This window comes from Aquarana catesbeiana, linkage group LG06 (assembly GCF_042186555.1).
Source record: "Aquarana catesbeiana isolate 2022-GZ linkage group LG06, ASM4218655v1, whole genome shotgun sequence".
Lineage (NCBI taxonomy): Eukaryota > Metazoa > Chordata > Amphibia > Anura > Ranidae > Aquarana > Aquarana catesbeiana.
Window position 1 is genome coordinate 29,512,211 of NC_133329.1, and position 144,179 is coordinate 29,656,389.

General features: G+C 42.6%; 3 protein-coding genes across 3 annotated transcripts; 1 reads left to right on the forward strand and 2 right to left on the reverse strand.

The window, feature by feature from the left end:
- Window positions 1–1,149: 1,149 nt before the first annotated feature.
- On the reverse strand, window positions 1,150–10,544 carry LOC141147925 (mast cell tryptase-like). Its single transcript, XM_073635083.1, has 6 exons — window positions 10,524–10,544; window positions 8,706–8,709; window positions 8,256–8,418; window positions 5,819–6,093; window positions 5,522–5,691; window positions 1,150–1,725 (listed from the first exon to the last, which is right to left on the reverse strand). The coding sequence occupies exons 1-6, from the start codon at window positions 10,542–10,544 to the stop codon at window positions 1,324–1,326; spliced, it is 1,035 nt and encodes a 344-aa protein (XP_073491184.1). The 3' UTR covers window positions 1,150–1,323.
- Window positions 10,545–17,984: 7,440 nt separating this feature from the next.
- Window positions 17,985–77,969, forward strand: LOC141147926 (transmembrane protease serine 9-like). The gene is made up of 9 exons (XM_073635084.1): window positions 17,985–18,085; window positions 22,602–22,867; window positions 26,336–26,505; window positions 28,279–28,607; window positions 57,375–57,610; window positions 69,991–70,144; window positions 76,416–76,690; window positions 76,799–76,962; window positions 77,613–77,969. The coding sequence occupies exons 1-9, from the start codon at window positions 17,985–17,987 to the stop codon at window positions 77,967–77,969; spliced, it is 2,052 nt and encodes a 683-aa protein (XP_073491185.1).
- A 5,487-nt stretch (window positions 77,970–83,456) lies between these two features.
- On the reverse strand, window positions 83,457–141,182 carry LOC141147927 (transmembrane protease serine 9-like). Its single transcript, XM_073635085.1, has 10 exons — window positions 140,595–141,182; window positions 131,710–131,920; window positions 130,571–130,842; window positions 124,580–124,749; window positions 119,193–119,415; window positions 93,850–93,882; window positions 93,540–93,741; window positions 91,389–91,660; window positions 90,438–90,607; window positions 83,457–85,610 (listed from the first exon to the last, which is right to left on the reverse strand). Exons 1-10 carry the CDS (start codon window positions 140,626–140,628, stop codon window positions 85,398–85,400), a joined length of 1,800 nt encoding a protein of 599 aa, XP_073491186.1. The 5' UTR covers window positions 140,629–141,182; the 3' UTR covers window positions 83,457–85,397.
- Window positions 141,183–144,179: the final 2,997 nt, after the last annotated feature.

Consider the following 144,179-nt stretch of genomic DNA (forward strand, 5'->3'; position numbering starts at 1 on the left):
CCCCTTCCTGTTCCAACATAACTGCCCACCAGTGCACAAAGCAAGGTCCATAAAGACATAGATGAGCGAGTTTGGGGTGGAGCAACTTGACTGGACTGCACAGAGTCCTGACCACAACCCGATAGAACACCCTTGGGATGAATTATAGCGGAGACTGCAAGCCAGGCCTTCTCTCCAACATCAGTGCCTGACTTCACAAATGCGTTTCTGGAAGAATGGTCAAACATCCCCATAGGCACACTCCTAAACCTTGTGGACAGCCTTATCCCTAGAAGGGATGAAGCTGTTATAGCTGCAAAGGGTGGGTCAACTCAATATTGAACCTTATATTAGGTTCTAAGACTGGGATGCTATTTAAGTTCATGTGCGTGTAAAGGCAGGTGTCCCAATACTTTTGGTAATATAGCGTATCTGTGGCTGAATGAACTTTAAGCTGGTAGCAGATGGCTTGTAGTTCTCAATGAACTGTGAGGGTGCTGGTGAGCACTCTCATTCCGCGTACACACGAGCACATGACTTTTCCACCGGACTGGTCCGACGGACCGATTCCGGCGGACAATCCGACCGTGTGTGGGCTTCATCGGACTTTCAGCAGACTTTTTTGGTCGAAAATCTGACGGACTTCAGATTTGGAACATGCTTCAAATCTTTCCGACGGACCCGAGTCCGGTAGAAAAATCCGCTCGTCTGTATGCTAGTCCGACGGACAAAAACTGACGCTAGGGCATCTATTGGCTACTGGCTACCAACTTCCTTATTTTAGTCCGGTCGTACGTCATCACCTACGAATCCGTCGGACTTTGTTGTGATCGTGTGTAGGCAAGTCAGCTCGTTAGAAAGTCGGTCGAAAGTCCGTCGTAACTCCGTCGAAAGTCCGTCGGAAAGACCGTCGGTCCTTTGTTGTCGAGAAGTCCGACCGTGTGTACGCGGCATCATAGTTTATTGGCTCTTCCTGCATTTTAGTAACTGTCTGCCCTACCAGAGTTTACTGAGTTTACCGAGTGCCTGCAGGAGCCTGGCATTGCACCCCCTATTCACTGGTCCAATGCTTTACAGGTTACAGTGTTAAAAAATAATAAATGCACATTTTTTACCTGCAAAATCATGCACATTTATTTATTTATTTATTTATTTATTTATTTATTTTTACAAAAAGTGAACTTAGCCTTTAACACTGACTACAATAATGCTCATTAAAGTTATACTTTTTTCCTTGTTTTAAATAGCAATAATGGGGGTTAGAACCCTCTTCAGTTTTTTTTTTTGCTGTCTCTATTGAGGTGGAATTCCTGGTTTTCCAGTCCTAGAATTGTTGAAGAGCTTTTATGCAAGGATCATCGAAGTGAAAAGGATCAGGATGACGCCGATCATGGAGAAAGCATGAAAGGAAGTAGCACCTGATGCCAACGCCATTATTTTTATTCCAGTAGCATTGAAAGTCGAGTTTTCCATCTTCACATCATTGAGTCCTTGCAGAGTTAAGTTTGTTGTTGGAGACGGTTGTCTTGGATGTGGATCTGTTGCATTGAGTTGAGCCCGAGGTGATGGTTTCCTTCCGTCGTAGCAGATGTTAGGCACATATTGCAAAAGCCACGACTGGTAATACTGGACCCTGGTGTAGATTCCGGGAAAATCGGCCCTGGCACAACCTAAACCCCTACTGATGATACCGAGCTGCAACCAAGCCCCTTTCACATTACACACGAGGGGACCACCTGAGTCACCCTGGAAGGAGAAAACACAATATGTAAAATCTACCATCAACTGCCAATGATATCACGGCAAAAGACACGTCGGAATCGGCATCTACAGATGTCACATTTAGCAACAGTTAAAGGATAACTAAAACCCAAAAACCAAAAATGGAATATATTACAGCTTACAGTCCTTAGATGTGGTGGCTGCATACGTTTTTTTTTTCTTCAAACCAAGTATCTTTTCAGCAAATACACAAAAAATACCTGAAGATCTTGAAAGAAATGATGTTGCCTTAACATTTTCTTTGAGGTGCACCAAAGAATATCTTATCCTTCCAATCTACAGTATGGTCTGTAAACTACCGAATTCCCAGTCCCCCCTCCAAATGTAATGGAGATGAAGAGAATACAGATATACTCTATAAAAGAACAAGTGCAGCGCCCAGAACAGTGGATCCCCAACGCAGGCTTATAGAGGAATCCACTACTGGGTGGTCAAGCTCTCCCAAACATCAAAGAACGAATACTGTAACGGAAAGTATAACTGGCAACTCCTTACAAAGACTTTATTGTAACATGAAGTGAGTAAAATATATGGTCTTCTTAAGGATTATCTGGAGTTTCCGGATATACTTTCCGTTACAGATATACACTATATTGTGAAAATATTGAGTTGGCCCACCCTTTGCACCTATAACAGCTTAGACTCTTCTGGGAAGGCCGTCCACAAGGTTTAGGAGTGTGTCTATGGGAATGTTTGACCATTCTTCCAGAAGTCCATGAGGATGCCTGGCTCGCAGTCTCCGCTCTAATTCATTCCTAAGGTGTTCTATCGGGTTGAGGTCAGGACTCTGTGTTGAGGCTTGCCTCGGCCAGTGAGCCCGCGCCATCCCCGTATCACTGTCCACCCAGTCTTCACTTGCTGAAGAGATAGGACACATGTACAGTACATTACCAAAAGTGTTGGGACGTCTGCCTTTACATGCACATAAATTTTAATGACATCCCAGTTTTGGTCCATAAGTTCCTTCACCCCAAATTCGCTCATCCATGCCTTTATGGACCTTGCTTTGTGCACTGGTCCAAATCATTCAGTGGAGGGGGGGATTATGGTGGGGGGTTGTTTTTTCAGGGAATGGGTTTGGCCCCTTAGTTTCAGTGAAGGGAACTCCTAAGGCGTCAGCATACCAAGACATTTTGGACAATTTCATGCTCCCAACTTTGTGGGAACAGTTTGGGGATGGCCTCCTTCATGTTCCAACATGACTGAGCACCAGTGCACAAAGCAAGGTCCATAAAGACATGGATGAGCGAGTTTGAGGTGGAGGAACTTGACTGGCATGCACAAAGTCCTGAGACTTATGCCCCGTACACACGGTCGGACTTTCCGATGTAAAATGTGCGATCTCAGCTTGTTGTCGAAAATTCCGACCATGTGTAGGCTCCATCGGACAGTCTCCATCAGATTTTCCGTCGCACAAAATTTGAGATCTGGTTCTCAAATTTTCTGACAACAAAATCCGTTTGCGCAAATTCCGATTGTGTGTACACAATTCAAAGTGCCACGCATGCTCGGAATCAAGCAATAGAGCCGCACTGGCTATTGGACTTTCTCGGCTCGTCCTACGCGTTGTACGTCACCGCGTTCTTGACGTTCGGAAATTCCGACAACTTTGTGCGACCGTGTGTATGCAAGACAAGTTTGAGCCAACATCCGTCGGAAAAAATCCATGGGTTTTGTTGTCGGAACATCCGATCGTGTGTACGCGGCATAAGAGTGGAGACTGTGAGCCAGGCCTTCTCATCCAACATCAGTGCCTGACCTCACAAATGCGCTTCTGGAAGAATGGTCAAATGTTCCCATAGACACCCTCCTAAACCTTGTGGACGGCCTTCCCAGAAGAGTTGAAGCTGTTATAGCTGCAAAGGGTGGGCCAACTCAATATTGAACCCTACGGACTAAAATTGGGAAGCCATTAAAGTCCATGTGCGTGTAAAGGCAGGCGTCCCAATACTTTTGACAATACAGTGTATAAGGAGAGCAGACTATGGTGACAACCATGGATCCCTCCATAGATACAGTGGAGGTGTGACATAGCCACCCAGGGACAAGAAGTGTGTTAATTGCAGGCTCACCGGGTGAAAATAAAGCAAAAGAAGAAGAAGGAGAACAGAAACAAATAAAAAACAAATGCAGTCACCACATCAAGGACTAGTATGCTGAAATATATTACATTGTTGGTTTTGAGCTTAGATACATTTTAACCACTTGACCTCTGGAAGATTTTAGCCCCTTCATATCCAGGGTATTTTTTGCTTTTCTGCACTGCGCTACTTTAACCGGCAATTGCTGGATCATGCAGCGCTGTACCCAATTTAAATTTAAATCCTTTTTCTCCACACAAATAGAGCTTTCTTTTGGTGGTATTTGTTTGCCACTGGAATATTTTTTATTATATAAGTTGAAAAAATACCAACAATTTTGAAGGAAAAAAAACAATATTTTATACTTTCTGTTATAAAACATATTCAATAAAAAAAATAAAAATCAAAAAATCTAATTTCAAATTTAGGCAAAAATGTATTTTGCTACATGTCTTTGGTAAAAAAAAAAAAAGAAATCCCAACAAGTGTATATTAATTGATTTGTGTGAAAGTTGTAGCATCTACAAACGATCGTATATACTGTATACTGGAATTTACACAGCTATAGACGCTATACTGTAATGGCGGCGCTATTCGGCCGCTAGCAGGGCGCTTTAAACCCCCAGCTAGCGGCCGGGGAAAGGGTTAAAAGCGCGTGAAAAGCGCCGCTGCCGCATCGCTTTGCTGGCGCTTCGGCAGCGCTGCCCATTGATTTCAATGGCAGGGGCAGTTTAGGAGCGATGTATACACCGCTCCCGCACCGCCCCAAAGATGCTGCTTGCAGGACTTTTTTTCCCATCCCGCACTTGGGCTTTCACACTGGGGGGGCATGAGAGGCGCTTTTCAGGTGCTTTATTTTTAGCCCTAAAACGCCTGAAATGCACCCCAGTGTGAAAGGGGTCTAATACAGTGATCAGTGATAATACTATACACTATCACTGTACTAATGACAATGGCTGGGAAGGGGTTAACATCAAGGAGAAATCAATGGGGTTAACTGTGTGCCTAACATTGTGTAATGTGTGCTTCTATTAACTACTGACCCGGCTATTTTTTCTCCCTGCTTTTTCAGGGAGAAGAAACAGCCAGATCGCTGTTCCCTGTGCACAGAGCTCTGTGTGCTTGTAAACTATGATGTATAATGTGTGATTGGACACAGCCATTCAGCTGTCTTCAGCTCAAATTATTGGCTGAAATCTGCTGCCAAACTCGCGTTGTGTCCAATTGCAGCACGGGGGGGGGGGGGGGGCGCACGCCCCTAACACAGAAGGAGGCCATCACGTACATTTACGTGATTGTGCCTGTGCCTGCCACCCACTTGCAGTATATTTACTGTGAGCACTTGGCAGGTAGTTAACCTCTTTGCGTCGGCTGCACGCAAGTATGCAGCCTCTCAGGGGGTGGGCCTTTGCGCCAACCGGCCGCATATTTAGTGCAAATACAGCTGTGCAGAGAGCGCGCTCCTTGGCACACATTTACCGGCGGTTAACAGGAAGCCCCCGATCGCTGCTTGCGATCGGAAGCTTTCCGATCATGTGACCGCCGTTACAGCCAATCGCTGCGGTCACATGGTCATAAACCCCTCCCCCCCACCTCCCAGTATCCTACCCCTTAAAGGGCCAGCTCCAAGGGGTTAAGACCTACATCGCCGAGACGATGGGTGAATTTTTTTGACATACCTGGCAGGTGTCTTTGCCTCCCTGTTTGTAGCCGGCACAGATCATATCTTCCTTAATCAATTGGTAATTCTGATCATAGCCTAAACTGGCTCGATACATCGCTTCACAATTGTTGTTGTTAAGCAAGGCCACCTCCACCATCTGAAGGGTTTTTGGGGGTGGGAGTTTTACTGTATGGAAGCAAAGAGAGGGTGTAAAAATAACCGCAAAGGAAAAAAAAAAAACAAGCAATTTGCAAAACAACCTAAAATGTAAGTTTCTAATCAGAATTTATTTTTTGATAAAAGAATTCTTTACCTTCTTCTTTGATGTTACCCCAGCCTGTAGCCCAACAGAGGGTTCCCTCTGGAAGATGGACATTCTGAGACGGAAGGCAGACAGGACGGATAGAGGCGGTGAAAGAGACCGGTTTGTCAAGTTCTATCAGGGCGATGTCCCCACCCCATCCTTCCGCTACAAAGCCGGGGTGGATGATGACCCTTTTTACACCTCTTTCTACTACATTGGGTCTGCTCAGGTTGGAGAGCTGAAGCACCCCGAGGTACACTTTGTGTTGTGACACATTCAGGGATCTAGAAGGAAAGAAAAAAAAAAAGAGTGATGAGTTGTGGAATGCAGAGACCAGTATACAGAAAATAATAATAAAAAAAAATAAACTACAATCTTCACAGAATCAAATCAACCACAGCATTGTACTGGAGATATCTAGGAGGACCCGTTTTATGGAGTCAAACATGAGTGCTAACTATTTTGGGTTAAAGCAATAAACAGTTGGTTGCTGGAAAGGTAAAGTCAAAGGACCCTAATATAGAAATTTCAAGAGAAGCCCGTAGCAAAAGACTCAGGGCTGGCATGACAGGGTAGCAGGGCCAGCTTGCCAATTAAGGGTTAACTGGGTGTTTTGAGTTGGTCAGAGTAGAGGGGGTGGCCAGAATAGTATGCAGCATAGTTGGGGAGGGGCCAGTGTCCGGTGGTCAGTTGGAGGTCACCGGATAAAGAAACAGCTCCTACCCTCCCGACCTGTTGTCTGTGTTATATTTGGAAAGTTTGGCATCTATTGTTGTAAGTCATAGCAGTTGAGATCTTGGAGGTCTTCTAAAATTAAGACCAGTATGGCATAGCGGGGAACCATCTTGGTATGGGATTCTCGGGTGGATGCCAGTTAACCGAGGTTTAACTGGGCATTTGGATATGGGTGTCAGCGTTGGAAGTTGAAGAGTTGCTATTGTCCCCGAGTCGGCGTGTTGTGACCGGGGACCTGGTGTGTCACGCTGATACGATATAAATTTGGGGTCTTTTCAGTGCCTTCAAAGATCTACAACATGGTTACGATTGATCTGAAAAAAAGTATGGTTTGTAAATAATATGTTTATGGTTTATTGTTCAAAAAATGTCCGAGTATAGCCAAGTTTACTCCAAAAGGGTGTCGTCTGGTTATTTAAGATGGTAAACATAAGAGTAGGGTATGTGCAAAAGTATTAGGCCAGCTTGCATCTGTCTTACCATAGTCATGCAAATTGGAAAATGACCAATTCCCCCGAAACTGTAAATATACCCCCAGTGGTATAATGGATACACAAAATCATATAAGATAAAAATTCTACTTTATTACAACATATTAACATATTTAAAACAGGTTAAGGCTCAGTTCACACTGGTGTGACAAGGGATTCAACTTGTAAGACCCCAAGTCGGATAACATGTGAGGTTCAGTGTTTCCCTATAAGAGCCGTCCCTAAGGAGCAGGGCCATCTGATTCCTCCTGTATTAAAGTATATTGTATTTGTACTGTCTACCCTCAAATTGTAAAGCGTTGCGTAAACTGTTGGCACTATATAAATCCTGTATAATAATAATACTTCCCGAATTAACAAATTTGTCAAAAATTCGATAAAAAACTAATTTGGAATGAAATGAATTGCACATGTCTATTGGTTCATTGGGGGAGGAAAGGGGAGAAGTGCTCCTGGTCGAACCATAAGTTTGCTGTACAGTTTTAGAAGTTTGGTCCCAATTGTATTTCTAATTGCCCATAAGTATTAATTTTAGACTCTTTTTTTCTTTTCTTTTTTAATTCGGATGTTTCTCGAATTAACAAACTTGTCAAAATTCAATAAAAAAACTAATCTAGAACAAAATGAATTGCACATTTTTTTTTAACTACTGCATTCCAGATCTGGAGTCATCAGGACAGAAGAGCATAGATGGTCTTCAAGTCCACGGCTTCCACTAAAATATCGTAAACCAGCCCAGATGTATTATATGTAGAATAAAGAAGAAGTAACAAGGTGCGATCTGTTAAACAGAAGTGTGTTGGGGGAGTCAGCAGGACTTCAGAAGAGCATAGATGGTCTTCAAGTCTAGTTTTAGAAGTTTGGTCCCAATTGTCTTTCTAATTGCCCATAAGTATTAATTTTAGATTCTTTTTTTCTTTTTATTCAGATATTTCCCGAATGAATGAATTTGTCAAAATTCAATAAAAAACTAATTTGGAACAAAATGAATTGCACATTTTTTTTAACTACTGCATTCCAGATCTGGAGTCATCAGGACTTCAGAAGAGCATAGATGGTCTTCAAGTCCACGGTTTCCACTAAAACATCGTAAACCAGCCCAGATGTATTATATGTAGAATAAAGAAGAAGTAACAAGATGCGATCTGTTAAACAGAAGTGTGTTGGGGGAGTATATTGATACAGGATCAGTGGTATCGGTGAAATCCAGAAGTACTTACTTATCAAAGCAGTGAGCAACCAGCAGCACCCAGGACTTAGTGAGTAAGGACCCGCCGCAACGGGGAACCCTTTTGCTCTGCAGGCTGACTTGCCATGGCCATTCTGCCACCTTGGCGTCCTCTCCGTTGACAATCCGGTCTTGTTTGATGAGACCCCCTTGGCCTATTAAAGAAGAGCAACACATTTTCACCACTAAATTTATCAACTTTAAAATACATTTAGAGATAGACAAGGACACATATATCCCTGGAAAAACCATACCGAGATAGTGGACTACATGGGCTAGCACACAAAAGCAAAGAAAAAGAAATCCACACTGCAATACATAGTAGGTGAGGATGAAAAAAGACACGAGTCCATCAAGTCCAACCTACGTAAATACAAATTGACCTCTACTACTGCATGACATGTGAGATACAGTTGCAGTATGTTGGTAGTCAGGTACTTACCTCCCTGCAAGAAGAACAAAACAAATATAAAGTATTTCTGCATTGTGGTGTTGTAGATGGTGATGTGATGGTCTTGCTGGAAGGCCTAGCTGACCATACATTTGACTGATAAAAGTCTAGCTTTTATAGGAGCTGAAGCTGTCAAACTGGTTCTCTTCTTCTCATTGACCCCCCCCCCCCCCCCGTCTCAAGTCACTAATACTCTATTTGGAGGGGGGGGGGGGAATTGATATCCCAATTTTTCACAAAATATTTAGCATTTTACTTATGCCATGTACACACGATCGGATTTTCCGACAGGAAATGTTGGATGTGAGCTTGTTGGCGGTAAGTCCGACCGTGTGTACGCTACATCGGAAAAAAATTGTTGTCGGGATTTCCGCCAACAGATGTTGACTAGCGGGTTCTCAAATTTTCCGCCAACAAATGTGTGTTGTCGGACTTTCGGATCATGTGTACACAAGTCTGTCGGACAAAAGTCCAAAGTACAAACACGCATGCTCGGAAGCAGAAGCGGTCGGTGTTGTAAACTAGCATTCGTAATGGAGAATTAACATTCGTGACGCGGCAAATTATGAAATCTGGAAATGCGGCGCACAATTCTCTTCTTTATTGGGATAATAATGAAGCTGCTTTGCTGGTGATACTGATGGAGTTATTGCAAACAAATTTTCAAAGGCTTTTTTTTTTTCTAGTGATATCAAGAATAATATTATTATGTTTGTTTTTTTTTTTTTTATTTGGGCAAGTTACCACAACACCATTATCCTGTAATTAGATGACTGGTTGGTCCTCATAACAATACGGCACCTCATCCCAATAACTTACATAACAGTGGTCAAGGAGAGACCAAGGGATTATCGCGGTGCCAAGACAGTAATTGATGTATGTATTTCAATTACTGTCTTGGCACCGCGATAATCCCTTGATCTCTCCTTGACCACTGTTATACCATTATCCCGTAGTTTTTAAGATCAAAGATACAACTATGTTGGTGTCCCTTGTCAATTTTACATTGTATTTTTTAAAATGTAACTGCCTACTCCCAAACTGTCATTTGAAGTAAAACAAAAAGCCAAGTATTATTCTACACAATTTTTTTATTGTGCATTAAAAAAAGAAAACAAATAAAATTAGACATGCTATCTGCCGATAGAACTTAACCAAAAAATTCATTCTATGCATCCAAAAATATAGAAAATATAACAAATCAAATCTTTATTATTCAAAAAAAAAAAAAGTAAAAGCAATAACTCCAAGGCCAATAATAAATAACACGTTATCTCCTCCGATTCCGCAACATGTCTGATTGACGAATGTCCGTTCAGAAACGAACTGAAAAGGGCTAAATGAAAAACGCGTAAAGAAAAGCGCGAATCAACCGTCACCAAACTTCTACTAACACAAAATTAGCAGAAGGAGCCCAAAGGGTGGCGCTAAAGAGCTTAAAAAACATGTAGTACGTCACTACGTTCGTAATTGTTGGCCAACATTTGTGTGACCGTGTGTATGCAAGACAAGTTTGAGCCAACGCCCTTCAGACAAAATTCCACGGTTTTGTTGTCGAAAAGTCCGATCGTGTGTATGGGGGGCTTTAGGCTATAAAAAGTTTAGTAGCTCTTTCTTTTTTTGTTTTTTTGTTTTTTTTTTTTTTGTAATATATAGCTATGAATTTTAACAATTAGTATACATAAGTACATAAGGTGGCAGCAAAAGAAAAGATCACATATATGGTAATAATATTGAGTTGTAGTTCCAACATAAGTAGTGCTTTCTTATTAGAAAATATTGGATATTTATTACATTGTATTTAAGTACATGCCGACCACCCGCCGCCATTGTACGTCGCCTCTTTAAAAAGGCTGTAGCAGGCGCGCGCCCTCGTCCCCAGAGCCGATGCGCGTGGCCCGGCGGCCGCGATGTTCGCCGGCCACCCCGAGATCGTTCCTCACAGAGACAGAACGGGGATCTGTCAATGTAAACCGACAGAACCCCGCTCTGTCAGGGAAGTAGAGAGAGATCTAGCTTTTCCTAGTGATCTGGAACAGCGATCTCTCTCTACTCCCTGTCAGTCTCGTCCCCCCCACAGTTAGAAACACCTCCCTAGGGAACACACTTAACCCCTTGATCGACCCCTAGTGCTAACCCCTTCCCTGCCAGTGTAATTTATACAGTAATCAGTTGGCTACTTTAACTCTGATCGCTGTCAATGGTCCCAAAAAAAGTGTCAAAAGTGTCCGATCCGTCCGCCGCAATGTCGCATTCCCGCTAAAAATGCAAAGAACCGTCATTACTAGTAAAAAAAATAAATAATAATAATAAAAATGCCATAAATCTATCCCCTATTTTGTAGACGCCCACAATGTCGCATCTTAAAGGGGACGTACCTGTACGCCCATTTGCCCAGCCGTGCCATTGTGCCGACATATATATCGTCATACGCTGTTCGGCAAGGGGTTAATGCAAAATGGATTTTCTGAGAAATTTAACACAGGAACCTGAAATTAAAAAAAAAAAAAAAAAAAAGCTCTTTGCCGTTTTCTATTTTTTTTTTTTCCCTAAAAATGCAAATACAATCTAATAAATCTTGGAAGACCTTAGGATCAAGAGAAAGTCTTGTTCTTCTTCTTCAAAAAAAAAAAAGACAAAACATGTATTACTTTTGCATCCTGTAGCCTAATAAATAGTTATTACAGTAATAATAAATTATTAATAATAATAAAAAAAAAGAAGTAAAAGCTAATGGAAAAGCTAAAAAAGCTGAAATGCCTAGTAAAAAAAATGATACAACAGATGATAGTTTTCTCTATTGGCTAGTAAAAAAAGTCCAAAGCTTAAAAAAACGCAGCATAAAAACAGGCAAGTCGCGCCAAAATTGCGCATAGAAACGTGCGGGAAAAATGCAAGATAAAACGTGTGAATGCAGCCATGGAAATATCAGATATTAATGCAAAATGAGTTTTCGGAGAAATTTAACACAGGAACCTGAAGTTTTAAAAAATTACTCTTTTGCCATTTTCTATTAGTTTTTTTTTTCCCTAAAAATGAAAATATATCTAATAAATCTTGGAAGACCTTAGGATCAAGAGAAAATCTTGTTCTTCTTCTTCTTCAAAAAAAAAGACAAGACATGTAATACTTTTGTATCCTGTAGCCTAATAAATAGGTATTACAGTAATAATAAATTAATAATAATAATAAAAAAAGAAATAAAAGCTAATGGAAAAGCTAAAAAAAAAAGCTGAAATGCCTAGTAAAAAATGATGCAACAAATGATAGTTTTCTCTATATTTGTTCTTCAAAAAAAAAAAAGAATTATATAAAAATGACAAGATGCGTATTACTTTTGCATTGTGTAGCCCAATGAATTGGTATACAGCCAAAATGTGAAATAATGGGAGGTGGGAAGAGGAGGATGAGCGTTTCTCTTTCTTTTAAGTAAAGCTTTAAATTATGTGGGAATTTTGGTTTGTTGCGAAAATAAAAGCTTATGAGCCAAGTCTTTGGACTTGATTAAGAAAAACCTGTTTCTGATGTAAAACAGGGGTGCATTTCTTTTTTTATTTAAAAAAAAAAAATATACAGCTGCTTTTAAAACCCACCCTCCTAGAAAAACCAGTTTGTTGGTCTGTCAGTGGTCCTCCCTCATTCATTCCATAGAAAACTCCTCAAACCTGTAGAACATCACGGCAGGCTGTAGACCAAAGCAATGACCCAGGGCAATCAAGAAGCCCCCATTTGGGCTCAGGCATTCCTGCAGTTGACGAGCAAGTTCTAATCTTGAATTGTAGAAATTCATCAGATGCTTGTCATCATCAAATGCTTTGATATGTCATAAAAAAAAATCATTTTCTGGCTGTTGACAGCAGTTTGGATGGACTGTAATGCCGCGTACACACGGTCGGACTTTTCGTCTACAAAAGTCAGACGGACGCCGACGGACTAAAGCTGGCTGACAATCCGATCGTGTGTGGGCTTCCCCCGACTTTCAGCTGACTTTTCCCGCCGCAAATATGACGGACTTTAGATTTGAAACATGCTTCAAATCTTTACGTCGTAACTACGCCGGACCCAGAAATCCGCTCGTCTGTGTGCTAGTCCGACGGGCAAAAACCCACGCTAGGGCAGCTATTGGCTACTGGCTATCAACTTCCTTATTTTAGTCCGGTGTACGTCATCACGTACGAATCCGTCGGACTTTTGTGTGATCATATGTAGGCAAGTCCGTTCGTAAGAAAGTCTGCCGCAAGTCCGCCAAAAGTCCGACAAAAGTCCGTTGAAAGTCTGTCGGACAGGCTGTCGGACTTTTGTAGCCGAAAAGTCCGACCGTGTGTACGCGGCATAAGGGACAAGATCATCTGCCTGGGTTCCATTTTTGACCAGTTTGGCCAACTCTTAAAAAAAAAAAGGGCCAAAATTTTTGTTTGGGTGCAGCGTCGCACGACCTCGCAATTGTCAGTTAAAGCGACGCAGCGCCGTATCGCAAAAAAAAAAAATGGCCTGGTCATGAAGGGGGCAAATCCTCCATCCCCCATTCCCCCCACACCATTCCTTTTTTTTTTTTTTCTTCTTCTCTCTACTATTTTTTTTTCCTAACTTTTCTTATCTCATTTTCTTTCTCTTTATTCCTCTTTTATATTTTCTAAAATTACAGGAGTCATTTTTGAAGATAGTTGTGCCTTAATTCCACGTTGATAATGGCCATCAGGGCCGATCCCAGGTGGGTGCTCGGGGTGCAGCGCACCCGGGCGCCACAGAGGTGGGGGCGCTGAAGCGCCAGAGTGCTCCCCTCCCTCCTCCTCCTCCTCTCCTTGTTCGTAGGCGGCTCTCTCTGCCGGTCACCGCCGCTGCCGCCGCTGTGTTTTCTGCTGAAGCCCATCCCCCCTTCCCTCCTCCTGTCAGAGGAGGAGAGCGAAACAGCCGGAGACCGGAGCGGCTGTCTGTGTGCAGAGAGACCAGCCACGGCCACGCAGTGACATCACTGGGGGGCTGTCCATGGCCGAGCCCGAGCCTGACGTGTTCCAGTTCTCCTCCTCCTGTGTGTAACTCCTGCCTGCTGCCCAAGCCTGACACACTCTGCTCTCCACCCGGGCGGCGGGGCTTCACACTGGCCCCTCCTCTACAGCTGCTGCCCAGGTGTTTTTAATTAGCCTAATGGAGGTAGGGTGGTGGTTTGTCGGGGTCTATATTATTGTGGGGGGGGTGGTTTGTCCTGGTGGTGTCTATACTAATGAAAGGGGGTGATTTGTCCTGAGGGGGTCTAAATAAATGGAGGGGGGGTGGTTTGTTCTGGGGGGTTTGTACTAATGGTCTCTGACCGTCTCCTATACTATGTCTGCAGTCTCTGACCATCTCCTGTATCATGTCTGCAGTCTCTGACCATTTCCTGCATCATGTCTGCAGTCTCTGACCGTCTCCTGTACAATGTCTGCAGTCTCTGACCATTTCCTGTATCATGTCTGCAGTCTCTGACCGTCTCCTGTACCATGTCTGCAGTCTCTGACCATTTCCTGTATCATGTCTGCAGTCTCTGACCGTCTCCTGTAGTATGTCCGCAGTCTCTGACCATCTCCTGTAATATGTCCGCAGTCTCTGACCATCTCCTGTAATATGTCCGCAGTCTCTGACCATCTCCTGTAATATGTCCGCAGTCTCTGACCATCTCCTGTAATATGTCCGCAGTCTCTGACCATCTCCTGTAATATGTCCGCAGTCTCTGACCATCTCCTGTAATATGTCCGCAGTCTCTGACCATTTCCTGTATCATGTCTGCAGTCTCTGACCGTCTCCTGTACTATGTCTGCAGTCTCTGACCATCTCCTGTAATATGTCCGCAGTCTCTGACCATCTCCTGTAATATGTCTGCAGTCTCTGACCATCTCCTGTAATATGTCCGCAGTCTCTGACCATCTCCTGTAATATGTCCGCAGTCTCTGACCGTCTCCTGTAACATGTCTGCAGTCTCTGATCATCTCCTGTATTTTGTCTGCAGTCTCTGACCGTCTCCTGTAGTATGTCTGCGGTCACTGACCATCTCCTGTAACATGTCCGCAGTCTCTGACCATCTCCTGTAATATGTCCGCAGTCTCTGACCGTCTCCTGTAACATGTCTGCAGTCTCTGACCATCTCCTGTATTTTGTCTGCAGTCTCTGACCGTCTCCTGTAGTATGTCTGCGGTCACTGACCATCTCTTGTAACATGTCTGCAGTCTCTGACCATCTCCTGTACTATGTCTGGGGGCTCTTTCTACCAGACTCTCTAACAGAAGCCCTCTCTGTGTGCATCAGAGAGACTCCCCTCCAGGTCTCATTAGTGTACTCTCTTCCTGTATTTTCTTTATTATTAAAAGATCATGGGAGGATCCCAGGGTAAGGAAGACTTCTTAGGGGAGCATCTCTGTGTTTGAGTCATTGCCATAGAAACATTTGTAAAGGGGAGAAGTTGGTAAGATGACCACGCCCACGTGGGGGCGCCAGAAATATTTCTGCACCCAGGCGTCTGTGACCCTAGGATCGGCCCTGCACCCCCCCACCCTGTCGCTTAGTCTATCAGCGAGCAAACACCCCTCCCCCTTCGCTCGCCCGTCCACCCACAAGCCCCACACTTGCCCCATCGAGGTCACGGGCAGCTTCGCCGGCTTCCCCCCCCCTCTGTTTCCTCCTCGACGGCCTCCCCCCCCTTCGTATCTCCTCCTCGGCAGCTTCCCCCCCTGCTTCTGCTCCCGGCCAATACCATCGCTTCTCCTCTCAGCCAATCGGGTCTTAAGACCTGCGTCCTGATTGGCCGGGAGGAGAAGCAGGAAGACATAAACGACCTGGAGGATGGGATAAACAGTTCCATCTCTGTATTTGCAGACGATACTAAGCTAAGCAGGGCAATAACTTCTCCGCAGGATGTGGAAATCTTGCAAAAAGACCTGAACAAATTAATGGGGTGGGCGACTACATGGCAAATGAGGTTCAATGTAGAAAAATGTAAAATAATGCATTTGGGTGGCAAAAATATGAATGCAATCTATACACTGGGGGGAGAACCTCTGGGGGAATCTAGGATGGAAAAGGACCTGGGGGTCCTAGTGGATGATAGGCTCAGCAATGGCATGCAATGCCAAGCTGCTGCTAACAAAGCAAACAGAATATTGGCATTAAAAGGGGATCAACTCCAGAGATAAAACAATAATTCTTCCGCTCTACAAGACTCTGGTCCGGCCGCACCTGGAGTATGCTGTCCAGTTCTGGGCACCAGTCCTCAGGAAGGATGTACTGGAAATGGAGCGAGTACAAAGAAGGGCAACAAAGCTAATAAAGGGTCTGGAGGATCTTAGTTATGAGGAAAGGTTGCGAGCACTGAACTTATTCTCTCTGGAGAAGAGACACTTGAGAGGGGATATGATTTCAATTTACAAATACCGTACTGGTGACCCCACAATAGGGATAAAACTTTTTCGCAGAAGAGAGTTTAACAAGACTCGTGGCCACTCATTACAATTAGAAGAAAAGAGGTTTAACCTTAAACTACGTAGAGGGTTCTTTACTGTAAGAGCGGCAAGGATGTGGAATTCCCTTCCACAGGCGGTGGTCTCAGCGGGGAGCATTGATAGCTTCAAGAAACTATTAGATAATCACCTGAATGACCGCAATATACAGGGATATGTAATGTAATACTGACACATAATCACACACATAGGTTGGACTTGATGGACTTGTGTCTTTTTTCAACCTCACCTACTATGTAACTATGTAACATAGGCGAATATTAATTCTCTATTGTCACAGGGGGGGGGGGTCTCGGGTTGCAGTACTCTGCGCCCCCCGAGCCCACCCCTTTTTGAAGCCAATTCTAATCATGTGCTTAAAAAAAAAAAAAAAAATGAAATCCAATGCATCTGACACCCTGCATGTAGATTAGGGGGCGGGTACATGGAATAGGGGGGCGGCGCCCCTACGCCCCTAATGGAGCGGCCGTCACTGGTGTACAGTTTGTTCTTTTTACTAATCACTTGTTTCCTAATAAAACATTCATTTGAATTTATTTATTTTTTTTTTACAGCATTTTTAGCAATTAATGTTTGAATCTGATAACTACAACGTTGCCCTTTGGTTAGGATTTTTCCAACGCTCTGTAGAGATCATTATCTACAATGGGACTATACAGTATAACACATTACCAGAAGTGATAAAATCACAAGGGAAGCAATTTAGACAGCTTTAACTATTCTTTTTTTTTTATTTGAATTAAATTATCTTTTTATTCATTTTATATATAGACAAAAAAAAAAAAAAAACAACAAAAAAACGACAAACTACATACAACCCCAGCCCGTATTAAGAGGAGAGATTTAACTATTCTTTACTATATCCAAAAGATATGATCTGGTCCTCAGGGGATAAACAAGCGTGAGAGCTAAATAAATACAACAGCCCTTTAGGGCTGATATTGATGCAAAAAAAAAAAAAAACAATTTTTTTTTTTTTTTTTGCTATTTTCTGCTTGTTTATTTTCCCTTAAAATGCAAATGTGTGAAAATCTTGAAAAAAAAAAAACTATTAAAAAAAAGTCTCAGTTGTAATTTATGTATATAAAAAAAATTAAATAAAATGAAATAAATAAAGGGTTTTTTTTGCTATTTTTTTTTCCTTTTAAAATGCAAATGCAATTAATAAATCTTGGAAGAACTTACGATCTATCAAAAAAAAAAAAATGCTTCAGTTGTATTTTTATGTATTGATGCAAGATGGACTTTATTATTAAAAAATAAATAAAAAATTATGTAATGTAATTTATGTATAAAAAAATAAATAAAATGAAATAAATAAAGCTTGTTTTTTTTTTTTTGCTATTTTTTTTTTTATTTTAAAACGCAAATGCAATTAATAAATCTTGGAAGAACTTATGATCTATAAAAAAAAAATGCTTCAGTTGTATTTTATGTATTGATGCAAGATGGACTTTATTATTAAAAAATAAATAAAAAAAATAAATAAATAAAAAATTATGTAATGTAATAATGTAATTTATGTATACAAAAATAAATAAAATGAAATAAAAAATGCTTCAGTTGTATTTTATGTATTGATGTATTGATGCAAGATGGACATTATTATCAAAAAATAAAAAAAAAATGATGTATTGATGCAAGATAGATTGTAAAAAAAAAAAAAAAAAAACCATGGCGCATGTCAGGCTCCTAGAACAATGGGAAATTTGCCCATGAGCAAACCCTTCAGGATCCAGCCAGGAGTGATAAGTGGACTTTTTGCACATACACAGCGATTTGCATGCGAAAGGAAGTTTGTGAAGGAAATTTCTTTGGCAATGCCCCAGGGAAATCCATGGTTTTCAGGCCAGCGGAGGTCCTCTTACACCCCTCACAGATCTGGTAAGATTGTACTGTAACCTGTAAACAATCTCTATAGGATGCAGTTGATATGGAAATGTGTTGTGGTGTGATGTGTTTAGTGTCTATCCACATACTGTAGGACAACAATGACCATAGACAACATAAAACGTCCTCCAAAGAGAACCTAGAATGCATGTAAGTAGGAGAGAGAGGTCAATAATTAGAAGCTTTGTTAATGATAATGACCCTTAGCTGATAGACAATGTAACTTTTGATGGACATTATGAATGTCGATAACAGTGCCTCCTCATTAGTGCCTCCTCGCCAGCGCACAAACAATGAGGGAGAAAAAATATCTTGTTTCCAAAATTTACCGACAGAAACTAATGCCGCGCACACACGATCGGAAATTTGGCCCGCAAAAAGGCCGATGAGAGCTTTTGGTCGGAAAATGCGACTGTGTGTACGCTCCAATCGGACTTTTGCTGGCCGAATTCCAGCAAGCAAAAGATTTGAGAGCATCTTCTCAATTTTTCGGTCGGAAAAAAGTTCCTATTCGAAAATTCCGACACGCAAAATTCCTACGCATGCTCGGAAACCATTCGACGCATGCTCGGAAGTATCGAACTTCATTTTTGCTCGGCTCGTCGTAGTGTTTTACGTCACCGGCGTTCTTTGACGGTCGAAAGTTCAGAGAACTTTTGTGTGACCCGTGTGTATGGAAGGCAAGCTTGAGCGGAATCCCGTCGGAAAAGCCGCCGTATCTTTTTTTCCGACCAAAATCCCGATCGTGTGTACGCGGCAAAACATTTTTTTTTTTCAAAATTGTCGGTCTTTTTTCTTCTTTTTTTTTTTGTAAAAAATAAAAAAAAAAAAACCAGCAGTGAATAAATATCACCAAAAGAAAGCTCTATTTGTGCGAAGAAAATTATGAAAATGTAATGTGGGTAACAGTGTTGCGTGACTGAGTAATTGTCATTCAAAATGCGAAAGCACGGAAAGCTGAAAACTGGTCTAGGAAAGGGAAGTGCCCGGTATTGAAGTGGGTAAATATGATGGCAGAGTATGGCACCCCCCCCCCCCCAAAAAAAAAAAATCCATAAAATCTGGAATTCATGGTGGGAATTAGGGATGAGCCGAACACCCCCCCGGTAGGGTTCGCACCAGAACCTGTGAACGGACCGAAAATTTGCACGATCATTAGAACCCCATTCCCATAGTGGGAATCATCTACAGCCTCTAACTCAGGGGTACCATCCTTAAATGTGACCTGCATGGGGTACTGTTTTATCTACTTTTTTTGATGGTGGGCCTGGGGGGGGAGGTGTATGGTTGTGAGGATATCTGTTGTGTTTGTTCTTTTTCTTTGTTTTTTTTTTTGAGATTTTGGTGATGTTATATTACTATTTGAAGTATAATATTGGGTACTCTGTACACTCGTTCTATGTTGCATTTCCCCCTTAGGCCCCTTTCACACTGGGGCAGTGGGGGCGTCGGCGGTACAACAGCGCTATTTTTAGCGCTGCTGTATCGTCGTTCTTGCAGCGGTATTCGGCCTCTAGCGGTGCGGTTTTAACCTCCGCTGGTGGCCGAAAAAGGGTTAAAATCCCTCGTACAGCGTAGCTATAGCCGCGGTATTGCCGCGGTATAGCCGCGCTGTCCCATTGATTTCAATGGGCAGGAGTGGTTTAGGAGCGGTGAATACACCGCTCCTTCACCGCTCCAAAGAAGCGGTTTGCAGGATGTTTTTCACCGTCCTGCCAGCGCACCGCTTCAGCGGAGGCTGTTTAGGGGCGGTTTGCAGGCGCTATTTTTAGCGCAATACCGCCTGCAAACCGCCTCAGTGTGAAAGGGGCCTTATGGAGGTGAAGTTTTTAACATTTAGTTCTGGAATGAATAGACTTCCCTTAAAGAATACGACACACACTGCTAAAAATGTGGTTGTATTAGAAAAAATTTCCATCCATCGAATTTTCTCACCACTGAAGTAAAACACTTTCATCAGTTTAAACTCTCTAACAATTAGAATATCGAACAAAAGTTCCTAAAATGAAAAATTTCAAACCAAATGTTACTAATGTTACTTTGTTAAAAAAAAAAAACGTTACTAATGTATAACCAGCTGTAAAGGAGACTTCGAAGAGATCTGAGTTTTAGTCTGGTTATAGATATGATGATAGGACAGGTATGGAAATATAACAAAGGATCTCATATTCTCCTCTGATTTAACAGCCTGTGGGAGACCAATGGTAGCAGGTCGCATTGTCGGTGGGGCAACCGCAGGAAAAGGAGCTTGGCCATGGCAGGTCGACCTACAAATAAATGGGATATCGATATGTGGCGGGTCCCTCATCACAGAGTCCGTGGTTCTGACTGCTGCACATTGCTTGACAAAGTAAGGAAACAGACCGTCTACGGCTGTAACTGGTGCTGTATATACCCATGAAGGAAGGAGGAGGAAAGGGAAAGGCAGCATTAGGGCATCTGCCTGGGGCACAGAGAAGAAAAAATCGAACAGAAATAGAAAATTGACTTGCAATGCAAGATGAGCAAATGTCTGAATTTGTAATAGGTTGTATGCTGGGCATGCTATCATGTGATTTAAAGATTTAGTTAATACACCTTGGACCTGGTCAAGAACATATACTATATGGCCAAGTGTTTGTGGACACTCAACCATCAGACCAATTACCTGACCAAAGGTATGTATGCCCCCTCTCAAAAAGATTAAAGAGGAGCTCCAGGCTCCTTCAGAAAAAAGTCAGCAGCTACAAATACTGTAGCTGATCATTTTAATATTAGGACACTTACCTGTCCTGGAATCCAGAGGTGTCTTCATCCCAGCCAACTTTTCATTCAGCTCTCGGGTGCTGCCGCCACCATTTCTAGTAAAGGAGACCGGCAGTGAACCCTTTGCGGCTTCACAGCCAGCATCCTACTACACATGTGCAAAGCATGCTGCACTTTGTGAATGGCCCGGTGGCGGGGGAAGGAGGAGGGGGGGGGGGGGCAAACACCCAGGTGACCTCGCCCTGGAGAAGTCCCCCGGAAAGTGGGAGCGGGTACCTGTCAAAACAGATACATGCTCCCCCTAAAAGTTGTCAAATGTGGCAGCAGAGGGTGGGGAGCAAGCAAACAAGCGGAGCTTCCCCTTTTTGGGTGGAGCTCTACTTTAAGTTCGGGTGTCTCCAGTGAAGGGTCCTGTTAGCATTACGTCATACAAAGACAATGGTGCTCTTCCCAAACTGTGGTAACAGTTTGGTGAAGACCTTTTTCTGTTCTAAGCATGACTGTGCACCTATTTATAAAAGCCAGATCTAAAGACATGGTTTGGTGCCGAGGAACTTAATCACACATAGGTTGGTAATCACACATAGGTTGGACTGGATAGACTTGTGTCTTTTTTCAACCTCGTCTACTATGTAACTATGTAACTATGTAACTTGACTTGTCCTGACCTCAAACCTATTGGAATGAATTGGGACGCTGATTGTGAGCCAGTTCTTCTCACCCAACATCAGTACCTGGCCTTGCAATTGGGCACACATATCCAGAAATAAACTCCAAAATCTTTTGCGAAAAGCCCTCCCAGAACAATGGAAACTGTTAAAGCCAGAACAGGAAAATGAGTAGAGGCCAACTCCACAACTCCATATTAATGCCCATTTTTTTTAAATGTCCATTAAGCTCATGTGACGACCGGATGTCCACAAACCTTTGCCTTTATAGTGAATTTTAAATTACTGCAATTCTATTTCTGACCACTAGAGGGGGAACTAATGCCCTTCATTCATTTATTCCCTTATTCTATGTCTTAAAATGTTCCCATATCTTAATCATTCCCACAACCACAAAGAAGGATTGCCATATTTTTTTAAAATAATTATCCCCTGAGATTGTCAGCTCCATCTAGTGGCCATTATGCTTTTTTAGAAAAATATGACCACTAGATGGAGCTGATGATCCTAGGAGACAATAACATTACAAACAATGTGGCCATCATTCCTTGTGCCTATGTGGATGCTTAAGACATATTTTATCTATAGACCCCTTTTTGTTGGCTACAATTTATTCAGTCACTGAACGAAAGGTATCATTTACTTTTTTATGTCCTACCTCTTCTGCTCTGCTGTTTTTTGCAGTAGCTGTGAAAAATATATATCTTTTTGTTAACCTGTAACCAATATGTGTGGTGGGGTGACAGGTGGGCTTTAATGCTCACATGCTGCACATGGGCGGCACAGGTCTCTGTACTGAAAGCGTGCTCAGTGCACATTCCCAGCACAGATACCGAGCTGTCGAAGAAGACATGTATGTACGATACCGGGCTCCTGATCATGTGACCACTGTGATAGCCGGTCCCAGCAGTCACATGATTAGGTAGACTTTCCCATTCCCTGGACTTAACACACCAGATAACAGGGCGCCGGGGTGGGCAGGAATGGGTTTAACATTTTTAACAATTTACATTTTGTCGAGGAAAGTTTATTAGAACTTCGGAATGTCATAACCAATCTATTTTGACCCCGGTTATGTACTAAATTCTCTCTCACAGGAAGGATATCTCAATTTTCAAGGTCTACCTTGGGGCGTACCAGCTCACCAAACTGGAGGATAGCAGTGTAGTGGCCAGAGCTGTCCAAGATGTCATCATACACCCAAATTTCACAGGAGATAGTGGGGACATCGCCCTGGTGATACTAGATAAACCCGTGAAATTTACGCCCTACATCCTTCCTGTCTGCCTCCCATCTCCGACACTTCAACTTCCAGAGGGGGCCCTATGCTGGGCAACTGGCTGGGGGAACACTCAACAAAATGGTAAACTTAGTAACAAAGTTTCAAAAGACACACACATATATATATATATATATATATATATATATATATATATATATATATATATATGTTAAATTAACACTACAACTCTACTCCTTTCCACCCCTCCTCCCCCCACCTCTTCCAGGAAATAGAAACAATTATAGAAGCTCCCTATGTTGATTTTCCTTATAGGTAGACCTTTCTATAATGATAACTCAAAACTTGACTTCAAGCATTCCTTTCAGCCTTGCTCAGTTGTACCGACTCCTCTTCTGTACTGAGATTGCTAACTATGTTTTCACTGCACACTGTTTGTTTCTCACACGGTGCATTAGAACCTACAGCAAGTCAGGTAGAGTTTGCCACACAGAGGTGTAGCTTGAAGCTTGTGGGCCCCAATGCAAAAGTTGACTTGGGGCACCCCACTACCACCTACCATTTCCACCTCGCACCAATATACTACCTATTCTTGCCAAAATATTCCTGCTGCCAGCTGCATGTGTACACAAGGTGGGGGCAGGCAGGCCACGCTCTGAGCTGCTATCTGAAAGCGGTGAGCAGGCCCTTTGACTTTCATATTCACTTACAAGCCCGTCGCTTTCACCCAGCAGCTCAGAGAGTGGCTTGTCTGCCTCCACCTTGTGTACAAGTGCATGGTTGAGCAGTGTAACCAGAATATCAGAGGGCCCAAAACGGGCCTCGGTGGGCCCAAGCCCAGCCGGCCCAGACCCTCTGAGTTTACTGAATTACCCATGCAGGGCAAAGTAGCAAGCGCTTTTCCCCATCAACAAACCTTAATGTGACAGGGAGGCCACAAGAGCTCCCTGGAGCATGAGCAGGGTCACCATTGTGACCCCTTAAGCTCCACCCATGCTGCCATATTTCTTGGTTGAAGGACATCCAGAATCATGTACACTTTTCCTCCTCAGGCTGAGTGTTTCTTTTCATTCAGTGGATTTCAATTCTCTCAAGCAATGGAGGCTTAGCATCACATGTGGGTGTTACCTAGGGGGGTCAGATCAGGCTTGCCCCAGCAGGCATTTTGTCATGTTAAAATTCAGGTTGTCCTGTCAATAGATCACGTATGGCAAAAGTGGGTGGGATCAAAGTGAAAAGGTAGAAGGAAAAGTGTTCCCAGTTAGAAAGAAAAAGAATAAAAACTTAAAAAGAAGCAATTATGAAAATGTTACAAAATGTAAAACTTTTTTTAGTTTTCATAAAGTTTCTCAAAAGGTGATCCCTTTTTAACGTATCTTATCTTGTCTTAGCTTATCTTATCTCATCTTGTCTCATCTCGCATCGTCTTGTCGTGTCTTATCTTATGTCGTCTTGTCTCGTTTTACGTTACCTTAACTTGTCTTGTCTTAGCTTATCTTATCTTATTTGATCTTATTGTATCTCATCTCGTCTTGTTTTGTCTTGACCTGTCTCCTCTTATCTTATCTTATCTTGGCTTATCTTATCTCATCTTATCGTGTCTCGTCTCGTCTTGTCATGTCATGTCTTATCTTATCTTGTCTTGGCTTCACTTATCTTATCTCATCTTATCGTGTCTCATCTCGTCTTGTCTTGGCTTATCTTATCTCATCTTATCGTGTCTCGTCTTGTCTTGTCGTGTCTTATCTTATCTTGTCTTTACTTATCTTCTCTTAACCCATCTTATCATATCTCGTCTTATGTTATCATATCTGATCTTATCGTATCTTGGCTTATCTTATCTCATATTATCGTATCTTGTCTCGTTTTGTCGTGTCTTATCTTAACTCGTCTCGTTTTACCTTACCTTGTCTTGTTTTAGCTTATCTTATCTCATCTTATCGTATCTCGTCTCGTCTTGTCGTGTCTCATCTCATCTTATCTTATCTTATCTTATCTTATCTTATCTTGTCTTGTCTTGGCTTATCTTATCCTATCGGATCTAGCCTCTCCGTGTCCTGTCTTATATTATCTTGTCTTGGCTTGGCTTATCTTATCTCATCGTATCGTGTCTCGTCTTGTCGTGTGTTATCTTATCTTGTCTTGTCTTGGCTTGGCTTATCTTATCTCATCCTATCGTGTCTCGTCTCATCTTGTCATGTCTTATCTTATCTTGTTTTGTCTTTGCTTGGCTTGGCTTATCTTATCACATCTTATTGTGTCTCATCTCGTCTTGTTGTGTCTTATCTTATCTTGTCTTGTGTTCACTTATCTTCTCTTAACCCATCTTATCATTTCTTGTCTCATATTATGTTATCGTATCTAATCTTATCGTATATTGGCTTATCTTATCTCATATGATCGTATCTCATCTCCTCTCGTCTTGTTGTGTCTTATCTTAACTCATCTCATTTTACCTTACCTTGTCTTCTTTTAGCTTATCTTATCTCATATTATCGTATCTCATCTCGTCTTGTCTTGTTATGTCTCATCTCATCTCATCTCATCTCATCTTATCTTATCTTATCTTATCTTGGCTTATCTTATCTCATCTCGTCTTGTCTTGTTATGTCTCATCTCATCTCATCTCATCTCATCTTATCTTATCTTGGCTTATCTTATCTCATCCTATCGGATCTAGTCTCATCTCGCCGTGTTGTGTCTTATCTTGATTTCTCTCCTCTTATCTCACCTTATCATGTCTCTTGTTGTCTCATCCTACTAAATCTTAGCTTTTCGTATATTGGCTTATCTTAGCTCATATTATCATATCTTGTCTCGTCGTGTCCTATCTTATCTCGTCTTATCTTATCGTATGGTATCTTATCTTAGCCTATCTTGTTCTATCTTATCTTATCTCATCTTATCTCAATAGCATTAATTTTGTACTTGTATTTTTAGCAGGCAATCTGTGGCATGAGTTTGAGATGTTATTGTAACATATGTCTCCAAAAATATTTTTTATTCAGGCTTATGGCCAGTAGGTGGTGCAGCTCTCCATCATGTGCCATGGAGAGATTAAAAGTGGAACTTCACTCTCCCAATCAACATTGATTATTTTTAATCCTCGTGCTGCCAGCATTATTAAATAGATAGGATAGTATACCATATTTGCTTGTTTTAAACTTCTTTTTTACATTTCCTCAGTTACTTCCTGGTTTCTGGCCTAGATAAATGATGTCATACGTGCCCAGAGTCTTCAGGAGGGTCAACAACTGTGTTTCTTTTTTAAGTAACCCAGGTTTCTTCAGGAGGGGTTGAGAGTAGGAGGAGTTTTCTCAGCAAAGCACACTTTCCTGCATGCATGCTTGAGCTAAGCGCAGACAGACTCCAGGAAGTAAATGGTACATCATTTGCCCTTACTCAAGATGGCCATGGACGGAAATGCTAGGGGGGTGTTTTTCAAAGTGAAAAAAAAAACATGGAGACATGGGTGGATGGGGGAGTTTGCTTTGAATATTAAAAATGATTTAAAAAGTGTTTTTGGTTTGTGGTGCTCAGATGCAGGGAAGATCCGCTTTAATAGTAATATCTGTTCTTTGTTTTTCACAGTTCAGCTTTCATCCCCTGGGACCCTACAGGAGGTGCAGTTGGCTTTGATCAGCAACAAGAACTGCGAGGCTATGTATCAGTCCTTGTTCAGAGTCAAGCCCAGTAATCCTATAATCCAAGCAGACATGATGTGTGCTGGGTACAAGGAAGGCAAAAAAGACACTTGCACGGTATGTAAAAATACTGGAAACAGTATGATGCTGAAATGATAACTTGCTAACAGACAACAGTAAATACCTACAGCACTGTGCCGACCCTCCCATCCCCCACAATCTGTTTGAATTTGCATACAGAAACGCAGGTGCCCGGCAATAAAATGGAAACGTTTATATCAAAAAATATAAAGTGGTTGTAAACCTCAGACATGAACCTCAGAAGTAGAGCGGCACAATTCTGGCCAAAATGAGAATCACATTTTTTTTGCTTAGAATAAAAAGATTGCGATTCGCGGGGCATAACATCTTTCACATTATACAAAAAAAATTAGGCTTTACTGGTTAGTTTTTTTTTTTTTTTTTTTCTTTTATTCATTTAAGTGTAATTTTTAACCAAAAACCACCATTTTATTCTCTAGGGTCTCTACAAAAAAAATATATATATATATATATATATATATATATATATATATATATATATATATATATATATATATATATATATATATATATATATAATGTTTCTGAGTTCTAAGTAATTTTCTAGCAAAAAAAAAAATATTTTAACTTGAAACCAACAAATGTCTGAAAAAGGTTTAGTGTTCAAGTGGTTAAACTTCCCTCATTTACACACCAAAGTGTATTCCTTTGATCTAAAGGACAAATTGTTACAATGTTTATACTTAAGTTCCACTGCTTAAGAATGTTGTGATTCTTGGCAGACTGCCCCATTTTTGTTTTTTTTTCCTTTCTTTTGATGGCTGTCGGCTGTCTCTGCATAGAAAGAATCAGGAAATACTTTGTCAAGATCGCAAGGGGGAAAAAAAAACGCAATAACGATTCTTAATGATTAATCGTGCAGCTCTACTCAGAAATAAAACCAAGTGTTATTATTATTTGCTGTCTCCTTCCTCGGCTGTCAGCATGAGTCACTCCTAACACCAGGAGGAAAAAAAGGTGGCAGGGGAAGGATCTCCAGCACACAGCCTGTGATTGACAGCCTCAGCTCTGTTCCTGTGTGCTGTGTGAAGGGGGGTGTGCTTTCCCTTTCCCTCCAATCAGCTGTCAGAGCTCTCCTCACTGAGCACTGCAGACTGTAATTTCAGCCCTCCGCCCCCTTTTTTTCTGACAGCTCAGACAAATACTATAAATTCAGCACTTTGAACAGACGAAGAGAAGAGAAGACTGCAGATAAACATGTACAACTTATGAATGAGGATTTGTTTCACGTGCTGGGGGGGTGGCCCTGACGGGAGCCCAGGCTGTGACTGCCATTCATTCTAATACTAGTGGGTCTGCATTGATGTGCGGCTACATGGGATCCATCCCTTGCTCAAGGGTTTACAACCACTTTAATTAACATGTTCACGAGAGGTGAGGGGATAACCAGGGAAGGCAAAATCTAAACAGATTTAATTTCAGTTTTATTGGCTCATCTGTACAACATAGATATCTATAGCAGCAGATGTTGTTTAATATGTCCATTTTTTTTTAAATTATTTTTATATTTTTTATATATTATTTTATTACTGGATTAGGAATAGTAACCATTTTGTATTATATCTTTTTATTGAATTTTCAAATATGAATTTACAAATATGCAAAATATCACATATACATAACTAAAAAGAAGGGGGGTGGGGGGTGGGAAGAAGATAATAAACATAATAAATAAATAATAAATAATATAATAAATATTAATAAATAATAATAAACATTAAATCTGCAGTCAAAATGTATTGAAGATATTTAATAAAAATTCTACGACTTTCCTCTTTCTTATTGCAGGGTGACTCTGGCGGCCCTCTGGTTTACAAGGTCGAAGGCACCTGGGTTCAAGTTGGGATTATCGATTGGGGAATTGGTTGCGCCCAGCCGAACCTACCCGGTGTCTACACAAATATCCAGTACTACCTGCCCTGGTTAAGGACGTACGTTCCATCTCTCAATAGAGCACAGATCGCTTCACATTCGAGCAACGCGTCCATGCCGGGAAATGAAACTTTTTATAAAGGTTATGCCCACATGGCACAACTGTCATCCGGTGCTCCATCTCACACGTATGTCCTGTTCATGGTTAAGATCTTGATCCCCCTCTGGTTGATGTTCCTTTCATGGTAAGTCCCAGCACATGTTTAGTTCCATGTCTTCCTATACATAAAACCTTTGAAAAGGTGGAAGGGGCTTTACTTCAAAGCAATACATGTGAAACTATGGGGGTTATTTACTAAAATCGAAGCGTGCAAAATCTGGTGGAACTCTGCATAGACACCAATCAGCTTCCAGGTTTTATTGCCAAAGCTTAATTGAGCAAGCTGAAGTTAAAAAAGCTGATTGGCTACCATGCAGAACTGTACCAGATACTGAGTGTTTCCAGTTTTTGTAAATCTCCACCCTATGTATCAACTTGTTTATTTTGCTTCAATCTATATTTCGACCTCTGTGATCGGCAAGTAGACCAAGTGAGAAAAATGAGCTGCCCACCAACATCCGTCCAACAAGTTTATTGAATGACTGCCACCAGGACCAAAACAACGGACCAAGGGGTAACAACATTTCACACATACATTGTGCTTCTTCAAAACCCGTTTTTGAAGGAGCACAAACGTTGTCACCACTCGGTGACCAAGGGGTGACAACCTTGGTGACCAAGGGGTGACAACGTTTCACACACACATTGTGCTTCTTCAAAACCCGTTTTTTAAAGAAGCACAAACGTTGTCACCCCTTGGTCCGTTGTCATAGTCCTGGTGGCAGTCATTCAATAAACCTGTTGGACATCCGGATGTTGGTGTGCAGCTCATTTTTCTCACTTGGTCTACATGCTGATTACAGAGGCGGAGATATAGATTGAAGCTAAATAAAAAGTTGATACATAGTGTGCAGATTCTGAGTGTTCCAGTTTTAGTAAATCTCCACCCTATGTATCAACTTTTTTATTTTGCTCCAATCTATATTTCCACCTCTGTGATCGGCATGTAGACCACGTGAGAAAAAAGAGCTGCACACCAACATCCGTCCAACAGATTTATTGAATGACTGCCACCAGGACTGTGACCAAGGAGTGACAATGTTTGTGCTTCTTCAAAAATGGGTTTTGAAGAAGCACAATGTATGTGTGAAACGTTGTCACCCCTTGGTCACCAAGGGGTGACAACTTTCGTGCTTCTTCAAAAACGGGTTTTGAACAACCACAATGTATGTGTGAAATGTTGTAACCCCTTGGTCCGTTGTTTTAGTCCTGGTGGGCAGTCTTTCAGTAAACCTCTTAGACGGATGTTGGAGTGCAGCTCATTTTTCTCACTTGGTCTACATTTTCATGGTTGGGAGCCGGAGCTAGCACCCAGCCCTTCCTTTTTGGTGGATTATTACACTCACCTGGGGCAGCGATCTGTCTCATTTCTCCTGTCTGTGATCGGCACACCCTGTGTCGTAGACATGTGCGGTTCGTTTCGTTCCGAATTAATTACCCAAATTACAATATAAAGGGATTTTGCCGAATTCAATGAATAACGAAACAAAATTTGTCCAAATTTGTGGAAATTCGGACTGAAATTTGAATCAAATTTTACATTGAACTCCAGTCGAAATCTAACTGTACACATATTTCTGAAATGAAAGACTGTGTGTGTTATTCGAGTACCATTTTGAAATAATGCTGTTTTAGTTAAGTGAAAGGTGATTTAAAGAGTCACTATAATCATTTGATGAAGATTTTTCTTTTGTTTTTTTCACTTTGCCACATTCGAATCGGGAAAAAATGAAATAAAATATAACATTTTCGATTCGACCAATTCAAAATTTATCAATCCGAACGGCCAAATACGAATCCCGAATAAGAATCCTGAATATGAATTGAACAAATCAACCGAATTTAACAAAACTAAATAACTAGATTAACGAATCGGGACAAAACACATTTTTTTTTGTCATGCACATCTCTACTGTGTTGGGTACAAAGATGGACATTAACCACTTAATGGCCGCCCTATATCAGATTTACTGCTACATGGTGGGTGTTCTGTACAGAATCTCGTATATATACACATACATATATACTGTATATATATATGGCTCAGGGGATTTAGTACACGCCCCACACTATATAAGGCTGCCTGCACGGCGGCCCTGTGTAGTGTGTTCCGACGTTCATAGATAGAGGGAGATAGAGACAGACAGTGTCATTTGATTTAAGTTAGATAGAGTAGGCAGGTCGAGTCAGTTAGCTGCAGTTACAGTGTATTGTGTATATATATATATGCATCCCAGGTGTTGTGTGTGTATATATATATATATAAACTGTATTCAGTTTAGCTAGATTCTGTTCTTCTCTTCCTAATATACTGACAGGCAGGCAGGTGTTTTTACAGTATTTCTAATTACTGTACTGTGTACCCTGCACAGTCTAACCTACAGTATAGCAACCTGCAGCCAGTTGCTTGTGTAGGCTCATTTAAGTATTTCCAGCTACTGTACTGTGTACCCTGCACAGTCTGACCTACAGTAGAGCAACCTGCAGCCAGTTGCTTGTGTAGGCTCATTGAATTATTTCCAGCTATTTTATTGTGTACCCTGCACAGTCTGACCTACAGTAGAGCAACCTGCAGCCAGTTGCTTGTGTAGGCTCATTGAAGTATTTCCAGCTACTGTACTGTGTACCCTGCACAGTCTGACCTAAATTATAGCAACCTGCAGCCAGTTGCTTGTGTAGGCTCATTGAAGTATTTCCAGCTACTTTACTGTATACCCTGCACAGTCTGACCTACAGTATAGCAACCTGCAGCCAGTTGCTTGTGTAGGCTCATTGAAGTATTTCCAGCTACTGTACTGTGTACCCTGCACAGTCTGATCTACAGTATAGCAACCTACAGCCAGTTGCTTGTGTAGGCTCATTGAAGTATTTCCAGCTACTTTACTGTGTACCCTGCACAGTCTGACCTACAGTATAGCAACCTGTAGCCAGGTGCTTGTGTAGGCTCGTTGAAGTATTTCCAGCTACTTTACTGTGTACCCTGCACAGTCTGACCTACAGTATAGCAACCTGCAGCCAGTTGCTTGTGTAGGCTCATTGAAGTATTTCCAGCTACTGTACTGTGTACCCTGCACAGTTGCACCAACATTATAGCTACCTGAAGACAAGTGCGGGGGTTATCATACTAATAATACTACAGGCAGGCAGTTCATTAAGCTAGCTGCAGTATAATCGGTATATATATATATATATATATATATATATATATATATATATATATATATATCAGTTTTGTGTAGCTCACTGCAGGCTAATAGTATGTCTGGAAGGCCAACAAGGAGAGGCAGACAGTCACAAGCCAATAAAAGAGGGCAAGCAGGCTCTGTGTTTAGAGGCAACAGTGCTGGTCGTGGACACGGTGCATCCTCATCAGCTTGTGGCCGTGGGACATGCTTGGCCTTTTTTTTGGCAGCTGGCCGTGTTGAGCCGCAACACGCGGAAGACTTGGTCGAGTGGATGACCAAGCCGTCCTCATCCTCCTCATCCTCTCTCACCCAGGCTCACGGTACTTTGTCTGGCAAAGCAGCTGCCAACGCGGCCTCTTCCCTCGGCTCAATGGCATCAGTGACTCCTTCCTTAGCCCCACCATGTTTTCCTGAGGAGTCCCTCGAACTGTTTGACCACAGTGTTGGGTACATGCTCCAGGAAGATGCCCAGCGTTTTGAAGGCTCTGATGATGATACTGAGCTAGATGAAGGCAGTAACGTGAGCACGGACAGAGGGGTGCCCAAGAAGGACAGCAATCTGGCAGTCATGTTCCCCCTGCTGCAGCATACTGCCAGGTTTTCTCCAGTGATGAGGAGGTAGGGGATGATGAGGTCACTGACTCAACGTTGGGTGCCTGATAGGAGAGAGGAGGAGGAGGCACATCACCAACGAGGCAGGCAGGATGCCCTCCAGGGACCAGCCTAAGGGCAGCACACTGACTGCATCACACCTCAGAGCTCCGCATGTGCAGGGCGCTGCTGTCTCTGCGCGTTATTCTACAAGTTCTTTGGTGTGGGCCTTTTTTGAGACGAGTGCATCAGATCGCACCGCTGCTATTTGTAACATATAACAACAAAACCTGGGGAATGCCCAGGAAAAAACTCCAAGCCTACCATTTGCAACATATGTCTCATCTCGCGTGGCCAAAACATCTCCTGCTTGACCAGACATATGTTGACCTGCCATGCAGTTCGTTGGCAAGCGTACCAAAAAGACCCACACCAAAGAACAAAGAGGACCACTCCTTGCTCCTCATGAGCTGGGATCTCCAATCCCACTATACCTTCAGTCCTCTCTGAGACCTGCACTGAAAGGAATGAAGGTGTAGAATTAGGTGTGTCACAGCCAAGTACTTGCGAGCAATCTGCTATCGGTACACCGACATCAGATTGTACCAGGCAAATTTCCCTGCCCCAGCTGCTGCACCGCAGAAAGAAGTTCGCTCCCAGCCATCCACATGCCCAGCGGTTGAATGCTAGCTTGGCAAAATTGCTAGCACTTCAACTGCTACCTTTTCAGTTGGTAGACTCTGCCCCCTTCCGTGAGTTTGTGGAATGTGCGGTTCCTCAGTGGCAGGTTCCCAAACGCCACTTTTTCTCATGGAAGGCGAGTCCGGCTCTCTACCGCCATGTGGAAGGCAATGTCTTGGCCTTGCTGGACAGGGTGGTCAGCAGTAAGGTGCATATTACCGCTGACTCATGGTCCAGCAGGCATGGATAGGGACGTTACCTAAGTTTCACAGCGCATTGGGTGACTCTGCTGACAGCTGGGAAGGATGCAGGGCAAGATGCAGTAGTGTTGGAGGTTGTTCCGCCACCATGCCTCCAAAATGCCACTACTGGTGATTCTAACACACCTCTCTCCTCCACCCCCTCCTCTTCTTCTTCCTCCGTGGCCTCTTCCTGTGCTTTGTCCTCAGAACCAGCGGTGCTCCGTAGGCGTTCAAGGGGCTACGTAAGTACGCAGGCCAAAAGATGCCATGCGGTGCTTGAGCTGGTGTGCTTGGGGGACAGGAGCCACACTGGGGCAGAGGTTCTGTCAGCTCTGCAGGGGCAGGTTCAGAGGTGGTTGATGCCACGCCAACTTAAGGCAGGAATGGTGGTTTGCGACAATGGCACCAACCTCCTCTCCGCCCTCCGACAAGGACAAATGACCCATGTGCCCTGTTTGGCTCACGTCCTTAACTTGGTGGTGCAGCGGTTCTTGGGCAGGTACCCAGGCTTACAGGATGTCCTGAGGCAGGCCAGGAAAGTCTGTGTGCATTTACGCCGGTCATATAATGCCAGTGCTCGGCTGGCAGCCCTCCAAAAGGAATTTAACCTGCCCAAGAACCGCCTAATCTGTGACATGCCTACCAGGTGGAACGCAACGTTGGCCATGCTGCAGAAGAGGGCTATTAATGAGTACCTGTGTGACTATGGCACCAGGACAGGGTCAGGAGAGCTTGGTTTTTTTTCCCCACGCCAGTGGGCCATGATCAGGGATGCATGCACTGTCCTGTCACCATTTGAGGAGGCCACGAGGATGGTGAGCAGTGACAGTGCATGCATCAGTGACACTGTCCCCCTTGTCCACGCTGCGTGGAATAATGGCAGGGCACTTGAGGCAGAACAGAGCAGTCTTTAAGGGATCATTTACAGTCCCAAGAAACCCATGGACTTGTACGTGGCTGGGAGGAGGTGGCTGTGGATCATGTCGTCCTTAGTGACCCAGAGGACTCTGGACTGAATGCCTCGGCAAACCTACGCTGCATGGCCTCCCTGATCCTGCAAAGCCTGCGGAAGGATCCTCGTATTTGTGGTATCAAGGAGAGGGATCGATACTGGCTGGCAACCCTCCTTGATCCACGTTACAAGGGTAAGGTTGCTTATCTTGCCATCGCAGAGGGAGCAGAGGATGAAACATCTTCGGGAGGCCTTGCAGAAAGGTCTGTGCAACGCGTTCCTAGAGACTGGGAGGTTACAAACTCCTGTTCCTGGACAACGTGTTGCTGAGCCTTTGGTCATTTAAAGAAGGAGCGGTGGAGAAGGTGGCCGTCTGACCAATGCGTTCAGACAATTTTTTAGTCCGCAGCCCCAAGGTATGATCGGTTCCAGCAACCATCGCCAGCGTCTGTTTTACATGGTGCAGGAATACCTAGGGGCAAGATCTGACTTGGACACCTTTCCCACCGAAAATCCTCTGGGTTACTGGGTCTTGAGGATGGATCACTGGCCAGAGCTTGCACAGTATGCAATTGAGCTACTGGCCTGTCCTGCATCCAGCGTTCTTTCGGAACGCACATTCAGTGCTGCTGGAGGCTTTGTAACCGATCACAGGGTGCGTCTGTCCACCGACTCGGTCGATCGACTGACCTTCATAAAAATAAATCAGTCTTGGATCACCACCAGCTACCAAGCACCTAATGCTGATGAAGCTGAATATTTTTTTTTTAAATGTCAGATCCCTTCAAAGACTGCCTATGCTGATGCTGAGTGACTAACCTGTTATGCTGAGTAATTATCCTCTTCCTCCTCAATGATCATGCTGATAGCTTGTAAGAACATTTTTGGTTCTGGGTGCCGCCACCAGTGCCTGAGGCCCAATTTTTCAGCCCCTGTTTAACAGGGGAATGTAATTACAATTTTTGATGCAATTCTTTGCAGCAGGGCTAGTTCCTGCGCTCCAACTAGAGTATCTGTGAGGGGTTGCAGTGTTGTGGCACCAGCACCAGTGCCTAAGGTCCAATTTTTCAGCCACTGTTTAACAGGGGCGTGTAATTACAAATTTTGATGCAATTCTTTGCAGCAGGGATAGTTCCTGCGCTCCAACTAGAGTATCTGTGAGGGGTTGCAGTGTTGTGGCAACAGCAGCAGTGCCTAAGGCCCAATTTGTCTGCCCCTGTTCAACAGGGACATGTAATTACAATTCTTGATCTAATATTTCACAGCAGGGCCCATTCCAGCGCTCACCAAGAGTAACTGTGAGGACTTACAGTTTTATGGCACCAGCACCACCACCACCATCACCAAAGGCCCAATTTTTCTGCCCCTGTTCAACAGGGGCATGTAATTACAATTCTTGATCTAATATTTTAAAGCAGGGCCCTGTGAGGGCTTACAGTGTTGTGGCAACACCAACCCCTAAGGCCCCAATTTCTGCAGAATATATAGAGCAGGCCCCTACTTTCAAACATCCAACTTACAAACGACTCCTACTTGCAAACGGAAGGAGACAACAGGAAGTGAGATGAAATCTACCCCTAGGAAGGGAAATTCTCTCCTGTAAGAGTTAATATGGGAAAAACGTTTCTCCTTTCCACCAATCCTTGTTTCACTAAAAACCCCAAAACCCCAAATAAAAATAACACCATTTTTTTTTAGTATTTTTTCACTTCTTTGGAGTGACATTACATGTATGAGTGCGCGACAATTATTTTATTTTTATATTATTCAGAACCAAGCAAAAAAAGTACGGGGGAAAGAAGTTGAGGATTTTGTTGGCACCATCAAAGACTACACAAATGTTACAATGATTAAAAAAGCTCTTTTATTTAATACAAAATATTAAACGTTGTACACATCAAAATATATATATATATATATATATATAGTATAGACTCCCAACAGCTGCTATGAAATTACAACTGGACTTACTGGTCTCTGTATTACTGATAGTAACTTTGGTTTTAATGGGAGATGTTGGGAGTCTATACTGTATATGTTTGATGTTTGTACAACTTTTAAAATTTTGTAATAAAACAGCTTATGTTTTTAATCGTTGTAACATTTGTGTAGTCATTGATGGTACCAACAAAACCCTCAACTTCTTTCCCCCGTACTTTTTTGCTTGGTTCTGAATTCATATCGGATGTAGGTACTATTATCCTTGGGTGCACTCCTATTTGTATATATTCTATTATTATTTTATTATTATTATTTTTTTTATGAATGTTCAAAACACTGTAAAATATAAAAATGTTTCCTAAACTCTCAAATGTTTTTCAGCAACATTGTTTGTTATCATGTTGTTATTTTTTATCAATATTCAAAAAACTTGAAATAAAAAAATGAACATATTTTCTAGACTCTTGGTTGTATTTATTTCAGCAACAATTTGATAGGTTTAAAGGTTAATATAGCCTCTTTTTGTAGGCATTCCAATTCAGAAATAGAGACTTGAAACCCACAAGTGGGAGATGTGGTAGAGCTTTGTTACCCTATGGGGTAATGTAGGAAGTTGTAAGTGCCACTTCATATGCTAAGATCACCAGAAAATTATTTTGAGGCGACCTGCAGATTGAAAAAATACTTTTGAAAGGACATGATGATTTTAAAGACTATTTGTTGAAACGTGTTTCCCTTTGATTTAACACTTTGGGCTTGAAGCAAATTAGATCAATAATGGAATAATGGAAGTATTTCTTGTAAAGATATTTTTTTTTAAGCGATTTTCTATAATTCGTCATGGAAGTAGGTGGGTTGCACATAAGCCCTATATACTACTGCCCCCTTCTGGCCACTGGGGATATTTTAATTCCTATTGAAGTAGGTGGGCTGCACATAACCCCTTCATGTCAGTGCCCCCTTCTGGGCATTGGAGGTGTATATCTATAGATATAGATCTATCTATCTATCTATCTATCTATCTATCTATCTATCTATCTATCTATCTATCTATCTATCTATCTATCTATCTATATATATATATATATATATATATATATCTATATCTATCTATCGATCAACCTATCGATCTATATCTATCTGTGCCTTTTTCTTCTTCTTGTCATTGTCACCTATCCATACTATTACTTTCCATAGATAGATAGATAGATAGATAGATAGATAGATAGATAGATAGATAGAATGCTCTCAACCCCTCTGGCACAGCTGCTTAGTAATATTAGTGTAGGACCCAGCAATAGAGAGAAACACAGTAATGACAAACCATAAAATATATTTACCATAGCCCTGGATCCCGTCCCTTTACCAGCTGTAATAGTAATAGAGACTCACACAAAATATCAATTAACCACTCAGAAAGTTTACTGAAGTGAATATTAAGCATAAGGAAGGAACAGTGTGATCAAATATAGACAGTAAGTGTCAGTTGATAACAATCAGTACGGATTGGAAAGAGAACTGTAAATTTAATAATCAATGTAGAGGATATATACAATGGGCACAGAAAGTATTCAGACCCCCTGAATACTTAGGACCATGTGATAATTCAGTTTTTCTTTTTTAATACATTCGCAAAAATTCTGTGTTTTTCTGGCAATATGGGGTGCTGTGTGTGCATTAATGAGGGAAAAAATGAACTTAAATGATTTTAGCAAATGGCTGCAATATAACAAAAAGTGAAACATTTAAGGGGGTCTGAATACTTTCCGTCCCCACTGTATATATATATATATATATATATATATATATATATATATATATATATATATATATATATAGATAGGGGTACAGTGGGACAAATGTTCAATATTCTCAAAGATCCATATTGAACCTCTTCCCACTGGAGCCTCAACACATATACACCAAATTGCAAGGTAATGTTTTTCACATATAATAACACAAGGTAATATTTAACCTGTACTCAAGGGCTCCCCTAGGTTGTAATTCAATGTCCCAACTTCAAAGTAGAACCGTGACGCTTTATAAAAGATGATAAAAGTTCCTTGTCTCCAGATATCTTCAGCTAGCCTGTAGTTTAAACTGCAGTATTTGTAATCCAACAGGGAAACAGAGAGAAAACAAACTGTAGAATAAGTGAAGTGCTGGTGATTGTTTAACTGAAGATATAGGGCACTTCCTCCTTATGTGTGAGTGTAATACAGTACTGACTTTACAGCACATGGAATAACAAACCCCAGAGTTCAGCTGTATGCAGCCTGTGAATAAGTAGAATCACCTCTGTGGAACTACAAGTCTCACCAGCAGTCTGTGAATAACTCACTCAGCAAACAGTGCACTTTACTGAAATGGGCAGGTGCCCTTTCACCACAATAGACTCAGAGGCTGTAAGGCTCCGTCCAGACTCTCCTCCTGATGACTCAGTCTGATGAAAGGTGGCACTGTTGCGCTATACCGCTCCTCCAGATGGCTGAGATGCAGGAAACTTTCAGATGTCCTGGCACTGCACACCGATCCGCTTGCTAAGCTGGCAGGGCTGTACTCTGAAGTCCCTCAGAGGCTGGCAATCCCGCTCCGCGCCGTGTAGGCCGCAGTCTTTTCGTCACACACACAGACCTCCCTGCTGGTTGTTGAATGGCGTCTCGAGAGGCCAAAAGATGGCCGCGCTGTCCCTTTTATCCCCTTACCCAGCAGGCTGTTCTGTCTCTTGGCATTGTGGGTATGTGTTTTGGCATTGTGGGTCCAGTAGTTCCCAAACTGAGTTAACCACATGAGTCACTTCCTCCTTAAACTACGCATCCCACAATGCATAACTGTTTGCCCTTCTAAATAAAGGAAAGGTCTTGATAAAGTTTTAGGGGTCACTAGAGAGAGCCAAACCCTTACTTTAGAAACAATAATTACTTAGCATGATAACTTTGGTAGCAAACCCCTGCGCTACATATATATCTATATATATGTAGTGGATATAAAAACACACCCCTGTTAACCACTTGAGCCCCGGACCATTATGCTGCCTAAGGACCAGAGGTCTTTTTCCAATTTGGCACTGCGTCGCTTTAACTGCTAATTGCGCGGTCATGCAATGCTGTACCCAAACGAAATTTGCGTCCTTTTCTTCCCACAAATAGAGCTTTCTTTTGATGGTATTTGATCACCTCTGCGGTTTTTATTTTTTGCGCTATAAACGGAAAAAGACCGAAAATTTTGAAAAAAAATGATATTTTCTACTTTTTGTTATAAAAAAAATCCAATAAACTAAATTTTAGTCATACATTTAGGCCAAAATGTATTCGGCCACATGTCTTTGGTAAAAAAAATGTCAATAAGCGTATATTTATTGGTTTGCGCAAAAGTTATAGCGTCTACAAACTAGGGTACATTTTCTGGAATTTACACAGCTTTTAGTTTATGACTGCCTATGTCATTTCTTGAGGTGCTAAAATGGCAGGGCAGTACAAAACCCCCCCAAATGACCCCATTTTGGAAAGTAGACACCCCAAGGAAATTGCTGAGAGGCATGTTGAACCCATTGAATATTTATTTTTTTTGTCCCAAGTGATTGAAAAATGACAAAAAAAAAAAAAAAAAAAAATATTTACAACAAGTCGTCACTAAATGATATATTGCTCACACAGGCCATGGGCCTATGTGGAATTGCACCCCAAAATACATTTAGCTGCTTCTCCTGAGTATGGGGATACCACATGTGTGGGACTTTTTGGGAGCCTAGCCGCGTACGGGGCCCCGAAAACCAATCACCGCCTTCAGGATTTCTAAGGGTGTAAATTTTTGCTTTCACTCTTCACTGCCTATCACAGTTTATCACAGAAAAAAAAAAAAAAAAAAAAAAAAGTGTCACTTTCCCGCAACTTGTGTCAAAATATAAAATATTCCATGGACTCAATATGCCTCTCAGCAAATAGCTTGGGGTGTCTACTTTCCAAAATGGGGTCATTTGGGGGGGTTTTGTGCCACCTGGGCATTCCATGGCCTCCGAAACTGTGATAGGCAGTGAAGAGTGAAATCAAAAATTCACGCCCTTAGAAAGCCTGAAGGCGGTGGTTGGTTTTCGGGGTCCCGTACGCGGCTAGGCTCCCAAAAAGTCTCACACATGTGGTATCCCCGTACTCAGGAGAAGCAGCAGAATGTATTTTGGGGTGTAATTTCACATATTTCCATGGCATGTTTGAGCAATATATCATTTAGTGACAACTTTGTGCAAAAAAAAAAAAAAAAAAAAAAAAAAAATTTGTCTCTTTCCCGCAACTTGTGTCGCAATATAAAATATTCCATGGACTCGACATGCCTCTCAGCAAATAGCTTGGGGTGTCTACTTTCCAAAATGGGGTCATTTGGGGGGGTTTTGAACTGTCCTGGCATTTTATGCACAACATTTAGAAGCTTATGTCACACATCACCCACTCTTCTAACCACTTGAAGACAAAGCCCTTTCTGACACTTATTGTTTACATGAAAAAGTTTTTTTTTTTTTGCAAAAAAATTACTTTGAACCCCCAAACATTATATATTTTTTTAAAGCAAATGCCCTACAGATTAAAATGGTGGGTGTTTCATTTTTTTTTTTCACACAGTAATTGCGCAGCGATTTTTCAAACGCATTTTTTGGGGAAAAAACACACTTTTTTAAATTTTAATGCACTAAAACACGCTATATTGCCCAAATGTTTGATGAAATAAAAAAGATGATCTTAGGCCGAGTACATGGATACCAAACATGACATGCTTTAAAATTGCGCACAAACGTGCAGTGGCAACAAAATAAATACATGTTTAAAAGCCTTCAAAAGCCTTTACAGGTTACCACTTTAGATTTACAGAGGAGGTCTACTGGAAAAATTACTGCACTCGATCTGGCCTTCGCGGTGATACCTCACATGCATGGTGCAATTGCTGTTTATGTTTGACGACAGACCGCCGCTTGCGTTCGCCTTAGCGCGAGAGCAGGGGGCGACAGGGGTGTTTTTTTTTTTTTTTTTTTTTTTCTTTATTATTTTTTTGCTTTTTTAATCTTACTTTTAAACTGTTCCTTTCATATTTTTTTTTTTAATCATTTTTATTGTTATCTCGGGGAATGTAAATATCCCCTATGATAGCAATAGGTAGTGACAGGTACTCTTTTTTGAAAAAATTGTGGTCTATTAGACCCTAGATCTCTCCTCTGCCCTCAAAGCATCTGACCACACCAAGATCGGTGTGATAAAATGCTTCCCCAATTTCCCAATGGCGCTATTTACATCCGGCGAAATCTAAGTCATGAAATACTCGTAGCTTCCGGTTTCTTAGGCCATAGAGATGTTTGGAGCCACTCTGGTCTCTGATCAGCTCTATGGTCAGCTGGCTGAATCACCGGCTGCATTCTCAGGTTCCCTGTTGAGACAGGAGAGCCAGAGAAAAACACGGAAGACGGTGGGGGGGGGGGGCATTCCCTCCCACGGCTTGTAAAAGCAGTCTAGAGGCTAATTAGCCGCTAGGATTGCTTTTACATGAAAGCCGACCGCTGGCTGAAAAGAATGATACCAAGATGATACCTAAACCTGCAGGCATCATTCTGGTATAACTACTCAAAGTCGTGAATGGCGTACCTGAAGACAAAAAAATGGTTAACAATGGTTAACAATAAAGCACAGTAAAGTGTAAATAATTACACACCTGAAAAACAAACATGATAAAACATAATAACAATAACAATAACAATAACAATAAAACATTGCAGAATAGAATACAGTAAAAAAGAGCAGAACAATAGAGAGAGAGAATAGAGAGAGAGAGAACAATAAAACAACAACTATTTTTTTTTATTTCATATTTTTTTTTTTTTTTACACTTTTTTTTGTAACTAACTTTTATAACTGTAACCGGTTCCAGGTTCGGGTCTCTCAAAATGCGATGGCATCTTGGGAGACCCTGTGAAAGTGTGTCCTAGTCTGTGCAATGCTGTACCCTACGCTAATACTCAACTAGTGAATGGTAGCGTTCAAAACATTCACCAATGCAAAGACCAGGATTGTCAGGACAGGAGGGACAATAATAGTGGGTGTCACGCCTATATCCGCGCTTGCTGCAGACACAACATCTTTTTTGGGGGGGTTCGTTGGGTAGGGGTACTCGGGAGGACATAAAGAAAATGCCTCTCATGCAGCCGACTGCATTTGGTTGGGGATGTGAATGGGGGAAGTACGGGCGCTGCAGAAGCGGTGGGTTCCCAATTAGGATTGGCGAATGCAGCAGGAAGGGCACTATGGGCACGACGGGCCTGTGTTTGTCTTCTTGGTGGCAGCGGGACACTACTTGTGCTTGCCACCTCACCAGCTTGAACTGCACTTATGGGACTCGCCACGTCACCAAGTGTTACTGCAGTGCTGGTTTGACTACGACCGGGGTGTGCTAGGCCGCTGGCGCTTGCCAGTTCACCAAAACGCTACCAAAAAACGTTAGCGATCGCAGGGATCAGGCCTGACTCTGCGAACGCTGCAGTTATGCGTTTAGTGTTTTGTAAGTGACAGTGATCGATCGATACTGCACTTGGGTGGGCTGGGCCGGGCCGGGCGGAGGGGCAAAACGCAGGTGCTAGCAGGTATCTGGGCTGATCCCGCTAACACTGCGTTTTTGGGAACCCTAAACTGCTGGTGACGCTAGTATAGATCTGATCGGATCAGATATTGATCCGATCAGATACTATACCACTAAGGGAGGTGTACGGTGCGTGCGTGGGTGTTAGCGGTACTGGCGCTAATCTGACGCTGCCTGGGGCTGGTGCTTGCCAGTTCACCAAAACGCTACAAAAAAAACTGTTAGCGATCGCAGGGATCAGGCCTGACTCTGCGAACGCTGCAGTTATGCGTTTAGTGTTTTGTAAGTGTCAGTGATCGATCGATACTGCACTTGGGTGGGCTGGGCTGGGCCGGGCGGAGGGGCAAAACGCAGGTGCTAGCAGGTATCTGGGCTGATTCCGCTAACACTGCGTTTTTGGGAACCCTAAACTGCTGGGGACGCTAGTATAGATCTGATCGGATCAGATATTGATCTGTACAGATACTATACCACTAAGGGAGGCGTATGCTGCGTGCGTGGGTGTTAGCGGTACTGGCGCTAATCTGACGCTGCCTGGGGCGACGCATATCACCGCCGGGCGATCAGGGGGCTAAACCTTTATTTGGTAATAAACGGCGGGTGCCCTGACACTATAAAAAATAAACGAACTAACCTGCGTCACCCGTAACGGTTATACGGTGATCAGTGGTGAAAGGGTTAACTAGGGGGCAATCAAGGGGTTAAAACATTTATTAGGTAGTATATGGGGGTCCCTGACGCTATAAAACGCTGACGGCGAACCTAAATATTTACCTCACTAACTAGCGTCACCAGCGACACTAATACAGCGATCAGAAAAATGATCGCTTAGCAACACTGGTGACGGGGGGTGATCAAGGGGTTAAAACTTTATTAGGGGGGGTTAGGGGGGTACCCTAGACCTAAAGGGGGGTAATACTCACTGTCCCAACACTGTAACTGTCACAAACTGACACTATGCAGTAATCAGAAAAAAAAAAAAAAAAAAAAAACTGCTGGTGTCAGTTTGTGACGGGGGGGGGGGGGGTGATTGGGGGGGGATCGGGGGGCGATCGGGGGGGGGATCGGAGTGTTTTGTGTGCCTGGCATGTTCTACTGTGTGTGTGTGTGTTGTGCACTCACATAGATGTCTTCTCTCCTCGGGCCGGAACGGAAAATACCGACCCGAGGGGAGATGACATCACTTCCTTTGCTGCTGTTTAGCATACAGCAGCAAAGGAGTGTTTTCATTGGCCGGCGGCGATCGCGAGGGGGGGGCCACGAACGGATGGTCTCCCCCTCATCACCGATCGCCGCTGGACAAAAGACGACCGCCTCGGGCACCGGGGGGGGGTCCGATCGGACCCCCCACCCGCGGAAGGCAAATCACGTACCCTGTACGTGATTTTGCCTGTCCGTGCCACTTTGCCGACGTACATCGGCGTGAGGCGGTCGTTAAAAAAATCAGACAAAAATAAAACATTTCAGAACTTTTTCCACCTTTAATGTGACCTATAAACTGTACAACTCAGTTGAACAACAAACTGAAATCTTTTAGGGGGGAATTCACCTTTGGAGGGAGATAAAAAAGAAGAGAAGCAGCGCCAACCTAAGTGCAGTATTGAAGCATTTTATTACAGGTTAAAATGCACTCACTTAGATTAAGGTAGATACAGGCACATCAAGTAAAAAAATCCGTCCGGGTAGGCTGTGTGGTGGGCAGCAGGGCTCCACAGGGGGCGATCCTATGTGCTGGCAGGTGTTATACTCGTCTCTTGTCCCGTCTGGCGGTGCCGGTGGTAACCAGTGTCACAGGCTGGGTTGAGACAGGCACAGCGTGGATCGTCTGGTTTGTTGTTGTATTTCCCGGGTTTCAGTGACGCTGGGGGCGTGCACGCATTCGGAGCATGCGTGCTCCTTCATCAGGCATAGCGTTCGTTCATTATGGAAGAGGTATAAGAAGGGCGGGCGGGCCAGTTGCATCATTGGTCCCGCCTACCTCGTATTGGGCTTCAGGGAGCCGTGGGAGGGGTAGACTGTGTGGTGGGGAGGCTCTATCTGTATGACAATATAGGGGGTGGAGAGTGGGGGAGACAGGGAGGAAATAGCAAGGGAGGTGAAGATGTGTGTGAAGGGAGGGGGGAGGGAGAGAGCAGTGGAGGGACGGGATGCATGGATTTGTGCTATTAGAGAACAAATTATGAGGTGGATGAGAACGGGAGGAGAAGTGGGAGGGTGGGATGGGGTGGCATGGGATGAAGAGGAATATATGTGGAATGAAGGAAAAAATGTAAATGAAAAAAAAATATAAAAATATAAGAAAATGTATATAAAATTAAAAAATATATAAAAAAAATAATGAGAAAAATATAAAAATATATATATATAATAAAAATTAGTGAAAACGATGATGAGGTGAAGTTGGGAAAGAGAATCGGAGGATTTTTTATTGTGGGAATTATAGGCTTATAAATGGGAGGATGTGTGGAGGATTGTATATAATAAAATATATGGAAGATGTAAAGGAGAAAAAATGTATATGTCCTAAAAAATATATACCGTATATAAAAAATATATTTATTTATTTATTATTATTATATATTATAATATATATATATATATATATATATATATATATATATATATATATATATAATATATCTATATAGATATATAGATATATTATATATATATAATATATCTATATAGATATATATATATATTTATAGAATAAAATAATATAAGGAAAATAAGATATAAAAAAATTATATTTATGGATAAGAGACATATATATATATATATATATATATATACACATACATGGAAAAGATATATATGGAAAAGATTTGGGAAATGTTTACATAAATATGTGTGTCCATGTACATGCACATATATGGATCGGATGAGTGGGGATGAAGTATGGGAGATATAGAAACAAAGGTGCATGCGTTTGGTGAAACCGAAAACATGTATGTGCGCATGCCGCGATGGGTGTGGGTTACGAGTAGGATGTGGGGGTGGAATCTTGAGATGGATTGAGATGTTGGGGTCGTGGGGGGGGGGGGGATTTTTATGGGGGGGGTGGAACGGGGGGGGGGGGAGGGAGGGGGTGTGTAGGGGCTACTTGATGTGCCTGTATCTACCTTACGCTGAGCGAGTGCATTTTAACCTGTAATAAAATGTTTATGCTTCAATACTGCACTTAGGTCGGCGCTGCTTCTCTTTTTTTTTATAACTGGGGATGTAGCTGTGTTCAGAATTAGGCAATCACATTCAAACTCATGTTAAATAGGAGTCAGTACACACCTGCCATCATTTAAAGTTCCTCTGATTAACCCCAAATAAAGTTCAGCTGTTTTAGTAGGTCTTTCCTGACATTTTGTTAGTCGCATCCTTCAGCAAAAGCCATGGTCTGCAGAGAGCTTCCAAAGCATCAGAGGGATCTCATTGTTAAAAGGTATCAGTCAGGAGAAGGGTACAAAAGAATTTCCAAGGCATTAGATATACCATGGAACACAGTGAAGACAGTCATCATCAAGTGGAGAAAATATGGCACAACAGTGACATTACCAAGAACTGGATGTCCCTCCAAAATTGATGAAAAGACGAGAAGAAAACTGGTCAGGGAGGCTGCCAAAAGGCCTACAGCAACATTAAAGGAGTTGCAGGAATATCTGTCAAGTACTGGCTGTGTGGTACATGTGACAACAATCTCCCGTATTCTTCATATGTCTGGGCTATGGGGTAGAGTGGCGAGACGGAAGCCTTTTCTTATGATGAAAAACATCCAAGCTCGGCTAAATTTAGCACAAAAACATCAGAAGTCTCCCAAAAGCATGTGGGAAAATGTGTTATGGTCTGATGAAACCAAGGGTGGACTTTTTGGCCATAATTCCAAAAGATATGTGTAGCAATAACTCTCGGTGGAGCTGCTGGTTTAAAGCGGGCTGTTACCGTCACCTTCGTTACCTCTATTTCACCAGAACCGGGTCTAGGGTCCCGTTGAGTTTAATACCAAACAGTGTAGGCACCGGACACTTGAGTATTTTTTCCAATGCTTTAAAAAAAGAGTAACTGAAGGAAGTAGCAGGAAAGAGGTAGAAGAAGAGTTGTAGGGAAGTTCAAATACCTTTTCTTAGTGTAGTATTAGGAATTGGAATCTTGTAGATGAATGTACTCTCCTTTTAGAATTGAATCTTTGCCCACCTGGATAGGTTTCTCTCACTAACCTAGCAACCGGCACGCAGCACGAACAAAAGTCTTTGCCACAGACTTGACTGAAATAGAAACCTGTACGATCCTCTGCCACAGGATGTAATGATTTGCGATGAATAGCAAACACAGCACCAGAACCTTTAAGCCGACCCGGCAGTACTAAGTCGTAGGATTACTTTAGGATGCGTCCTCCAACCGAGTCACCAGGCCCCTCTCCAGACCAGCACTCTGCATGATCCTTCCATGATGGGTCCTCCCCTGGGATCTTCTCAGTTGTCCAGCTTCTTCCCATAGGACAGACAGCACAGGACCATTCCCTCGCCGCTGTGGTAGGCCCCAGACAGGCTTCTGGACCCACCCACACGCTGCAGCGACGTGGTCCTCACGGTCGGAGGACCATGCGGTAGTACTCCTAACACATACCTGTAGGCCAGGAGGGCCAGCAGGTAACGAAAGATGGACCTTAAAACATGGCGTCTGTCCCATAAATACCCTCTCCCAGAATACAACTCGGAGGACCACCTCCACCGAGTTATCTCCAGGACAGAGGAGCACTTATACACTTTAACGTGTTGCCTTTCCAACACCGACCCATGGCGACACCGACACCCACAGGCACAGTGTGAAACTACATGCAACTCAGCCGAACTGGAACAGAGGCTAAATCTGACTATGTATGAACAGATAACCCACTAAATTTACCTATAAGCGGTAGATTTAAAATCTACCAGTGCTACATATGTTTGGCGCGAAAACAACACTGCACATCACCAAACGAACACCATACCCACCGTGAAGCATGGTGGTGGCAGAATCATGCTTTGGGGCTGTTATTCTTCAGCTGAAACAGGGGCCTTAGTCAGGGTAGTTGGAATTATGACCAGTTCCAAATACCAGTCAATATTGGCACAAAACCTTCAGGTTTCTGCTAGAACGCTAAATATGAAGAGGAACTTCATCTTTCAGCATGACAACGACCCAAGGCACACATCCAAATCAACAAAGGAATGGCTTCACCAGAAGAAGATTCAAGTTTTGGAATGGCCCAGCCAGAGCCCAGACCTGAATCCCATTGAAAATCTGTGGGGTGATATGAAGAGGGCTGTGCACAGGAGATACCCTCTCACAATCTGACAGATTTGGAGTGTTTTTGCAAAGAAGAGTGGGCAAATATTGCCAAGTTAAGATGTACCAAGCTGATAGACTCATATCCAAAAAGACTGAGTGCTGTAATACAATTAAAAGGTGCTTCAACAAAGTATTAGTGTAAGGGTGTGCACACTTATGCAACCGTATTAGTTTAGTTTTTTATATTTACTTCCCTCCACCTAAAAGATTTCAGTTTGTTTTTCAATTGCGTTGTACAGTTTATAGGTCAAATTAAAGGTGGAACAAGTTCAGAAATTATTCATCTTTGTCTCATCTCTTTAGATCACAGAAACCTGACTTTTTACCAGGGGTGTGTAGACTTTTTATATCCACTGTATACACTATATTACCAAAAGTATTGGGACGCCTGCCTTCACACCCACATAAACTTTAATGGAATCCCAGTCTTAGTCCGTAGGGTTCAATATTGAGTTGGCCCACCCTTTGCAGCTATAACCGCTTCAACTCTTCTGGGAAGGCCGTCCACAAGGTTTAGGAGTGTGTCTATGGGAATGTTTGACCATTCTCGCAGAAGCGCATTTGTGAGGTCAGGCACTGATGTTGGACGAGAAGGCCTGGCTCGCAGTCTGCGCTCTAATTCATCCCAAAGGTGTTCTATCAGGTTGGGGTCAGGACTCTGTGCAGGCCAGTCAAGTTCCTCCACCCCCAAACCCGCTCATCCATGTCTTTAAAGGACCTTGCTTGGCAGAAGAAAGGAAAAAAAAACCTCTCGCTGTAATAAAAAAAGTGAATATTTTTCTTTTGTAATATCTTGGTCATTACACAGAAATGTTTCTAGACTCTTATGCCGCGTACGCACAGTCGGAATTTCCGATAACAAATGTTCAATGGGAGCTTGTTGTCGGAAATTCCGACCGTGTGTAGGCTCCATCGGACATTTGTTGTCGGAATTTCCGACAAACAAAATTTGAGATCTGGATCTCAAATTTTCCGACAACAAAATCCGTTGTCGGAAGTTCCGTTCGTGTGTACACAATTCCGACGCACAAAGTTCCACGCATGCTCGGAATCAAGCAGAAGAGCCACACTGGCTATTGAACTTAATTGTTCTCGGCTCGTCGTATGTCTTGTACGTCACCGCGTTCTTGACGTTCGGAATTTCTGACAATATTTGTGTGACCGTGTGTATGCAAGACAAGTTTGAGCCAACATGCGTCGGAAAAAAAAAACATGGATTTTGTTGTCGGAATGTGCGATCGTGTGTATGCGGCATAAGATGTATTTATTTCAGCAGCAATCTGGTTGATTTAACACTTTGGGCTTGAAGCACATTCGATCAATAATGGAAACATGTCTTGTAAACATAGTTTTTCAAGCGATATTGCTTTTTTTTTTTTTTTTTTTTTTTTTATATATAATTTTTATATTATTCTTTTTTATCATTTGCAAAAAAAAAAAAAAAAAAAAGATATACCTCCGTTGCCCAGAAGGGGGCACTTACTTCAATAGACATTGAAATATCCCCAGTGGCCAGTAGGGGGCACCAGTACATAAGGCTTATGTGCAACCCACCTACTTCAATCTGCATTGCAATTATGTTCTTACCTTGTCCCCTCTTCCTAGTCACTCTTTTTATTTAATTATTTTTATTATTTTTATTATTATTTTATTTACAATTTTATTTTACAATTTACAATTAGCTTCAATCAACATGTTGCATTTGATCATTTATATCCAATATTTTTTGTTGATTTTTCATATTAAGGTTTGATAATAAAAAAAAAAAACAAAACAAAAAAAAAACTTTGTCATAATAAAAACTTTAACATTTTTCTTTATAAAATTGTGATCATTGCACAGACACGTTTTCTAGACTCTCAGCAACAATCTGATAAGTTTAAAGGTTACAAAAAATGTATTTTTTTAGGCAAGGATAGAACATTGTCACCTGATAACAGGATGCATCTAACAAAGACCTCCATGGCAGGATCACCAGGGATTATTTAATGAAAGCTGAAAATTGAAGATAACGTTTGAAGCAACATTAACAGGCTAAAAAAATATTTACAAAAATAGGTTTCCCTTTTTTTTAACACTTTGGACTTAAAGGCACCTTAGATCAATTATTGCAGCATTTCCTGTGAAAATATGTTTGAAGCGTTACTGCTTAACTTATTTCTTTCTTTTTTTTTTTTTTATTGATTCATCATCTTCATATGATTCTGTTTATCCTATGCAAGTAAATTATGTGAAATACCTCCAGTGCCCAGGAGGGGGCACCAGCATGGAAGGGTTATGTGCAACCTGTGTAGACATTGAAAAGACATTGTTACCTTCACTCCACTCACTCATTTATAGCCAGAAATGTTTGTTGCTTTATCATATTAAGGTTTGATTTACATAGAAAAAAAGTTTTGCTTAATAAAAAAGTAATTGAATATTTTTTATTTTGTATTATCTTGGTTATTATACAAATAATATAAAACATCATAGAATAATGACTAAAATATACATAAATAAAAATTGTTAATTTGTACTATATATTATATACATTTTTTTTTACTCAGAGAATAGGTGCAGGAACTCCCCCTTTCAGAGTCACCCCTTGTCTCGGCCCCCTACCCACTTTCAAGCACCGTTCCTTGGTTCCACCCCCTACCCACCTCCCAGTATTGCCCCTTTTAGAGAATGCAGAACCAAGTAAGATTTGTAGTGTTAAGTAATTTATATGGAATTTGTCACTGATAGCAAGAAAAGCAGTAAAAAAAGATCCCCTGCAGCCAGCATCAATAGACCCTCCAGCAGCCGGCATCAATAGACCCTCCAGCAGCCGGTATCAATAGACCCTCCAGCAGCCGGCATCAATAGACCCTCCAGCAGCCGGCATCAATAGACCCTCCAGCAGCCGGCATCAATAGACCCTCCAGCAGCCGGTATCAATAGACCCTCCAGCAGCCGGTATCAATAGACCCTCCAGCAGCCGGCATCAATAGACCCTCCAGCAGCCGGCATCAATAGACCCTCCAGCAGCCGGCATCAATAGACCCTCCAGCAGCCGGTATCAATAGACCCTCCAGCAGCCGGCATCAATAGACCCTCCAGCAGCCGGCATCAATAGACCCTCCAGCAGCCGGCATCAATAGACCCTTCAGTAGCCGGCATCAATAGACCCTCCAGCAGCTGGCATCAATAGACTCTCCAGCAGCCGGCATCAATAGACCCTCCAGCAGCCGGCATCAATAGACCCTTCAGTAGCCGGCATCAATAGACCCTCCAGCAGCCGGCATCAATAGACCCTCCAGCAGCCGGCATCAATAGACCCTCCAGCAGCCGGTATCAATAGACCCTTCAGTAGCCGGCATCAATAGACCCTCCAGCAGCCGGCATCAATAGACCCTCCAGCAGCCGGCATCAATAGACCCTTCAGTAGCCGGCATCAATAGACCCTCCAGCAGCCGGCATCAATAGACCCTCCAGCAGCCGGCATCAATAGACCCTCCAGCAGCCGCCATCAATAGACCCTCCAGCAGCTGGCATCAATAGACCCTCCAGCAGCTGGCATCAACAGACCCTCAAGCATCCGGCATCAATAGACCCTCCAGCAGCCGGCATCAATAGACCCTCCAGCAGCCAGCATCAATAGACCCTCCAGCAGTCAGCATCAATAGACCCTCCAGCAGCCGGCATCAATAGACCCTCCAGCAGCTGGCATCAATAGACCCTCCAGCAGCCGGCATCAATAGACCCTCCAGCAGCTGGCATCAATAGACCCTCCAGCAGCCGGCATCAATAGACCCTCCAGCAGCTGGCATCAACAGACCCTCAAGCATCCGGCATCAATAGACCCTTCAGCAGCCAGCAACAACAGACCCCCTCCCTCAACAAAAGATCCCTCCTAGCAACAACTGACCTCCAGAAACATAAGACCCACCCTCAGCAGCCAACAATCCCCCACCAGCAACAATAGACCCCTCCCTGCAAAAATAGATCCCCTTCGGCGACAATAGTTTCCTCAGCAGCCAGTGTCAATAGACCCTGCAGCACACCCCAGCACCCCTTGCCATTACATACATTCAGTGCTGAAGGTGCCGGAACTGCGTTCCCCCGCGTTCCCGCTGAAAAAAAAGCCCTGCATGTAGCTACTATCAACAGCCCAATATCAACAGCCCAATGTGAAATGCCGTATAAAATGAACACAACAACTACCCAACTACCCCAATAATAAAAAAAAATATATTATATATTTTACTATATTTGTGGGAATTATTTTAGTCAAGTTATTACATTTTTATATTTTCGTTTTTCGTTTGGTGTTTTGTTTTTTTGTTTTTTCCATTGGGGAGATTTTCTTCACGTCTTATGCTGTGAGCACAAGAGCAGAGAAAATGATTTCCACATGAGGGGAAATCCCGTTTACCCATTTCAGCCCCTGAAGATTTTCCCCCTTAATGACCAGGCCATTTTTTTTTTTTGCGATACGGCGCTGCGTCGCTTTAACTGACAATTGCGCGGTTGTGCGACGTTGTACCCAAACAAAACTGACGTCCTTTTTTCCCCTACAAATAGAGCTTTCTTTTGGTGGTATTTTCTCACATGTGCGTTTTTTATTTTTTGCGCTATAAACAAAAAAAGAGTGACAATTTTGAAAAAAAAAAAAATTTTTTTACTCTTTGCTATAATAAATATTTAAAAAAAAGTAAAAAAAACAAATTTCTTCATCATTTTAGGCCGATATGTATTCTTACAGGTTACCATGAAAGTAATACAATTATACGAAACAAATTCTAAATGACCATCCAAGAAGCTGATCAGCATCTGTTGAGTGGGTTTGTCTTCATGGTTCATTAAAAGATTTCATGGTTGTAGGCACATCAAATTGGGTGGAACCTGCGTAATGACAGCCACGTCTGTAGAGCATCAACCTCCACTCTTCTTCTATAATAAAATACCCAAAGGATCATTCTCATTTGTCTTTTTACATAGTATTTCCCCTTTACAGCAATCCTATAGGATAGGGAATCGTCCTCAGAAAAATGTTTAGTACTGAACACAAATGTACATGAAACATAAAAATACTTATGATATCTAATTTCACCAAAATTAAATTTTATACACATTTTTTTCCCTGCACTCAAAGTAGAACTAAAACTTTTTTTTTTCATTTTGGATAGTGTAAGTGAGGGTTAGAAACTTGTCTGGGTTTTTTTTGTTTTGTTGCCATTTATGGCCCCTTGGGGAGATTTCCCCTCACTTCCTGTCCGATAACTAAACCAGGAAGTGAGAAGAAATTCCTCCAAAGTGTGGGAATCCCAGTGTGTCACTAGAGAGTCACCAGAACTAGTGTCCCCATTGGAATATTTCCAAAGTGGAGGAATCCCTGGTTGTCATCAGAACTAGTGTCCCCATTGGAGGATATCCAAAGTGAGGGAATCCCTTGTTATCATCAGTACTAGTGTCACCATTGAAATATTTCCAAAGTGAGGGAATCCCTGGTTGTCATCAGAACTAGTGTTCCCATTGGAGGATATCCAAAGTGAGGGAATCCATGGTTGTCATCAGAACTAGTGTCCCCAGTGGAGGATATCCAAAGTGAGGGAATCCATGGTTGTCATCAGAACTAGTGTCCCCATTGGAGGATATCCAAAGTGAGGGAATCCATGGTTGTCATCAGAACTAGTGTCCCCAGTGGAGGATATCCAAAGTGAGGGAATCCATGGTTGTCATCAGAACTAGTGTCCCCAGTGGAGGATATCCAAAGTGAGGGAATCCCTGGTTGTCACCAGAGCTAGTGTCCCCATTGGAAGATTTCCACAGTGAGGGAATCCCTGGTTGTCATTAGTACTAGTGTCCCCATTGTAAAATTGCCAAAGTGAGGGAATCCCTGGTTGTCATCAGATCTAGTGTCCCCATTGGAAGATTTCCAAAGTGAGGGAATCCCTGATTGTCATTAGTACTGGTGTCTCCATTGGAGGATATCCAAAGTGAGGGAATCCCTGGTTGTCATCAGAACTAGTGTCCCCATTGGAGGATATCCAAAGTGAGGGAATCCATGGTTGTCATCAGAACTAGTGTCCCCATTGGAGGATATCCAAAGTGAGGGAATCCATGGTTGTCACCAGAATTAGGGTTCCCTTCGGTGGATATTTCTGTTCTGGGGACAACCCAAAATTCGAGAATTTCTTTCACTTTTAATGAAATAGTAAACAGGAGAAAGAGAAAGTTTGAATCTCCATAACAGGGACACAGGCAGCAATGAAAACCTGGCAGGGGTTCTAAACCCTCTCCACTTCATCCAAAGCAAAAAAAAGTGCTGTCTTTAGTTATACTTCACAGTAAAAGTAAATCCCAAATAGATGATATTTAGTTTGCTCTATTCCACAAACAATCGCCATTTTATGGCTCATAAAATCATTGTTTTCACATTTTCACATTTTTTTGTCCCTCTTTGTTACATTTCAGGGCTGCTGATTTCCTGTAACCCCTTTTTTTGTGAGGGTGACAACAGTGGACCAGGTCTGCCTAATGTGTACTGAAATGACCTTGAGAACAGTTGTGTGTATGAGTGTGTATTTCTTACTTATCTCGTTATTATATTTTACCAACTTATTATACGTTCCATTTGTATTAGAAAAAAAAAGTGTTTTCTAGACTCTAGACTAGTTGTTTTTATTTCGCCAAAAATCTTAAAGGTTAGGTTACATTAAACTCTATTCTGAAATATTCCAGTTCTGAAATAAAAGGTTTGGAGGTCACAGTTGGGGAACAGGGACAGAGTGTTGTCACCCGATAATAGGAAGTGCCCAAACAAAGACCTTCGTGGAAGGATCGCCAGGGGTTATTTTAATAAAAGCTACAAAATGAGAATTAAATTAGAGCTAACATTACCTTGTTAAAGAATTTTTGAAAAAGACTTCCACTTTGATTTACCGCTTTGGGCTTGAAGCACATTAGATCCATAATGGAAGCATTTTTTGTGAAAATATATATTTTTTCAAGTGATTGGGCCGTAAGCACCCCTGCTGCAACACATTAACTCCAGAGTGCATCAAGTTTGCTTGTTCCAGCTATTGCAGCCCCCCCTCCTATATTACCAAAAGTATTGGGACGCCTGCCTTTACACACACATGAACTTTAATGACATCCCAGTCTTATGCCCTGTACACACGGGCAGACTTTTTGGCAACAAAGGTCCGACAGTCTTTCCTAAGGCCTTTCGATGGACTTTCGGTGGACTTCCAACGGACTTTCGAACGACCGGACTTGCCTACACACGATCACACCAAAGTCCGACGGATTGGTACGTGATGACGCACACCGGACTAAAATAAGGAAGTTCATAGCCAGTAGCCAATAGCTGCCCTAGCGTCGGTTTTCGTCCGTCGGACTAGCACACAGACGAGCGGATTTTTCCATAGGAACTGGGTCCGGCGGAGTTCAGATGTAAAGATTTGAAACATGTTCCAAATCTAAAGTCCGTCAGATTTTTGACAGAAACAGTCCCCTGAAGGTCCGCTGAAGCCCACACACGGTCGGATTGTCCACCGGATCCGGTCCGTCGGACCAGTCCGGTCGAAAAGTCCGCTCGTGTGTACAGGGCATTAGTCTGTAGGGTTCAATATTGAGTTGGCCCGCCCTTTGCAGCTATAACAGCTCCAACTCTTCTGGGAAGGCTGTCCACAAGGTTTAGGAGAGTGTCTATGGGAATGTTTGACCATTCTTCCAGAGGCACCTTTGTGAGGTCAGGCAATGATGTTGGACGAGAAGGCCTGGCTTGCAGTCTCCGATCTAATTCATCCCAAAGGTGTTCTATTGGGTTGAGGTCAGGACAAGTTCCTCCACCCCAAACTCGCTCATCCATGTCTTTATGGACCTTGCTTTGTGCTTTGTGCACTGGTGTGCAGTTAAGAGTGCAGTTTGGGAGGAGGAGGCTATAACGGACTTGGTACCGTATATCAACTGACAATAGACAGTCATAAATAAAATATTGAAAAAAGTTTATTACAAAAGTATACATATATATATATATACCATTCGACCTTTACATGTTAAAACCAATAGTGATCATAAAGCAAATATTAGTTTCACTTCTACAGTCGCACTACAATGTCACAACTTTAACATGGATAATACTGTAAAAAGAAGTTCTTCTTATATGTATACTCAAACAGATGATAATACTGAATCTGATTCCTCTACCACTGCTTCTACTCCCTCACAGGTTCACTCACAATTTCCTAATTTTCAAGCATCACGAGCACGTCAGAGCAATAGATCAGGTAACCAAGGTGGTGGGTATTCACCTACAGAGAATGAAAAAAGAGCACGCTCTAATGTGTTACCTCGAATGGGGGATCAAGGTACTATAAAGAGCAATTTTACACCAATAATACAGAATTTGCTAAATAAGGGCACAGTCGTGGTGCCACCTAACACCAAATTTCCCACCGATATTGATTTAGACCCAGCTCTGGCTTTGGCAGAAGCCAAAGTTTAAAGCATCCTAAACACATTTGTAGTGAGAGCTCCACAAACACCAAATCCTCAGAGCTCAACATATTTAACCTCACAAATTTTCATCTGACTGATACACAGATTTCTGTCCTACGAATGGGATTAGGGTTTTGTCCCTCTCATGAGATTGACATGATGCAAACAATTAAAGACGTATACCTATTCACCCGTAACCTAACACACTGTTTCTCAACTCCAGTCCTCAAGGCGCCCCAACAGGTCATGTTTTCAGGCTCTCCATTATTATGCACAGATGATTTGATCAGGTTCACTGCCTTAGTAATTTCCACAGCTGTTTCATTTGAGGGAAATCCTGAAAACATGACCTGTTGGGGCACCTTGAGGACTGGAGTTGAAAAACACTGACCTAACATATAAGTATAGTTTTGATTCTGAACGTAAGGTTAAGAAAACCGAAAGAGAAATATCTGAAAGAGTAAAGGGTTTTACTATGAAGGATTTTCAAGCTCTGAGAGACTTAATGATTTATATGATGAGGGAAAGATAGAAGTTGACCCCCCCCCCACTCGAGGCGACAGCTTACACTTCTGAACCTACAGTAATTTAAGCCTAAATCACGTCACTTCCCCGAACTATCCGCATGTACAAATGTCTGGATGTTCCTCCAGAAATCCATCAGGGATCCCAAGAATGCACAATGGCCATCTTACTCTTCTTCACTTCCCTCTAATCTTTCCAAATAACAACTTTCTGCATTGCAACAACTCAAAACACAAACTCATATGGTCATTAAACCATCAGACAGGTGGAAACATTGTTCTTATGTCCCACCTACAGTACCAACATATGTGTTATGACATATTGAACAATAGGGAATGGTATCGCCCTATTGACTTGCAAATGGTGTCTTCATTTGAGAATGAGTTCCGGGGCCTCTGTGCTCAGGCCCACCTGAAAGGTTTGGTTGATAAAGATACTATGGAATACTTGGTTAATCCTTTCCCACGTACTCCTACATTCTATGCCTTGCCTAAGGTTCATAAAAACTTAAAATGTCCACCAGGAAGACCTATTGTTTCTGGCATCGGATCTTTATCTGAATGTGCAAGTAGATATGTTGATTCATTTCTCCTTCCACACGTAACTAGCTTGCCGTCCTTCATCAAGGACACACCCGACTTGTTAAGACATGTGGAGGGTACTCATGTCCCTCCTGGCGCCCTGCTCGTCGTCATCGATATCGAATCTTTGTTTATTAGAGTATCCCGCACGAGCAGGGCGTCTGAATGGCTGAGTCCTTCCTCATGGAAGAAGATAGACATTCTTGGCCACTAAACTGCTTTGTTCTAGATTTATTGTCTTTTATTTTGACCACAAACTATTTTGTTTTCATGGACCAACTATATTTACAGGTGCGGGATGTAGCCATGGACACGCGTTGTGCTCCATCCTATGCTAATTTGTATTTTTTGGGGATGGGAGATGGGATGGGAGAGGGAGGTTTTCTCCAGCAACATACATGTGCCCTGGCCCCCCTGCATCCTGTGTTGGTTTAGGTACATTGATGACTTGCTGGTCATATGGACCGGCACAGAGAGGGATCTACATACATTTATGGATCAACTGAACACCAACAGCTACACAGTGAATGAGTCAAGAATTGTCAGGGCTGAGCTCAGCCCTTCCTTCTCTATCGGCTAATTGCCAGCTCCCATCTCTCTCCACAGTTACCCAGCTGTTGTTGATTCTGCTCGTCAGTCCTGCCTACTTAAAGTCGTCCAGCTCACCTGATCTCTGCCTTCGCCTTTGTCAACATCACAGAGACTTTCTCCTGTGTTCCTGTTGAAGACTTGCTCAGGTGACGTTCCTTCTGGCTTCTGATCCTGCTTGCTGTACTATTACGTTTATCTCTGGCTCTCTGACATTTGCTTGGCTGACTACCCGATCCGGTTACTGAACTTTGGCTTGTTTTGACTACGCTTACTCTGTTTACCTTATTATTATTATTATTATTATAAAACAAGTGTGATTTAACTTTACTTCTGTCGCGGTCTGATTCATGGTTCCTGATAAGAATATCTTTTCTTGACCTCGATATATCAATTGACCCAGAGGGTTACATACAATCTGATCTCTATCATAAGTCCAGTGCTGTCAACACTTTACTCCACGCCAGCAGCTCAGATCCGAGCTTGCTGATTCGAAGCATTCCATACACCCAGTACCTCCGCCTACAGAGGAACTGTACTTCAGACATAGATTTCAAGAAACAGGCAAACCTATTACGTGAAAGGCTACTTGCAGGAGGATATTCCTGTACGCTTTTGAGACATCTTACAACAAGGCATGGACCAAAACAAGAGGAACAATACTATACTATACTCCATCTAAACATAATCATCAAACCGTGGGCCTGGTCACGAGATTCTCCACTCATAAGCCACATTTGCAAACACTGATTGCAAAGAATTGGCATTTCCTCACAGAGGATTATACCATCCCCAAATATGTCAGACCTACCCCTGAACTCATTTTCAAACAAGCAGCCACTCTGAGAGAACAATTGTCTTCTAGCCACTATGTACCACATAGAGACAATAACCCCCTACCTTTAACAAGGGGTTAACAATGACAGCTGTTATATAGCTGAGGACGGGGCCATCTGGTGAGGTAAACGGGTGACCCGGACCTTTTCTGATGTCACGTGACATCACATGATGTCAGAAGGGGGCGGGTTCACCTGGTTACATCGCCGGGTTGCCCCATCCTTGCCTATATAACAGCTGTTCAAGCAAAAAGACGGCAGTCGAGGGGACAACCACTGGGGAAGGGTTGTGGGAAAGAGGCCCTTGTCCCCATCAACATGGGGACAAGGTGTTTTGGGAGAACCCCAAAGTACCCTTCCCATGTTGAGGGCATGTGGCCTGGTAAGGTTCAAGAGGGGGGTGCTCTCTTGGCCCCCTTCCTTTCTGCCAGATTGCGTGCTCAGATAACAGTCTGGTATGGATTTTGGGGGGACCCCCACGTAATTTTTTTTTTTTTAAATTTGGAGCAGGGTTCCCCTTAATATTCATACCAGACCCAAAGGGCCTGGTAATGGACTGGGTGGGGGACTCATGCCGTTTTTCAATCATTTTTATGTATATTGACAGGATCCGACAATACATTACAGCCGCAAGCAGTTTTCAATGATTTTTTTTCCTTTAGAAATGTCATTTTGCTCTGGTACTGTTATGAACATGGGAAAGATGCACTACTTTACAGGCATACTAAGGGCACACCCCAGGCACAATATTTAACCACTTCAGCCCTGGAAGGATTTGCCACCTTCCTGACCAGGCAATTTTTTGCGATACGACACTGCGTCGTTTTAACTGACAGTTGCGCAGTCGTGCGACGTTGTACCCAAACAAAATTCATATCTTTTTTTCCCCACAAATAGAGCTTTCTTTTGGTGGTATTTGATCACCTCTGCGGTTTTTATTTTTTGCGCTATCAAAAAAAAACAGAGCGTCAATTTTGAAAAAAAACAATATTTTGTACTTTTTGCTATAATAAAAATCAATCTGTCTTCTCTCCCCTGACAGAACCAGGATCTGTGTGTTTACACACACAGATCCTGGTTCTCGCTCTGTCACGAGTGATCGCGAGTGCCCGGCATCATCGCACCCGCCGGGCACGCGCATCGGCTCCGGGGACACGCTCTAGGCGCCTGCTACAGCGTCTTAAAGAGCCAACATACAGCTACGTGCCATTCATTCTTAGACCCCTTTCACACTGAGGCGTTTTTCAGGCGCTACATAGCTAAAAATAGCGCCTGAAAAAAGCCTCAGCTGCAAACCCAGTGTGAAAGCCCGAATGCTTTCACACCGGGGCGCTGCGCTGGCAGGATGTCACAAAAAGTTCTGCCAGCAGCTTTTTTGCAGCGGTGGAGGAGCGGTGAATACACTGCTCCTCCACCGCTCCTGACCATTGAAAACAATGGGGCAGCGCTGCTATACCGCCAGCAAAGCGCCACTGCAGCGGCGTTTTGCGGGCGGATTTAACCCCTTTTCGGCCTCTAGCGGGGGTTAAAACTTCAAACTTTAAACTTTAACGCTGATGCCCGGGGCGGCTCAGTGTGAAAAGGGTCTTAATGTCATCCCAAATGCGGTGTGATTTTGCCACAATTGCTACACCACAAAGCACACAAGAATCATGGCAAAATGTGCCTGGGCCAAAATTTGGTTCCTGAGCTTCTTTGCCACCACAAACGTGCACAAAGCAGCCCATTCAAGTGAATGCACGTGGAAACTGCTGAAAAAAATTGACCATGCAAATTGAGAACAGAGACTAAGACCCCTTTCACACTGAGCCGCCCCGGGCGCCAGCGGTAAAGTGGCGCTATTTTTAGCACCGCTTTACCGTCGTTGTAGCGGTGCTATTCGGCCACTACCGGGGCAGTTTTGAATCCGCCCGCAAAACGCCGATACAGGGGCGTTTTGCCACCGATATGGCAACGCTGCCCCATTGTTTTCAATGGGCAGGAGCGGTGTAGGAGCGGTATATTCACCGCTCCTACACCGCTGCAAAGAAGCTGCTGGCAGGACTTTTTGTGACGCGCTGCCAGCGCAGCGCCCCAGTGTGGAAGCCCTCGGGTTGCAGCTGAGGCTTTTTTCAGGTGCTATTTTTAGCACTGTAGCACCTGAAAAATGCCTCAGTGTGAAAGGGGTCTTAAGTATTACAAAAAAACCCATAACTGATCTGGTGCCGCATCTTTATATTATTGGATGTATATTGGCGGTGTTGTGTTTGCACGGACAATACAGTATTTTCAGTAATGTGTGGCCCCACACGCAATATATATATTTTTTTCTCTGTTCTGACATGGAACTGACGTAACAGGCAGGTCAACCCAGAAGGCAATAATTACAAAATTAGAAACATAGAATTATGCTATAGAAATAACTGGTCGGTCCAGTTTACCCCTTTTTTGGCCATGTGATAATCTTCTCCCTGCAAATACACGGCCCATTATCCTATTACAGCAATCACAGCATCTGCATGGTCATACATTATAAGGTACATTGTAATGAATTGAAATTGAAAGATAGATAGATAGATAGATAGATAGATAGATAGATAGATAGATAGATAGATAGATAGATAGATAGATAGATAGATAGATAGATAGATAGATAGATAGATAGTGGCTCCACTACCAAAAATAAATAAATAAAATAAAATAAATCAAATAAAACACACATAAATATATTTATTCTTTTTGGTAGAGGAGCCACGGAAAGTCTATATATGTAAATATATATATATATATATATATATATATATATATATATATATATATATATATATATATTATAAAAAATTATATGTAGCATGTTCCTACTTGAGGAAGGGTGTGAATTATTTTAAGCCTGAAACTGTTGATATGGAACTATCCTATATTTCTATATATATTTTTTTATTTTTCAATAAATTTGAGTGAAGCAATCCTAGGCTTTTTGTTAACTGTTTTCTTATATGTGGACTGTGGGAGGGTCTGATTGCATGCACAAATAAATACGTTTTCTCCTTCACTGACGGCACTAATAAGGCGGCACCGATGAGGTGGCACCAATGAGGTGGCACTGATGGGCAATGACGGCACTGACAATGGGCACTGATAGGCGGCACTGATGGGCACTGATGGGTGGCACTGATTTGCAACACTTATGGGCATTGATAGGCAGCACTGATGGGCACTCATGGGTGGCACTGGTGGGCACTGATGGACACTCATGGGTGACCCTGGTGGGCACTGATGGGCACTGATAGGTGACACTGATGGGCACTGAAAGGCTGCACTGATGGGTACTTATTGGTGGCACTGATAGGCGGCACTGCTGGGCACTGCTGGGGACTGAGGGGCACTGATAGGCGGCACTGATACGTGGCACTGATGGGCACTGATATGCGGCACTGATTGATGGCATTGATAGGCATCACCGATGGCACTGGCAGGAATTGGGGATAGGCACTGATTGGCAGCTGCCTGGGCAGTGATTGGCATTTCCCTGGTGGTCAAGGGTGGCATACCTTGTGGTCCAGTGTGGTGACAATCCCTGGTGGTCCTAGTGGCATCCTGGTGGTCCTGGGTGGGCATCCGAGGGGGGGCTGCGCTGATAAACAAACAGCACAGATCCCCCCCTGTCAGGAGGGCAGCCGATCAGCTCTCCTCTACTCGCATCTGTCAGACGCGAGTGAGGAAAAGCCGATCAACGGCTGATCACGTGGTAAAGAGCCTCCGTCAGAGGTTCTTTACCGAAATTGGTGTAACGGTATGTCAGACTGACACTCTGCACCACCGATCGCCGCACTGCGCACCCCCACGGGCGAGCGAGAGCGGTCGTTCTGGAGGGCTGTCATATGACGTCCACCCAGAACAAGAGCCGCGCCGTCCAGCCGTCATTTGACAGCCGGCGGGCGGGAAGTGGTTAAACGGTAATTTCCAATTTTTTTTTAAGAAAAAGGGAAACCATGGAACTGCCCATGTCCCTGCAGACGTAGCAATGCTTTCATAAATGGCAAAAACCAAGAACCAGTTGGACGGCTTTTGGAATCCTATATAAGGAGACCTAATGTCCTTTGTCACACCTCGACAGGGAGACAGAGGAGGACGGAGGACAAGGAGGAGGACAGAAGGAGGACAGAGGACAAGGAGGAGGACAGAAGACAAGGAGGACAGAAGGAGGACAAGGAGGGCAGAGGACAAGGAGGAGGACAGAAGACAAGGAGGAGGACAGAAGGAGGACAAGGAGGACAGAAGACAAGAAGGAGGACAGTGGCAGGGCAAGGAGGGCAGAAGACAGAGGACCATAACAACCAAAGAAGCATCATGCAGAAGATTTTACTGCTTCTGATGATGTTTCACTTAAGTAAGTACCAGACAACCAACAACAGGTTTGCTTTAAAACAGTTTTCCTTTTTTAGAAAAATGTATTGTAAAATACAGAAGTCACCCCTGAACTAAAGTGTCACAGTTGTCATCAGACCAGGAACAGAGGTGAAATCATCCAATGGGGACACTGAATCTGGTGGCAAATGAAAGGGAATTTCCCCCTCACTTTGTGTAGGTTTTTTTTTTTCTCATTCTTGTTGGTTCCCAAGAGAGGAAGTAAAGAGGAATCTCTGTAACGGGATACTGACCTGGATAAAGAGAAATAATGGATTTAAACCCATTTACTACTAAATACAAATAAAAAGTTTGGGCTATACATACTTTTTAAAAAACAAATATACACACATATACTTGTTTTTCTCTGCATTTTAAAAAGAGAACGGCATGCCATTTTTTTTTTTGCCTGTGCTCTTTTGATCCGTATTTGATAATATCTAAAAAATGTACAAGTCTTGCAAATGTTTTTAACTTCTCGCCATGTATAATATGTCTACATAAACAGCCAAAAATCAGCCTCCATATTTATACATGAAACTGGCTTTATTGATATTCATACACATAAAAATACATTATATACTGTATATATATATATATATATATATATATATATATATATATATATATATATATATATATATATATATATATATATCCATATATTAATTATTGTATATAAATATAAAAATGATGTCTGGGCTATATATATATAGATAGATAGATAGATAGATAGATAGATAGATAGATAGATAGATAGATAGATAGATAGATAGATAGATGTCTATCTATATATATAGATATCTATATCTATATCTATATCTATATATAGATATAGATATAGATATCTATATCTATATATATATATATATATATATATATATATATATATATGCATATATATATCTATCTATCTATCTATCTATCTATCTATCTATCTATCTATCTATCTATCTATCTATCTATATATATCTATATCTATATATATATATCTATCTATATATATAGATATATATAGATAGATATATATATATATAGATCTATAGATATGCATATCTATATATCTATATATATATATCTATCTATCTATATATATATATATATATATATATAGATAGATAGATAGATAGATATAGATATAGATAGATATATGTATAGATATATATCTATATACATATATATATCTATATATATATATATATATATCTATATATATCTATATCTATATCTATATATATATATATATATATATATATCTATATATATATATATATATATATATATATATATAGATATATATATATATATATATATAGATATATATATATATATATATACATATATTATATATACAGTATATAGTGTATTTTTATGTGTATTTTTATCATATACATCCATATAAATATGGAGGCTGATTTTTGGCTGTTTATGTAGACATATTATACATGGCGAGAAGTTAAAAACATTTGCAAGACTTGTACATATATATAGAGATATATAGATATATATAGATATATATAGCTATATATCTATATATATTAATTATTGTATATAAATATAAAAATGATGTCTGGGCAGAGTACAGAAAGGTTTGGTATTGTGGAGATTGACCTTATTTTACTGTCCTTGGGACACAACAGATAATGAGAAGTCCCTTCCAAATGGGTGAAATTCCCTCTTTCATAGTTATCACCAGAGCAGATATCCCCACGGGAAATTATCCATCTATTCCTGTTCCATTGTAACATTTCACATCTAACATACATAGTTGTATTATTATTATTATAATTATACACCCACACTACCACACTCTCTATACCCTAAACGTAAATACATAAAAAAACTGATAGCATTTTAAATAATAAATCATTGATACAGACGCCTATGCTATTTATTCTGCATTGATAAATGTGTTTCATTGTCCATTGACTATAATTGCATCATCCAATGGTCTGTTTCTCACTCTGTAGGTTGGATTTTTATAGGCTTGATTTTGCTTTGCTGCTAATTAGAACAGAATTTAAAGAGGAACTGCAGTCCGCTCACATAATTTGGAATAAAAACATCTTTGCCATTTCTGTAGCTTCCCTCCAACCACTTTGCATATTATGTTATATATATTTTCTGTACTTGCCAAATATGCTGCAGAAATCTCCCTCCACTGAGTCTGGCTGCAACCATTTTAACTGTGGGCAGCTGAAGCTGCTGCCTGTTCACTTCCTGGATTTACACAGACACACAGAGGCACACCTCCAGCTCTGCAGCTCTCATTGGCCCTCTTATGACTCACCCCCCCCCCTTCCTGGCAAACTCTCAGGAGAGTGAGAGAGAGAGCTGTGCATGATGTCATAAACCTAGGCTAATGACCAGACAAGAAACAGGAAGTGGGCTGTATAATATATTTACTGGCAAAAAAAAAAATATGTTTTACTATCCAAACTTAAAACAACAACAAGGGCAGAAGATTTAATAGATGGAAAAAAAATGACTGAAGGTCCGTTTTAAAATTAATACAGATCTAGTCTGCATTTTCAAACCATTTTTGGATTTTTATCTATCCCCAATACTTTTTATTTTTAAAACTTTTACATTTTTAGAAAAAAAAAAATGCGATCTGCCCAAATGGTTTGGGAAACAAATGATTTCCATAATTTATTTCATATTGAGGTGTATCAATTCAAATATAAATAGATACAAAAATTGTAAAAGAATGCATTGTAAATAAAATACAAAATATTTAAAAATAACATACTTAGAGACCTGCCCATGTTATTTTTATATATTTTGCATTTTATTTACAATGCTTTCTTTTACAATTTTTGTATCTACGGTATTTATATGTGAATTGATACACTTTAAAATGAAATAAATTATTATTGAAATAATTTGTTTCCCAAACCATTTCAATCTATTTTTTTAGCCCTGAAGAAGGGGGAAGAGGGGAGATCTTGGAACAGCTGAAACGCATTGGGTGTTTCACATTTATCTGTTATGAATTAAAGCCTAACTCTAGGAATACTATGACTTTAAATAGTTCATTTGGACCAAGCTGGCCCAAACTATTTCCTTTACTAAGCGATGCAACACTGTGTTTCGGCAGCGGGAATGGGTCTTCCTTCCTGGAAAAAAATGGAGAAAGACTGAGCACTGCTCAGACATTCATATCCTTTTTACAAATTAATGCAAGACATCCTATGATTGGCTGAGGTGGAGAAGGTCATCCACCTACCGGTCCATCTCAGCCAATCAGAGGAAGCCTTGTATTCATTGATAAGAATAGAAGGCTTCCAGTAAATCAGGGGTCTCCAAACTTTCTAAACAAAGGGCCAGTTTACTGTCCGTCAGACTTAAGGGGGGCCGGACTGTGGCTACTGGTAAAAAAGGTCCCGACGGCAGTGAGAAAAAACAATGACCCGTCTTTGGTGTCAGTGCGAGGAATTGTGCCCCGTCATCGGTGCGAGTGGGAGGAATTGTGTCATTTGGCCCCATTGTTGGTGTCATTGGGAGATATTGTACCCCATCATTGTTGTCATAGGGAGGAATTGTGTCCCATTGTTGGTGTCATTGGGCCTCATTGTTGGTGTCATTGGCAGAAATTGTGACAAGTACTTTGGAGGTGAGCCTGTCGTGCAGAGGGAGACCTCTCTTACGGCTCTGGTTCCGGGATCAATGGAGTGGGAACAGTGACCCTCGGAGCACAGCGGGGTAGGAGAGCCTTGACTGGAGATGATGTCCGCTTGACAGAGACAGGAACAAGCTTGATTGCTGCAGATGCAGGAACGCTGAGAAGTAGCAGGCAGATGTGCACAGATGCAGGACTGGTAGGCAGATGCACACAGATGCAGGACTGGTAGGCAGATGCACACAGATGCAGGACTTGTAGGCAGATGCAAGGTCAGACAAGCCAGGTCACAGCAGCGGATCAATCAGACAGAAGCAGCAGGCAGAGAATGGTCAAAGTCCAGGCAGAATCTGCATCAAACAAACAGGAACACAGAGCAGGTGAAAGGCAAGCCAAGGGGTCAGGACTGGAGACAGCAGCGAGGTCAGGACAAGCCGGGTAACACTGGAGCAGATGCAGGTTCAGGATCAGGTACAGGATGAGCTGCAGATCAGACAGCAAGGATGCATTCTGAAGAGGCCTCTTTTAAGGATCACTGGGCGCCAAAGCTGCGCTACTGTGCGCGTGTCCGCGGTCTGCGCACGCGCATGCACATTGGCGCACGTCTATTCCCTGCTGAATGCCTATGGACTGGAACACATCCCAATGGATCCGTGTGCCCGCGGCCAGTTGCAGAGCCATGCGCAGTACATCCATGACAAATTGTGCCCCATCATTGGTGTCATTGGGCCTCAGTGTTGGTGTCATTGGGAAAAGTTGTGCCCCCTCATTGGTGTCATTGAGAGGACACGGGCCCCATCGTTGGCGTCATTGGGAGGAATAGTGCTCCTTTGTTGGTTTCAGTGAGGGGAATTATGCCCAATTGTTGGTATCAGTGGATGAAATGGTGCCACAAGGGCCAGATAAAAGAAAGCAAAGGGCCGCAGTTTGGACCACCACTGCTATAAATGATTGAGCACCGCTCAGCCTGACTCCATTTTGATCTGAAAAGTCTCTGTACAGCCACTAGAGCACAGAACGGAAAAAAAAGGAAAAATGAACTGGGCTTCAAAAACATATGAAAATAAAAGCTGTGATGTCCTTAATGTGACACAAACACACAACGTAAAATGGGAAAATTAGTGACTCGCGCTAGATCAATTAGTGTGTGTGTGGCTGAAGGGTGCCACGACCTTAAAAAAATCAAAAATGCAACAAATATATGTAAATGTGTTGGTGTAGCACACTATACAAAATTGGGGGAATACACAGGCCCCCCTGGTGGGTACATATACAATCTATGCAATAATATATCACAATCAGTGCAAAGAATATTTAAAAAAAAAAAGTCAGTGTAGAATATAAACAAAATTAAAAATATAAATGTGAAATATTAAAGAAATAGTCCATATGAAGAAACACCCAAAAAAATGTGATTAACAATCGTGGGTTGTTCAATTGTGTGGAATCCTAGGTGTGTGGGTCCACCACCATAAATAAAGAGCCTGGCCGCTTACCAGAACCCCATGACCCCCCCGTTACAGAGGGTCTAAATGGGCTGTGAGATCACTTTCTATGTCTGCGACAATGGTCAGCAGAGATGGTCAATAACAAACTGACAGAGGCTCCTACCCCTTACCCCTCCAGCTAAGACTAAAAGAAAACATTTTGGCTTTGACATGCACTTAAAGCGATTGTAAAGTCAGAAGTTTTTTTTTTTAATCTTAATACATTCTATGCATTAAGATAAAAAGCCTTCTGTGTGCAGCAGCTCCCCCTAATACTTACCTGAGCCCCCTCTCTATCCAGCGATGTTGCAGGAGAGACTCGGTCAGTGAGCCAATGAGGAGAGAGGCAGGGCGTGTCTTTCTGCGGATGCCTGTCTAAATGGACACACACCCGGAGCATGGGTTATGATTAGGTAATGATTATAGTGTGAAACGCGTCAGCTTCCCTGTACTTTCTGCTGTGGCATGTATTTTTGTTGATTTGTATTTAATATAGGCGAAAATTATCTTGAGTGCGGCTATCGAGGATTTTTTCTCACCACTTCACACATCCAGAGCAGCTGCTCGGGGTGCCCCCATAGCAAGCTACTTGCTGGAGGGAGGGGCCAGGAGCTCCGAAGAGGGACCCGAGAAGAGGAGGATCGGGCTGCTCTGTGCAAAACCATTACACAGAGCAGGTAAGGATGACATGTTTGTTATTTTTAAACACAAAAAAAGGTGAACTTAGTATCACTTTAAAGTGTTACTAAAGCCAGAACCTGCATTCACTATATCTGGTCTCCCACAGAACATGGAAATTTAGTAAATATAAACGGATAAATACCTTTTCTCATCGGCAGTATATACAGTAGTGGCATTGTGACTTCTATCAGTTCCTAGCAAACTTTGTAGGAGGAGTTTTCATTCTGCACTAACCCTCTGTCTGGACAGTGCTGATTGGCCCTGTGCTGATCACATGCACCCCCCCAAGAAAAAAAAAAAAACTCCAGCAATACACACCAAACTGAGCATGTGCAGACCGTCCCCTGGTTCTGTAAACATCAGGTTATTTTTTTTGAGACAGCGGAAGAAGGGGAGGATCAGAAAAGACAGGATCAAACAGCTTTTTTTACACAATGCAGAGGATTAACCCCTTAGGTTCCACAGTGAGTATAACAAACATGCTTTACTGAATATACAGACTGATTTGACTGTTACAGGTTTAGTAAAACTCAACTTTTTATGTGTTGTTTGCTGGCCATTTATGGATACGGATTAGTGGTTGTTTATGTATTTATGGTCTTTGAGTTCTGTATGCAGTAATTATTAAAAAATTTAGGCTCAGGGGTTTCCATGTTGTATATATATGAAACTCTATAATATGTCTAGTTTTCACATAATTAAATAAATAGGAAGAATTCAGTATGCATACAACCAATACATCCTACCTGTTTTCCATAACCTTACAGGCTGCGGACAAATAATGCGCATTGTCGGAGGAGAGGATGCTAGGAAAGGGGAGTGGCCCTGGCAGGTCATCCTACAGAAGGACGGCTCTGCATTATGCGGGGGGTCCCTGATTGCCGACTCTTGGGTGCTGACTGCGGCTCACTGCTTTGACAAGTAAGTTCGAGGACTCCGGTGGAAATTTGCAAAGACTGCTAAGGAGGGCGATAAGCAGCTACCCTGTTTCCCTGAAAATAAGACCTAGCGTGATTGTCGGTGATTGCTGCAATATAAGCCCTACCCTCCAAATAAGCCCTAGTTAAAGTCCTTGTAGGTCTTATTTTCAGGGTAGGGCTTCTCCATTGACAACGTCTACTGATGACGAAACGCGTCTGAAGAAGGCACTCGCATATCAAAGCGAGTTTCCCCATAGAAGTCAATGGAAATGAAGATAATTTGCTCCGCATTGACTTCTATTGCATGCAATACCGCATGTGGCCAGAGGTTGGGGGGCGCCGGAGAGCCTCGGAAATACTTGGACAGCTCGGCTGAACTCGGGAACCCTTGGAAAGGCTTGGAAACACTTGGGAATGGAGTATTTCCGAGTGTTATAGAGTATTTTCGAGTGATTCCGAGTATTTCCGAACGACTCCGAACCATTCCGAGTGTCACCGGCGCCCTCGCACCTCTGGCCAAATGCGACGGAAAATGTTTAATAGGAGCTTGTTGTCGGAAATTGTGACCGTGTGTAGGCTCCATCGGAATTTCCATCACACAAAATTTGAGAGCTGGTTCTCAAATTTTCCGACAACAAAATCCTTTGTCGGAAATTCCGATCGTGTGTACACAATTCCGACACACGAAGTTCCACGCATGCTCGGAATCAAGCAGAAGAGCTGCACTGGCTATTGAACTTCATTTTTCTCGGCTCGTCGTACGTGTTGTACGTCACCGCGTTCTTGACGTTCGGAATTTCCGACAACATTTGTGTGACCGTGTGTATGCAAGACAAGTTTGAGCCAACAAACTTTTTTTTCGGAAAAAATCCATGGATTTTGTTGTCGGAAAATCCTATCGTTTGTACGTGGCAGAGTGTATGACCATCCTTAGATCTCTGTATCCCCTGTCACATGCTGTGGTTCCATACTCTGACCCCCTACGATCACTACAAGACTCAGCAATGAGCTAGAGGTCAAAGGATGGAACCACAACACGTGGCAGGGGTATACAGGCATCTGACCCTTCCAAAAGCATTAAATGTTGGAGTCTTATGGAGGGGAAGTAAGACAAGAGGCATGAGCTACCAGAGAAGTGAGTATAATAGATAGGAAAAAAGCTGCGCTAAATTAAAAGTCCAAAACAATTGACATCAAGGGCAGATGAATGTTCTTTAGAATAAAAGGTCATAACAACACCACAGTGTGCATCCACAAACAAAAGTGCCCGACCACCGTAGCTGTAGATTAAGCTTACCGGACGGCAAGCTTTAAAGGGCAGGTGGCTTTAGCCGAGCCTAGGCCTTTAAGCTTGCTGATGGCCACAATGGGAGCCGCTTTCAGATGGTGAAGGATCGTCCTCTTAGACTCACGTCCAGCATCCACATTAGCACACAGCCCAGAAGAGAGAGAGACTGACCATAGTGTAGTAAATTCCAAAAAGGTTTTAATGTAAAAAAGTATTGCACTTACAGTTGGGAGGCGAAAATATCGCGTATATAGAGCCGGCCGGCATACATAAAAAAACGGAGCCCGTCCTCCTAGTCCGCTCGCGTGGTGACGTCACTAACGTGCCTTCTCCAGACGCATTTCGTCATCAGTAGACGTTGTCAATGGGGAAGCCCTACCCTGAAAATAAGACCTACAAGGACTTTAACTAGGGCTTATTTGGGGGGGGGTAGGGCTTATATTGCAGCCATCACCGACAATCACGCTAGGTCTTATTTTCCGGGAAACAGGGTATATGCAAATCTCACCCTATCTAAAGGGACCCTGTCAGGTCTTTAATAAATCCCTAATGCCAGTCAAAGACAAGAGCCAACACACACGATAGGATTTTCCGACGGAAAATGTTTAATAGGAGCTTGTTGTCGGAAATTCCGACCATGTGCAGGCTCCATCGGAATTTCCATCACACAAAATTTGAGAGCTGGTTCTCAAATTTTCCGACAACAAAATCCTTTGTCGGAAATTCCGATCGTGTGTACACAATTCCGACACACGCATCTGACCCTTCCAAAAAGCATTAAATGTTGGAGTCTTATGGAGGGGAAGTAAGACAAGAGGCATGAGCTACCAGAGAAGTGAGTATAATACTTCTCTTTTTATAGAAATCTAGCTAGCTAGAAGAACAGCTGGGAGCAGAGGACATATGCTAGACAGATGTTACGAGATCATGCCAATGTATACACAAAATGTTTATTTTTTAACTAAAACATAACTTTAGGACTTGTTTAATGGTAGGGAGGTGGTAAAAACACCCACCCCCAACTGCCCCCCCTCCTCCAAACATGCCTTGGTCGCAATGTTTTGCTTGGCCATGGCAAAATTGATCCTTGTTTCATTCAACAGGCAGTACCACCACCAAACACAGGACATTCAAGCCACACTATAACCATGAGCAAAGTTTGGTGGTGTGACATTTACCGGGTGGCTTGTCATTGTCACGGCAATTGTAGTCTAATGCCGCGTTCACATGATCGGAAATGCCACCAGTAAAACTCCGATGAGAGCTTTTTTTGTCGGAAAATGCGACAGTGTGTATGCTCCATCGGCATGTTCTCTATTTTTCGGTCGGGAAAAGTTCCTATCCGAAAATGCGTTCTTCTGTATGTAATTCGGACACGCAAAAAATCACGCATGCTCGGAAACAATTTGACGCATGCTCGGGAGCATCGAACTTCATTTTCTCGGCTCATCATAGTGTTGTACGTCACCGCGTTCTTGGCGGTCGAAAGTTCAGAGAACTTTTGTGTGACCGTGTGTATGCAAGGCAAGCTTGAGCAGAATTCCGTCGGAAAAACATCCAAGTTTTTTCTGATGGAAATTCCGATTGTGTGTACGCGGCATAAGTAATTACAATGTCCTATGTTTGAAATTATTATTAGGATTTAGAAATAAAACAGACAGAATCAAAATTAGAAGAATGTAATACAGAAGATAAAATAATAAGCAAGGGAACCGTGCAAGTAAGATCCAAAAGAAAGGAACAATATACATATAAAGGGTGTAATACTTGTCTACACCTAATCAGAATACAAACACTTTATTTGTCAATCGTAATAAAAATAATAGGAAAAGAGAAAATAGATTCATGACAGCCAACAAAATATAAGAATATAGAAAATGTAAGAACATACAGTATATAGGAAGAAGTAGAACTAAAGGCTTTTTTTCATTTTGGATAGATTGAAGGAATGGTTATAACATTTGCCAGTTTTTTTGTTTTTTGTTTTACTCTGCCATCTGCTGCCCCTCCTCTGCCAATCCCCTCACTGGCTTCCCCTACCCCACCGTATAAAATTCAAAATACCAACCACAACATAAAAGGCTATTCACAACATCGCCCCCATCTACTCCACCAACCTCATCTGCAGATTTCGCCCAAATTGTCCCCTCTGCTCCTCTTAAAACCTCCTGCTCTCTAGCTCCCTTGTTACCTCCTCCCATGCTCACCTCCAGGACTTCTCCTGAACCTCTCCTATCCTCTGGAACTCCCTGCCCCTGTATGTCCAGTCAACCCCTACCCTGTCCCCCTTTAGGCGATCCCTGAAAACTCACTTAATTAAGGAAGCCTCACCCACCTCCACCTAAAAACCGTACCCGAGCCACCCCCATCAGATCATCCTCCGAAGCTATTACCTTTTGTACCGCCTCCCCCTCCCTTTAGATTGTAAGCTCCAAGTGCATGGCCATCCCGTCCCTTCTGTGTTGAACTGTATTGTAATTGTACTGTCCCCCCCCCCCCCCCCTCTACACTGTAAAGCACTGCGCAAACTGATGGCGCTATATAAATCCTGTATAATAATATTATTTCCCTTAGCTTCCTGTCCCATAGACAAAACGGAAATTAAGAGGAAACCCCTCCACAGTGAGAGAATCCCAAGGTGTTTTGGGGGGCCACCAGAAGTAGTGTCCCCTTTGGAAGATTCCCCTCTATTCTGGGGATAACCCAAAATTTTCTTTCACTTTCAATTTTAGCGATACTGTAACTGTAAACAGAACAAATAAAGAGAGTGAATCTCCATAATGGGGGCACAGACAGCAATAAAAACCTGACAGGAGTTCTAATCCCTCTCTACTCGATTGAAACCAACAACAACATTTTTGAATTTAGTTAAACTTTAAACCTCTATGTTCCTGCTTCCTGGCAATGTCTAGTAGCTTATTCGCCTCTAGAACAAGTGAAAAACTTAGAAAGAGCGATAAAGAGCGATAAAGAGGATTGTTATGCAAACCTATCAGTTCAATACTGAAAAGCTTTATCAAATGAGGACTTCAGATATACAGTACAAGAGATTTTTTTAATCTAAAGTCTTAGCATTATTATTTTCTTTCCTTTAATGAAGATTCAATTAAGGAGTTGGTCTATTAAAACAAGAGTACAAAGACTAATGTGCAAAACCACAACCTCATTCATAAAAAAATTAACCTAAAACATTACAGAATGGTACCAGATAAGAAGCTGCCAACATAGATGGGTGCACTCCCACACCCCATTAAATGTGTAAATAAAATCAGATAAAATATGTGGCGCTACTCTATCCTTCAGTACAAAACTGCAAAAAAAACAAGATAACCAATACTGTAATAATCAGTGTATGTGCAGTTCTCCTATTGTAGATGAATATGGGTGTATGACAATACACCTTACGACCACTCCAAGGAACAGAAGAGACTCAAATTACTATCACAAAAATAATATCAGAATTTCTTACTAATAAGTGCACCGTGCTTCAATCCTAAAATTGCCACAGTAATCCCTACGTAACAATATAAACTTGTAAATCTACATAATAATTATGCATAAACTAATAAAGTGCCTTGTGCAAAGTGCGGTTTCCTGATGCGATAACCAAACACATAATAATAAGTGACACAATGTGCAAAAATATTCTAAAGTGACATAATATGTGACTAAAAATCCAGCCCAAGAAATTACTAAAGTGCAACAAATTAAGTGGTTCCTCGTGCTATAAATATAGAATGTGTACTACTCCTCTCTATAATGTAGCAATAAAAAGTGATCAAAATTCAAAAGAAAAAATACTCATAAATGATAAACTGCGACTATGGATGCGAGGAAAAGCCCCGCAACAACATGTAAGTAGTAATAATAATAATATCGTCATACACACATCCCTGCAATTTGAGATGCAATTAAACATCCAACATCCAATATAAATAAATAATGTGGTCCATAAAAAGTGACAATAGTGCAATACAGTCCACACCAATGCTATTGTCATGCAAATGTGACTTCTGGTGTCCACACAAAAAAGTCTATTATTAAAGTGCAAATAGCAGTGACTTGTGCTGTTCTTCTATTTCAATTCTGGTGCACACACTGATTGCTTCCCCCAGCCTCTCACCTCCAGTAGCGGCCCCAATGGGCCGAATCAGGCAGATAGAAAATGCTCTGGTAGAGCGGATGGGTATCCTGAAGCGATTCACCTTCCCCGAGGGATGTCCGTGGATCTGGTTCTCCGTCTCACCTCCCGCCACTCACAGCAGTCCCAGAATTGTAATCAGGAAGAAAGGAATAGCTCCCATAGTGTAGTAATTTAAGATGAATTTTATTGTAACAGACGCAGTAACTTACATATAGATACAAGACGAGCAGTAAAACTATGTTGAGCTTCCGGGTTCGGCCGTCCCCGGGAAGCGTCGGCACCCTTTCTCTTCCTTCCCTGACGCGTTGCGTCCCACCACGTGACTTTCTCAAAGGGATCAACAGCCTTTCCCAACCTTTTTAAGGTGGAGGAACTCTTGAAATAGTATTCTGTTCTCAGGAGAACCCTTGCTAAAAATTACTTTATCTCCATCTCATTGAACGTTAATGTGATGGTCAAGTAGAAGAATGCTCCTTGCATTTGTGGTCAGTGGGAATAATCCCCCTCTTTGAGACAGCTAAAGCAGTTGTTTCAGTGGCAGCTAAGAGGCAGGAATTGCTCATTGCTCAAGGAAACCCTAGCAACGTCTGAAGGAACCTTAGGCTTCAATGAAACTTTGGTTGAGAAAGGCCATATTAAAGGATAATGAACAGGAACCATTAGTTAAATTTTTAGGCAACAGCAAAAAAACACATCTGTAGGAACATTACTTTTATCAGACTTATGTGTAATCAATCTTAATCCAATAAAAGTTTTGTCTCTTCACCCTACCACGTACAATGTGCCATATTTCTTTTTTAGACTGCCATAACAATTTCTGACTGTTGCTCATTCCCTCAGGCCTGTGAACCCCTCAGATTTTACCATCTACCTTGGAGCGCACAAGCTCACGGACCTCCAGGACCCCAACATAGTGTCCAGAAGAGTAAAACAAATCATTCTGCACCCCAAATACACTCCGCTGGGATCCGGCGCAGACATCACACTGATGGAACTGGAGCAACCCGTCAACTTTACCACGTTCATCCTTCCTGTGTCCCTCCCATCAACAAGCATCAATCTGCCAGAGGGAACCCTCTGCTGGGCAACAGGCTGGGGCCACATTTCTGAAAATGGTGAGGGCCAGCTAGGTTGAAAAATGAAACCTTTTGTATGAATAGAACATCAATATCATTATGTCATAATTGAATAAATAAAAAATGTATTCTGACTATCATCCATAGAACCCCTCCCCAACCCAAAAACCCTACAAGAGGTTCAGCTAGCTCTGATTGACAACCAACACTGTGAAGCCATGTACAGCATTGAGCTGCCCCCCGGAACGAAAGTGATCAAGGATGACATGATGTGCGCTGGCTTCAAACAGGGCAATAAGGACACGTGCCAGGTATGTGGCAACCGGTATTCAAGTATGTATGAAAAATTTGGGTCAGCACCTCAAAAAGTAGACGTATATGGGGGGCTGCCATTGCTGGCCTTCTTTTGAAAATTCTATTTGGTGACCATATCTTGGCCTCAGCACTTTTGAGTCGCATGAAACAAGTATACTGTATGAGAGCAACCCGAAATTATTGGAATTCCCTATTTCTTGACTTGTTCCGGGTCAGAGACTCAAAAAAGCAATGAAGCAGAAACATCAGCATGATAGTCAGAAAACAAGGTTTCTCAAAAGGAGACTTCACCAGTGGCAGCCCCCTAACCTTTTTTTCCCACTTTAAACCAGTGGAGTTTATAGTTGGCCACTAGAGGTCTCTGTGGTTCAATATCCTCTGATTCTTCCTTGGTGACTGCCACTCAGGGGGTGTATTGTTTTTATTGTGTGTTCAAAGGTTTTCAATATGAAAGGTAGCTATAATTAGAAAATATAGTTTTTCACATACTGTAACTGATCATGATCAGGTGGCTGTGTGAGGTCAGAAGTTAGCCAAGACCAATTAGAAAGCATGTCTAAGGTGGAAACTCATTCAGGGGAGGGTAAGCCAATAACATGTTTACACATGTGTTTAAAATTGCTCCTTTTTGTTAATTTTTTTCTAGGGAGACTCGGGCGGCCCACTGGTGTGCAGTGCAAACGGGGAGAGGCTGCAATTTGGTATTGTCAGTTGGGGTTTTGGCTGTGCAGAACCAAATAATCCGGGTGTCTACACAAGGGTTCAGTATTACAAGTCCTGGATCCAGCAATACATCCCGACCATTAAGTTCAGTGAAGGAGGAGCTCAAACACATCCCGATAGCATCTTTAACAAAAGAAGGTACCTTCGGAGTAGTGGAGACTTGGCGATAACTTTAGTGGAACAACCGATGAACAGGGCTTTTAATCCTGGTGCCTCCAGAACTTATGTCTGGTCTATAGGAAATGTTATGTTTGTCCTCTTGTGCCTGGTAATGTTTTAATACTTAACCTAGCATCTTCCTCAGAGGGGCTGCCCCCCTCAATTGATGTTTCACAACATTTCCATTAGATATAGTGCAATATTTGTTACCTCGATCCACTTATTGGGTCCACAACCTGACTGTTCCCCTCTTTTCTTCAAACTGTGTTTTGTCTCAACAAATATAGTGTAACCTTCACTTTCTGTCTTCTTCAAAGGGGTTCTTTAATGAGCTACCTGCTTCCGTTAGTAGGGCTCACTTCCTTCCTGCCATGTCCACTATGTGTCCTCCCGCAGAGATAACATCCTCTCCCCAAAAAATTTCTATGCTTTCTCCAGTATGGCCTAACGTTTTACTGCCATGTCCACTATTTCTCCTACAACAGGGCTCACATCCTTCATGAACTTAGCTTAGTGCTGCCCCTAACAGGGCTCACATCCTCCTTGTAATGAGTTCAGTGCTGCCCCTAACAGGGCTCACATCCTCCTTGTAATGAGTTCAGTGCTCCCACTAACAGGGCTCACATCCTTCTTGTAATGAATCCAGTGCTCCCTCTAACAGGGCTCACATCCTCCTTGTAATGAGTTCAGTGCTCCCACTAACAGGGCTCACATCCTTCTTGTAATGAATCCAGTGCTCCCTCTAACAGGGCTCACATCCCTCCTGCAATGATTTCAGTGCTCCCACTAACAGGGCTCACATCCTTCCTGCAAAGAGTGCAGTGCTCCCAATAACAGGGCTCACATCCTTCCTGGAATGAGTTCAGTGCTCCCACTAACAGGGTTTACATCCTTCCTGCAAATAGTTCAGTACTCCCACTAACAGGGCTCACATCCTTCCTGCAATGATTTTAGTGCTCCCACTAACAGGGCTCACATCCTTCCTACAATGATTCTAGTGCTCCCACTAACAGGGCTCACATCCTTCCTGCAAAGAGTTAAGTACTCTCACTAACAGGGCTCACATCCTTCCTGGAATGAGTTCAGCGCTCCCACTAACATGGCTCACATCCTTCCTGCAAAGAGTTAAGTACTCTCACTAACAGGGCTCACATCCTTCCTGGAATGAGTTCAGCGCTCCCGCTAACAGGGCTCACATCCTTCCTGCAAAGAGTTAAGTACTCCCACTAACAGGGCTCACATCCTTCCTGGAATGAGTTCAGTGCTCCCACTAACAGGGCTCACATCCTTCCTGCAAAAAGTTAAGTACTCCCACTAACAGGGCTCGCATTCTTCCTGCAATGATTTCAGTGCTCCCACTAACAGGGCTCACATCCCTCCTGCAAAGAGTTCAGTGCTCCCTCTAACAGGGCTCACATCCTTCCTGCAATGATTTCAGTGCTCCCACTAACATGGCTCACATCCCTCCTGCAATTAGTTCAGTGCAGCAACTAACAGGGCTCACATCTTTACTGTAATCAGTTCAGTGCTTCCACTAATAGGGCTTACATCCCTCCTGTAATAAGGTAAAGGAGAAGTAGGGCCAAATCCGGTCTGGCTGTACTTCTCCTGTGGATCACAAGAGTTCAGTTCGTTCTGCAGTCCTGTGATCCCTTTTCAGCAGACAGCGGAGTGAGGCCTGCTGTCGCCTGATATCACAATGCCGTCCAGGCTCAGGAAAGATCATGACATATAGTCAGGATCAGCCCACATGCCTGGACCGACACCCAGCTCAGCCTCTCAGCAAGCCACTGAGAGCCTGAGCCGCCCCCTCCATAGCCCAGCGCTCCAGTGAGCGTAGGGGGGGGAGCAGAGAGCCGGTGATTGACAGTCACTATCTTTCTCCTCACAGAGCTCTAAGAACCGAGCGATCAGTGGTGTTTGAATGCTCAGTTCTCAGCCTTAGAGCCAGCGGGGGACAAGTAGGCGGGGGTGGAGGTGGAGTAAGTGTGATTCTAAAAAAAAAAAATCCCATACTTCTCTTTTAACTGGTACTACCAACAGGGCTCACATCCCTCATGCAATGAGTGCAGTGCTGCCACTAACAGGACTCACATCCCTCCTGCAATAAACTCCATGCCTCCAAAGACAGCGTTCTTCCTGTGCTAGGATAAATACTTCTATTAATACAATGTTCATACTGTTTGGTGTCAAAGTGTTTGATGTAGAAGAATGATAGGAGGACTATAGGTCAAATATTGGGGGTTACATTCATAATGTTGGGTGTTTTTTTTTTTTTTGCATGCCATATCCTTCAGGCCCTTTTCTTTTTCATAAAGTGTATCTAAGCCCAAACACAAAAATGTAATATATTGGAGCTTACCAATCCTTACATTCCTTTTCTTTATTGTAGGCTTTTTTTTTTATAATGGTGATAATACTTGCTCTCCAAATTATATCTGTAGAGGAAGGCTTGGTTGTCACCCAAACTGGACTCCAAATGTGTCTGCCTTTGTTCATCTCTGTTACGTGGGGTATAATGGGATTGGTAGTTTACAATAGGAAGATAACATGGTTTTGCTTTTAGCTTAGCTTACAAAAAGTAACAAGGACATATACTATACTTTATACTTTAGGTATCCCTCACTATGTGGATGAACAATGTCATTAGAACACTGTACACTGTTCATGATTTTATATATATATATATATATATATATATATATGTATATGTATATATATATATATATGTATATATATATATGTATATACACACACACACACACTATATTGTCAAAAGTATTGGGACACCTGCCTTTACACGCACATGAACTTTGATGGCATCCCAGTCTTAGTCCGTAGGGTTCAATATGGAGTTGGCCCACCCTTTGCAGCTATATCAGCTTCAACTCTTCTGGGAAGGCCGTCCACAAGGTTTAGGAGGGTGTCTATGGGAATGTTTGACCATTCTTCCAGAAGCGCATTTGTGAGGTCAGGCACTGATGTTGGATGAGAAGGCCTGGCTCACAGTCTCCACTCTAATTCATCCCAAAGGTGTTCTATCAGATTGAGGTCAGGACTCTGTGCAGGCCAGTCATGTTCCTCCACCCCAAACTCGCTCATCCATGTCTTTATGGACCTTGCTTTGTGCACTGGTGTGCAAACATGTTGGAACAGGAAGACCTTTGGGATTAATTAGAGTGGAGACTGCGAGACAGGCCTTCTCGTCCACATCAGTGCCTGACCTCACAAATGCTCTTCTGGAAGAATGGTCAAACATTCCCATAGACACACTCCTAAACCTTGTGGACAGCCTTCCCAGAAGAGTTGAAGCTGTTATAGCTACAAAGGGCGGGCCAACTCAATATTGAACCCTACGGACTAAGACTGGGATCAGGGCTGGTGCAAAGATTTTTGAAACCCTAGACGAAACTCATATTGCAGCCCCCATTGGGTCCACCCCCTTTGCCCTGCCCATGTGACAGGAGGCGGCGCTATACAGGAAGCATTGGCTCTGCTTCCTCTAATTACACTACCTGACGGACGGAGCGCCTGCCTGAGACTGAGTTGGTTACATGCTTTGACAATATAGTGTATATACAGTATCTCACAAAAGTGAGCACATCCCTCACATTTTTGTAAATATTTTATTCTATCTTTTCATGTGGCAACACTGAAGAAATGACACTTTGCTACAATGTAAAGTAGTGAGTGTACAGCTTGTATAACAGTGTAAATTTGCTGTCCCCTCAAAATAACTCAACACACAGCCATTAATGTCTAAACCGCTGGCAACAAAATCAGTACACCCCTAAGTGAAAATGTCCAAATTCGGCCCAAAGTGTCAATATTTTGTGAGGCCACCATTATTTTCCACCACTGCCTTAACCCTCTTGGACATGGAGGTCACCAGAGCTTCACAGGTTGTCACTGGAGTCCTCTTCTACTCCTCCATGACGACATCACAGAGCTGGTGGATGTTAGAGACCTTGCGCTCCTCCACCTTGGAGGATGCCCCACAGATGCTCAATAGGGTTTAGGTCTGGAGACATGCTTGGCCAGTCCATCCCCTTTACCCTCAGTTTCTTTAGCAAGGCAGTGGTCATCTTGGAGGTGTGTTTGGGGTGGTTATCATGTTGGAATACTGCCCTGCGGCCCAGTCTCTGAAGGGAGGGGATCATGCTCTGCTTCAGTATGTCACAGTACATGTTGGCATTCATGGTTCCCTCAATGATCTGTAGCTCCCCAGTGCCAGCAGCACTCATGTAGCCCCAGACCATGACACTCCCACCACCATGCTTGACAGTAGGAAAGACACACTTGTCTTTGTGCTCTTCACCTGGTTGCCGCCACACAGGCTTGTCACCATCTGAACCAAATAAGTTTATCTTGGTCTCATCAGACCACAGGACATGGTTCCAGTAATCCTTGTCCTTAGTCTGCTTGTCTTCAGCAAACTGTTTGCAGGCTTTCTTGTGCATCATCTTTAGAAGAGGCTTCCATCTGGGATGAAAACCATGCAGACCAATTTGATGCAGTGTGCGGCGTATGGTCTGAGCACTGACAGGCTGACCCCCCACCCCTTCAACCTCTGCAGTAATGCTGGCAGCACTCATATGTCTATTTCCCAAGGACAACCTCTGGATATGACGCTGAGCACGTGGACTCAACTTCTTTGGCCGACGATGGAGAGGCCTGTTCTGAGTGGAACCTGTCTTGTTAAACTGCTGTATGGTCTTGGCCACCGTGCTGCAGCTCAGTTTCAGCGTCTTGGCAATCTTCTTATAGTCTAGGCCATCTTTATGTAGAGCAACAGTTCTTTTTTTAAGATCCTCAGAGAGTTATTTGCCGTGAGGGGCCATGTTGAACTTCCAGTGACCAGTATGAGAGAGTGAGAGCGATAACACCAAATTTAACACACCTGCTCCCCATTCACACCTGAGACCTTGTAACACTAACGAGTCACATGACACCGGGGAGGGAAAATGGCTAATCGGGCCCAATTTGGACATTTTCACTTAGGGGTGTACTCACTTTTGTTGCCAGCGGTTTAGACATTAATGGCTGTGTGTTGAGTTATTTTGAGGGGACAGCAAATTTACACTGTTATACAAGCTGTACACTCACTACTTTACATTGTAGACAAGTGTCATTTCTTCAGTGTTGTCACATGAAAAGATAGAATAAAATATTTACAAAAATGTGAGGGGTGTACTCACTATATATATATATATATATATATAGAGAGAGAGAGAGAGAGAGAGAGAAAATAGCACATCATTGTCCCAGTTTAGCAGTGTCTAATTGGTAATATTTATAATGTGTTTGGGTTAAAGGGGTTTTCCTCGTTGTTCCTTGCTGGGCACTCTCCTTGTTTTACTATATGTGATAATAGATTTGTCTTTGATATATTCTAGAGATATTTAAGATATTATGATTTTTGTGTAATTCGTGTTTCATAATTATATAAATGTACTTGTTTACTTTACATTGATGAAAATGCAAATAAATATATAATAAAATTATTAAAAACAAAAAACATGTACAGTTTTTGTGTCTTATTCTAATTCCTTGGAATTACTTGAACCAACACGTTTTATGTTAAAATAAAATGTTTTATTTAGCAAGTTCATAAAAAAATAATATTTAATTAAGAAAAAAAAATGCTGGCAGGTTCTCTGAAATTCTCAAATTATTAGTTATTATTTTTCAAACAGTTAGTGAGTTTACAGAAGAATTCCAGGTATAGATATTTTATACATAGTCCAGCTTGGACCAATGTAACTATGAATATACCATACCTGTGGGATCCCTCTAGACTAGCCTTTCCCAATGTTTTCAACACAAAGGAACCCTTGAAATAACTTTCTGGTCTCAGGGAACCCCCTTCTAAAAAATAACTATATCTACAATGCATGGTACATTAGTGTGATGGTCTGTGGGAAGAATGCACCCTACATTTGTGTTTTTTTAAAGAATTCCCCTTGTAAAAGATCAATGTTGTCAATGGGAACTTATCTGAAAGGCATTGCTTAAAGAAACCCTGGAAACCTCTGGAGGAACCCTAGAGCTCCATGGAACCCTGATTGAGAAATCCTACTCTAGAATCTGGAAATCGCTGTCTAGACACTGCTGCTACTACACCACTACTACACTGATCTCCACTTGCTTCAGGGTTCTCTTGCTGAAAGGCTGCCCTGTTCTATTGTGAACACAGGAGGTCGGCCACTCGGCATGGACGTCATTCAAAGAATGCTTTGCATTTTCTTAATGAATGCAAACTTCTCCGATTACCAAGACCCCACTTCATTACCTTGTTCAGTCAGAGAACAATTTACATTCATTGGGAAAATGCAAACTGGTCTCGGAATGACACCCTTGCTGAGTGGCCAACCTCCTCTTTTCAGAAAGCAGCGGGGCAGTTGCTTGGCAAGGGACCCAGAAGCAAGTGCGGATTGTGGTAGTAGCGATGTAGTAGTGGTGCCTATTACAGTGATTTCCATATTCTAGAGCAGTGGTCTCCAAGCGGTGGCCCAGGGGCCAGATGCGGCGCTTTGCTTGCCTTTATCTGACTGTACTAATCCTCCTACTGATAGGAGGCCCTATTCCTCCTACCGACACCAACAGTGGTGCGTAATTCCTTCCTCTGATACCAACAATGGGGTACTATTCCTCTCACTGATACCAACAATGGGGCACTATTCCACCCACTGACACCAATGATGGGACACTATTCCACCCACTGACACCAATGATGGGACACTATTCCTCCCATTGACACCAATGATGGGACACTATTCCACCCACTGACACCAATGATGGGACACTATTCCTCCCATTGACACCAATGATGGAAAACTGTTCCCGCCATTAATACTACTGATGATGAGGCATTGTTTACTGCCACCAACAATGGTCCACTATTCCATCCACTGACACCAATGATGGGACACTATTCCACCCACTGACACCAATGATGGGACACTATTCCTCCCATTGACACCAATGATGGGACACTATTCCACCCACTGACACCAATGATGGGACACTATTCCTCCCATTGACACCAATGATGGAAAACTGTTCCCGCCATTAATACTACTGATGATGAGGCATTGTTTACTGCCACCGATGTCAGTTATATTTGACTTATATTGGCCCCCTCAAAGTCTGAAGGACAGTAAACTGGCCCTTTGTTTAGAAAGTATGGATACCCCTATTCTAAAGGAATCCCACAGGTATAGTATATACTTAGTTAGATGTATGGATTGCCCTACCTGCAATTCTTCATTAAGGTATAACTAAACTAAACCTATTTGTTCTTTTGACCATTAACACTGAAAGTAAAAATGAAAGAAAATGTTGGGTTGTAACCAAAACAGGTATAGAGGGGGGATAGTTCTGTTGAAAACCAGGGATTTCATCACTTTGCCGGGATTTCCTCTCACTTCCTATTTTGGCTATGGGACAGGACATGAAGGTTATAACCCAACCACACTTTATTCAAAAAGTTTTGCCTTATTTGTTTTTTAATGAATTGCTTCCAGGTAACAGTTGTCATATTGTGGAATTAATGTAGCAATATTATCAAAGAGAGGATAAATGAGTATATGCTGGGCAGAAGAGCTGGCACTCCATTCTCCTCAATCCAGGCCCTATAGAGGGGCACATACGTGTAGACGCCTGGTCGGTATGACACGGCACATCCGCTACCCCAGCTGACAATTCCCGCCTGGTACCAGGTCCCAGAAACTTTACACACCAGAGGTCCTCCAGAGTCACCCTGCAAGATACAAATTAATATGCAATGAATCCATGTAGTATTGACTGTCAGGTGTGAAAATTACTGATGTGTGGACCGATAGACATAAATGGTTCTGGTTTATAGACCGTAAGCAGATATAGAAATATAGTATGGGTTGACCTTCTCATCCTAGGCAAGCTACCCCTCTGATAGCGAACAATGAAGCGTTTGCCAGATGGCAAATTCTTGAATGTGTCAGAGAAGAGACTAGTAGAAAAGTTAATTTCACGTAAAGAACTTTTAAAAATATTTAATGGTTAAGAGCATCAAATAAAACCTTTGCCTTTAAAAAAAAAAAAAGCCTCCCCCCTTCTTCAAGCGGGGGTCCACCTATCTATCGGTTTTTTTTTTTTTTGAGTTCATTCACAAACTTTACTTCTCAGCATTACATACTCACATATTGTGTGTTATATGTCCACATATACAAAAACGTGTAGCGCTAAATGACAGAAAGGGCACCTTGGAAATAATGGGTTAGAAAGCCAATGCCTTGTATATATTGCGGCTGGAACGCAAATAATTATTCTCCTAGAAAAACTCTAAAGAGAAAACTGTTTATGAACTAATCAGTAAATTGAAAACTGAATGGATCATCGCTTGAAAGTGGTGTGGAAAGAACCTTCACCAGCATACGTCTTAGAGTCTTAGGAGTGGTAATATGTAGTGGATCAAAGACAGTCCTATTTAACTCTGTAGAATGTAGTATGAATGGACCAATTTCAAAATATCACACCACAGTGTCTTCACAAACATGCAATGCACTCGGATAGTATAGATGGAGGCTTACCGGAGGGTTTGAACCCAAGACAGTGTATACTGTAAGGGTCAAACCAGCTTTAATTGCTCCTTGGCAATAGTGGGAAGATCTTAGCAGCCTGAAGATGTCAAGGGAACTTTTCCGAAGGCGTATTTTCTCCAAACACAACAGAAGTCCTTACGTATGGCTCATAAAGGTGACCCCAGGACGAAGTCTATTCAGACGAAACGCGTCGGGAGGACTCCACTGCTGCCCCTTTTTATCTACAAGCGCTTTTTTAAACATCTACATCATGTAAGTGTATTTCTTCATTTTAATAAATACGGTTTCTACGGTATTACACTATGTGGTCCTTTTTATATCCTTTATGAGCCATACGTAAGGACTTCTGTTGTGTTTGGAGAAAATACGCCTTCGGAAAAGTTCCCTTGACATCTTCAGGCTGCTAAGATCTTCTCACTATTGCCAAGGAGCAATTAAAGCTGGTTTGACCCTTACAGTATACACTGTCTTGGGTTCAAACCCTCCGGTAAGCCTCCATCTATACTATCCGAGTGCATTGCATGTTTGTGAAGACACTGTGGTGTGATATTTTGAAATTGGTCCATTCATACTACATTCTACAGAGTTAAATAGGACTGTCTTTGATCCACTACATATTACCACTCCTAAGACTCTAAGACGTATGCTGGTGAAGGTTCTTTCCACACCACTTTCAAGCGATGATCCATTCAGTTTTCAATTTACTGATTAGTTCATAAACAGTTTTCTCTTTAGAGTTTTTCTAGGAGAATAATTATTTGCGTTCCAGCCGCAATATATACAAGGCATTGGCTTTCTAACCCATTATTTCCAAGGTGCCCTTTCTGTCATTTAGCGCTACACGTTTTTGTATATGTTGATCCGTTGTGCAATAATTCTGGTTGCAGTGTTAGCAGCTCATCATCTTAATATTTTGATTATTTGGAGCAAGCGCTAATTTATTGGTGGGATTTTTGTGTTATATGTCCGCCTGTGTCAGATTTCGTCAGAAAGAATAACTTATATTATTCACTGCAGGCGGTTTCCATCTTCATTGTGGGCATTTGAAGCTCACAAGCATTTATTTCCTGGATGTGGTGAATGCTGTGCTCCCAGCATTCACCGCTCATTCCCGCACATGCTCAGTGGCATCCTGGGAAGCCTGAGACTAGCTCCCAGGAGTCTGGGAGAGGCTAGAAACATGCCTACTCCCATGGGAGGAGAACCAGGAAGTGCAAAGAAGAATAGAAAAATAAAAGGTAATTACGGCGATTTAAATTTTTTTAAACGGCATGTCAGCATCTAGGCAAGGAAGAGAATACATACAGATATTGTTCAAAATTTGGGTGGAACCCCGCTTTCAGGTTTTATTTTAAACAAGCAATAAAAATTAAACCATTATGTAACTATTTCATGTAAACAATGTAGTAACATAAGTCCATAAAATATATTGTAGCACCCTCCCGGTTAGGTTGCTAGGGAGAAGTCAAACGACCAGCCTGATTATTGAGCATGGCCTAACCAATCCCTTGGGAGGTGTGCACAGATGGTGGCTGGAATCCTGTTAAATAGTCCTGGGCCCTGAAGAGATTGTCTTCAGGGCTCCAGACCTATGGACTGATCTTGTTCCAGGATTCTGTGAGTAGCGCCTTCTTCCTGTGCTGAACTTCAAATCTACTTCATGATCTCCAACCGCGAACCTGTGGCCTGTTCCATCTGCCTTTACCTGTGCTAAAGCTAGTTCATGGTCCCTAGCCATGAACTCATAGACTTTTCCAGTCTAGCTATATCTGTGCCAAAGAAACTTTATGATCCCCAGGCATAAACCTGTAGACTGTTCCATGCTGCCAATCCATGAACCTATAGACCAGTGATGGCGAACCTTGGCACTCCAGATGTTTTGGAACTACATTTCCCATGATGCTCAACTACACTGCAGAGTGCAAGAGCATCATGGGAAATGTAGTTCAAAAACATCTGGAGTGCCAAGGTTCGCCATCACTGCTATAGACTATTCCAGTCTATACCTGTGCTAAAGCTACTTTATGGCAGGGGTGTATGTACAGGGGTCGCAGAGGTCATGACTGTGACCCGACCCCATGCTCCAGGGGGCCCGTGATGCCCCTCTGTAAAGCTAGATAGGAGGGATGGTGGCATGTAGAGGAACTGATCCCCCCATGCAGCCACTGAATGCCCGCTTCTCCTGCTCTCCCTTCTGCAGACATTCAGCGGTTGCAGGAGGGAAATGGAGGGCATCTCTTGTTCTACATGCCACCCCCACTGCCTCCCTATATCTGTCCTGCTACCCTGAGCCCCTGTGTGCTCCCCTGCCCTCCCTCACTCTCCCCCCCACCACAGCAGGGTTCCCCCCTCCCACTTTCCGCCTGCTTAACTGTGTTTACGGCATAGCTGTATTTACAATGCTTCAGTGTATGAATGAAAGGGAAGCTCTGTACAGAGCTAGTCCTGTTCATTGATTCTGTGGTGCTGAGGCTGCAGAGATGGAGATTGAGGTGTCCTCAACCCCCATTCTCTGTCTCAAAAAAAAACTACTGACACCAGTGGCGAAACTATCGGGGTTGCAAAGGTCGCCCTTGCGGCCGTGCACTGATGTTCCACCACCCCGGGGGGGACCCCAAGGTAGCAGGAAGGGGGCCTGCTGTGGGACCATAATAAATGGGCCCCAGGATCAATGGGAATGGCCCTGGCCGGGGGCCCCTCATGGTTTCTTGTACTGGGGCCCTGAAGGTTCTAGTTACGCCTCTGATTCATGGTCCTCAGCCATGAACCCATAGACTGTTCCAGTTGATCTTTTGGAGTATCCCACATCACACTTAATCCCCTTATAAATTTCTGCCAGCAAATAAACTTTAAAAAGGACAACCCCTAGACTGAACAATGAGCCAAAGTGAGTGGACTGTAGTTGTGTGCCTGGCTGCCTCTGCACTGCCTTGGGAAAGAACCTATTAATCTACAGTGGCCCCTCCAGGGGTAGTGCTACACTATATAGCTATAACGCATCCATAAAACATCTGCCATCCGTTCTCGGGCTGGTTGGGAGAAAGATATTGGTCCCATCTCTGAGGAGATTTGGGACGATGTCCTCCGGTTCTCGTCCAGGGTGTCTCTTTCTCCATCACACAGACTGACCCAGATTTTTATTCTCCATAGGGTCTATAGAACTCCGCAGTTACTCTGTGCAATTGGACTGAAATCTGAGCCAGCCTGTGCTAGATGCAGTAACACAGGTACATTAATACATCTTTTGTGGCGAGGTCCGAAACTCCAAAGATACTGGGTACTGGGTGGAGGTGATTGGTACCTTAAATAAAGTATTGGATATTAACATTCCGGGTGAACCGCTTATATGTATATTGGGTTACTGTGATACCTCTATCTACACCTCCCCTACTGCTAATACTATAAGGAGCTCACTTTTTGTTGCCCGTAGACAGATTGCTCTTGAGTGGACCTCTCCACATCCACCGACTGTGTCCGATTGGATTGTAGATCTCAATAGGATCATTCTCTTTGAAAAGCATACATATTCCCTAAGGAACTCCCTGAATAAGTTTGATGATATCTGGTCTAGATGCCTTCAATCTATGACTTGGGTATCATGTCAACCAATGGGTACTGTGTACTTTGTAATACTGGATATTGTTATTCTTTTTTTTTCGTGTGTCATATATACTCTGAGTGAGAGGGGGGGTGGTGGGATGGCGGGGTTTGTTGCAGGGGGGTGGTCTGGGGGGTTTGGTTTGGTGTGATTTCTATTTTTGTGGTTTTGTCTGTATTATGTCAATGTTGTTTTCATATAAAATAATAAAAAGGATTTGATTTAAAAAAAAAAAAACATCTGCCAGAACAAGCACTCCGGTAAGAAGGTATTATATATGTAACGATGCTTAGTTATGTGTATAACATGAAATATAACTTAAAACTGGACTTTGTCCTTAGTAAAAAAAAAAATTGTGTATGAAACAGTGTACAGATCATTCCCTTAGGGCTTATGACTTTTTACCCACCTGGCATGAGTCTTTTTGCCCATCGATATACCCAGCACAGATCTGATCAGATGCAATTATGGAATCCCTGGAGCTGATTCCCGAATATTCATGGTACCACTGGTCACAGGTGTCTCTGCTAATAAAGGGGGTCATTACTTGCTGGAGGGTCTTTGGGGCTGGTAGGACAACTGTGGAACAAATAAGAAAGACATTATTGTGGTTGCTAGTTCATGAGCTAACTCAGCGTGGCAATGTGCGATTCTGGAAACCATTTATAGCTTGATAAACAATCTACATCAGGGGTCTCCAAACTATGGCCCTCCAACTACAATTCCCGTCATGCCTAGTCATGTCTGTGAATGTCGGAGTTTTACAATGCCACATGGGATGTGTAGTTCCACAACAGCTGGAGGGCCAAAGTTTGGAGATCCCTGATCTACATCATTTGGAGGCCATGATCACCCAAAACCCATACATTTTCATCTAGCTGGGAACCAATGGGTTGAAAAAGAGACTCCATTTTTGCAAATTCTACACCAGTAGTTCTCCACAGAGACTTAAAGTGGACCTCTTAGTAACCTGTCATGTTTCAATATACAATAACGGTATAATTTTTATAACAATGCTCCACCTCAATAAAAAGCCGTCTTCCAACTCCAGTCAGTGACTTAACCTCCGTCCTTTTCATGAAAGGACAAATGGAATGACTGCGGCGGATGTGATGCAGCCTTTTTACGGGGCATTAGAGTGGCCGGTGGGGGGGGCAATTCCCCCCCTTTCCGGCCCAGTCTGCCCCTGTTGGGAATGCGCACAAAATACCTTAGCAGACATGCAGTGGAGACTTCTTTTCGGCATTTATCACACAAAAAATGAAGGAGAAACTCTTCCACCAGAGTGGAAGAACGGAGGATTGGCCAACAATCCTTTACATCTGTAGTTGTGACCATGACCCCGGGCTCTCAGACTCACCTCCAGAGGCAACATTGCCCCATCCGGTTACCCAGCACGACATGTTGGGGTAGAAGGTGATGGAGGCTGAGGGCAGACAGATGGGTTGGATGAAGTTGGTGAAGGTGATGGACTTGGAGAGTCTCAAGAGAGCGATGTCGCCCCCGGTAACAGAAGACTGGTATGTGGAATTAATAAGGATCCTTTGCACCTTGGAGACGACCGCATTTGAGTTATACTGTGACAGTTTATAGGTGCCGAGAGACACTTGGTAGTCAGCAGGAGACTTTGAGCTGAAAAAGAAAAATTATGATAATACACAGAAGTAGATTTTCTTTTAACAGCTACAGAAGCTTGGATTTTTCTGGCAAATGTGTATCTAAACCCAGGAACAAAAAAATTTAAACATAGTTGCAGCTTACCCCTCCTTAAATGTGGTGGCTGCATTTTTTTTTTCTATTTTCAGGCTTTTTTCTGGTTTGTTTTCATCTGGTGATCCTGCCAGCAGGGCCGGGACAAGAGGGGTGGGCACTGTGGTATTATGTGAAGTGAGTGGATGCCACAGGGAGATGGGGGGAGGGAGGGGATTTGTGTTGGAAGGGGGAATTTGGGGGATGGCAGGGGGTAAGTATTGTTTCAGGAGGGGAAATTTGGGGTGGTGCTAAGAGTGGTGATTTTGGGGAATTTGTGTTGGGGGGGATAAGATTTATGCTAGGAGAGGGAATTTGTTCTGAGAGGGGGATTGGGGGGAGGGATTGTACTTGGAGGGGGATTGGGGGGAATTTGTGCTGGGAGGGGGAGTGGGGGAAGAAGATTTAAGCTAGGAGGGGGGATTTGTGCTGGCAGGGGGATTGGGTTGGAGGGATTGTGCTTGGAGGGGGGATTGGGGGGAATTTGGGTTGGGAGGGGGGAATTTGTTCTGGGAGGGGGATTGGGGGGAGGGATTGTGCTTGGAGGGGGGATTGGGGGGAATTTGTGTTGGGAGGGGGAGTGGGGGAAGACGATTTGTGCTAGGAGGGGGGGATTTGTGCTAGGAGGGGGGAATTTGTTCTGGGAGGGAGATTGGGGGGAGGGATTTTGCTTGGAGGGGGGATTGGGGGGAATTTGTGCTGGGAGGGAGTGGGGGAAGAAGATTTGTGCTAGAAGGGGGGAATTTGTGCTAGGAGGGAGGGAATTTGTTCTGGGAGGGGGATTGGGGGGAGGGATTTTTCTTGGAGGGGGGATTGGGGGGAATTTGTGCTGTGGGGGAGTGGGGGAAGAAGATTTGTGCTAGGAGGGGGGAATTTGTGCTGGAAGGGGGATTGGGGGGAGGGATTGTGCTTAGAGGGGGGATTGGGGGGAATTTGTGTTGGGAGGGGGAGTGGGGGAAGATGATTTGTGCTAGGAGCGGGGGATTTGTGCTAGGAGGGGGGAATTTGCGCTGGAAGGGGGATTCGGGGGAGGGATTGTGCTTGGAGGGGGGATTGGGGGGAATTTGTGTTGGGAGGGGGAGTGGGGGAAGATGATTTGTGCTAGGAGCGGGGGATTTGTGCTAGGAGGGGGGAATTTGCGCTGGAAGGGGGATTGAGGGGAGGGATTGTGCTTGGAGGGGGGATTGGGGGGAATTTGTGTTGGGAGGGGGAGTGGGGGAAGACGATTTGTGCTAGGAGCGGGGGATTTGTGCTAGAAGGTGGGAATTTGTGCTGGAAGGGAGATTGGGGGGAGGGATTGTGCTTGGAGGGGGGATTTAAAGTGGGGGGGTGGAAGATGTATACTAGGAAGGGAAATTTTAGGGGTAGAGAATTTGTGCTATTAGGTGTGAATGTTTTGGGGGGGAGTTTAGCAGGCTGGTCCAAAAAATAAAAAATTGGATATGATGATACATTAGTCTAGATAACATTTATTTATTCCGGCTCAGCCTACAACACAAGCCCTGATGAAGGGGGCTGGTGAGCCCCAAAACGTGTTGGGTATTTCTTGTGACCTTCTGTCCTTGGCATTCTCATCCCAGATTCTCTAACAATAAAAAACTGGCAGAAGTTCTAATTCGCCCCGCTCTACTCATCTACTCTTTACTATGTTCACAGTAACATATTGTACATCTCATGAAAAAAAGAATAATAAAATCCCCTTCAATCCCAGAACGTGTATTGAGCCCTCCCGCTGTATCTATGGGGTAATACAGGAACTTACTACTGAAGGCAGTGAGCAGCAGTGAGAATTGACTTGCTGCTGATCAGGGACCCCCCACAGACATGGCTGTCCAGATATCGCAGGCTGACCTGCCATGGCCACGCCCCTTCCGCCGCCGCTGTGCCACCGACAATTCGCGCCGACACCGATGGAGATCCGCAGGTCGAGGACTGCCCGGCTGAGCTGCTGAACTGCTGCAAAACTGTGGAGGAAATCATAATGGATGTGGTCATTTCACACCACGCTGATACAAAATGTAATTTTCACAAATAATTTGGAAATCATTTCATAACATTTTATTGCTAATTACCTTTCTGTAATTCAGAATGAAATAAGACGATAGCTATGGAAATGGTAAATTATAATTTTATACAGTAATTATAATTTAATGTAATAATTATAATTTATATTAATAAATAATATTACTATACTTTGTTATATACATAATACATTATGCAATTATCATTTATAATAATAAATGATGATTTATAAATGATACATTTTATATCAACTTTCTCTAATTTAGCCCAACCACTTCAGTACCGGGGACTTTCACCCCCTTCCCGCCCAGGCCAATTTTCAGCTTTCTGCGCTGTCACAGTTTGAATGACAATTACTCATTAATGCAACACTGAACCCATATGACATTTTTTATCATTTTTTCCCCACAAATATAGCTTTCTTTTGGTGGTATTTTAATTTTTTGCTTAACAAGTTAAAAAAGACAGACAATTTTGAAATGTTTTTCTTTGATTCCGTTATAAAATTTTGTAAATATGTAATTCTTCTCCTTCACTAATGAGGTGGAACTGATGAGGAGGCACTGATATGCAGCACTGATGGGCACTGATGAGGAGGCACTGATATGCAGCACTGATGGGCACTGATATGCAGCACTGATGGGCACTGATATGCAGCACTGATGGGCACTGATATGCAGCACTGATGGGCACTGATGAGGAGGCACTAATATGCAGCACTGATGGGCACTGATATGCAGCACTGATGGGCACTGATGAGGAGGCACTGATATGCAGCACTGATGGGCACTGATATGCAGCACTTAAGGGCACTGATGAGGAGGCACTGATATGCAGCACTGATGGGCACTAATATGTAGCACTGATGGGCACTGATATGCAGCACTGATAGGCACTGGTAGGTGGCACTGATGGACACTGATAGATGGCAATAATGGGAACTAATAGGTGGCACTGATGGGTGGCACTGATGAGCCCTGATAAATAGCACTGATGGGCAGCACTGATGGGCGGCACTGATAGGCACTACTGATGGACACCTATAGATGGCAATAATAGGCACTAATAGGTGGCACTGCTGGGCGGCACTGATGGGCAGCACTGATAGGTGGCACTGATGGGCGGCACTGATGGGCCCTGATAAATGGTACTGATGGGCGGCACTGATAGGCAGCACTGATGGGCGGCACTCATGGGCACTAATAAGTGGCATTGATGGGTGGCACTGATGGGCACTGATAAGTGGCACTGATGGGCAGCACTGATAGGCAGCAATGATGAGGAAGCCATGACAGACATTGCTGCTAGGCATCCCTGATGGGCACTGATTGGCATCACAGGTGGGCACTTTTTGGCACTGGTGGCATCACAGGTGGGCACCGCTGAGGGGGCTGCACTGATAATCACTGCATTGATTATCAGTGCAGATTTCCCCGTAAGAAGAGCCACCCTGTCAGCGCGAATAGAGGAATGCCGATAACGAGCACGTCTTAGTAACGCAGTGATCATCTGTGATTGGACACAGCTGATCATGTGGTAAAGGACCTACTTCATAGGCTCTTTACAGTGATCTGAGATGTGGCGTGTCGGAGCGTCACACAGCACTAACGATCGCCGCGCTGCGTGCCCCCAGGGTGCACGAGTGGCTTGTTCTGCTGGACATCATATGATGTCCAGTCAGGATAATGAATCTCCTGGCCGTCATTCTGCTATAGGCTGGGGGCGGGATGTGGTTAAGGCAGAACTCCTCCCTCAACCGCTACATTTGGCATTTTTTTTTTTTGAGGGGGGGGGGGGTACCTGTTTTTCACAGGTATATGCACTGTGCATTCTACATAAAGAAACTTAAGCAAATTATACTATCACAAAATAATATCCAAAACAGTCTTTTTTTTAACACATTATGTTGTATGACTGCGTCTGAATTCTCTTAATGGGGCATGAAGTCCCGACTCATGAAGACACACAGTGCGCAGTCCATGACTGGAAGTTTTGGGAATGAACTACAGAGACAAAAAAAAAAAAAAACTTTGGGTCAAAATAAAGGAAATAACTTTATGTTTATTACTAGTTACATGACGCTTAACAGAAAGAGCGATGTCACACTGAGGGTTTAACATTATACTTTGATTAAACCCAACAGATCCTGGAAGTGTTTGTTGTAATCAGCCTGTAATGGTAACTTACAGTTCAAGTTATAGTTGAGAGTCTCCTAGAAAAAAAGGCAACTTACCGACCAACACCAACAGAGCTTGCACAGAAGTCATGACGTCTCAGGTGGCTTTGTGTTGTCCGAGTCTGACCATAAACCCAATCTTTAGTTCTAAACTTCACATTTTATCCAGGTGACATGGTGAGGTCGGTGGAGATACAGCCTTCTGAAAGGTGCTGAATCCCCCTCAAGAAGATCTGGTGGACTAAGCAAACTAAGACCTACATGAGGAGGCTGAAACCTGCCAGACTTGTCCAGGGTCAGTCCTTAATGTGCGTAATAACCATAACAATAACACACACAGATGGACAACTCCATAGAGGACTGCAGGACAAACGTTGTTCCTCACATAACAGGTTATAACAAGTAGAATTACCTGCTGAGCAACTGATACAACAGAAGAGCGATAGTGACGTTCAACTGTGGAAATTTTTTTTTTATGGTCAATTTCCTGCCTTTAGCTGGGTTGGGTTGCAAAGAATTCACCAACAGAGGCAGAGCTCATTTCAAGATTTCATGGTCTCTCTTTTTTCCTGTTTAACCACTTGCCTACCAGGCACTTACACCCTTCTTGCCCCGGGCCATTTTTCAGCTTTCAGCACTGTCGCACTTTGAATGACAATTGCGCGGTCGTGCTACACTGTACCCAAACAAATGTTTTATAATTTTCTTCACACAAATAGAGCTTTCTTTTGGTGGTATTTAATCACTGCTGGGTTTTTTATCTTTTACAAAAACAAAAAAAAGACCAAAAATTTAGAAAAAAAAAGTTTTTTACTTTTTTTCTGTTAGTAAATTTTGTAATTAAGTAATTTTTCACCTTCACTGATGTGCGCTGATGAGGCGGCACTGATGGGTACTGATAGGCTGAACTGGTGGGCATTGATGAGGTGGCACTTATGGGCACTGATAGGTGGCACTGATATGTGGCACTGATGAGCATTGATAGGCGGCACTGATGGGCACTGTTAGGTGGCACTGATGGGCACTAATAGGTGGCACTGGTTGGCACTGATAGGCTGCACTGGTGGGCACTGATAGGAGGCAAGGATAGCCTGATGGGCACTGATGGGCATTGATGGGTGGCACTGATGGGCAACACTGATGGGCATTGATTGACAGCAGTGATGGGCATTGATGGGCAGCACTGATAGGTGGCACTGATTTCCAGCACTGACTGACATCGCTAATGGGCACTTATTGGTGGCACTTGTGGGCACTGATAGCTGGCATTGGTGGGCAATGGTGGGCACTGATTTGTGACACTATATTTCAATATTGTAATCAGGGCACTGATGATTTCTAAATGTCCCCCTGCGTGGAGATGCCGCTGATCGGCTCTCCTCTCCTCACACTCTGTCAGTGTGAGGCAAGGAGTGCTGATTACTGGCACTTCCTTGTTTACATGTGACCGGCTGTGATTGGGCACAGCCAATCACATGGTTAAAAAGCCACGCACGCAGCTCTTTACAGAGATGGGAGTAGCGCCGTGTCCTAGCAACACGGCGCGGCCGCAATCACTGTGCTGTGCGCCCCCGTCATATGACGTCATCCCAGAACGAGAGCCACACTGCCCCACCGTCATTTGACGGTGGGCGGGCGGCAAGCAGATAAAATAAATCTGAACCCTAACTGGGTGGCGTTTAGTGTGGTAAAGCAACGGCCTTTTATTTTTTTTGTATTCGTGTTTTTTTATCCTTATTCTTATCTCCTGCAGCTTCTTTATCTACTCCATATATACAGGCACTAGGGATGAGCCGAACACCCCCCCCCCCCCCCCGGTTCGGTTTGCACCAGAACCCGCGAACGGACCGAAAATTCGCACGAACGTTAGAACCCCATTGAAGTCTATGGGACTCGAATGTTCTAAATCAAAAGTGCTTTAAAGGCTAATTTGCATGGTATTGTCCTAAAAAGGGTTTGGGGACCCGGGTCCTGCCCCAGGGGACATGTATCAATGCAAAAAAAACTTTTAAAAACGTCCGTTTTTTCGGAAGCAGTGATTTTAATGATGCTTAAAGTGAAAAAAAAAAGTGAAATATTCCTTTAAATATCGTACCTGGGGGGTGTCTATAGTATGCCTGTAAAGTGGCGCATGTTTCCCGTGTTTAGAACAGTCCCTGCACCAAATGACATTTTTAAAGGAATAAAAGTCATTTAAAACTGCTTGCGGCTTTAATGTAATGTCGGGTCCTGGCAATATGGATGAAAATCAATGAGACAAACGGCATGAGTACCCCCCAGTCCATTACCAGGCCCTTTGGGTCTTGTATGGCTATTAAGGTGAATCCCGCACCCAAATTAAAAAAAGGAAAGGTGTGGGGCCCCCAGGACCTCTGAACAGCAGTATACAGGCGGTGCAAACAAGACAGGGACTGTAGGTTTGTTGTTAAGTAGAATCTGTTTGTAATTTTGAACTGGTACATTTTTAACGTGTTTAGCTCCAGCCAAAAAATCTATTTTAAGCTTTTTGGAAAACATAGGGAAGGGTTATCACCCCTGTGACATTTGTTTTGCTGTCTGTGCTCCTCCTCTTCAGAAGATTTCACCTCACTTTCTGTCCCAATGACAAATGTTTTTAGACAATTTGGGGTTTTTAGTGAAACAAGGATTGGAAAGCATCAGTGGAGAGGAGACACGTTTTTCCCATATTAACTCTTACAGGAGAGAGTTTTCCTTCCTAGAGGTAGATTTCATCTCACTTCCTGTTGTCTCCTTCCGTTTGCAAGTAGGAGTCGTTTGTAAGTTGGATGTTTGAAAGTAGGGGCCTGCCCTATATACTCTGCAGAAATTGGGGCCTTAGGTGTTGTTGTGGCCACAACACTGTAAGCCCTCACAGGGCCCTGCTGTGAAATATTAGATCAAGAATTGTAATTACATGCACCTGTTGAACAGGGGCAGAAAAATTGGGCGTTTGGTGGTGGTGGTGTTGCCACAACACTGTAAGTCCTCACAGTTACTCTTGGTGGGCGCAGAAACGGGCCCTGCTGTGAGATATTAGATCAAGAATTGTAATTACACGCCCCTGCTAAACAGGGGCTGAAAAATTGGGCCTTAGGCACTGGTATTGGTGCCACAACACTGCAACACCTCACAGATACTCTAGTTGGAACGCAGGAACAAGCCCTGCTGCAAAGTATTGCATCAAAAATTGTAATTACACGCCCCTGTTAAACAGGGGCTGAAAAATTGGGCCTTAGGCACTGGTGCTAGTGCCACAACACTGCAACCCCTCACAAATACTCTAGTTGAGTGCAGCAACGAACCCTCCTTGCAAAATATTGCATCAAAAAATTGTAATTACACGCCCCTTTTAAACAGGGGCTGAAAAATTGGGCCTTAGCCACTGGTGGCGGCGCCCAGAACCAAAAATATTCTTACAAGCTATCAGCATGATCATTGAGGAGGAAGAGGATAGTCACTCAGCATAACAGGATAGTCACTCAGCATCAGCATAGGCAGTCTTGAAGGGATCTGACATTTCAGAAAAAATTATTCAGTTACATCAGCATTAGGTGCTTGGTAGCTGGTGGTGATCCAAGACTGATTCATTTTTATGAAGGTCAGTCGATCGACCGAGTCGGTGGACAGGCGCACCCTGTGATCGGTTACAAAACCTCCAGCAGCACTGAATGTGCGTTCTGAAAGAACACTGGATGCAGGACAGGCCAGTAGCTCAATTGCATACTGTGCAAGCTCTGGCCAGTGATCCATTCTCAAGACCCAGTAACCCAGAGGATTTTCGGTGGGAAAGGTGTCCAAGTCAGATCTTGCCCCTAGGTATTCCTGCACCATGTAAAACAGACGCAGGCTATGATTGCTGGAACCGATCATACCTTGGGGCTGCGGACTAAAAAATTGTCTGAACGCATCGGTCAGACGGCCACCTTCTCCACCGCTCCTTCTTTGACTGACTGAAGCCTCAGCAACACGTTGTCCAGGAACAGGAGTTTGTAACCTCCCAGTCTCTGGGAACGCGTTGCACAGACCTTTCTGCAAGGCCTCCCGAAGATGTTTCATCCTCTGCTCTCTGCGACGGCAAGATAAGGTCCGCAACCTTACCCTTGTAACTTGGATCAAGGAGGGTTGCCAGCCAGTATTGATCCCTCTCCTTGATACCACGAATACAAGGATCCTTCCGCAGGCTTTGCAGGATCAGGGAGGCCATGTAGCGTAGGCTTGCTGAGGCAATCGGTCTGGAGTCCTCTGGGTCACTAAGGACGACATGATCCACAGCCACCTCCTCCCAGCCACCTACAAGTCCATGGGTTTCTTGAGACTGTAAATGATCCCTTAAAGACTGCTGCTGATGCTGAGTGCCAGGCTCCACCTCCATGCTGACACAATCCTCCTCTTCCTCCTCCTCTTCATCCTGTGTGATCAGCGGGCACGCAGGAACACTGTCTGGATAAAGAGGGCCTTGAGAGCTAAGGAAGTCCTCCTCTTCCTGCCTCTGCCCTGCCTCAAGTGCCCTGTCCATTATTCCATGCAGCGTGTGCTCCAACAGGTGGACAAGGGGGACAGTGTCACTGACGCATGCACTGTCACTGCTCACCATCCTCTTGGCCTCCTCAAATGGTGACAGGACAGTGCATGCATCCCTGATCATGGCCCACTGGCGTGGGGAAAAAAAACCAAGCTCCCCTGACCCTGACCTGGTGCCATAGTCGCAAAGGTACTCATTGATGGCCCTCTGCTGTGTGTGCAGCTGCTGCAGCATGGCCAACGTTGAGTTCCACCTGGTGAGCATGTCACAGATTAGGCGGTTCTTGGGCAGGTTAAATTCCTTTTGGAGGTCAGCCAGCTGAGCACTGGCATTATATGACCGGCGGAAATGCACACAGACTTTCCTGGCCTGCCTCAGGACATCCTGTAAGCCCGGGTACCTGCCCAAGAACCGCTGCACCACCAAGTTAAGGACGTGAGCCAAACAGGGTACATGGGTCATTTGTTCCTGTCGGAGGGCGGAGAAGAGGTTGGTGCCATTGTCGCAAACCACCATTCCTGCCTTAAGTTGGTGTGGCATCAACCAGCTCTGAACCTGCCCCTGCAGAGCTGACAGAACCTCTGCTCCAGTTTGGATCCTGTCCCCCAAGCACACCAGCTCAAGCACCGCATGGCATCTTTTGGCCTGCATAGTTGCGTAGCCCCTTGAACGCCTACGGAGCACCGCTGGTTCCGAGGACAAAGCACAGGAAGAGGCCATGGAGGAGGAAGAAGAGGAGGAAGTGGAGGAGAGAGGTGTGTCAGAATCACCAGTAGTAGCATTTTGGAGGCGTGGTGGCGGAACAACCTCCAACACTACTGCACCTTGTCTTGCATCCTTCCCAGCTGCCAGCAGAGTCACCCAACGCGCCGTGAAACTTAGGTTATGTCCCTGTCCATGCCTGCTGGACCATGAGTCAGCGGTAATATGCACCTTACCACTGACCGCCCTGTCCAGCGAGGCATGGACATTGCCTTCCACATGCCGGTAGAGAGCCAGAATCGCCTTCCGTGAGAAAAAGTGGCGTTTGGGTACCAGCCACTGAGGAACCGCACATTCCACAAACTCACAGAAGGGGGCAGAGTCTACCAATTGAAAAGGTAGCAGTTGAAGTGCTAGCAATTTTGCCAAGCTAGCATTCAACCGCCGGGCATGTGGATGGCTGGGAGCAAACTTCTTTCGGCGGTGCAGCAGCTGGGGCAGGGAAATTTGCCTGGTACAATCTGACGTCGGTGTATCGATAGCATATTGCCCACAAGTACTTGGCTGTGACACACCTAATTCTACACCTTCATTCCTCTCAGTGCAGGTCTCGGAGAGGACTAAAGGTATAGTGGGGTTGGAGATCTCAGCTGATGAGGAGCAAGGAGAGGTCCTCTTTGTTCTTTGGTGTGGGTCTTTTAGGTACCCTTGCCAAAGAACTGCACGGCAGGTCAACATATGTCTGGTCAAGCATGTGGTGCCCAAGCGGGAGATGTTTTGGCCACGCAAGATACGCTTGAGACATATGTTGCAAATAGCAGCAGTGCGATCTGATGCACTCATCTCAAAAGAGGCCCACACCAAAGAACTTTTGGAATAACACGCAGAGACAGCAGCGCCCTGCACATGCGGAGCTTTGCGGTGTGATGCAGTCAGTGTGCTGCCCTTAAGCTGCCTTGTTGGTGATGTGCCTCCTCCTCCTCCTCTCTTCTATCAGGCACCCACGTGGAGTCAGTGACCTCATCATCCCCTCCCTCCTCATCACTGGAGCAAACCTGGCAGTATGCTTCAGCAGGGGCAACATGACTGCCAGATTGCTGTCCTTCTTGGGCACCCCCCCGACTGGGCTCACGTTACTGCCTTCCTCTAGCTGAGTACCATCATCGGAGCCTTCAAAACGCTGGGCATCTTCCTGGAGCATGCACCCAACACTGTGGTCAAACATTTCTGGGGACTCCTCAGGAGGACATGGTGGGGCTAGGGAAGGAGTGACTGATTCCATTGAGCCGAGGGAAGAGGCCGGGTTGGCAGCTGCTTTGCAAGACAAAGTACCCTGAGCATGAGTGGGAGAGGATGAGGAGGATGAGGACGGCTTGGTCATCCACTCGACCAAGTCTTCCGCATGTTGCGACTCAACACAGCCAGCTGCCGAAAAAAGGCCAAGCGTGTCCCACGGCCACGTGCTGATGAGGATGCACCGTCTCCACGACCAGCACTGTTGCCTCTAAATATATATATATACTGATACTGCAGCTAGCAAAATCAACTGCCTATCTGTAGTATTATTAGTATGAGAACACCACCAATCTTCTACATGTAGCTTTAGCTGAAAACTGTGCAGAGGTCGCACTACACTAACTTGTAGCTTTAGCTGAACACTGTGCAGAGGACGCACTACACTAACGTGTAAATAATGTAGCTGCCTGCGGTAGTGATAGGATCAGAAAAACACCACCAATCTTCTACAGGTAGCTTTAGCTAAACACTGTGCAGAGGTCGCACTACACTAACTTGTAGCTTTAGCTGAACACTGTGCCGAGGTCGCACTACACTAATGTGTAAATAATGTAGCTGCCTGCGGTAGTGATAGGATCAGAAAAACACCACCAATCATCTACAGGTAACTTTAGCTGAACACTGTGCAGAGGTCGCACTACACTAACTTGTAGCTTTAGCTGAACACTGTGCAGAGGTCGCACTACACTAACTTGTAGCTTTAGCTGAACACTGTGCAGAGGTCGCACTACACTAACTTGTAGCTTTAGCTGAACACTGTACAGAGGTCGCACTACACTAACTTGTAGCTTTAGCTGAACACTGTGCCGAGGTTGCACTACACTAACATGTAAATAATGTAGCTGCCTGTGGTAGTGATAGGATCAGAAAAACACTACCAATCTTCTACAGGTAGCTTTAGCTGAACACTGTGCAGAGGTCGCACTACACTAACTTGTAGCTTTAGCTGAACACTGTGCAGAGGACGCACTACACTAACGTGTAAATAATGTAGCTGCCTGCGGTAGTGATAGGATCAGAAAAACACCACCAATCTTTTACAGGTAGCTTTAGCTAAACACTGTGCAGAGGTCGCACTACACTAACTTGTAGCTTTAGCTGAACACTGTGCCGAGGTCGCACTACACTAATGTGTAAATAATGTAGCTGCCTGCGGTAGTGATAGGATCAGAAAAACACCACCAATCTTCTACAGGTAGCTTTAGCTGAACACTGTGCAGAGGTCGCACTACACTAACTTGTAGCTTTAGCTGAACACTGTGCAGAGGTTGCACTACACTAACTTGTAGCTTTAGCTGAACACTGTGCAGAGGTCGCACTACACTAACTTGTAGCTTTAGCTGAACACTGTACAGAGGTCGCACTACACTAACTTGTAGCTTTAGCTGAACACTGTGCCGAGGTTGCACTACACTAACATGTAAATAATGTAGCTGCCTGTGGTAGTGATAGGATCAGAAAAACACTACCAATCTTCTACAGGTAGCTTTAGCTAAACACTGTGCAGAGGTCGCACTACACTAACTTGTAGCTTTAGCTGAACACTGTGCAGAGGTCGCACTACACTAACTTGTAGCTTTAGCTTAACACTGTGCAGAGGTTGCACTACACTAACTTGTAGCTTTACTGAACACTGTGCCGAGGTCGCACTACACTAACGTGTAAATAATGTAGCTGCCTGCGGTAGTGATAGGATCAGAAAAACACCACCAATCTTCTACAGGTAGCTTTAGCTGAACACTGTGCAGAGGTCGCACTACACTAACTTGTAGCTTTAGCTGAACACTGTGCAGAGGTCGCACTACACTAACTTGTAGCTTTAGCTGAGCACTGTGCAGAGGTCAAACTACACTAACTTGTAGCTTTAGCTGAACACTGTGCAGAGGTCGCACTACACTAACTTGTAGCTTTAGCTGAACACTGTGCAGAGATCGCACTACACTAACTTGTAGCTTTAGCTGAACACTGTGCCAAGGTCGCACTACTCTAACGTGTAAATAATGTAGCTGCCTGCGGTAGTGATAGGATCAGAAAAACACCACCAATCTTCTACAGGTAGCTTTAGCTGAACACTGTGCAGAGGTTGCACTACACTAACTTGTAGCTTTAGCTGAACACTGTGCCAAGGTCGCACTACACTAACGTGTAAATAATGTAACTGCCTGCGGTAGTGATAGGATCAGAAAAACACCACCAATCTTCTACAGGTAGCTTTAGCTGAACACTGTGCAGAGGTCGCACTACACTAACTTGTAGCTTTAGCTGAGCACTGTGCAGAGGTCAAACTACACTAACTTGTAGCTTTAGCAGAACACTGTGCAGAGGTCGCACTACACTAACTTGTAGCTTTAGCTGAACACTGTGCAGAGGTCGTACTACACTAACTTGTAGCTTTAGCTGAACACTGTGCAGAGGTCGCACTACACTAACTTGTTGTAGCTTTAGCTGAACACTGTGCAGAGGTTGCACTACACTAACTTGTAGCTTTAGCTGAACACTGTGCAGAGGTCGCACTACACTAACTTGTAGCTTTAGCTGAACACTGTGCAGAGGTCGCACTACACTAACTTGTAGCTTTAGCTGAACACTGTGCAGAGGTCGCACTACACTAACTTGTTGTAGCTTTAGCTGAACACTGTGCAGAGGTTGCACTACACTAACTTGTAGCTTTAGCTGAACACTGTGCACTGTAAATACTGTAGCTGCCTGACTTTGGTACTAATAGGATCAGAAGAACACCAGTAATTTTCTTCAGGTAGCTGTTAATACTGTAACAACACCTGCCTGCCTGTCAGTAGGAAGATAATAACAGGAACAGATCTAGCTAAACTGAATACAGTGTATATATATATATATATATATATATATATATATATATATATATATATATATATATATATATATATATATATGTATATATATATATATATATATATATATATATATATATATGTATATATATATATATACGTATATATATATATATATATGTATATATATATATATATATATATATATATATATACGTATATATATATATATATATATATATACGTATATATATATATATATATATATATATATATATATATACAACACCTGGGATGCATACATATACACAATACACTGTAAGTGCAGCTAACTGACTGACTGTCCTGCCTAATCTATCTAACTTAAATCAAATGACACTGTCTCTCTGTCTCTGTCTCTCAACGCTGGAACACACTACACATAGACGTGCAGGCGGCCTTATATAGTGTGGGGCGTGTACTAAACCCCCCGAGTCATAATTGGCCAAAGCCACCCTGGCTTTGGCCAATTACAGCTCTCTGTACAGACGGCGCTGTGATTGGCCAAGAATTCAGGTCATAGTGCATGCTTGGCCAATCATCAGCCAGCAATGCACTGCGATGCCGCAGTGAATTGTGGGCCGTGACGTGTCACTCGAATTTGGCGCGAACAGCCCATATCGTTCGCAATTCGGCAAACGACCGAACAGACGATGTTTGAGTCGAACATGGGTTCGACTCGAACACAAAGCTCATCCCTAACATGCACCCACCTTAACGTCAGCTGTAGATCATGGCTTTGGACTGACGTCCAGCAGAATAAGCCACGATCGCGCACCCGGGGGCACACAGCGCAGCAATCGGTGGTGCGTTGTGTCAGTCTGACACACCGCATCACTGATCTCGGTAAAGAGCCTCTGACGGAGACTCTTTACCATGTGATCAGCCGTGTTCAATCACAGCTGATCACAGTGTAAACAGGAAGATCCGTTTATCCGCTTTTCCTCACTCGCATCTGACAGATGTAAATAGAGGAGAGCCGATCGGCGGCTCTCCTGACAGGGCGGTCTGCGCTAATTGTTTATCAGTGCAGGCCCCTCGCGGATGCCTGCCCAGGACCACCAGGGATGCTGACAGGACCACCAGGGATATGCCAGTGCCCAGGCAAAGGTCAATCAGTGCCCAGGCAGATGCCAAGCAGTGCCCATCAGCAATGCCTGCCAGTGCCAGTGCCATCAGTGATGCCTATCAGTACAATCTATCAGTGCCACCCATCAGTACCCATCAGTGCCACCTATCAGTGCCCATCAGTGCTGCCTATCAGTGTCCAGCAGTGCTGCCTATCAGTGCCACCCACAAGTACCCATCAGTGCAGCCGTTCAGTGCCCATCAGTGTCGCCTATCAGTGCCCATCAGTGTCCATCAGTGCTGCCTATCAGTGCCCAGCAGTGCTGCCTATCAGTGCCACCCATAAGTACCCATAAGTGCAGTCTTTCAGTGCCCACCAGTGTCACCTATCAGTGCCTAACAGTGCCCACCAGTGCCACCTATGAGTGCCCATCAGTGCCGCCTATCAATGCCCTTCAGTGCTGAATATCAGTGCCACCTATCAGTGCCCATCAGTGCAGCCTATCAGTGCCCATCAGTGCCATCTCTTCGGTGCTGCCTTATCAGTGCCCGTCAGTAGAGAAAGAGTTTGCTACAAGTTGGGATTTTAAACGGACCACAAACAGTAATCGTAAAAATTTACAAATTTATTGATAAATGTAGGACAAATGACAAATGACAAAACATTCAAGATGATAAAAACAAACACAAGTGTTGGGGGCAGATGTAAAACCAGCTGAAAGGGAAGCCCAAAAGCTGTCAACCGACAGACCGCCAACGCGTTTAAAAACACACAGTGTAGATCTTCTTCAGGGTTATAAGGGCTTGAAACTTCCAAAGCTGTAGCCTAAGTCTATGATGATAGAGTACATGTCATCCGAAATATGTAAGAGTACAACGATATAAATATTACAATCATCCTTCAGTACATACAAAACGATCATGCATATATATTATGACAAAGCCAAAAAGTTTAACAGTTGAGAATACTGACCCCAAGTATAAGTGTTCCACCCGAATAGCAGAAATAACTCAACAAGTGAAGGAAGAAAATGGTCCGTCAGAGCCCATGGATAACCGGCCAGACCGATGGTAATTCACATAGGACACAATAAGCACTCGAAGGGAGTGCAATTGGCCAATAGATTTGACTCAACGTATCTAAATGGGTATGTGTTCAAATGATAAATGAACACAATCCACAATGGTCAGACAATAGGCGTACCTCAAGTCGCAGGGACTTCACAAAGAGCAGGGGATGTATCTCATGGCTAAGGTCCCCATACAGTTTAAAAAATAGCAGCAAAAATAGCCTATTAACTACATAAGTTATAGGGAATAACATAGTAGTATATGGTGTGGTCCCAAACTACCGCTAAAATAGTGGTGTAGGGACCACAACCAAAAATAGCATAGCTGTAATGCTCATATAGCCTGAAAGACTCACCTTGTAAATGGTGTGAAATAGTATAGCTCCTTCCCTCTGCCAGGTGGAAAAGAGACTGAGGGATGGAACCTGGCGCTCTATATATATATATATATATATATATATATATATATATATATATGTACTGCCTAATGCGATATAATTGCAGACACCTGGATCAGTGTCTCCGATCCCACAGTGTCTGCAACAGCGCAATGTGTGTGACCCGGGGGCCAGCCCACCACATTCGGCGCCCAGCCGTGACATCACACAGCCGCACCGTGTGGCGTACTGACGCAACAATGTCACGTGACGCAACGACGCTCTGGCAGCAATGGTCCAACTATAGGATCCAGTGCCAGAACATGCCAGTATTTGTGCACAGTGTTCTTAAAACGTTCTTGTTGATTCGAAAAACGAGTGATAATTTGTAACTGATCACCATTGTTTTTCTGAATCTTGGTTCCATACAGTAGTTCTTGCCTAGTTTTTGATGTTGCTTTCCAAAAACGCTTTTTTAAGGCATTTATGAGAGTATCCACGTGCAAGGAGTCTTGACCTAAGTTCATCAGCTTCCTTCCTAAACGTAACCTCATCTGAACAGTTGCGTCTAATGCGCAGATACTGACCGATTGTTATAGATTTAACTAAATTAGCTGGATGAAAGCTGGTGGCATGTAGAATGCAATTACCAGCAGTTGGCTTTCTATATAGGCTAATTGCTAGTGTGCCATTTGTATCTATATATATATATATATATATATATATATATATATATATATATATATAGACATCCAGAAATTCAATTGTGTTTGTATTGGATGTCATGGTGAAAGTAAGATTAAATGTATTGATGTTCAATTGTTGCACAAAAGTCTGCAACAAACCATCAGGGCCACTCCAGATTAGTAGTATGTCGTCGATATAACAAAACCACACTACCACATGATCCAAAAACAACAACAACAACAACAGGTGCCCATAGATACACCCTGTACCTGGAGGAAGTGGGAACCATTGAAAACAAAATAGTTGTGGTGTAAAATAAATTCTAGAGCTTCAATGATATACAGTGTCTTGCAAAAGTATTCACCCCCCTTGGCATTTGTCGTGTTTTGTTGCCTCACAACCTGGAATTAACATGGATTGTTTGAGGATTTGCATCATTTAATTTACAGAACATGCCCACAACTTGTTCTGTCAATACTTTGTAGGGTCAATACTTTGTAGGGTCAATACTTTGTAGAGCCACCTTTTGTGGCTATCACAGCTCCAAGTCACTTTGGATAAGTCTCTATGAGCTTGCCACATTTCTTACCACTGGGATTTTTGCCCAATCCTCCTTGCAAAACTGTTCCAGCTCCTTCAAGTTGGATTGTCCTGCTGGAAGGTGAACCTCCGTCCTAGCCTCAACTCACACTCCAGAGTAGTACAGGTTTTGCTCAAGAATATCCCTGTATTTAGCACCATCCATCTTTCCCTCAACTCTGACCAGTTTCCCAGTCCCGACTGCTGAAAAACATCCCCACAGCATGATGCTGCCACCACCATGTTTCACAGTGGGGATGGTGTTCTTTGGGTGATGTGATGTATTGGGTTTGCGCCAGACATAGCGTTTTCTTTGATAGCCAAAAAGTTCAATTTTAGTCTCTTCAGATCAGAGCACCTTCCTCCATACATTTTGGGAGTCTCCCACATGCCTTTTCACAAAACGTGCCATTTTGTTTTTTGCTGAAAGTAATGGCTTTCTTCTGGCCACTCTGCCATAAAGCCCAACTCTATGGAGCGTACAAGTTATTGTCGTCCTATGTACAGATACTCAAGTCTCTGCTGTGGAACTCTGCAGCTCCTCCAGGGTTACCTTAGGTCTCTGTGCTGCCTCTCTGATTAATGCCCTCCTTGCCCGGTCCGTGAGTTTTGGTGGGCGGCCGTCTCTTGGCAGGTTGGCTGTTGTGCCATGTTCTTTCCATTTGGTTATGATAGATTTGATGGTGCTCCTAGAGATCATCAAAGATTTGTATATGTTTTTATAACCTAACCCTGACTTGTACTTCTCAACAACATTGTCCCTCACTTGTTTGGAGAGATCCTTGGTCTTCATGGCAGTGTTTGGTTAGTGGTGCCTCTTGCTTAGGTGTTGCAGCCTCTGGAGCCTTTCACAAAGGTGTGTATATGTAATGACAGATCATGTGACACTTAGATTGCACACAGGTGGACATCATTTCACTAATTATGTGACTTCTGAAGGTAATTGGTTGCACCAGAGCTTTTTATGGGCTTCAAAACAAAGGGGGTGAATACATACGCACATGCCAATGATCAGTTTTTTATTTCTGAAAAATAGTTTTATGTATATATTTTCCTAATTTTACTTCACCAACTTAGACTATTGTGTTCTGATCCATCACATATAATTCAGATTAAAAAAACATTGAACTAAAGGCTGTAATGTAACAAAATAGGTAAAAAGCCAAGGGTGTGAATACTTTTGCAAGGCATCGTAGTCATTAAACTTATGTTCAAATCTGCTTTTCGCGGACAGAACTCTTTTTATACACGCCAATCCCTTGTCATGTGGGATTGAGCTTTCACTACATACTTGCTGGTAGATCTAAAATCGATTGTACAAACAGATTGCAACATGCGTGGTGAGCCTTAGGCCAGCTGCATGGTTCCATGACAAGGATGAGGGGACTAGTGCTGTGCTGTAACATCCCCAAGGGAACACCTATAAATTGTCCATGAGCCTGGGATGGCCTCCTAGTACAGTGGCATAGGGTGGGTGGCCAGGACCAGAGACATCCTCCTGGGTAGAGATTAGCTCAGGCGTGTTCGGACCTCCTGTCACGCTGCCCGTGGTACACCACTGACTTTATCCGCTGATGGTTCAACAACAATTTTCAAGGCTAAATGATTTTAAAATCAGCGCTTGGTAAAATTCCTCAAAAGATCAAAAAACTCCAGCAGCTATTATCCCAAATAGGTCTCCAAATTTGTACAATATATTCCCAGCACTTAGAGACTCACTTACTAAATAACTACAAATTGTCCATGTCAGTAAGCAAAAAAAGTTTCAAATTGTCTTTCTTATGCTGCTACATAAAGAGTTTTACTAATCACCCACCAGAAAGTTAGACCTTATATACCAGGGATGAACATTTCTGGCAGCCACCAGTTTTCATTTTCACATGGTCTAGACCAGGGATATGCACTTAGAGGACCTCCAGCTGTTGCAAAACTACAAGTCCCATCATGCCTCTGCCTCTGGGTGTCATGCTTGTGGCTGTCAGAGTCTTGCTATGCCTCATGGGACTTGTAGTTCTGCAACAGCCGGAGGTTCGCTAATTGCATATCCCTGTTATATACCAATGGGTCTTGTTACACTTGTGCAATAATGAAAATAGCCACTAGGTGTCACACTCTTCCCTCAGAAACCAACATTTCCATTATAGTTTCCAGCTTTTTTCTTTTTTTAATATGATAAACATACATAGTCTTCACTCCCCAGCCATTTCATCAAGCACATATAAATCCAATGTGCTTAATACACACCCTTTTTTTAGCAGTCAGTTTTATTCATTTATTATTTTTTGGACACTCACAGTTTTCTTCACGTTTTCAACGTTTTTTCAACGCTTTTTCACAGATTTGGGCAATATATACATACATAATACCCATTGGACAGGTGTTGAGGGTGTCTGGGTCGGTCCGCGGCTGTCGTTTTCCCTGGCCCCCTCTCCGATCTTCTTCGGGGGGTGTGGTAGTTGTTACCTTGCCTCAACCCCGGGTGAGACAGTTTGTTCCGGACCACAACAAATCCCATTTGCTGGAGTTTCGCCCAATTTACGGGCTACTTTGTAAGTAATTTTCAAATAAGTTAATTCCGATATTTCCTCTCTATTCATAAGGTTTTACATATATTAATATTCATCCTATTCTGTTGATTTTTCAGTAAATACGTGCATCCTACCCCTGATGACTGGCAGGAAGCCAAGAAACGCGTCAAGTTTTAAACTAAGGGTGCCAAATGAAGCCTATTTTAATCATGAATTTAATCAATACTGTTTTTCCGAGTCTGTATTCATATTATTATTATTATTATTATATTATTATTATTATACAGGAGTTATATAGCGCCAATAGTTTACGCAGTGCTTTACAATATAAAAGTGAGAAAATACAGTCATAATACAATAAAATACAAGAGGATTAAGAGGGCCCTGCTCAGAAGAGCTTACAATCTAATAGGGTGGGGCAGGTGTTACAAAAGGTTGTAACTGTGGGGAATGAGCTGATGGAAGTGGTAGGAGATTAGTTGGAGACGTGATAGGCTTTCCTGAAGAGATGAGTTTTTAGGGATCGCCTGAAAGTAGCAAGAGTAGGGGATAGCCGGACCAGTCATATCATGTGATTTATTAATTTTGATTGGTAAACTTTTAATCTCTGTATGTCTTTGTAAGAACTGCATTAATGTATGTCCATTGATTTGTCTGCATTAATAATTTACATTTTTTTTATTATCATTATAAATATATTAATAACAAAAAAAAAAAAAAAAAAATATATATATATATAAATATATATATATATATCTATATATATATATCTATATATATATATATAGATATATATATAATATTTATATATCTATATATATATATATATATCTATATATATATATATATATATAGATATATATATATATATATATATATACATGTATATATATATATGTATATTAATATACTTACAGGCAGGCAGCTGTAGTATATTATAGTTACATACATCAAGTCCAACCTATGTGTGTGATTATGTGTCAGTATTACATTACATATCCCTGTATATTGCGGTCATACAGGTGATTATCTAATAGTTTCTTGAAGCTATCAATGCTCCCCGCTGAGACCACCTCCTGTGGAAGGGAATTCCACATCCTTGCCGCTCTTACAGTAAAGAACCCTCTATGTAGTTTAAGGTTAAACCTCTTTTCTTCTAATTGTAATGAGTGGTGACGAGTCTTGTTAAACTCTCTTCTACGAAAAAGTTTTATCCCTATTGTGGGGTCACCAGTACAGTATTTGTAAATTGAAATCATATCCCCTCTCAAGCGTCTCTTCTCCAGAGAGAATAAGTTCAGTGCTCGCAACCTTTCCTCATAACTAATATCCTCCAGACCCTTTATTAGCTTTGTTGCCCTTCTTTGTACTCGCTCCATTTCCAGTACATCCTTCCTGAGGACTGGTGCCCAGAACTGGACAGCATACTCCAGGTGCGGCCGGACCAGAGTCTTGTAGAGTGGGAGAATTATCGTTTTATCTCTGGAGTTGATCCCCCTTTTAATGCATGCCAATATTCTGTTTGCTTTATTAGCAGCAGCTTGGCATTGCATGCCATTGCTGAGCCTATCATCTACTAGGACCCCCAGATCCTTTTCCATCCTAGATTCCCCCAGAGGTTCTCCCCCCAGTGTATAGATTGCATTTATATTTTTGCCTCCCAAGTGCATTATTTTACATTTTTCTACATTGAACCTCATTTGCCATGTAGTCGCCCACCCCATTAATTTGTTCAGGTCTTTTTGCAAGTTTTCCACATCCTGTGGAGAAGTTATTGCCCTGCTTAGCTTAGTATCGTCCGCAAATACAGAGATTGAACTGTTTATCCCATCCTCCAGGTCGTTTATAAACAAATTAAATAGGATTGGTCCCAGTACAGAACCCTGGGGAACCCCACTACCCACCCCTGACCATTCTGAGTACTCCCCATTTATCACCACCCTCTGAACTCGCCCTTGTAGTCAGTTTTCAATCCATCTTTTTGATTATATCTACATTCCAATTAATTTCATTTGTTTATGCTTTAAAAATCATGGACCGCCCCTAGGGGTTAATGACATTAAATTAAATCAAAATTGATTTTATTTATTTACATTTATTTTCCTTATTCACAATGACATGTTTCATTTAAAGTCCCATTTCCCCTCTCCAATTTTCTATATACCAATGGGTCTTGTTGCACTTGTGCAATAATGAAAATAGCCACTAGGTGTCACACTCTTCCCTCAGAAACCAACATTTCCATTATAGTTTCCAGTGTAGTATATACTATACTACAATAGTAATTACTGATAATTATATACTATTATTGTTATTATTGACATAGACAGTTTGTAGTTGTTAAGGAAGTGTGTGTCTCTAAGTGCTGAGAATATATTGTTTTCATGCTGTGGTAATACTTTTTCTTAAAAGGTTCAATGCAGGGGGCTCCAAACTTTCTAAACAGCCTTCAGGCTTTAGGGGAGGCTGGACTGTGACTGGTGGGAGTAAAAAAATGCCATGTTCTCAATGGGAGTAAGCAATATCCCATCATGGGTTTTAATTGGGGGAATAGTGCACCGTTATTGGTATGAGTGGGAAGAATAGTGCCCCATCATTGGAATCAGATGGAGGAATAGTGTCCCCTTGTTGGTGTCAGTGGTGGGAATAGTGTCCCTTTGTTGGTGTCAGTGGCGGGAATAGTGCCCCATTGTTGGTGTAATGGGTGGAATAGTGCCCTATCATTGGCATCAGCAGGGGAAATAATGCCCCAAGGGCCAGATAAAGGCGAGCAAAGGGCCACATCCGGCCCCCGGGCCACAGTTTGAAGACCACAGGTCTAATGTATAGGTACAGTACATGTAAATAAATCTGCTATTTACAGCCAGTTTACTTCCAGCATCTCATTTCCACACTATATGGCCAAAAGGTATGTGGACTCACCTCCAACTGATCGAGGTTTTCGGTCGTACATGTAGCCATGTGCTTGGCTAAAAAGGGGGGAGTGAGGGAAACACTGGCGGAAACTGCTCTCTGTAGCTGCTGTCCTGCGATATATCAGCAAGAGAAGGGAGCTGCTGAGCAGGAAGAGTTCAATAGACTGAGTCAGGCAGCACTGCACTGTGGGAACTGTAGTCCTGAAGAGAGACTGCTGTGTAATCAAGAGCTTTTGATCTATATTCTCCAGAGAGGGGAGTGCCACGTGGAGGAGAAAGAGCTGCTTTTTCGAAGGCTCTACAGGACACGCTTTTTCTTGCAGTGGGGGAGACCAGAAAGTGCACATCGCCACCAACACTTCTGTATATAAGTGGCCTGAGTGGGATCTGGGGTGCTGAGTTTGGGGGGTGTCAATAGACAGATTTGCCTGCGGGCAGAGCAGAGAGTGGACTAATCGCTGAGTGTGACATGATGGTGAGCTGAAATATCGCCAGGACTGGTCAGCTGATGCTGTGGGGATTTACTATCTGCTGGCCGAGAAAGAGACTGAGCCCTTTAGGAACTGACCATACAGCCATCTATTAGCCTTATTGATGTCTGCAGGCTTAACTGGGACTATTGTCATGTGCACCAACAATACAACTGGGGGTCTGATACTAGCCGGCTAAAGAGTTAGGACTAAAGACTGTCCCTTTACAGCTGCTACACAAGAGACCTTTACCTATTGCTTATGCTAAGAAGTACCTCTCAGGGGACAAGGCACCATATCCTAGACATTCTCCTAGAGTGAACTCAAGACTGATTACAGTATTATTATTCACATTGCCAATAATGCTTGTATGCACTTTTTATTGCTGACTTTGCTGATTTACTGTATGTGTTGATTCCAGATTAGTGGTACAGAACTCTATTCTTTTTTTAATTTCCACAAATGTTTTATTAGAATAAATGCACATGTTACAGTACATTAAAGTGGAGTTCCACCCAAAAGTGGAACTTCCGCTCATTTGTCTCCCCCCCCCCTCCGTGCCACATTTGGCACCTTTTGGTGGGGGTGGATAACTGTCCTGGACAGGTATCCTGCCCTCGCTTCTGGGAGACCGGGCTGCGGCAAATTGCGTCACAGCTCAGCTCCCTTCTCCTTCCCCCGCTCCTGGGCCAGTAGGAGAGCGCAGGGGTGCCTCGCTCGTGCACAGTAGGGACCCGGCATGAAGCTGTAATGCTACACTGCCGGGTTCTCTTACCCGCAATGGCGGCGGCACCTGACAGCTGATGGAAACATCAGCTGCAGTGCTGACATCGCTGGACTCCAGGACAGGTAAGTGTCCTATTATTAAAAGCCAGCAGCTGCAGTATGTGTAGCTGCTGGCTTTTAATTTTTGCAGTGGTGGGCGGACCTCCTTTTTAAGCATAAAAAATGTAACAAGCAACAGTGAATAAGGCAAATAAGGAGCTTACAGAAGGGAAAAGCAAGCATTAACAAACAGAAAAAGAGGGGGGAGCATGTTGAAGAATTATTGCCCAGCAAAACATACATGCCCCTGGTTTACACATAGCACATTAATATCAGTACACATTACAAAAAGAAAAAGGGGAAAAAAGTGGGGACCAGGAGAACAAAGAGCATCACCCCTCAACAATTGCCATATCCTGAACGAGCAGCTCCCAAATAGCCAACCCGGCAAATTTGCCTACACAGAACTCTATTCTAAGGCACTTGGCAACCCACCATTTACCCTATCCCATACCAATACGTTGAGTTCATTTGCTGTTAAACAGTCTTGTCTCTATTTCCTGGAACAAATTCACAACTAAGTTAAAGGCATCTATATTTGCCTTCTTATAAGGGGTTGCAGTATGTTTCATTCAACCAGGTGTTTCTGAGGGACCGAGGATGTTCATGAAGTCGAGTTGTAGAACAGAGAACCCAAATTACCAAGCAGCGTCTGCCGGGGTAGCGCTATATACATATAAAAAGAATATGTAACCATCATAAAGTGTCTTTTTTTTTTTTTTTTCATTTTCTTTTTTAATAAATTAATCAGATCCACTTCATGATTTTGAATACTCAGCTTTAATAAAAAAAAGGACAAAATTAAATCAAAAAGTTTAATCAAAGTGCAATTATTAAACTATTAACTTCTCTCTTCTGCTCTCAGAGCTCAGCTCCACATTTGCACATATAACATATATATACTCTATATTTACAAAATGCACATGTTGAAAAATATTCAAACAGGAAAAAAAATATATAATTTGTTCAGTCTTAATAGAGTTTCTGGTAGTCGCATAATAATAAAACCTTATAGGACTAAGAAGACCTTCAAGATTCTACATCAGGGATATGCAATTAGCGGACCTCCAGCTGTTGCAGAACTACAAGTCCCATGAGGCATAGCAAGACTCTGACAGCCACAAGCATGACACCCAGAGGCAGAGGCATGATGGGACTTGTAGTTTTGCAACAGCTGGAGGTCCTCTAATTGCATATCCCTGTTCTACATCATCTAACAGTTTACATACTGCATGGTCTTCTTAATTTTTAAATACTTTTACATTTGGCATTGCTTGTTAGTTTTGGCTTAGTTTCATGGTTTTTCTTTGAATGTCCCATTCTGAAGTTGACAATATAATTCTGATTCTTCAGTTCCAGAACTGTAGCATTCTAGAGATTAAGGTCTGGTTTACAGAAGGATCATCACGTTCAAAGTAGTCTCACCCAGATCTTGTAGGTCTTCATCCATGGAGACCGATGGTTTTAAAAAAAATTACAAATGTCGTAGTTAAGAGCTCAGAGGGATTTTGAAAGACCACTGAATCATTAGCAGCCATTCTTTAAAAGTTTACATATTGCATATTCTTCTTATTTGTTAAATACTATTTACAATTGGCGTTGGTTGTGAACATTTGGCTCAGTTCTAGGTCATTAGTTGAATGACCAATTCTGAAGCTGACAATATAATTATCATTCTTCAGTCCCAGAACAGTAGCATTATACAAATTAGGTTCTTGTTGACAGATGTTTACAGGTGTTTTACTTGAAGTTCAAGGTAGTCCCACACATTGGTGGTCTTCTTTAATAGATATCAAAATCTTTCTTAAATTATTAATGCCTCAGTTATAAGCACAAAAGGCATTTTAAAGCCATTAGCAGCCATCATCTATAAGTTTACATACTGCATATCTTTCTTAATTTTTTAAATACTCATTACATTTGGCATTAGTGTTGATGTTGGCTTAGTTTTATGGCTCCTTTGAATGCTCCCTTCAGAAGCTAGCAATGGTATTATGATTCTTCAGTCCTAGAACCATAGCATTCTAAGATTAGGTTGTTTACAGAAGGATCATCAAGTCTAACGTCTTCATCTCCAGACATCATAAGCTTTCAGAGATTATTAAAACCTCAGTTACAAGGTCAGAGGGATTTTTAAGACCATAGAGTCATTAGCAGCCATCATCTAAAAGTCTACATAATGCTTATTCTTTTTTAATTTTGAAATACGCTTACATTTGGCATTGGTTGTGAATATTTGGCTCAGTTTTATGGCTTTCTTTGAACGCTCCATTTTGAAGCCGACAATATCATTCAGATTTTTCAGTCTACAGACTAGGTTCTGGTTTATAAAAGGGTCATCAAGGTCAAGGTAGTCTCAAACCTTGTAGGTCTTCATCCACACACATCATTGGATTTAATAGTTACCAATGCCCCAGTTACATGCTCAGAGAGATAGCAAAGACTATTAAGTCATTAGCAGCCATCCTTTAAAAGCATACATGCTGCATACTTACATAATATTCTTCAAGAATAACTAAAGGCAAGCTTTTTTTAGTTTTGGGCAGAGTGGAGATGGATTAGAATGGGTTTTTATTGCTACCTCTGCCCCTGTTAGGGAGATATGTCCCCTCTATTTGTCTTATTTAACACTATCATTGAAAGTATAAATAAAAGAAAATCCCAAATTTTGGAGTTGTTCACAGAACAGTAAAAGAGGGGAAATCTTCCAATGAGGACACTAGGTTCTGGTAATCTGGGGGAACCCAAGAGATTCCCTTAATTTTCAGGGATTTTCTCTCACTTCTTGTTGTGCTACGGGACAGGAAATTAAGGTGAATCTCTCCAATGGAAAACAGAAAAAACCTTGCAGGGGTCATAACCCTCCTTTACTCTTTTAAATTCAATCCAATCAATCCCTTATTTTTTTGTATGCTTTTTATATTTGGCATTGGTTGTCAACATTTGAGGCCAAGTTTCATGGCTCTCTTTTAAATGCTCTATTCTGAACCTGACAATATAATTATGATTCTTCAGTCCAAGCACCATAGAATTTGGAGTTGGTTGTCAACTTTTGAGGCAAGTTTCACGTTTTTCTTTTGATGCCCAATTCTTAACCTGACAATATAATTATGATTTATGATTAACCAGTCACAGAGTGCAGATTAGGGTCTTGTTTACAGAAGATCCATCAAGTTTAAGGTAGTTCCAGATCTTGGGGGTCTTCACCTATAGACATCATTAGCTTTAATAACTACAGGCTCAGACCATGGAGCCATTAGCAACCAGAAAAAAAAAAACTTTGTAAAACATGACATCTTGGCAAAGGACAAGGCAGTGGCCAAGTCAGCCATGAATAATTAGACAGACCACTAGGAGAAGCACTGAGGCCGAGAGGCCAGAGGAAGAACTGGGAGGTGTGCTCTTGTGATAGTTGATCCACGACTCATAGGCTGAAACTGAAGTGTAAACGCCAGGCCTGTTTGGAAGGGCGCAGTCATCTCCCCAACTCACAATGCCAACCTGATACCACATCCCATTAGCTTGACAAACGAGGGGTCCTCCTGAGTCTCCCTGGAAAAAGAGAGTTTGTTATTTAGCCACACCAAATCTTTAAAGTCTATGTCAAGCCAGAAAAAACGTTTTGTTTTGTCTAGTTTCAGACGGCATGGGGAAACATTTAAACTCCTATTAGGTTAAATTGCTTTCTGGGACTCCATAAGATTGAGGATTTCCCTCATTTCCTGTTCTACTGACAATGGTTTCACTAGACAGGAAGTGAGGGAAAACCTGCAACAGGTCCACAGACAGAAATACAAATAGATCTTAGTCCTCCCCTACTCTTTAAAGAAAAGCATTCTCATTTCTTTCTGTGTTGCTGTTTACCTTACAGTATATTGAAAGGCTACACATGTAGCGCTCACCCCCGTAAGTTCCATTGATTTGCCACTGGTTCCTCTCCAAAATGATTGCAGCAGCAGCCAGGTACACAGCAACATTCACTCTTCACAGGGTAGGACCTGTTTTTGCTTTTTCTGAAATGTATTGCTGAATAAACTTGGATAGGGCACAGGGAGCTGTGGGATACTCCATTAACTCTGAACATCAATGATCGGGCAATCTTCACTTTGACTCTATTTCTTAGGACAGTCCCCTTTAGTAATGGCACTGGACTGCACTGAGATACTGTCGGAGATGTCCCTGGCCAGGCAAATACTAGTACTGACACACAAGGGATGGCAGCAGCAATGGTCACCAGGATCTTGCACTCAGGTCTCTATTCACAATGTCCCTGGATACTTGGATGCCTCCTTCCAATACAGACATTTCTCTCCAGACTGGATCATCAGTGAAATCCTTGCTTAGCTTCAGAGATTCTCAGCAAACAGGCCCCCAGCTTTAGCATAGCTGGGACCTCAATGAGCACAGATAGAATTTCAGCTGGGCTGCCTGGAAGGGCAGCAGCCCTTCAGACTGGGAACTTTTCCTCCTGGACATGAACCTTGGCTGCCCAATCTTTATTTATGCACTTCCATGTCAACTTCTGGGCATCCTCCCCCAGGGACTGGCTGAGATCACAAATATTCAGGCTGTGAATCTGCCTCTTCCAGTCCACTACATTCTAGAGTCCTCCAGAAGGTGGGGGGGGGCAATTGAGCCTGCAGTCAGTGAAGCCTAGAACAGCCCAAAATAATCACAAACTGCTCTACTGATGTCAGGGCTGGGCTCAGCCCTTCCTTCTCAAAGGTGGCCGCTCAGCTGTCGGCTAATTGCCAGCTCCTATCTCTCCACAGTGACTCACCTGTCAATGATATCCTGCTCATCATTCCTGCCTACTTAAGCTGTCCAGTCCAGATCCAGATGATCTCTGCCTTCGCCTTGGTCACATCTCTAGAGACACTCTCCTGTGTTCCTGTTAAAGACTTGATTGGCTGACATTCCTTCTGGCTCCAGATCGCTCTGGCTCTCTGATGTTTTGGCTTGTCTGACTATCCGTTCTGGCTATGTTTTGACTACATTTACTCTGTTTACCTTTTTTAATTATTATTGAACAAGTTTGATTTAACTGTACTTCTGTCTCAGTCTGATATATGGTTTCTGGCAACTGATTACAGTTGAGCCAAAAGGAACTAAATTTACCTAGTTTTCCTAGCAACCTATCTAGGAGTGTGCTACACATAAAAAATTGGCCTAATAGTGCCTCTAGCATTGTTTTGTCAGCCTCTTAAATCAAAGTCATTTTTTTTAAATCTTGGTAATTACAGGATCACTAGCTCTTATTTCAATATCCCTTCACCTCAGGTGGTGGGTGTGGACTTTAGGGGAATGAGGACATGGAAGAAAATGACCTAATGCAAGTGCATCAGTCCATTATACTTCAAGCCCACTCCCAAAATCTGCAAGTAAATTAGAAAAAAAAATTGCTTTATCTCCATTGTGGATGGGTCTAGGGAAAAATCACATATTCCAGTATCGCTTAACCAATATATACCGTCACTCCACAACATACCACACGAGGGAGAAAAGGAAGTGTGATCCTCTGGATTACCAGCAGCATATAATTAAGTGAACTATAGATCCACAAGAAAATAGTCAGAGGACGATTAACCAGTATTGCAAAAATATAGAAAACTTTAATTGAGAAATCCAAAATTGTAAAAAAATACACCTCCACCATTGCAAGAGCATAACATTATGATAATGTTGTGAACACAACACAGGCAGCTACCGTGGACTCACCTTCAACCACATACACACACCTAAACATAGGTAAGAGAATTTGCAGCAGGCAATCACCCATATAGCTAAGGAATATTCCCAGATAGTCACGTGATGTTTGGACACAGACAGGACACCATGGACATGCCTCTCTCCATCCCAGGAACCAGCCCTGAATAATTTGAGGCGTGGGGAAGTGGCATTTGTAGTGCCTTGGAAATGTGCCCTGGAAACATCCTTTGCGGACATTGCTGGGTAATTCTCTTCTGTCGGGGAGTGGTGAGATCACTTGGACTGTCTGCAACTTGTGCCTACACTTGAACTTACCCCCACATGGCACCACTCGCAATTTCATCACAGCAAACTAATTCCACCCACATTGACACCCTACTTTATCGACCCTGTGCGGTTTCACTCATCTGCCGGATAACAGAGTAGATTGACCTACCGCACATATTACAGGACTCTGTGACAAAGGGATTCACGAACCAACCTAACAAGTACCTTGAGAATGGAACAGGATCTTCCTATACTGCACACCTACATGTTCATAGACTATGGATAGCTTAATTTACCTATTATTAGGATACCAGACTGACCTATTCTAAGAGCAGGTATGCTACTGACTATCTGGGAATACTCATTACCTACAGTATCTCACAAAAGTGAGGACACCCCTCACATTTTTGTAAATATTTTATTATATCTTTTCATGTGACAACCCTGAAGAAATGACACTTTGCTACAATGTAAAGTAGTGAGTGTACAGCTTGTATAACAGTGTAAATTTGCTGTCCCCTCAAAATAACTCAACACACAGCCATTAATGTCTAAACCGCTGGCAACAACAGTCCAAATTGGACCCAAAGTGTTAATATTTTGTGTGGCCACTATTATTTTTCAGCACTGCCTTAACCCTCTTGGGCATGGAGTTCACCAGAGTTTCACAGATTTTCACTGGAGTCCTCTTCCAATCCTCCATGATGATATCACGTAGCTGGTGGATGTTAGAGACCTTACGCTCCTCCACCTTCTGTTCGAGGATGCCCCACAGATGCTCAAAAGGGTTTAGGTCTAGAGACATGCTTGGCCAGTCCATCACTTTTACCCTCAGCTTCTTTAGCAAGACAGTGGTCATCTTGGAGGTGTGTTTGGGGTCTTTATCATGTTGGAATACTGCCCTGCGGCCCAGTCTCCAAAGAGGGGATCATGCTCTGCTTCAGTATATCACAGTACAAATAAAATAAAATATTTACAAAAATGTGAGGAGTGTACTCACTTTTGTGAGATACTGTACATGGGTGATTGCCTGCTGCAAGTTCTCCTTCCTATATTTAGGTGCATATGTGGTTGGATGTGAGTCTGTGGTGGCTACCTGTGTTGTGTTGACAATGTTGTCATAATTTTATACTCTTGCAATGGTAGAGGTGTATTTTTTACAATTTTGAATTTCTCAATTAAAGTTTTCTATATTTTTTGCAATACTGCTTAATCCTTCTCTGACGATTTCCTTGTGGATCTATAGTCCACTTAATTATCCACTCCCAAAATGAATGCAAATAATGGGCTTTAAGGGCTGGTCTTTACTTGGCACTGTCAAAACGTATGCAGGAAGCATTTTTGGGCCTCCACCAGAAAGAACACATAACTGGAATTGGACAGGATCAACAGATAATTGCAAAGGGACATAAAAGTAGGTCTATACATACACTTTTTTTTTGTTTTTTTTTAGTTTGGGATATAGTGGAGAAAGATTAGAACACCTGTGATGATTGAATTGCTGTCTGTGCCCCCATTAGAAGATTCACTATTTATATTCGCCCTGTTTACCATTATCATTGAAAGTGAAAGTAAAAGAAAACCCTAAATTTTGGGTTAACATCAGAACACTTGCTTCGGCTTCAACACACATTAACGGCTAGTTTACATATGCTTGAAAACAAGGCTTCGGATAGGCTTTGTTAAAGCTCTCTGAACGCTAGTCAAAGCTCCTGTCACTAAATAAAATTGTTAGCTTACAGTCCTGTTTACACTTTGATTTTGCTTTGCTTTGGCTTTGCTTCAGCTTTGCTTCAAAAAGTATACTCTATGTAGCTTTAATGGTGCTTCAAAGCATCTTCAAAGCCTCCACAAAAGTCTATGGCAAAGCTCGCTTGAAGCCCCACTGAAGCCTCATCAAAGCCCCATCAAAGCCCCACCAAAGCCCCAAAGCATGACCGAAGCCCCATTGAAGCTCCACCAAAGCATCATCGAAGCCCCACAGAAGCCTCCTCAAAGCCTCATCGAAGCACCAACCAAAAGCAAGGTGTAAACAGGACTGTTATCTAACCATTTTATTTAGTGACAGGGGCTTTGACTGGCATTCAGAGAGCTTTAACAAAGCGTGTCCAAAGCTATATTTTGAAGCAAGTGTAACCTAGATCTAATAGAGGGGAAATCTTCCAATGGAGACACTAGTTCTGGTGACATCCCGGGATTCTCTCCCTTTGGAGGGATTTCCTCTCACTTCCCATTGTGGCTATGGGACAGGAAGTGAAGGGAAATCACTTCAATGAGACATAGATGGTGAAAAAAACCTCACAGGGATTTTAACCCTTCCTTGCTCTAGCCAAAATGTTTTGCTTTTAGTCACACACACTTTATGTTTTGGATGGAATGTGAAAATGGTAAGAACCCCAAATGCTACCTGTGTCAAGCTGGTATGATCCACCCTTCTAGTTGTCTTGGGTGTCCTGATGGGACATCCAAAATTTTACAGTTGTCACCAGAACAGCAGTAGATAAGAAATCTTCAACTTTCTGTTGTATCTCAAACAAAGGGAAACAAATACAAATCTTCCCAAATGGGACACAAAGACTGGTTAGCCATTCCTCCCTCTATAAAGTATATAACAAAGCTTCATCAAAATCAAACCATTCAATTGTTTTTCTCCAAGTTTTATAAATGATTACACCATGATATTTAGATGTAAAACGCCATTCATGTGATCGTTTTTTGGTGGGTAGGTTTTTGTACTCACCAGGCAGGCGTCCTGCTGTCCAGACTGGTACCCGGCACAGATCTGATCATACTTGATGACAGTCTGGGAGGGATTGTACGCAGAGTCGATATGGTACATCTTGTCACATGACTCCCGGCTGATCAGTGGCACCATGACTTGCTGGAGGGTCCTCGGGTAAGCCAGGTTTACTGAAGAGAGAAGAGATAGATTTATGAACCAAATAAAATGGAGCTCTTAAAACTGAAATGTAATCTGTTTATATTCTTCCTTCCTTGGTTCCTTCCTTTCAACTCCTTCAAATTGCTAAAGAAAGTAGATGGAAGAAGACAGAAAAAAGTGGATGGAAGGAGAAGACAGAAGAAAGTATAAGGAAAGAGAAGACAGAAGAAAGTATAAGGAAAGAGAAGACAGAAGAAGACGAAAGAAGAAGAAGACAAAAGAAGGAGAAGAGAGAAGAAGAGGACAGAAGGAGAAGAGAGAAAAACAAGAAAAAGTAAGACAGAAGAAGAAAGGAAGAAGAAGGAAGGAAGGAAGAATGAAGAACGAAGAAAGAAAAAAGAAGAAGAAAGACTATTTGTATTGTTATCAAAATCAATAAAAATGTTCTTATTGTTAAGAAAAAAAGAAGACAGAAGGAAGAAGACAGAACATTGAAGGAAAAAGAGGACAGAACACAGAAGGAAGAAGAAAGAGGACGGAAGGAAGAAAGAAGAAGAAAGACCGAAGACAGAAGAAACAACAGGCTGTGATGGCCGAGTGGTTAAGGCATTGGACTTGAAAATAGGAAGACAAAAAGGAAGAAGACAGAAGGAAGAAGAAGAAGACAGAAGGGAGAAGAAGAAGAAGACAGAAGGAAGAAGAAGAAGAAGACAGAAGGAAGAAGAAGAAGAAGACAGAAGGAAGAAGGAAGAAGAAGACAGAAGGAAGAAGGAAGAAGAAGACAGAAGGAAGAAAAAGGAAGAAGAAGACAGAAGGAAGAAGAAGAAAGAAGAAGACAGAAGGACGAAGGAAGAAGAAGACAGAAGAAGACAGAAGGAAGAAGAAGAAGAAGGAGACAGGAAGAAGAAGAAGAAGACAGAAAGAAGAAAAGAAGACAGAAGGAAGAAGAAGACAGAAGACGACAGAAGGAAAAAGAAGAAGAAGGAGACAGGAAGAAGAAGAAGAAGACAGAAAGAAGAAGAAGAAGAAGAAGACAGAAGGAAGAAAAGAAGACAGAAGGAAGAAGAAGACAGAAGGAAGAATGAAGAAAGAAGAACGAAGAAAGAAGAAAGAATGTGAGCGGGTCTACCCAATTATTGGGTGGGCCTTAGACTGACTGTTGGTGGGAATAACTGTGTCTGAGACTTTCTGGATACCTGGACTAAAACTGCATCTTTATATATATATTTTGTCTGTGTATTGGATGTTTTGCCTGGAGTTCTGCTTTGACTGGAGCCAACCTTTAAAGTCATCAATCAAAAACCATCACCCAAATCATCGGCAATAAAATAAATCATGGAGACTTGTCAGAATCTTGGAACCAACATGTCCACAGAGATCAAACACTCTACTGCCAGAACACACCGATGTACAAGCGTACATACAAGAGGTTTCTGAGAACTGGCTCAGTTTGTAAATGGCACCATGCCTGGAACACTTCCCTTGGACGGACGCCAACCACATGATTAACAAAACCCATTACCACAAAGTCAGGCATTGTTTTATTTAAAAAAGATTAGGAGATTTGCCTACAAGGTTTATCAGGGGATTAGAATAGAGTGAAAATGGATTAACCTGATTAAAGTAAATGGATGGGCTAAATATTTAAAAAGTATCTTAATTCAATACAGTATATCAGGCACTAAGTATGTATTTATTTGTAGTCAGGGCGTTGACAGATGTTTGGATTCAACAACTGCAACAAAAAAAAATCCTCATTCTCTCTAGTTCAGATACAAAGGTAAACCAAAGTATACCAATATCACAAGAACATTTAATGCAACAACCTGTCCCCCTGCTCTAGCAGGCAAACCCCACCGATTTATAGAATAATATTGCTGTAAAAGACCTTCAGCATCGATCACATTTACAAATGTGCCATGTGCCTGGTCCTTTCCTGCACCCTGCCAGCCCCTGTAGCTTGCAGTGATATTTTTGGAGGACATATGCACCCTAGCACCCTATAGGGTCCTTGACATATAGTCAAAAGATATTGAAACAATCACATCACAATTAGGGGTATAATTTAAAAAAAAAAAATCACATAGCTATCTGGCCCGTGAAACTGCATGTGCTGGCAAATAGAATATTACTCGATTGATGATGGTGGAAAATAATCATTTGTGCATTATGATGGTCAACTCCATCTACTGGCCACAATGCAGAAAAAAAAATCTAATGTTATGAGTATTTTTTCTTTAGGTCAGATGTTCATTCATAGGAATAGTATAAATAGGGAAAATACATTATTATGGACACTAGATGGCGATAACGATGATAGAAAATAAAAATGTATTACTATTATTATTTATATAATCAATAATTATTATACAGCATTTATATAGTGCCAACCGTTTGCACAGCGCTTTACAATATAAAAGAAGACAGAACAGTAACAATAAAATACAAGAGGGTTAAGAGGGCCCTGCTCATAGGAAACATTATTATCAGTTCCATCTAGTGGTATTTTCCGGATTTGCACTATTCTTATGAACAAAGAATAAGGTAATGAATGTATGTGAGGGGTGGTATGGAGGAGGACGGGCCAGAGAGGGAGGTCTGGTGTTCAGCTGAAAACACAAGTTGGGATTTCAGTGCAGCAGAGGCACCATGTTGTCAGTTCAGACAGGAAGTAAGGAGCTCACTGGATTTCCGGCAGTTTTCAGTACTTGCCGTGTTTTTACAGAGGAAAATGGGGAACGGTGCACATGGTGCAGAGGTGTACAGAATGTTTCGTTCTGTATGACATGCATTTACAGCTAATTGGAATAGCAGCAATGGCAATAGTCACCAGACTGGAAAGTGAGCCTAGGCAAACAATCAGTCACATTGCAGTGCATGGAGTCATCAGAACTATTTAGATTATCTTTGTGGCTAATTGTCCCACTGGGAGGTGTGATTATAGTTTTCTGTGCATCAGCATATACACAAGCTAGAACAGGCTGCACTTTCCCAGGAATAACAACATTATTAGGGACAGTCCATAAAATGCGGGCTTAAATCTGTCTTCCAGCCTTCCCTTCAGTTTTGCACAGTAGTACCGACTCCTCTCCTAGACTCTCCTAGACGGCTTAATCTGATTTCACTGCACACTGTGAGCTTCTCACAGCATGCATTAGAAGCTGCAGCAAGTCAGCTAGAACACAGCGAAAGTTAACGAAATGCTTACTTGCAATCTGGAGCTGTTCCCTGTGGTGCCTATTCTACTCCACCAGATATCCCCAGTCTTCTGGGTTAAGGCTGACACCCCAGTGACTCTACTGTGAGGGATATCATGGACCCACCCCTAAGAGGCCATCACACTGTGCCCCTAATTCAAAATGTATTGGCGCAGAAAGCAGTGCTGATGTCATCATGTCGGTGCTGCTTCCTGCATCAATAAGGACTTCCCAACCTGGTAACTTGTGTGTCCTGAAGGCTTTGAATACTTAAAAACCACACTGGGGACCTTCAGAAGAGCCAGAAATTTGGCTTTAAACATTGTGAGATATATATAGATAGATAGATCTATATAAATATAGATCTATCTATCTATCTATATATCTATATATAAATATATATAGATATGTATCTATAGATATATATAGATATATATAGCTATATATAGATATATAGCTATATATATCTATATATAGATATATAGTGGAACCTTGGATTACGAGCATAATCTGTTCCAGGAGAATGCTTGTAATCCAAAGCACTCGCATATCAAAGCGAGTTTCCCCATAGAAGTCAATGGAAACAAAGATAATTTGTTCCACATTGACTTCAATTGTGTGCAACACCGCATGTGGCCAGAGGTGGGGGGGGGCACCGGAGAGCCTCGGAAATACTCAGGGACAGCTCGGTTGAACTCGGAAAGCCTTGGAAAGGCTCGGAAACACGTAGGAATGGAGTATTTCTGAGTGTTTCCGAGTATTTCCGAGTGGTTCAGAGTATTTCCGAACGGCTCCGAACCATTCCAAGTGTCACCGGCGCTCCTGCACCTCTGGCCAAATGCTGTACTGCACACCCCATTAGCTTGAATTCTGCTCGTTTTGAAAGACAACACTCGCAAACCGAGTCAGAAATTTTTTAAAAAAGTTGCTCGTCTTTTAAAACGCTTGTTAACTGCGTAACTCGTTAACCAAGGTTCCACTGTATATATATATATATATATATATATATATATACGTATATATATATATTTTTTTTTTTACCCTTTTTTCTAGCTAAACTTTGCTTTCAAACTAAAACATTACATGACAACATGTAGGGACATTATAGCGCTGCCTGCTTTCAGCCTCATTTTGTCTAATTGAAACCTGAAAATTAGCAAGGTGAGCCATTTTTCTGAACTGAGCTATTGAGGACTGTATACAAAAGGGTTAACTGAGAAGGATGACTAGCTGAAATGGAAACTAGAGATTGGCTATGAGGTTTGCATTTTTTGGCCATGCAGGGATTGCATTGAGGATTCATAGCTGGGTGAATTAAGCAACCAGATTTGTCCTGTTCGCCGACATGAACCTCTGGCTGCTACTACAGCAAGAAGTCATTCATTTAGTGGTAGTAGTAGTACCTCCACTAAATCACAACTTTCAGCTGTGCTGCCTGCGTCCTGTCAACCGAGGCTGCTGTTCAGCCGACTGCATCCTACCAACCAATGACAACAATGGTCACTAGCACGCCATTAGCTGCACTGTCATTGGTTGCTGTGTGAACCATATGACTGGTAATGTTTGCAGAATTTGCCCACAGATCAGAGCCACGCATATTTACCTGTGGCTACTAGAGATCCACCAATTGGCTCAAAGGAGACATATTAAAGGGAGTTAGTCCCATTTTAACACTGCCTTCCCAAACCAGAATGGTATCTATTTTTTTTTTATTTTTACATTTTTTGCTCCACCTACCACCGCCATTCTTGCCAAGGCCAGAGTGATGTGTTACAGGTCCTGTAACCCCCAGGGGTACCTCCAGCTGAATTATCCCAGGCAACCAGCTGAAGAGGACCAAGGTGGTGGTCTGGGACTTGGTGTATAGCACTCGAACGGCGGATTTCAATGGGACAATACTTGTTGTGTGGGCGAGTTTGCTTTTTTGAGGAGAACCCAGTGATACAGGTAGGAAGAGGAAAAAAACCCGGGAAGTTGAGTACTGCTTTAATAAACAATAATGCATTAAAAAATTCTGTACTTTAATTTTGACCATAGTGAAGAAAAAAAATAAAAATCATGCAATACTATATATATATATATATATATATATATATATATATATATATATATATATATATTTTTTTTTTTACTATGGTCAAGATGAGAAAAAAAAAAAAATTACAATTTTTTGTATACTATTAAAAACACTAAACATCTCATTTACTATACAATATGGTCCAAGGCTGGTCAAAGGTGAGTAGAATTAAAAAAAAAAAAATTGGTAGGAAAAGAATGTTATAAGAAAATGTGTTTATTTTCATTAGTGGGGACAAATCGACTTTCATTTTCAACAGCAGTGATGAAAAAAATTTGAAGGAGCAGGATGTAAAAGGTTTCATGTATGAACAAATTTATAACAGGTTTTTGTTCAGTAAAGTCCATTCATTCCAAAATCAAATGTTAAAAAGCAAATGAAAGCTTTCAAATGACATTCGAATGTTCTGAGGATTTTCCGACAAATTTTCCAAAGATTTTTCTTAAGAATTTTTGTTCAAAATTCTATCCATCTATGACCAGATTTAGACATTCTCAATATAACATAGTTTTGAGTTCTTTCTGGTCTCGGATTTGACTAGATTGCATTGGCACAAGAATACAGAATTATTTTTACCTCCATACTTTGTATCTCCCCAGCCAGTGACCCAACAATTTGTCCCGGGAGAGAAGACCATGGATGCTGATGGGATACAGATGGGTTGAATGAACTGGGTGAAGGTGATTGGCTTTGCCAGTCCCAGCAAAGAGATATCTCCACTGCTTCCCGTTCCACTAAACTGGGAATTAACTATGAGATTGATCACTCTGACCCCCACTTCATTGGCGGTGGGGGTGTCTAGTCTGTAGGCTCCCAGGTACACGGTGTAACGAGAGGGCGATGATGAACTGAAATTCAGATAAAAAAATTGTACAATTGTTAAAACAAATCATCTGGACAAAAGGAGACATGCTTGCTGCATCAAGCTGTATCTTCAGTCTAATAAGAATAAGCAAATGTTCCAGCTATACCCTTCACAATTTAGTATAAATGCAAGAGAGAGGGAGAGAGAGAAAAGAAAGAAAATAAAAAGATAACATTTCTTGTCTTATATTGAAAAAGAGATTTTCTCCCATCTCCGGAGAGGGAGAGAGAGAGAGAGGAGGGGAGAAGAGTGAGCGGGAGAGCAGGCGGGAGAGAGAGGGGGAGAGAGAGAGAGGGGGGAGAGAGAGAGACGGGGGAGAGAGAGGGGGGGTGAGGGGGAGAGGGAGAGAGAGAAATAAAGAAAAGAAAAAGATAACATTTCTACTTGTCTTATATTGGAAAAGAGATTTTCTCCCATCTCCAGTCTAGTATTGAAAAATATAACTTCCGCTCTTTCCTCTCTCAGAAGAGCGTGCTCAGTGCTAAATATACAGATGATGATTTCCAATAGGAGCATGGTAAAGGAATGTTGGTGTCATCAGCCCCCTAAAACATGCTGCATAAGAATATATGGAGGATGCAATCCAGAGAGGGGAGCCAGAAAGCTCAGATCTCAGCTGAGGTTGAGGTTTAGAGGCATTACCATGTCAGGGCCACAGGCCTACGTGGAATCAGAGTTTGGTCTATTATGTTTAATTGTAAATATACTGTACATACAAAAAGATTTTTTAAAGGAAGTTTTAACTATAAATAAATAACTAAAATCATAACTAAGCCCAAATAATGTCAATACCCCCCACAACCCCTTTTGTCAAATTAACAAGCTGCAGTTGAGAAGAACAGAGACTCACAATTGGACGCAGTGAGCAGCAGATATCACCCACTGATTGGAGATGAGGGACCCTCCACATATAGCACGTCCATTATACCGCAGGCTGACCTGCCAAGGCCACATCCCCTCCGCAGCATCTGTACCACCTACTATACGATTGGCCACCGCTGGAGACCCACAAACTGGAGAGCTTGGTACCGTGTCAATGGGGAGGACCGAAAATGGCAAAACTGTAGTGAAAAAAAAAACAATAATAATAAATGTAGATACACACACCAGTCACACACTTTCATTATTATTGTTATTATTATTTATACATTATATGTAGCTCTGACCCCCCAACCTCTGCAGCAATGCTGGCAGCACTCATACGTCTATTTCCCAAAGACAACCTCTGGATATGACGCTGAGCATGTGACCTCAACTTCTTTGGTTGACCATGGCGAGGCCTGTTCTGAGTGGAACCTGTCCTGATAAACCGCTGTATGGTCTTGGCCACCGTGCTGCAGCTCAGTTTCAGGGTCTTGGCAATCTTCTTCTAGCCTAGGCCATCTTTACGTAGAGCGAGAATTATTTTTTTCAGATCCTCAGAGAGTTCTTTGCCATGAGGTCCCATGTTGAACTTCCAGTGACCAGTATGAGAGAGTGAGAGCGATAACACCAATTTTAACACACCTGCTCCCCCATTCACACCTGAGACCTTGTAACACTAACGAGTCACATGACACCGGGGAGGGAAAATGTCTAATTGGGCCCAATTTGGACATTCTCACTTAGGGGTGTACTTACTTTTGTTGCCAGCGGTTTAGACATTAATGGCTGTGTGTTGAGTTATTTTGAGGGGACAGAAAATTTACACTGTTATACAAGCTGTACACTCACTACTTTACATTGTAGCAAAGTGTCATTTCTTCAGTGTTGTCACATGAAAAGATATAATAAAATATTTACAAAAATGTGAGGGGTGTACTGACTTTTGTGAGATAGTGTGTGTATATTTATATATAAATAAAAACACACACACTGAAGCCACAACCCTCTTATTATTATACATTTACATAGCTCTGACTTATACCATAGTGCTGTAAAGAGAACACTGAGCAATCCTATCAGAGCTTACACTCTAATATCACTCCACAGTTGTATATTTCATTCATATATAAGATAATATATTCTTTATAATAAAGGTATAAGCACACAATGTATTATGAAAACATTACAAAAAATAAAAATAAACAGTTATAAAATGTCTTTCCCTTTGTAAAATAGTAAATACGGTCTAGAAATTGCAGTGTAGGTGAATGTCTCTATGACCCGGACCAGTAAAGATCTATCAATCTCCATCTACAAATATTGATATCAAATCAGATTGTGTGATTTGTTGACATTTTTGACAAGGATTACTTTCTATTTGATTAACAAGGTAATAAAATATAATTTGTAGAGCAGTGTATTCCTCCCTCCTTGTGAGTAATGTGTGTCTGACATATATGTAAACTTCCAGCGTGTTGGTTCATGTACGGCGTCTATACATCCCCGCTCGGCTCACGGATGCTGCATTTGAAAGTATTGCTGTGAAATGCTAACCGCAACCTGGATTGCAAGCTCCTATACACAGGAAGTGTCTGATATCAGGTGGCCCCGCTCACAGGATGCAGATGTTAATGGGTGCGTATTTATTTCTGGGGTCCTAATGGGTCCAGGCGGGAGATAGAGAGATAGAAAGTAACGTTGTTTATAAACATTGATCAGGTAAGAGATAGAGAGATACAAAGTAACATTGTTTATAAACATTGATCAGACAGGAGATAGAGAGATAGAAAGTAACATTGTTTATAAACATTAATCAAGTAAGAGATGGAGAGATACAAAGTAACATTGTTTATAAACATTGATCAGGTAAGAGATCAAGAGATACAAAGTAACATTGTTTATAAACATTGATCAGACAGGAGATAGAGAGATAGAAAGTAACATTGTTTATAAACATTGATCAGGTAAGAGATCGAGAGATACAAAGTAACATTGTTTATAAACATTGATCAGGTAAGAGATAGAGAGATACAAAGTAACATTGTTTATAAACATTGATCAGGTAAGAGATAGAGAGATACAAAATAACATTGTTTATAAACATTGATCAGACAGGAGATAGAGAGATAGAAAGTAACATTGTTTATAAACATTGATCACACAGGAGATAGAGAGATACAAAGTAACATTGTTTATAAACATTGATCAGGTAAGAGCCGGTTCACACTGGAACGACTTGTCAGGCGACTCTGGAACCGTTCTAATAGGAGCAACTCAAGTCGCTCCGACTTAGAAAAAGGTGCCTGTACTATTTTGGGGACGACTTGAGGCGACTTGCATTGACTTCTATATAGAAGTCGTTTTGCAAGTCGCCGCTGCTGTCGTGTGCAAGTCGTCTGAGGCAGTCGCGCTCCAAGTCGTGCTGCCTCAGTGTGAACCGGCACTTATGCCGCGTACACACGATGAGACTTTACGGCATACTTGGTCCGGCGTACCGGATTTCGTCGGACAATTCGATCGTGTGTGGGCTCCAGCGGATTTTGTTTTCTCAAAAGTTTGACGGACTTAGATTTGAAACATGTTTCAAATCTGTCCAATGGACTCGAGTGCGGTCGAAAAGTCTGCTCGTCTGTATGCTAGTCCGACGGACAAAAACCGACGCTAGGGCAGCTATTGGCTACTGGCTATGAACCTCCTTGTTTTGGTCCGGTCGTACGTCATCACGTACGAATCCCTCGGACTTTGGTTGATTGTGTGTAGGCAAGTCCGTTCATTCGGAATGTCCATCGTAAAGTCGGTCGAAAAGTACGCCGTACAAAGTCTCGTAAAGTCCGATCGTGTGTGCGCGGCATTAGAGATAGAGAGATACAAAGTAACATTGTTTATAAACATTGATCAGGTAAGAAATAGAGAGATACAAAGTAACATTGTTTATAAACATTGATTAGGTAAGAGATAGAGAGATACAAAGTAACACTGTTTATAAACATTGATCAGGTAAGAGATAGAGAGATACAAAGTAACACTGTTTATAGAAGAAACGTTGACCAGACAGGAGGTATGCATATACAGTAAAACCTTGGATTGGGGGAGCATAATTCGTTCCAGAAACATGCTTGTAATCCAAAGCACTTGTATATCAAAGCAAATTTCCCCATAAGAAATAATGAAAACTCAAATGATTCGTTCCACAACCATTTATTTATAAGTTCTTCAGTTTCTAGCCATATAAAAAGATTATAGCAATGTGACCAGGTTGTGTAACCATAAAATGTCCATCCACAAATGGAAGCCTCTACAAGGGGATTTGAAGCAAAATCCAGCAGGAGCTCCAGAGTATAAAAGAGAAGAGAGGCGCCTCTAATGCCGTATACACACGATCGGATTTTCTGACAACAAATGTTGGATGTGAGTTGTTGGCTGAAAGTCCGACCATGTGTATGCTCCATCGAACATTTGCTGTCGGAATTTCTGCCAACAAATGTTTGATAGCAGGCTCTCAAATTTTCCGCCAACAAAACTTTGTTGTCGGAATTTCCGATCGTGTGTACACAAGTCCGACATACAAAAGTTCCACGCATGCTCGGAATCAAGCAGAAGGAGCCGCACTGGCTATTGAACTTCCTTTTTCTTGGCTCGTCGCCTGTTTTGTACGTCACCGTGTTCCCACATTCGTAATTGTTGGCCAACACTTGTGGGACCTTGTGTATGCAAGATAAGTTTGAGCCAACAACCTTCCAACAAAAATCCATGGTTTTGTTGGTGGAAAGTCCAATCGTGTGTACGTGGCATAAGTGTAGCAATATGTTGCTAAATGTTGTACCTTCATTAAATGTAACCATATTGCTACACTTAGAGGCGCCTCTCTTCTCTTTTATTCCCAGTTGTGACATGACGTTACTTGTATATCAAGACATTGCTTGTATATCAAGTCAAAGTTTATCAAAAAATGTTGCTTGTCTTGCAAAAGGCTCTCAAACCAAGGTTTTACTCTATGCAGCCTCACTGGACTGGGCTTTTTTTTCCCGTGAGGCCGCATGTATGTGTACCTGGTTTTGTGCTGGGAGTGTGCACACCGAGAGCCTCGGGTCTCATACTAATGATCGGGACCCAGGATTCCCAGGTCCAGGTGACCCGATCCCTGTGATAGCCTCTAATTGGCTATCACAATGATTAGTTACCGTGAGCCCGCCCCTGCGTTTGCTTCCTGTCCTTGCAGGAGATGAAGCAGTAAATAGAAAAAATAGTGTAAAAAATAAAAATAAAGAACAAAATAGATAGCTCAAGGTAGGTTAGATCTAGGTCAGTGTGAGGGTTAGTGTTAGGGTCAAAGGTTAAGGTTGGGGGTCAAAGGTCGAGGTCAAAAGTCAGGGTCATTTTTTTTTTGGAAGGAATAAAAAAAAACATTCTGTAACTGCTTGTATGATATACATATACGGCGGCAAGATGGCTCTCCTGTGCAGGATCACGTACCTAGTATGTGACCCGTGTGCCGGATTAGGGAGCGCACCCGCGCGCCCCCGCTGCCCCGGCTGTGCTGCGATTGGCTGCAGCAAGAACCAATCCGCGGGTGGCACTGATTGGTCGCCAGCACGCGATGATCAGCTCTGGACATGCCCTGTGTAGGTAAACAAACACAGCGCTCTCTTCTGACGGCGGCAATGTACTGTTTTTGTTCTTCCTGCAAAGCACATTGTTTAGTAAAAGCAGCACACACACAGTAAAACATGCTGGCCACACATTTATGATTACCCCTGATGTTAACCCCCTTCCCAGCCAGTGTCATTAGTACAGTGACAGTGCATATGTGTAGCATTGATCACTGTATTGGTGTCACTGGTCCTCAAAAAAGTTTCAAAAAAGTGTCAGGTGTCCGATTTCTCCGACGCAATATTGCAGTCCCGCCATAAGTCGTTGATCGCTGCCATTACTGGTAAAATAAATAACATTTTCATAAATATATCCCATAGTTTTTGGACGTTATAACTTTTGCACAAACCAATCAATATACACTTATTGGGATTTTTTTTTTTTAATCAAAAATATGTAGCAGAATACATTTTGGCCTAAATTCAAGAACATTTTTTTTTTTTTACTTTTTTTTAATTGGATGTGTTCTATAGCAGAAATTAAAAATATTATTTTCTTTTTTTCAAAATTGTCAGGCTATTTTTGTTTTAATGCAAACAAAAAAAAAGCACACAGGTCATCCAATACCACCAATAGACAGCTCTATTTGTGGGAAAAAAGGACATAAGTTTGGGTACCGTGTCCCACGACCATTGTCAGCTAAAATAATTCAGTGCCATATTGCAAAAAATGGCCTGGTCATGAAGGGGGGTAAATCTTCCGGAACTGAAGTGGTTAAATTATTGTTGGTGTGTTCTGTGTAGAATGAAAAAAAAAAAAAAAAAAGGAAAAAATGCGCACTATTGTTTCTGGGATGTGGTACAGGTGAAAACAACAATTAACATACACAAATATGGTATCGCTGTGATTGTCAAGTGCAGGAGAATTTATTTTGGGCTATTCTTTGATGGTAAATTATGGTAATAGCAAGAAACATATAGTTCATTTTTTTTTAATGCTTTATTTTACTATTTTGGGCCAGTGTTCTTCTGATAATAATAAGAATCAGGAGTCACGGTTCAGATCATTTTCGGATCAACAAAAAATAAAATCTCCCCCACTGTAATATCAGGCAGGGTGTGGCAGAGTATTGCAGGGTATTGCAGGGTATTGGCAGGTATATTGGCAGGGTATTGGCAGGGCATTGCAGGGTATTGTCAGGGTATTGCAGAGTATTGGCAGGGCATTGCAGAGTATTGGCAGGGCATTGCAGAGTATTGTGAGGGCATTGCAGAGTATTGGCAGGGTATTGCAGAGTATTGGCAGGGCATTGCAGAGTATTGGCAGGGCATTGCAGAGTATTGGCAGGGCATTGCAGAGTATTGTCAGGGCATTGCAGAGTATTGTCAGGGCATTGCAGAGTATTGGCAGGGCATTGCAGAGTATTGGCAGGGCATTGCAGAGTATTGTGAGGGCATTGCAGAGTATTGGCAGGGCATTGCAGAGTATTGTCAGGGCATTGCAGAGTATTGTCAGGGCATTGCAGAGTATTGGCAGGGCATTGCAGAGTATTGGCAGGGCATTGCAGAGTATTGGCAGGGCATTGCAGAGTATTGGCAGGGTATTGCAGCAGAGCATTGCAGAGTATTGTCAGGGCATTGCAGAGTATTGTCAGGGCATTGCAGAGTATTGGCAGGGTATGGCAGAGTATTGTCAGGGCATTGCAGAGTATTGTCAGGGCATTGCAGAGTATTGGCAGGGCATTGCAGAGTATTGTCAGGGCATTGCAGAGTATTGGCAGGGCATTGCAGAGTATTGGCAGGGTATTGCAGCAGAGCATTGCAGAGTATTGGCAGGGCATTGCAGAGTATTGGCAGGGCATTGTAGAGTATTGGCACTGCTGTCATCCGATCTCTCCCCTCCACTGTGCAGATCAGTACACAAGGGGGAGAGAGGAACCGGCATCATGACATGACGCCGGTTTGTTAAGAGTGATCACTCCGTCATTTGACGGAGCGATCACGTGCTAAACGGCCGCCGGGTGTACCAAGATGGCCGCCGCTCCGGAGCTAGGCCAAAGCCGCGGCCTTTCCTATGGCCGAGGCCACAGAGCGCTCCGCGGATCGCGGGTGTCCCATACGGATCAACCTCCGCGGATCGGATCACGGATCGATGTTGATCCGTTGCACCCCTAGTTACCATTTATCACCAAAAGAAAGCCCAATTTGTCCTGAAAAAAAAAAAAAAACAAGGTATAATTCACCTGGATACACAAATTACTTGTGATGATAAGAACAGATTTGAACAGATTTACTAACACATGTCAACGTTGCAAAATTTTGTTCAGGCATTAAGATTTGTTTTACCCTCAGTCACGAAGAGTGTTAACATTGTTTATAAACATTGATCAGACAGGAGATAGAGAGATACAAAGTAACATTGTTTATAAACATTGATTAGGCAGGAGATAGAGAGATACAAAGTAACATTGTTTATAAACATTGATCAGACAGGAGATAGAGAGATACAAAGTAACATTGTTTATAAACATTGATCAGACAGGAGATATAGAGATATAGAGCGACATTCAGCTTGGCCAGGCGTTGGTTAACTTTCAAGTTGAGCGTCGGTGCTTCCTCTCAGGGGACCTATACTAGACCCAATTTAAAGCTCTATGAGTGTACTTACACGCCCATCAAGTGGACTTTATATATGGGCTATGTTTTAGCCCCTCTATATTTGGTTTAGCTTTCCTTTGGTGTGGATATTTATTCCTTTGGCTTGTTGGCAACCTTTGTGGCTCCCTTACTTCATGTGCACCTATGGCTAGGATTTTTATGACCACAGCTGACGGCTACTTACCTTTATTACAAGTCTCCTGCACCTACAGTGGAAATATACATTTTTATAATCAACTACTCTGGCTTATGAGAGCCTGTTTGCAAGATAGTGAGACCTATCTCTTTTCTCAGCATTAATTGAAACCTGCATGTGTCCTGAAGAAGTTTTAATGAAACGCGTAGACGCAGTGGGGCTCACATCATGTATATTTTTATATAGATGATTTTTATATGTTTTTGTCAATGTCCTTTCCATAATATATATGTATTTTTGTATTGAATAAAATGTATTATATTTTGTACTTTCCCTCTGGTTTTCTGTGCCTTAAAGTCCGACCGGGGTTTCTTTTTTTGAACCTCCATTTTTTTCTTTTGATAACTTAACCATACAGGTGTTGAAAGATCACTGTGCCAGGCCCACTGCCGGTGGCCAATTAATTGACTAATGTCAATTGTAAACTTGGCTTCATTTCGTGCCATTCATTGTGTACAATTGTGTTGCTAGCTGTGATTGGTCACAGTGATCACATGGTACAGACAGGGCCAATCACAGCCCATCTGTATCATGTGATTAGCTGTGGCCAATCACAGCTAATCACATTAATCACGTGAATCAGGATCATTCAGTAAAAAATGTTGCTTATAACAGTGAAATTAACTGGTATAAGCGATCATAATGTGTAAAAAAAAAAATCCTGATCACTTCCTCAGAGTAGTACAGTGTAAAAAAAAAAAAATAAAAAATAAAAAAAGGAAATAAAAAAAATAAAAATAAAAAGTTAAAAAAATTATTATTATTTTATATATACTGTCACCAGTCAGTGTCCCTGATCACCGATACACAAGTTATATAGTGATGGTGTACTGCACTGGTGATAGAATGTAAAAAAAAAAACAATTGTGGAGAAAACATTTTTAAAAAATACCTTGGACTGGACCCAGAAAGGGGTTATTTGGGGATTAATTGTACTGTCCTGGCATTTTCAAGAAATTAGTTTTTTTTTTTTATATATATATTATACACATAGTTTGTGGACTTTAGAACTTTTCTACAGACTAAAAAAATAAACACTGATTTAGGTTATTTGCACCAAAGAAAAGTAACAGAATATGTTTTGGCCTAAATTTATAAAGAAAGAATATTTATTTACAAAATTTTATTCAAAACACTTTTTTTCCCCCAAAATTTTTGGTCTTTTTTGTTAATTTAACAAAAAAAAAAACCCAGTGGTGATTAAATACCACCAAAATGTGATAAGAATTTCATATATTCAAAGTGTGACAGCGCTGAAAGCTGAAACTTGGCCTGGGCATGAAGGGGGTCAAAGTGTCCGGTATTGAAGTGGTTGCGTACAATATAGAGAAAAATGATAAAGCCAAAACTAGTATACAAAGAACTGGAATTTAAAGTTTTACAATTTACAGACTAAATAATGATTATGGAAGCTGGTTGCAGACTTACCGGACATAAGTAGGAGGTAGGTGGTGGTCTTCATTTAAGCTTTAAATTCAGTAACTCTATAAACTTGAGGATGAAGCCAGCACACTATATATATATATTGGATGAGGATGCAAGATGTTTTTTTTAATGAGGAGTCAGAAGATGTTGAAGTGAGCTCTTTAAATGATGAGGACCCTGACTAGAATAAATAGGGTTATTCATACGGTAGAGGAGGAAATAAGCTCACTATATGGTGGGAAGGATCTCTATGTGGTGAGGATTTGGAGAAGAATGGAGGAAGCTCTCTATATGGTGAAGAAATGGATAAGGATGGAGTGTGCCCACAGTGTGGTGAGAAGCTGGGTGATGACGGATAAAGTTCTCTGTATAGTAATAGAATGGGTTTGGATGGAGTCTGCTCTCTATGGTGAGGAGTGGATAAGAATAAAGTTAGATCTCTATGGTGAAATGTCAGAGGAGGATGGAGATTTCTCTCTATGACGAAATGTCAGAGGAGGATGGAGCTTTCTCTCTATGGTGAAATGTCAGAGGAGGATGGAGCTTTCTCTCTATGGTGAAATGTCAGAGGAGGATGGAGCTTTCTCTCTATGGCGAGGAGTTGGATGAGAATGGAGATAGTTCTCTATGTGGAGAGCTGGATAAGGATGTAGCCAGATCTCTATGGTGGAGAGTTGGATGAGGATGGAGCCAGATCTCTATGGTGGAGAGTTGGATGAGGATGGAGCCAGATCTCTTTGGTGAGGAGTCAGATGAGGATGGTGCCAGCTGTCGATAGAGGAGATGGAGCTCTGTCTGCTTTAGGCTTCTCTGTCTCAGTACCTTTGCTGGAGGATCTGCTGACACACTGACCTAGCAAAGATGTTGGACCGGCCTCTTATTCTGGGAATCTGGATGGACAGGTTCCAAATCCCCAAGGGATAGACGCTTCCTCTACTCCAACCTTCATCTACTACAAGTAGATATTTACAAACAATGGGTTGGCACGTGGCACATGGGAAGAGAAGACAAATTCAGCCTGTGATAAATCTGGAGACACCCACTATTGTCTCATTTTCCTTTGGAGTAATTAGTCCATTACAAGGAATATGACTAGTGATAAAAGAATGAATCTTCTGTTTGGTCAGTGACGGAAACCTAGAAAACGAAAATACATTATTATTAATAATACTATTATTTAGGATTTATATAGAGCAGTTTGGCCACACTTTACAAAATAAAAAGGAACACAACAGTTACAATACATTTCTTTATATAAAATACTGCATACTTTGTGTCATTCAGATACATATGGTATTATTTATTTCATGAGGTTTCAATTTGCTCCTTTGTCTTATCCGCTTGTCCTTTTCTGGTCCTTAGAACTATGTCTGTTGTGTGTTCCAAGGAAATTAAGTGATCAGTACCGATCATTTACTGAGTCTATTCAGAAAAGGAAGGGGCCTATAAATTAAATATTTACCGGCCCCTTCCCCGCTCTCCATCCTGACACATCCACCGCAGCAGCCAGTGGGAGAGGGGAGGGGGGGGAGCCAGCAGCACTGTGGGGGGAGGGGGGACCAGGGGAGCACACAGGGGTCAAGGGGCAGCAGGAGACAAGTAACCTGGATAGTAGGGGTGGCATATAGAGGAACCAATGCCCTCCATTTTTTTCCTGAAGCCGCCGAAAGTCTGTGGGAGGAAGAGGAGGAGACGCAGGCTTTCAGTGGCTGCTGGATAGAAAATGGAGGGCACCGGTTCCTCTATAAGCCGCCCCTGCTTTCACTCCTATCTGGGTGTACAGGGGAGCCACACTGACCCCCTGGAGCATGGGGACAGGTCGCAAGTATGACCCCTATAATTACTCCCCTGACCTCTGGTAATGAAAGTGTTAAATTGTTAACATCCTCCAAACAGTGCAATTACAGTGTTGGTTTCTTTAGGCCCCCCAAAAATGAATAGGCACCCCTGAACAACTGCATCCTATGAGCAGGGCTGCCAGATATCTAGGCTCAGCCAACAAACAGTAGCCGGAACAGAATGAGATAGTCCACAGAAACCAATAAGAATCCTCATATATCCTCATTACAGGATGGAATACAATGGGCCTGAGGACATGCATGAACTTTCTGCTGACAGCAATGTGGCCATGTACTAATTAATGATGAGCAAACTGGACTGCGAGAAGATTCATGAGCCCAGCCTGAAATCCACCAACATGGTGGAACTCTATGGGAGACAAATCTTGAAATGATTTTCTGGCCTTTCTCAAGGCTAACTTGCAAACTTTTCAGTGAAAATAGACGTGGGTAGCTGGGACTCCCATGGGAGACCTGTACCAATGCAAGATACAGTAGGTAGTATGTTAGTGTGAGGTAGTAGAGAGGTAATATACTGTATATTTGAACATATGTATCGGTAGTATGTGTGTGACTAAATTAGGAATTGAGGTCTCTGCCAAGAAAATTAAAAGTCAGAGATCTCAATGTACTCGTAGCTACTCTCATAAAATGTGTGACAAGCAGTCATAGTGCTCCCGTGTCTGTACCGTGATTATAGTGTGTGAAAATGACAGCGATGACAAGACAGATTGTCTAACTCATACCCTAAATATCTGCTGCAATAAGGCTACCCGGATCTGCAGAACATTTTCTTGTCCACAGCTAGATCATGTGTGCCTATATAAGTCTTACGTTATACCATTCTCCTGAAATACTTTGCACTGCTTGGGGACTCTGCATCTTCTGCCAACTCTCCTTTCCTAAAATACTCATCCCTGCTGGAGAACTCTTCACCTTCCTCTATCCAGCTCTCATCTCTTAAAATACACTGCACTGCTTGGGGACACTGCTTCTTCTGCTAACTCTCCCTTTCTAAAATGCTCTTCCCTGTTGGAGAACTCTTCACCTTCCTCTCTAACTCTTCTCTCTTGCTCTTCTGAAACATTCTGTACTGCTGGAGGACTCTGCTCCTTCCGCTATCCAACTCTCATCTCCGAAAATACGCCACACTGCTGGAGGACTCTGCTCCTTCCGCTATCCAACTCTCATCTCCTAAAATACTCTACACTGCTGAAGGACTCTTCTCCTTGCTCTATCCAACTCTCTTGTTCTGAAATACTATTTACTGCTGGATGACTCTGCTCCTTCCTCTATCCAACTCTCATCTTCTAAAATACTCCACAAAATGGATGACTCTGTTTCTGCCTTAATCAAACTCTCATCTCTTAAAATACACTGCACTGCTTGGGGGCTGCTTCTTCTGTGAACTCTCCCTTCCTTAAATGCTCACTGTTGGAGAACTCTTCACCTTTCTCTAACTCTTCTCTCCTGCTCTTCTGAAACATTCTGCACTACTGGTGGACTCTGCTCCTTCCTCTATCCAACTCTCATCTCCTAAAATACTCTACACTGCTGGAGGACTCTTTTCCTTCCTCTATCCAACTCTCATCTTCTAAAATACTCTACACTTCCTAAAATGCTCTTCTCTGTTGGAGAACTCTTCACCTTCCTCTAACTCTGCTCTTCTGAAACATTCTGGACTGCTGGAAGTCTCTGCGTCCTAACTAACGTTCCTCTCCTCAAATACTCTGCACAGTTGGAGAACTCT

Coding starts and splice junctions, on each gene's coding strand:
- LOC141147925 (XM_073635083.1), bottom strand. CDS start 10,544: ATGGCGGCGGGTGGTCGGCAT. Junction 6,094..8,255: donor GTTGCTCACTGCTTTGATAA/GTAAGTACTTCT, acceptor CTTTCCTTCTAG/ATCCCTGAATGTGTCACAAC. Junction 5,692..5,818: donor GGGTAACATCAAAGAAGAAG/GTAAAGAATTCT, acceptor GCTTCCATACAG/TAAAACTCCCACCCCCAAAA.
- LOC141147926 (XM_073635084.1), top strand. CDS start 17,985: ATGCGAAAGGAAGTTTGTGAAGGAAATTTCTTTGGCAATGCCCCAGGG. Junction 22,868..26,335: donor GGGGAACACTCAACAAAATG/GTAAACTTAGTA, acceptor TGTTTTTCACAG/TTCAGCTTTCATCCCCTGGG. Junction 57,611..69,990: donor ATCTTTATCTGAATGTGCAA/GTAGATATGTTG, acceptor ATAACCTTACAG/GCTGCGGACAAATAATGCGC.
- LOC141147927 (XM_073635085.1), bottom strand. CDS start 140,628: ATGAAGACCACCACCTACCTCCTACTTATGTCCG. Junction 131,921..140,594: donor CTACCTCCTACTTATGTCCG/GTAAGTCTGCAA, acceptor TTTTCACTACAG/TTTTGCCATTTTCGGTCCTC. Junction 93,742..93,849: donor TCATTCTGAATTACAGAAAG/GTAATTAGCAAT, acceptor TTTCCTCCACAG/TTTTGCAGCAGTTCAGCAGC.